This window comes from Falco rusticolus, chromosome 5 (genome assembly GCF_015220075.1).
Source record: "Falco rusticolus isolate bFalRus1 chromosome 5, bFalRus1.pri, whole genome shotgun sequence".
NCBI classification, from domain to species: Eukaryota; Metazoa; Chordata; class Aves; order Falconiformes; family Falconidae; genus Falco; species Falco rusticolus.
The window spans coordinates 34,089,219-34,204,656 of NC_051191.1; the positions used below are offsets into that span (position 1 = coordinate 34,089,219).

Consider the following 115,438-nt stretch of genomic DNA (forward strand, 5'->3'; position numbering starts at 1 on the left):
CGAGTACTTAGGCAAATGTGTGAAAGTAGATGTACTATCTGTCATCTTACCACAAAACACTTTTCAGGAATCTGCAAGAAATAAAGGTCCTTTCTGCAGTAGCAAAGATGAAGCCATCTTCTGAAAGGGAAACATGAATCACCTTTCACCATGCTGTAGAACTCCAGGCAACTGAAAATAAGGTTGCAAGAGGGAATCACAGGGAACAAATGCTGTCTGTAACAACTTCTGGGGCGAGAGTGCCAGGGAGGCTGGAAGTGGAGCAGTCACTCTCTTGAACTCAGTGGTGCTAGAAAGGGAAGGCTTCTGTTTGCAGCACTTGCTTGCCAACACAGGGGAAACTTTTTTTTCCCAGTTTGTGGTTTCTTTCCCTTATGCTGTGCTCAGTAGAAAGCAGAAACTCAGAAATTTAAGGGAATCCAGAGAAATCTGCTGTAGCTCCTTAGTCACACCAATGGCTTTGTGCAAATTCTGCTCAGACTTAACTTTAAGACAGCCCTGGGGCCACCATAATCTATACCTCTTAGCCCAAAGAGTTATCTAACTGCCAAGGACCATCACAGCATGGTAACTCTTCAGGCAGATTACTCCTGCTCCTCCAAAAGTGATTTATTCCAGAGCTAAACAAAATAGCAGGTTTCACTTAAATTCAGACCACCGCCAAGGTCTGCCTGGAACTTGCTAAGGTGAGAAAAATACAAGGTGAGAGTCATCCAGCCAAATGGAGACATCTAGTAGTGCTACATTTGCAGGAACTACCCAAGGCTAACTTCACAGAGAAAAGCCCTCACAGGTTATATTCCACTTCATCCTGAAGTAAACACCTCATAGGACAAATCTGCCCTTGTTGCCCCATATTCAGTCTTGCAATCCAAAGGGAACGCTGCACTTCTCCATTTTATAGAAGCAGATTAATTGTACCATTGCAAATTCCAGCCATAAAGCCAGTACTGCTGGCTTGCCCAGCAAAGCCAGGCCCAGCGTACTGCTTCCAGAAAGGGCAGCAGTAAAGTCACCCAGAGACTCGGCCGGCATTTAACTTGGCACCTCTATCCCAGTGTCATTGAGAAGGTACCCTGGGAACGGAGGATTTACCTCTTCTGCATGGACAGAGGTACTGATAATTTAGGATTTCTAAGAAACTGCACATTTTTAGCATCAATTTTATACTCACTGTTTACAGCAAAAGTAAGGGGTAGAGTCAGATTCTTCCAAGACTCATCACCATCTAGCAGAAGGGGCTGCAACAGGTAATTGCTGCTACCGACTTTGATTTTTTTACATTTTAGCTATGCAATTTGAAATAAAAAAAAAACTAAATCCTCAGCTATGCAGGTTGTTACCCTTATTACTAGCTTCCATAGCCATCTTTATAGCCATCGCCTCCTTCCACCCAGCCCATTGACCCTCACTGGATTTTAAAAGCTCTACTGAATTTATACTTTGGGACAGGAATTGCCCTTTTACAATATATTTGTCCAGATTCTCCTTCCAAATAGCCCTGATAAGCACTAATGTATCACAAGCAGTCAATATGAACAAGTAACTAACTGCAGTCTTCTGGAAGGCTGTTCCGTTCAAACATTCTGATCCCACGAGCAAGAAATGTATGCAGTCAGGTCCGGCACACAAACATTTCCAGATTAAAAACTGAAACTCCTTATAGTCCAAGTGATTTCTGTTCTCAATAAAACTGAGGTTAAAGGCAGAAAAATGTCATCCTGTCTTGTAAAGCAGCTTAGCACATTTACCAAACGCCTCTGGGAGAAGCATCCTTTTTCACCAGAGCTTTGTGGGGTCAATTCAGCTGTAACAGTTCTGGCTACTTTACTATCGACAATTTGACAAGTGGGCTCAAACAGGAAATGTTTTGTGATTTCCTTTCACAAACCTGGATGGGGAAAACATTAAATAGAAATTGAAAACCAAGTTTCATTGGTATTTTTCTTTCAGACCTATTTTCCCAGGGAATTTAACTTCATTTTTAGAGGAGTGTTCCAATAGACCACTGGAAAGATAACACTTGCTTCATTTCCCTTCCCTCCAGCCTTAAACAACCAGGATTTAGACAGTTATTTTTATTCTTTTCAGATACCGCAGCCTTGCCTGTTTATAAAATGTAAGAGGTAGACAGATAATTGTACTATTTCACTAGTAAACAGGGAGTTGAATATGAAACTGAGCTCAGAATTGGAAACCCTGTCAGAGTGTTGGTGAATCATTGTATGAAACAAATTGTTCACTTTCTGTTCAGTCCATTAGCTACAAGGATGGAAAGAATTGCTCTCACAACACATAATGCTGCAATTTCCTATATTCACTTAGCACTTCCCCTTTCCCTTCTGCAAATCAGAGGCATTACATCTGAGGTTTAATTTGCTCCCTCTAACCACGTTTTCATTCCCAACTCTGACAAACCAAGCTATTGCTCAGAGAAAATACAACAGCTTTTACATAGCATTCATGAACACAGTGCTCTTCCTCTCCTTTGGAAATAAGGTAATGGCAGGAAAACACAGAGAATTATAGAGAGGCCCCTGTGCCAATCCAGCTGCAAACAGCCCCCTTTTGATTCTCCTGAGCTTTTTGAGAGATGGCGTATCAAAACTGAATTCATGCAAACCCCACGTCATTTGTGTGCCAGATTTTGTGCTGACATTGTGATGAGAAAATCAATACTTGCCTACAGGTACCACACAGTTCCCCATGCCCTTTCCTTGTGTTTCTATGTCCAGGGAAGCTGCTGACACTTTTAAGTCCCCAAATGTCAGGCTTCCTAAGCAAGCTATTTAAAGCAATTCTGCCTCTGGAATGGGGTAAGGAAGATTGCACTGGTGCAGCTGAGAGCCCTGACTGTCCTGGAGGGCTTCGCTCCAGCAGTCAGGCTGGGCTTCCTGCCCTAGGCAGAACTGTGTGCCACCACGCTGTATCCATCCTCAGACCTGTGCTAGGCTGCCCAGCTCTGTGCTGCAGCGTTCTGCGGGGAAACAGCCCTGGCGGGGCAGAGGAGTGAGAGCTCATGCAGCCCTTCAGATCCACTGCCCGTTATTACTGGCCTCAGAGAAGAGGGCAGCTACCCCGGCAGCTGAGAGCAACCACCTCCACAGTTGCTGCAGGATGGCTGCAATGGGACGGAGGCCTGAAAAGGATGACTGTCATCATCTATGCCTGATACTTAAAGGGATGGTGCTGGTGGGCCTCTACTGTGCTTTTTTTTCAAGCAGGAGCCAGGTATGAGAAGAAAAGATTTGAAAGGAGAGCTATGAAATTAAATTCTTGGCACCTTTCAACCTCTCTTTCCTGCACATATGATAGTATATGTTAATTGATCCTGCTACACAGATGCCCATAGACAAAGCCTGAGGAGCTGCTCTGTGAAAACAAGTCACAGAAGACAAAAGTGGTCATTTGAGGCCCCAGGAGCAGCTAGGAGTGGGAGCTCTTCTCTGGGATTCAGGTGGCTTCGTAAGTTCTGCCCCTGTCAGTTAGCATGGGCAAAGAGTCTTCCCTTGGATGCATGAACTGTGCTGACCAACACTGGGAAGAAGCAATGAGATCTCAGAAAAGATCAGACCTTGTTGCCTCTGCAACTTCTACACACTGCATTTTTATTCTGGAGATAACACTGCAAAGGAGGCTTTTAAAAAATGCCTGCAAATGAAATAAGGAACAGGCCTTGTGCACATGACTTATGGCTCTAGCTTCTGCTCCAGCAGACACAGATCTATCTCACAAAACAGTGGCTGGATTGAGACCCGAAGGTAAAATGTAGACTTTCAGTCCAGTAACTATGAAATCTATTTTGAGCTACTTCTAATTGAACTGATGGCACTGGCACTAAAATGCCTCTTGGAACATGTGCTGGTTTTGCAGCAGCTGAGATCTTGACTCGCCAGTTCCTATCTGATGGGATACACTTGCTTTTTCGTAACTTTATTTGCAAGTGATCTATCGGGGTAATCATTAAAAGGGATTCAGCTAAATTGATCCTCTAGACAAAACCTGCTACAGTGGCAAATCCATTGTGCGCATAACCTTAAACTTCTTTACCATTAACCGGCCTTATTCACATCTCTGAGGTTAGCAGTTCACTACAAGGAGGGATGGCAAAGGGGGGTAGCATTTTAGGTGTACCCATCGGCTGTCATCCCCTGGGAAATGACAGTATCACATGTTCAGCATTACTCTCATGCATAACAGCAGGACTGGGTAAGGAGTTTGGTGGCAACAAGAAAAGCTCAAGGCAGAAAGTTTTAAGAACATCAACCATTTCATAATTAACACATCTCTTTATAATCCTTATGAAAAAATAAAATAGTAACACATTTCAAAAGGTATTTTGCAAGAGAAATAGAAAACTGAACTGATTTAATAGGAAATAAAAGGGATTTTATTTGTGCCATGCTGGTCTCAAATCACCCACTTTGTCTCCTGTGGGGAAGCAGGGCTGTTTGGCTCTGGAGTGCTTTATTGCTGCTCTGTTATCAGAATTGTATTCACACTGGAGCTCACATAGAAGCCAGTGATGCAGGCGTTATTTGGGTTGTGTTTCAGGTCATGTGCCACTTTAAAACAGACTGAAATCTACCTCCTGCTGCTTTGCAAACTCAACTCTTTTCTTCCAAACGTGGAGTCAGCCAACAGCACCTTCTTTTCCATTATTTTTCCTGCACATTCAAAATTCCTGACTACATTAAAAAAATGTCCACCTGAATATCCATCACCTACTTGCATTTTGAAGTGCGTGACTACATAACCCATTTCACACTTATTCCACCTGAATAGTCCACTCCGGCCCAAATCCCAAGAAGATGCCAGCACTTATTTTCAGTCTTAACATCTCAGCTGTCGGCAAAGAAATATGAATTCTTACTCTAAGGTGCTGGAGGGCTTTTTTAAACTAAATGTACTTGTTGTAAAATGTTTTGAGTAGGTATCACTGATTTCTGATTATTTTGTGTTTACTTACATTTTCTCTAGGACCAGATACAAAATGAAACAACAGAGGTTTCACAGAGTATTTCAACTGAGGAGGAGATTATTTAGCCTCCAAGCTCAGTTAAGTTACAGGAAATTGCCAATAAAGATGTCAAGGACATCTCTACAGCCTTCACCATGTTAACTAGGGGGGCCTCATTACTAATAAATATTTGCTAGAATAACCAGAATCTCTCTCTCAGCTCCAAGTCTCAAATGTACTTTGAAGCTCAGAAGAGGAATCTGTCACTGTTGTCCTATTCTTAGCTGAGAAGGCAAGGATTTGTCTGTGAAACATCTCCAGAGTTGGGAGTGATCGATATCACAGAGTGTAGCCATTGTATAACAATAACAGAATTATCCTTTGCAAATTATTCGGAAACGTGGTAATGGTTCCTACCAAGAAGGGAAGCTGCCATATGTCTAAAAAGGCATAGACTGTCTTGCTGAAACAAGAAAAGAAGTTTCCAAGTTGGGGTGGAAAGATGATTTTCTGAATGGAAAAGCACTGCATTTTCTTTCCCTGGCCCTCAACGCGACACCGGGCTGAGCAGCAGGTGCTGTCCCCAGGTTCCCTGGCCAGCTACATCAGGGGCCCAAACCAAGGCTCCCTTCCTGGACTACACCAGTGGGTTTCTTTCCCTCGGAAACCAGGGGTGTTAGGGAGAACAGGCTGCTCTCTGCCCAGATTTCACCCAGACACAGGGCTGACGTGGCTGAAGCACTCGGGCTCAGGAGCTTGGAAGAGCTCCAAGTTCTCCAGATTGTTCAAAGGAGCACAGTCTTCCTGAAAGCCCTAATGCAGGCACAGATAGGATGAAATACACATTTCTGTTTTGTTTATAAAGCTGAGCAGCTTTTGTAAACCTTGTTTACAAAAAGGACGAATGCTGGTTGCTCACCATCGGACTTCTGCCTCTGGGTAGCTGTAACTAGCAGGTAACTCGCACACAGAGCTCTCTCAAATGGCTTATGAACTTAAAATAGAGCAGCAGCAGCAGGATTTAAGGCTACATTCCAACATTCCAATCATGGATCCTATTCATTCCCTAAGGGAAGATGGAAAGATAAAGAACCACTCTTTAGGGTTGGTCAAAGACTGAAGGAGGAGGCAGAGGTGCAAATGACGGACAAACGCTTCACAGTGGTGGCTGCTGACCATTACCGGTTTTGTGAGCCAGCTGGAGCCCTTTCATGAGCATGTTGAAGCCTTTTCCAGGCAATTGCTCTAAGGGACTTCAAGACATCATATAGCCTCTTCCCTGGCCTCCAGATGGGACCGACTGTGCTAGTATCACTCCTAAGAGATAGCAGCCTAACCTGTTCTCTTAAAAAATGATGGAGGCTCTGCTGCCTCCCCAGGCAATCTGTGCCCCATGTTTCACTGTTACATAACTTAACGCTCCTTTCCTGCAATTTAAGTCCATTAGTTCTTGAGGCTGGAGAACAGTTTGTCCCTTCCTCTTTGCTGCTGTATCTATGTGTTTGAAAAAAGTTATCATATCTCCCTTCAGTCTCCTCCAGACTAAGCAATCTCAGCTTCCCAGTTCATCACGCAGAAGCCAGGCTGCTGCTGGCTGGTGATAGCTTTCAGTAACTGCTGACTGAGCTGGATTTGCACCAGCAGCCTGTAGGTGAAAGCCTTCAGCAGCCTTAGCTCTCTAAGCCAGGCTGTCCTTTCAAAGATGTGAAACTTTCTTCTGTAATCCATTACAGTGTATCAGCAAATATACATTACAGTACAGTAAATTTCTGGAATTTTCTCCATCACATTAGGATGTCACAACAAGAAGAAAGGAAAAGGCACCTTATTTTGTGAAAGCATACTGAAGGGCTGAACTTAAAACAGGCTTCTAAAGAGGTCTTGAAGACTAGAGAGGGAAAACGCAATATATTGTGTTAACACCTTCCCCACTTCATCCCCTCTGCCAAACAAATGAAACGAAATGCATGAACCATGTCTTCGTTTGCAAATGAAACTTGGTATTTGTATTTGCTACAATGTCTCAGAGTGTTTTTCATTTCAGACTTTGCATGGTAGTAAACACTGCAATGCTTTACATTCATTAAGCTCGGGCCCATTTACTCTGTGCAGGCAAAGCAAGTGCATATATCTCAGACCCATAAAACATCAGTTCAGAATTACACAGGAAATAAATGAGCCTAAGCCAGAAGTCCAATTTCCAGAGTCCAGCTTGCTAAAGCTAAACAAGCACCTTAGATAAATACGGCTTATTTTAAATGAAACGTTAGTGTAATTTGATAACTGTCAATAATTCCCTCATTACGCCTAAATGAGCTTGTCATCCAAGGAGATTGCTGCATGGCTGATCTTAATTTGCTAATAAAAACTGCAAAGAAAAATTTCAGCTAAGCTGGAACTATTTGATTCATAAAAGTGCAATAGTGCACTTTTTAAAGCATTCTTTCCCAGTCCTGGCTCCTGACTGGCTGAAGCCCAAAGCCAGTTTGCTCTGCAGCCTGTAAAAAGGCAGCTTTGCTATGTAAGAACAATGAGCAATTGCCTCTCTAAATCACTATTATTCCTTAGCCCATTATATTTAATTTATTTTTAATCATGTTGTATAATAGAAATAAAATCATTGGATTAAGCATATATCTAGCAGCAGGAGCCCATTATCCTTTGACAATGTTCTGTTTCATTGACATTATATCTTCATTGTAGACAGTTTCCTTGCCATCATTAGTCCTAAAATGACTATTGGATTTCAAGGGTTTCTCCCTAATCCATAATAAGATTTACTTGCTAACAGCATAAAACAAAACAAAGATATGCTTCTATTGTTTTACTGCTGTGGTATTCTTATTTTAAGCTATTCAGAAAATTCAAGAATAAATCCATATATTATAAGGATTTAAAGTTTTCCTGCATATTTCTGATTCAAGGGAAAGCCTCAGTAACTTTGTAAGCTTTGGATCTTTGTTACTTGTGGCTTTATTTTATTTAAGCAAGCAACAATAATTTGTCATTTCTTAAACTAAGATATACTACTCCTTGCACGACATTTTTTTTCAGACCAGTTAAAGCAAATCGCAGTACAGTCTATTTTCTCCAGAAGGGCTATGAAAGGTTCACCAGATTCCATAGGAAGAAACAGGGAGAAACTTCCACGCCAAGGTTGCCAGCAATTCCTCTGTGAAAAGTGCTAGCTAATGGAGTCAGCACTAATGCCGGGAAGTTAAAAACTCCTCTGGCATACTGATCCCCATGGGATAATTTAACAGCTCTTCATTTGTACCAACAGCAGTCACAGTTAAATCTAAAACCAGATTTTTCCACACCCTATTAACAGCAGCATTAGAATGCAGCAGGGACTACAGGGAGGAAAGAGCGTTTTCTGTTATGTCATACTTATCTTTGAGGAGGTGGCAGATTTCCCTGTGAAAATTATCCTTATAGATTGCCTCTTATTTAAAGATATGCTGGTACTATCAAGTAATGATCTTTTAAGGCTGAAATTGCTAGCAACTCTTCAGAGTAGCTGCATGACTCTTTCAGCTGGGAGAGCAGCTTTAATAGATACCTATTTTCCATATAGGTAGACAAGTTATGACACTTTCACCCACACTGACATGATCTGCATAAGCCATATGGCTTCCATTAAGGGTCCATACAATATAGTCAACTCTTCATTATCTTGGCTAATAGGAGAATCGAATAACCCAGAAAAAGGAAAGACATGCATAATTACTGCTTCCCAATAAAGGCCAGCTCAAACATTTCTGCACTGTGCTCCCCAGACAGGGCTTGTACTTCTGTAAGACCTTGCTAACTTAGAGTTTATTAACTCAGGCATTGCCTACATCCATCTGGAACAAGCTAGGCAGCTTGGGTGTCTCTATGATTTAATCACTCCACAAGTAATTTACTAACTGATAACCACTTGTCTATAATTAAATACCAACTTCCCTATTCACCCTTTTATATGTGCTGATACTGATACAGTGCAGACCCAGTCATGCATGGCCACGTCAAGGTTGAATGTGGCATAATGAGGAAAGGCAAATTATGCATGAAATGCAAGAGGAGTGAGTATGTTCAAAAGACAAGGGAATGCGGAAGGCACACATTGCTGTAGAAGGGCTTTATATTCGTATCTAACAATCCGGAATTAACACAAGTACTTCCTTTCTTATTTCCAGATAGCCCTCGCAGAGGAAGTATGCTCAGGACTGTTGCAGGTAACACACACAGGAACTAGAAACCACCTTTCCTCATGAATTGTCAGAGGTGGGGTTTTTTTTATTGTGTTACAATTACTCAGCCACATTGAACATTTGTCAGTTGGGAGTTCTCATGATCTGTAGTCTCCACAGACCTTTTAGTACTGATACATAGCCTTCCTGACCTCAGCATTGGTATATAAATTGTATTGTTGTCACAAGAGACACTCAGTTCTGTTACAGATATACGGGCAAAACATTGTCTTCACCACTATAGAAAGAAATACAGATTCTCTTACAAAGAAAATGAAAATGTTGCAACTAATTTTTTTCCGGATTCTTATGGGAGGAAAGGGATTATAAAGAAATAAACTCAGACTTAATGAAATCAGCAACACCATTTCTTATACATCAAAGTGAATCATCTTATGGAAACAAAACCATTGCCAGGCAAATTTTTAATGGTGTACTTGTACATGACATTGTGTTGAGGAATTGATGATTATATTCTGCCACATTCCATGTTGCATTTACAATTAGCATTGCCTTGGTTTGTCTGCACATTACAATTAGACAGAGCTACACAATGATGCAAGCCACAGCCCAAGCTGTAAAGGGAAAATTGATGGGTTTGAGAAGTTAGCCGTATCATGTGATGTTACCAGACTGGCTACAGGAAAAGCAACTGACAGCAAATCACAGTGCCACACACATCAAATCCCTAAATATCTGTTCATTTTGCTTAAAGCATCACAAACAGTGTTTAGATCACTGCGGAGGTCCTGGACAACATTTTCTATACTCCTGGTATCCTTCAGAATCTCAATGCTTTGTGTATATGGATTGAAATACACAGAGAAGGGACGATTGATGGATTTGGCAAAGTCCCTGAAAGAAAAAAGAAAATTAACACTTTTTTTTTTCCAGCCACTAAAGAAGAGAAAATTAGATTTTTGAGTCAAGGGAAATAATTTACCTCATCTTTTCTTTGGCTTCTTCAAAACTTTCTGAAACAAAGTAGGCTTCCTGGAAAGTAGTGATAAGGCATTCTTGCAAACAGGTTGTCTTTGGATCAAATGTTTTAACCTTGGCCTTGTCAGAGAGAGCATGCTGCAAAACACATTAGAGGATCTGTTAAAATGTATTTTGATACTGCTGTGTATCTATACAACTGTTCATATATACAGTTTTTATATCACTGTGCTGTATGTTTCCCATTAGTTGGTAGCCTCTCTTGGTTTATATTCAGTGCTTTTTCAGTTTGAATAGAATAAATAAATAGTTACTTTAAAAAGCTTTTTATGAGAGTAATTTTTTTCCCAAAAATAATTATTAAAATAACAGAGAGGATTAGAAATGTACCTGCCAAGTAGGCACACAAACCTAAATCCTCAGCTGGAAACAGGAAAGTCATCCTGGAAAATTATCTATACAACTACAAATATGTATGTCCCCAAAATGTCACTTAACTGACAGAACTGATCATCTTGGTGGGTGAATTGAGGCTGACCAAACCATTCCAATAATATGTGCTTTACATTTTTAGGCCAAAATCATAAACTATTGTCCTGACAGAGAGTTTAAGAGTGAAACTATGTACCTGAAAACCCATTAAACAACACTAATTTATTGCATACTGATGAAACGCATTACCCTTCTGCCATGTACAACTGAGCAATAATGCTTCATATAGCACTGCAAGATAAAAATAACTAAATAGCAGGCAGAGATAAGTACAGAGCAGAGACTAGGCAGATGAGGCATCAAATGCTTTTACCCAGAGAAGAGATTCTGATTACCCTTTCTCTTTATATGACTGCCACAAGCCACTAGAAAGGACACAGAGGTTTCAAAACTGAAAATCAAGTATCAAGACATTTTCCAACACTATCTTTTTCTAGCTCCCCTTTCCACTTGAATACTTGTGTTAGCTTATGGATCTACCTTAACTTTCAGAGCACACATATTTTCATTCTCAGTGCTCTGTACAGAAGTACAAAGTAGGGAAGGAGAGCATTTTTAGGCAACTTTCAACCTTCTTCAGACCCCTAATATCTATCCATAGTGAAGATAGTGCATGAAAAGCATAGAGAAATGATGGGGAGGAAGCAGATCCCTGAGCTCCAAAGGTGCCTCTTACTTCTTTACTTTCTTTCTGCATGGACATTCTTTACAGCGGAGTAAGGTATTAACCTTAAGGTATCCACCACACCTTTTATCCAAGCTCTTGCTTATGCACATTCCTAAATCCCTGTGAAAGGCTCTGAAAATATCACACTAGCTCTCAACCTGCAGTCTCCAAATAACAGGACACAAAACTGGAACAAGAACCTCTTCCTGCCACCTCCTCTCTCTCCAAAAATAAATACATGAAAAATTAATGCATGGAATCTTAAAATGTCAGGGAATTAACATTCTTTAGTAAATGTATATTTTCCTTCTCACAAGGTTTGCTGTTTCTAGCCAGCCACCAGTTAAACAGCTTTGAAAACAAAAATCAAAAAGGGTCTGTCCTAACCAGCATTATCTTCTAAATGGATTGCAGGAACCGGCTCACCTCGCCTGGCCCCTTTCTGTATCCCTGTTGTCCCTTTCTCCTTGCTGAGCCGTGACATGGTTGACTGCCAGTAAATTTAAGTGTTTACCTCCTTCTATCATAAGGAATTTGTTTTTCTTGACTGGAATTATAATAGGCTTCCTGGGAAGTTAACTATAGATAAAGACATCTCCTCTTAAGATACCTTAGCACTTCCAGGTTAGACTTGATGCCTCAAATGTCCTAAAGCACAACGTTTTAAAAGTCTGGGTGGTCTTAGTGAAGCCCCTGTGCAGGGAATCAAGAGAGTGATATGGGTCATGTTTTCTTAGGAACTGAATCAGTGGGTGACCACTTCTGGTTCATGGATTCTTTCCTGTATTGTGTCAGCTTCAACAGAAAGCATGATGGTGGTGTCCTCTCCTCTTCTCCTCCATTCACTAACGGCCTCTGCTGGGCCAGGCCCACTCCTTGGGATTGAAGTCATCAGAGGCAAGAACAGATTCAGACTGTGGCTCCTACACCACGAACAACTACTCTAATCCCTGAACCCTGTTTTTATAAAAGGGAAGAGTTTAAAGAGAAGCAAAAGCTAATTCTTTATCACAGTTGATATCCTCTGAGAAAGCCTTTCTTGTTAATTCTCCTCAGACTATCTCTGTGCAATGACTCCTGCTTTCTGGATCCCAGTTTAGTTTTTGCAGGAGCAGAGCTGCTGCTTCACACAGCGACTCTGTAGAGACTGGGATCACGCAACCTGGAAACAGAAGGTAAAGAATTCAGGCATGCCCGCAAAGTAAGATGACAACTGACCAGTTATTCTTAGGACTGCAGTTTTGGGAAGGAAGTGCCTAAGTTCTGATGAATTCCCACCCAAGATACCTACCTCCCTTCTACGGTATGATCTTCCGGCTCTTGGATCAAGTAGGCATTGTCATGGCTACCAAAGCCATGGAAAACATCTTTGCAAATCTGGATGGTGTTTTCAAATTCTGCAGCCTGGCATCTGTAACATCTATGATCGAGTTGATATGCTGACACCAGCAATGCCAGAGTTCAGCAAGTGATTTGAGTCCGCAGGCAAACCTTCAGACCATCAACCACCTATTGTAAACTAGCATGGTCAGGACACTGACTCAAAGCCAAACTAGTTTTTTTCAGAAACCTTACAGTGCTCTAAAATGGTCCTTGGCACTCTCAGCATTATGAAGTACAGAATCTCAAAAAAAACTTCACCTGGTGAGTCTAAAAGCTTTCAAGTTCAGGCCTGTATTTTTTTTTTTTTTTTTTTGCATGCTACTCACTTATTTTTTGCTTGGACATTCAGTTCTTCAGTGAACTCAAACAAGTAAGTATCCAGTATGGATTTCTCCATCTGAAACTTCTTGAAGAGCCACCTCCAATGAGATGTCAAGGCTAACAATCACATGGAAAATAGCTTTTGGTCAAATAGAGCATCAGACCATCTTGTGGATTTGTAATAACTGTCTCTAATGCCCCATTCATACAAACTGTACTGCTTATGCTAATGCAGCTATTGGTGATTCTCCTTCAGTTCAAGCAACAAGAGTTTGGAGTGCAACTTCCAAATGAATCATCACCAATTCCCAGGAAAAGCAGCAGTATCAGATAACTGGACAGCTTAAAAATTAGACAACTACCATACTGGAAATAAGCATAACACTAAAGAAATGCCAACACTCCCTGCTCAGTCAAAGGTTAGGAGATTGAGGTACCAAGCCGCAGGTCAGGTCTCTAGGACCCAGGATATCTGACGTGTCTGTACAGCGATGGAAGATATAGCACAGGATCTAAAGAAGAGTTACACATTTCTGGATTGTCAGCTGGAGGGTTGGTCAGATATACTGGAGCATCTCAGATGGCACCAGGCATTTACACTGAGCAACCGTGAATCATTTCCTAAGTGACCACTATCACTGACACATGAAAAAAAGGCTTTGGTCTTGTAATTTCTCCTTTGAGTATAAAAAATGGAGTGTAATAATACAATTTGGAGCTTCTCAGTTTCACAGAAAAAGAAAAAAAAGAAAAGAAAAATCTTCAGCTATCAAGGGGAAAACTTGAGATGAGTTATAAATACTGCACTGTCTGAAGAGTGCAGGAGGGCAGAATAAGAACACAGGTGAGAAGCTGTGTCTGTGCCAGTACTGATTTTATTAACTTGCTATTCTGGTGGGGAATACAGAATCGTGGAAAACCTGCTCTAGATGTTTTTCTAGTTATCTAAAACATAGGTTGCAAACCTGATTGTGCCCTAATTTTACCAGAATTTTTTTTATTTTGTCAATTTTTTTTCATCAACAATTTAATATATTGTTTAGACAAATAAGGAAAAGACTCTCTTTTTAAAAAGAGCACTAAAATTAGCATCTAGGATCCAGGAGCTGTTTTATCCATTGTCTTCATCCTCTTCAGAAAACTGGGCCAAAACTTGTGTTTGAATCTTATTGGTTATAAAGGCTAAGGCTGGCTCTTCTTAACACAAATTATCGTTAAAACAAAATATGACTAGTTATTGTATTTGACTTTAAAAATGTAGACAGAAAGATTTGAAGTCTACCTCTCTGTTAAATATAGAAGCATATAACAGGGATATATGACTTGATCTACAGCCAAGTCAAGCTGATAGGAGACTCCTTTAATGAAAGAGTTCAAGAGAGCATCATACAAAGTAAATGGATTAAAGTTTCTGAAGACATTTGGACTGCCTTTTAGAAATAGTTTTAATAATTGAAATGTACATTATTTCTGCCTTATGTCTAAGCCCCAAATATATACTGTATAATAGCGTTAGCTAGAGTTAACCTGACTATATTAGGCAGAACATTTTCTAACTACTTACTGTATTATTCATTTCCCCCCAGGCTTCATTTTTAATCTTCTCTTCCTCCTTATTTTGTTGTGCTTTAAATTTTTTTTTCACTTGATGGTTCCATAGTATGCACATCAGGAGTTGCATTTTTCAGTACCTGAAATTTGAAGTCTAAATAATGAGTGGGGAAAAAGACTTGAAGGGAATCCTATATTCATAAGTTCGTGCCCACATTTCTCTAGCTTTTATAGTTTTGTTGCTAAAGCTATTGACCAGATTTGCAAAATGGAGCAGCGTGATACAGAAACAGGGATGACTGAACAAGCCATTCGTTAATCTGAAGGGCCCAAATACTGCTGGCCACTTCAACCCTGCAAACAGAACAACTCATTTATTTCTAGAAATTTCTAGAAATTATAAATAAAATCAGCCACTGTTTTATTTCCTGTGAATAGTGTTGCATTGAAAAGAGAGCTGATAGGGAGGGCAGTTAGAGAAAGGCTTCTCTTCTTGCTAACAAAAGCATATTAATATCAAACGCCTGTAAAGTCAAGGTAGCAAAATTCAGAACTGAAACAAGATCTACCTTCCTAGTGACAAGAATAAATAAGTATTTGAACTTCTTCAGAGAAGGGATTATGGGTCCACAATCAGCATTGTCTTAAGAATGGCAGTAGTTATTCCTGAGAAGACTTCTTCACTCTGACTCCTATGAGAAGTATGGGTGTTGCACACATGAGGGTCAGACTTCACAGCCATGCAATCCGAGTCTCCAGCCCCATTCACCACAGAAACAGCCAGTATTTCTGTCATCATTTTCAGAGCAATTGCTGCCATTCATTAGGATTTCAGTTACAATCATGGTATTGATATCATCAGGATCTCAACTACGGTCTATTACATTAGCATTAACTGTCAGGCACCTTCAGGTCAAGGAAGAAATTTTCCCTCACGATAGGTGCTAGGAGATAAGGGTGGAGGAAAGGGAGGTTGCTTTCCCAGGAAACATCAGAGACTGGCAATGGCTTGATGCAAGGCTGTGCACCGATGTCATGAGTGAGTGCCCAGACATTCTCCTTCCTAAGCACCTGCCTGATATATCTTGTTGACAAGAAACACACTCTATGACAGGTTTCTGGTCTAGAAACAGCTTCTCCTGTGGTCAGATTAGCAGAAAACTTCGTAGGTTTTTTTCATGTTTTCTCTTCTTTTCTACCCTGGAGCGCAGTCCTGCAGACTTTCCAGACATTTTTCACCTTATCAGTTCCTTCATGGAGGCTATGGCTATTTGTGGCATGGTGCTGTGCTGTTCTGTGCCTGCAGCACACAAGTGCTTAGTCTCTCAATAACTGAAATGTCTAACTTAAGTCCCTATGCTCTATATATGTAAGATCTGGTGAAATTTAATAGCTTATGATACACAAGAGGTCAAACCAGATGATCTAATAGTCCCCTCTGGCTTCACATCTATGAAATATATATGTAGTGTAATAGAAAAGTATATAATAATATTGACTTATGGCAAAATTATTATGATATATGGCCATACCTTTGAAGCAGATCAATATAGTCCATTAAAGTGCCCATTATTTAATTTTTACTGTCGCTTCTCAAAGGGATTATTCTTTGCATTTATACTTTGAGATCATTGCCGAGTGAAGAACACAGATTTGGGGTCATAAATGTGTGGTAACAAACTATGCACGCTTGACAAGAATAATGTGTTTGTTTATGACATTGATGGTAGAAGATTTATTATGCTCTTGACTATTCATTTCCTTGTTTTTATGCCCTTAGATTTTGTAAATGATGTGATAGGTATTTTCAGGGTCATCACCTAATGACTGTACTGTTCATTTAAATAAAACGCCTGATTCTCTGCAGAATCCTGCACAGAGTTTGGGGCCCAGCACTGAATGGTGTTGGGCCACAGGAGAATAAGTGGGACGTGTTCATCTCTCTGCATTTAACCATCTTTGCACTGCGGGTATAAAACATTGCCAGGCTGATACAGAATGCTTCTGTGGCTGAAGTATGCACTGAACTTAGAACAACTGCAATGCAAAGAAAAAATACTGGAGAAGGTAATTTTCTTCAACCTTTTTTTCTACTAATGAAAGAATAGCAATTTGACTAATGAGTTTCACCATGAATATTCTTGGTTACAAGTGAAACAAACAGAAAAACCAGACTGAGATACTTCTATTAAACTGCCAGATAGTTCACTGAAAGCCAGCCCAGGAGGGTGGGAAGATGTCTAAAGACAAACAAACAGCATATATATTGCAAAACAGCTTGTAAATACTATTCTGTATATGCTTTCTAAAACCAAACATTTACCTGAAAAGCCACCAAGAGTTCATTTGGGTCCCAGAAGACAGTACTCTGCCCTCCTCTTCCCCTTCCCTCCCATCTTGCCAACAGAGAGATGTATTATGTCCCAAAACACTACACTTGTAACAAAATAGCTAGGCATAAAAGAGAGGCAATAAATGATCCACTACAACTACTTGAGCTGGGCGAGATTAAACACTTTCACCTTTATAAGGACAGGGCTCTATGAATTATCATATAGGCATGTACTTCAAGTCTAGCATGAGCTTATATGCATTCTTTAATTTTAAATACCAATAACCTACTGAATAAGGACCTTAATAAATGTTGTTCTTCTAGTATCAATAACGAATCCATTGAAATACATTGGATTACTTACAACAGAATCATGTCTGATTTCAAAACATTTTTTAAAGTGTGTTAAAAGTATATGCTTCTGTTCTAGAGAAAGCTTTCAGAGCCCAAGGCACCCTTACCTGTTAGAACCTACGAGCCTCCTTTTACAGGAAATGCAAATTCAAACAGAAATAAATTTTATATTTTATAGTTGCTTTGGTACTTCAGGCCTTACAAATCCATTTCATGCTTCAAGTGCCAGGTGATATTTCAAACAAAGCTTTTAGATCAATATCACATTATGAAAGTAAGCTTTTTATCTTAAGAACTTTACCTGTTATTTGAAAATCAAAAGATTTACATCCAACTATTATTTTGTTAAGATTAAACAAAAGTAGATTCTGCTTTAAGGGCACATACCTTTAATTCACCAATAGAAGACAGAAGTCCTGCCCCATAAGCACGTAGTTGTCCTTCTTGCTTGCAAAGGCCAAATTCAATCGTGAAAAAATAGCACTGTAAAATATACAGATACATATAGTGTAGTTGCAAACAGGCACTTCAGCAATGACGATGGGTACCATATTCACTCGATTGCCTCTCTTCTTCAGAATTTCATGTCTTTAATATAAATTCAGATAAAGTATGTTATTACTGATAAGTACTTTAAATGTCATGTTCTGCAGTAAAGGAGCTTTGCACAAAAATGTGAGATCCGGCTTTTTTCTCTGGGCACCTAGGCAGTTCACAGGAACAGCCAGCTAGGAACAGACAAGCAAGATCACTTAGGTATCAAAGGTGCTGATAGTAATCTGCAGAGATTTTGAAACCTTCTGAAATAAATGAGGTGCCTTAAAATAAAATCCTTCACGGTAGTTGGTCTGCCTGTCTAGGAACCTCTGAAGATCTCTGAGATCAAGTTCAGAGCACTCAGCTTTAAGCTCAAGCTGACGACACTTTGAAGTCTGGCACATTATTTAAGTGCTGTCTTGAGTTAGAATGAATTTACGTACATGTATGTGCTTAAGAGCCTTCTTGAGCCAATGCCTTAGTCTTCACTAGATCTTACTCTGTCATAAATGAAGAACTAACATGCCACTTGGCTTCTTAAATTACAGAAAGAAAAACACAGCCAGTTGAATGAGTTCACTTGACCAATCCATTACAATTGTTCTTTAGTCTCGATTCAATCAGATAACATATCTGAGCTGCAAAACTGATGAGAAGCTGTGAAAGCAAGGTGTTAAATCAGCATAAAAGTACTGTATGTAACTTTGCTGTATCAACCCAAGAAAGTTAAATGTTAGGAAGACCGTAAGAAGCACATATAGCCCTGTCTCCAGCAAAAGACAACAATCACTTCTGCTATGGTACCGAGTTTTGGTTTGGTTTTGCTATGATAAATCAAGATTACTTTTTAACCTTAGATCAAACAGTTGAGATTAAGCTAGTAACTATTTCTACATAGGAGGGTTTTAGGAAGTTTTCTAACTTACAAAACAATACCCCTACCTATATACGTGTGTGTGTGTGTGTGCGCACGTTTATTACGTTATCTGACAATTTCAGGTTTTGTTCAAAGGAACATAATTCCACGGAACTTAACAGATTTACATGTATTTGCAGGAAATGTGAATTTAGAATAAGAACTGACCAAGTATTTGGTACTAAATCTTAAGTTATTCTGAATAACTTCAGAATGGATCCTAACACAATGATTTTATTCTTGTCCATTTCCTCCTTAAACCCCCACTCTTCCAGGCTGAGTATCCTACTAAATGCAAAAAAGCAGAAATTAGCAGCACTTTTAAGTTCAACAAATGTTTAGAAATCGAGAAATTATTAATTTCTCTGGCTCTTATAAAATTTCCTATAGAGCTACTGACTCATGCAGCATGGCACTATGTAGAAGGGTGTAATAAAAACCATGAGCCCTGTGTCTGATCCAATCCTGCTAAGTCAGCTGGGAAGAAGGAAAGGTTGCAGTAACTTCAAATGTTTTGAGTCAGATTCCATCACAGCAGTCAAAGGCACAGATATCCACAAGAGGAGGTGAAAGCACAACATTGTCAAACAAAAAAACTGAAGTTCCACCTCTGGCTTTGTTATTGACTCTGATAAGACAAGCTAGCATAAAATTTTTCATTAAATGCAATGAGCTGATGTCATCACTTAGAGGAAGGCCAAGACAGCTGGTTTCCAAAAAGACATCTCAGGACAAACAGCCAGGTACACAAAATGACAAAGGCATCACTGCAGGAGTGCTGAATGAAGCTGAGAGACCTATCACCAAGAAGAGGAGACACTTAGTTTCCCTACCTAAATATTTTGCCAGGAAAACCTTCAGGAGGCTACAGCCCTGGTTCTGTACATGCTGCCACTGTCAGCATGAACCACTCAGCTTTACATTTAAATCCCACCAACATCTTTGAATTTGCCCCCTTCCCCTCAACTCTCTTAAAAGAACCCATCGGGCAGTAATTCTTATGCTCTGAACATGAACACCCTGACATACACAGCAGGACTGGGCTCCTGATAAAGCACAGTGATTGCAGTAATTTGCAATCTTAAAACCAACAGCAGCTAAAAATGGAGGGTCTGGTGTTTGTCTGTTGTAGATCTGTAAGAGCAACCATGACTTTGACCCCATATGTGGGACACCTTTACTGTAGACCTTCCTCAGGCTGAGGAGGACCAAACCAATGTCACGCTTCTCCCAGAGGAATGCCCACTCAGACATCTATAGGGCCAGTGGAGAGAGAAAAGAGAAATGCTCTCCGCTCCCCTGAGGGTGCACAGTCATGGGGAAGGAAGGGGCAGGAGGCAGAGAGCTAATACTGGCACAGGAGAGAGCAATCCCTGCTGCCCAGGGGGAGGGTGTTCACAAGACAGAGAGAACTCATTTCACTTCCTCCTTGATGGATAGACAGCACACAAAGACAAAGCTTTTTTTTTACTCAGGCTCAAAAATTATTATAATTGTTACTATTATAAAAGAGAGTCATATCTATGAGCCAACGCTTGCTGATGACAGCCCGTCTTCAATATTGATAAGACTTGCACTCTCAGTATAACTAACTCAAATAAAATACATACAAAATGACCAGATGATAAAATACATCTGCCTACTACTAACTTGTGGTATTAAGCTGCAGCATTAAGAAAAGCCCTTCAAATGAAAAGCCGATTTTTTGATAAATTCGCCATACGCAACAACTACAATTTAAGAGGGATTCTTAAGAGAGCTCCGCTTAGCCAAGAAAATGAGATAGCTCACCCAATGCTGCCACCTTCAGATCGCCAGGCAGCTACACACGGCTCCCCCCTCCCCCCCACGCACAGACAGACACGCAGGGGCAGCTCGGTGCATCAGGAGGCTCCACAGGCCTTGGCAAGCTCTGCTCTTCAAGTCTGCAAGCATCAAGGTATACTGATAAGGAGGTTAAATACTAACTGCATAGAGACACTTTTCATGGACCAGACGCAGACGCATCAATACCCGCTGTAGGCTTCTCTTTGTATGGCAAACTGCACAGACTGGGATACTGTAGTATATACAGGATAACTGCACTGGAGTGGGAATGACTGAACAAAAAAATCGTTGTTCAGATGAATAATTTTTTTTTAAAGCCTCACCTGAAGGCAAATAGCTGATTATTACATTGTCATTACCTGTAGGCTGGTGAATGCAAGCACAAATAGGGGCAGGCAGGCTCTCACGTTCTGATTTCAGATCTTGGACCGCTCTGGGGCATACTCCCCAGCCTGCAGCCCCAGGCGTGTGGCTCCTCTACAAGCTACAGCAATATCCTGTCATCTCTCTTTACTTCCGGTTCCACCGCATCTTTGGCTTTGCTACAACATATAGGTAGGCTCTTGAAGTCGGAAAGGTGTTTTCTGTGTTGTATAAATTCTGTAGTTCTTGAAGAGCCTTCCACTAAAATGCTGGTCTGTTAGCCAAATCAGCAAAATAAGATGAAGAACTGAAGTGACAAATGAAGGGTTAAAAATAATTTTAAAGCCAAGAGACATCAGTGTAATGGTCAAGACTGTGACAAGAGCACAGGACCGTGTACGATACAATTTTAGTTTATTTCTCTTATTTACCAAAAGTACACAAAATGTACTTTACAGTCATGCTTATGAACTGTCTACGTGGATTCAAAAATTGTTAAACATACCTATGGAAGAAAATGCTATTAAGGGCTATTAGGTACTAATACAGCAGATCTCTTCCTTCAGAGTCCCTAAATCAAAAAGTCATCAGCAACTAAAGCAGTACACCAGGAAAATATCACCACTGTATGGCTTTAGACCTATACTGTCCTCCAGAAATCTGCCATTTGCCAGTGTCAGAGGCAAGATACCGGGGTAGCTGGTGCGTCCAGTATACGTACAATTGTAAGAGTCAGATCACTTGCCATACTATTGACAGGAAAGATACAGAACAGATCAAGCCCTGGCACCTGGTCTCCAGGGTAAACACAATTGTCTATTCTTCATGTTCAGGTACTGTCCTGCATCATAAACTGGACTACCAAAAAGAAAAAGAAAAAATCAGCAACAGCTGTGACAGCTATCAAAAAAAACCCAATTGTTATTCAAGGTTGTTTACAAATTTTCAAAGGCAGGAAAAAAGGTGTGATAAGCTCAACACTCCCCATCTGACTGGTTTCTAAGGCTTTGAAAATCACTCCTCACATCACATCATCTTGCATTTGGATGTCTCCCTCCTGGGATCTGCGCAAAGAGCTAGTGCAGGGTGTTGGGTGCTAATGTCACAAAGTCAGTACTTCAGAATCTGACTTGGCCATAAAGAGGCCTTTCAAGCCATTATACTTCACTTAGCTTTCTTATGGTATAGCTTAGACACTGATATTTGTGTTCACTTGGCAATTTTCAGCATGATGTATAACATGAGATTTTATCTGTTCTCTAGAAGTACCTTGTAAAGATGTTGTCAGGACAAGTCCTGAGAACACCAGCCATGTCAAGAGCCGATTCACTTGCACTCCCTGTTGCAAGGGGGAAGAAGGAGAGACTGAGTAACTGCATGACTGCAGCCCTAGCACATGGACAGGAATATTCACCACTACAGGAATTGCTAATGGGATACGGCTGCAGCCCATTTGTAGTAGCACAAACAATTACTTTATATATATATATACACAATATATATTATATATATATAAAATTGTGTGTATGTGCGTGTGTGTGTATATATATATAGATATATATATATATACAATTGCCATGAAGACCATACAACTACTAATGTGTGTAAATACTTGCCAGACCAGTGCCAAATAAATATCCTTAAGAAGACATCTTTACGTTCTTTCTACTGGATTTAAATTGTTTGAATAGCCCGCTCTTAATTCAGATGCACGTGATATGTTCAGAATATGCAAAGATTAATTGCTTTATTTTAGAAGAAACCTTTGATATTTTAGCTCTAAAATGATTCACCTAGAGATTAAATCTCTCATATAGTTCTAATTTTCTCCTAAGAGAATAGTTATATACAACTGAAAGACTTTGAAAAATCCCATTGTTAGAAATTAGTCCTAAGAATCAATGAAGTAAAGGTGTTTTCTTTCCCCCATGAAAGTTGCTCAAATTGCAAGCAAATGTTGATTCAGAGATATTAGAGACTCCCATTTGTGCTTTCTTTCTTCATTCAGAGCTAATGCAAATAAATTTGTGAACAGTTGCTTATTTTTCGGTCTCAAAGACATCAATAGGCACCAAAAAACAACTGGCATTTCACATTTGACTGAATTATTCAAAATTCAAAGTCTGTTCAGTAGTATCAGGAATGCTCCACTACAAGAAACAGATAGATATAACGCAGGTAACCCAGGCAACTAGCCAGTAGAGCCCAATGTTAGAGTCCAGACATCAAGCAATACTGGCTATTTGACAGCTATTCATGTGGGAACATTATTGAGTAGAAATGCCGGGAGATTTTTGAACAACAAATAAATCTCCTGATGAGCTTGTGAATAGATCAAAAGCAGAAAAGAAGTAAAATTCAATGGCTAAATCTTTCATTATAGATGATTCGTCTACATCCAGCAAATGCAGTGACCCTGGTCACAGTCAACAGCATTTCTAAATAAGAAGAAAAAGTTTAATTTTTCAGTTATCTTCTTGAAGTATTTTGTTTAGTCTGCCACTTCGGAATGTATTTAGGCTCACTGAAATGAGGTTCCCTTCAGGGATCTCAAAGTGTATATCTTTAACAATATTCTCCTTTTCTGCTCATGTGACTGATTTGCATTCAGACCTTTCACTAAGGGTGAATGCTTGGAACAACCTCTTTATAAACAGAAGTCTGAGCAGATTTGGTGCCACTCATTAGCACTTGGGGATAGACACAGACCAGCCTTAGCATTTCTGTTGTCAGCCATAGTACACAGTATCACTACATGCAAATTTCTCTAAAAAAATCAAAAAATACCTCATGCAGAGGCTTGACATACTCAAAGCACACACTATAGTGAGCACTGGGGGCATTAACCCCTTGTGAATACTTCAAAATTACATTTCTTTTTTCAGGAGTTTCTGAAGAGAGAAACTCATAACAGTAACCCAAATAAAATTATCATCATGAGTTTGTAAGGAAGCAGAAAACGTACCTCAAGCAACATAATGCTTCAGTGGTATCAGTAAGGAGGTAACTCCATACCTCCAACAGCAGGGACCTCAGCCAAGACGAGACAATGTGTATGCCAGTTGCCTACCTTGCAGGTGCTCTGCATCTTCTGGAACAAGAGCTGAAGGACATCCATCCCTACTAAAACCCTTGTGTCTCTTGAGAGAATGTGTCTTTCTGTTGTTGATTCTCACATGAAGGAGGCCCTCTTGCTACTATGAAGAGCAGGCAGAGAGAATGGAGGATGAAGCACTTCTGGGATCTTTCTGCTGCTGCCACTCCAAAAGAAGTTAGTCCCCACAGATTTGGAGCCACTGGATATCCTGCTTCATATTTTAATTACTCCTAAATAATCTGAATTTAGGCCTGCTCTGCACAAAGATGATGTCTGTCAGTGCCTCTCATTTTATCTCAGTTGAAAACCTTGGAGACCTTTGGAGATGCAGAATCAGGAACCTCAATACTTAAGCAAAAACTCTTTGTAGAACGCTGGTGTTTCCTGGCAAGGCAGCAATTCACCTCCACCAAAGCTAGTGGTCACAGAGATGATGCAAAAAATCAGTCCCACAAAAGCACACCTGCCTCAACTTCCCCAACACTGTCAGAGGAAGAACTCCTAGTTTTTTCAACATAATTAATAATGCTGAAGCTTAATATACAGCTAAGGAGATGAAACCACTGAAATTACAAACTGCTGCTTAGATCATTTGTTAAACATAAGGCATTAAAGCCCTAATGCTTTACCCTTCCTATTTCCCCTTCCCTATCATATGATTCTTATCTCGAACAACTTCTAAAACCTGGGGTTTTAAGGTTTATTAATTTCATATGGAGTTATTAAGAACAAATGATGTGCAATAATGAGCCATTCCCTTTCCACTTTATTTTACAACATGTAATGTGAGTTCACGTTCAGCGCTCCCTATGGTAGCTGAAGTGAATATTTGCTCATTTCTTTTTCAAGCTGTTGCCGCAAATTTCAGCTATCTAGAGATTTCACACAGTTAACGTAAGAGGCACAGTCAGGTCTTTTGATACGTTAGCTAGGACTCCAAGAGATGGGGTCCTCTGAAAGCCAAACTAAAAGGGGGAGGGGGGGGGGGGGGGGGGGGGAAGGTAAACAGGTAAACATATGTCGCTGCTGTCCAGCCAGAGTCTTCAGTCTGTGCTGACCAATGTCACACACTTGATCCACCGTGATCATTCACAATTCACATGCTGCAAGCAGGGACTGTCTTTAGGGCTCTACCATTCCTGTTTTCCAGATCCTTGTTCTGCTACTCTTTCAAACGAGGACTTTGTGTTAACAAAACCTATCAAAGCAAGAACAGTCCTGAGTTTATATACTACATGGGCAAGGTCTGGCACCCCAGAAGTGCTCCCTCAGCCTCGTGGCTTATGCTACAGCTTGGAGAGTATGACTCCTCCAGCAGAGGGCCAGGGAATTGAACACTGACAGGCTGGCACGAGCCACACAAGAGCAGAACATGGAACAAATAGACATACAGGAGATCATTTAGTTGTTCTTTGCCTGACAGCACTCCCATTTCATGGGGAGTCATTGACCCTCGACTGTTTCTCTAACTGTGAACTGCATTGCTTAGAAGAATACCCAGAGAACAGACAAGAAGAACTTCAGGCACTTTTCTTCCTCTGGCATCCAGAGCCAAGCATCTCTACAAAAGCCTAGCCCAGCCTTCAGGACCTGTTTCCCACAGTAACCTGTAGACATCAGCGCTGGTCCACCATAGTTTCCCCTTCTCTAAAAAGGCCAACCTCCACTCCCCAGCAAGGATGCTAAGAAGGAGACTCCGAAGAGAAGGCATAAAGTTCCAACACGTCCTGAAATACCAAGAAAACCTTTTGAGGCTGGGGAGGCAGAGTCTGTCCTTTTGAATGCGCTGCAGTGCTCTGAGAAAACTTCATAAGGGAAAAACTGGCACCAGAGTCTCTGCCATTTATCCTGGGAGAAGCTTTTGATAGACTGGTAAGGCAAATCCACAGATTAATAAGAAGCAAGGTGCAGCAATAAATCACAGTACAGGTAATCCTCATGTTATAAGCAGGTTTCCTGAATCACTGCCCTTTGCCAGTCCGCTGTCAGAATTCATTACTGCAGGCTGCAAGGTCTCGTTAATAACTATCCTTGGCCAGCCCAGAGACAGACCCCCAGTGTCCTCCCTAACAGGCATTCCCCTGGCACCAGGCACATGTGGTGCTTCTCAAGATGCCATTCCCTGGAGCAGGCCATCCACCCCCTAACTGCCAGGCCACTTACTGCATATGGCAACTGCACTGCAGGGAGTGAAGCAGAAGAGCCAGGGAGCCTCCCATGGCATTTTAGCCGAGGAGGGGTATGAGGTTCTTGTGTACATGATCAGCAGCAAAAGTCCTAATGATCTGCTAATGAGGGGAAGTCATATCTCCAGAAAGGGGAGCAGCCTCCTGGGGCTGGAAGGATCTCAGAACTTCTGCAAGCCTTGAAATTGTGGGGGCAGAAACACATTGAAGAGACAGGGACAACTGGCCAGTCAAGCTTTAAAATTCTTATTTCAAGGAAAAAATGCACTATTTCTTTAGAGTCATATCCATTTCAAATTTATTTTTGAGGAGCAAAAAAAGGCTAGGACTTCATTTGAAAAATTACAGCATCCACACTAATTTTCAAAACATTTAAAAAATAAAATTAACTTCTTGCATTTATTTACTGAAAACTGATTTAATAGCTATGACTTGTTTTCAAACATCACCGTTTCCAACAGCAACACTACACTTGAACTCAATGTTCTTTTAATCACATAAATGCAAAGGGACTCCCAAAAGCTTTTGTGGCTCTTAATGCATTTGCTTAACCTGCCTTTCAAAAAGCCCCAAAAAAAAAGATAGCAGGCATCAGCACAAAAGTTTAAGTTCTATTCATGTCAAGCTGACAGGCAGATCAAAAGAAAAAAAGGAGCTCAGGGAATTTTAAATATCTATTAATTTTGCTACTAAAAATATATCCAAATTGAAGATGTTTTTCACAGCCCCAAACAACATCTTTTTCAAGCATAGTAGAGCACCTCCTTGTAGCTCCCTGATTTTCAGCAGTAAGGGCATGTAAAATGAATCTATCATAACCAGAGTAGTCAACTGAGTCACCATTGAGTTACCTGCCAGAAGCCTGTAAACAGCAAATCATGTATTCAGCAAGGTGCAAAAAGGTTACGCTTGAGCAAGTACCTGTGAACAGGGAGATCGCAGCTTTTCACTATACTGAAGTCCAAGGGATTTACAGTGGCTGTGGTCTAGGAGTGACTTACCAAACATGCAGATCACTCTGAAATGGTCACTAGTGATCAGGCTCCCACTGATATGCAAGACTTCTGCGCTCTTATAGGTCCTAAATTCACTGCAGGTGTATCATATGGATCTGCTCATAAGTCAATATGTTTATTCAAAGTTGAAAAATTAATCCTGTAAAGGTGTTTACATTTCAGAAATGTAAAACATCTTGTAAACTATAATTTTAGACACTTTTATATAGTCAAACTATATAATGGTAACAAATACAGCCTACTGATTCAAGGGAGGGAAGAAAGACCCTTAGAAAAAGAGTAATATGTTTTATAGGGAAAGAAGTATAATCTGGGAGTACCCACTCTTTCCAGCGTGTCTTGAAAAAGCTCCGAGTTCAAAATGCTTTATCTAGCGCTATTAGAAGATACCTTCTTTATCAATGCCATAATGATGATCTATAGAAAGTTCTCTATCATCTACAGAAAATATAAAACTGACAGATGCTAACAGAAACAAGGTTATCCTGTCCACGCTAATGCTTTTTCTTATGCAAAAGCAAAATCCCAAACCAAGCTTGAATCTAACAAACAGCCTGGAGGCAGGGTGGGGGTGTTCAAAGTGTGCCTGAAACAGTGCCATCACACTCACCTTCTGTTGACCTTGCGCTGCGACAACTTCAGCCATAACTGGAATCAAACCAAAACCAACCCAAATTAACAGACACAAGGCCCTTCTCTGTAAACTTATTTTTTTTACTTCAACAACGCTCTCAGATTTAGAGCATTTGCTTTAACCTTCCAAGATTGCCAACAAATAAAAACCCCTATATACAATAACATCAGAAGGCCTGTCAGCTCTAAGAAGTAGCTAACGGAGTTGCTTGCATGCTGTACCATGTAAGCTTGGTTTGGACAGAGACACACCGGCAAAATCATGTGTCCTCTGGAGTCGATTCTTCCCCTGCAAAACCCTGTATTCCTAAATAACAGGTTTTGGCAAGTAAATTACTAACATTAATTTTACAGCAACAAATCCTACTGTCATTTGGACGTATACAACCCTATTGACTTTTAGGAGACTATACATGGAAATGAAGGTAGTATTTAGCTCACAGACCTAAACTCATTGAAAGCAATGGCAAACCTCTCCTTAGCCTTCTGTTGGACCTATAAATATATAATTAAGCTATATTTACAAAATCATTATGGTAGATCACCCAAAAATATCTCAGTTAAAAATTTATGGGACCATATTCCATCCAGCACTTTGATGCCATCTGATAGAAAGATGATGACAGGCACAAGAACCACTTCCAAAGATGCAGCATTTAAGCAATTAAGCCCTAGGCATAGTCAGCTCTTTATGGATACCAGCCATATTTTGTCTTACTTCCATAGTTTAATCTGTGTATACAAAGAAAATACCCAGGAACATGCTGGGTGAGAGAATTAGACTGAACACATGTGGTATGCTCAGTCCTTGAGCCAGTATTTAAAACAATTCAGATTAGTGCACAGAATCTTTTCAGTTCTGTACAGATATTAATTTTAAGACTCTGTCCATAAGATGGTATTTGGCTTATGCATAGCAGCTACATGTATGAATGTCCCTTCTGGAAGCAAAATTATTCACTGAAATATTCCAGACAATACCAAGGTAAGTGCGTGGTTTGAGGACTTTATTACACATAATTGGTTTGGTTTCTGCCTGAAAGCAGAATCTCTTGGCTTTCTTCTCCTGATGCATCCACCAACCCTCAAAAGGAAAACAGATGTGCAGGGTTGCAGCCATGGTCGCACTGTGCAGCGCAGCAGGGAGCACAGATCCCTGAGCAAGGGGAACCTGGAGCTGGTCCACCCCAACAGCACTGCAGGTCCCAGCCAGATAAGCAAGCAGCTGCATTCAGGGAGCTGCTCCCAAGGGAACCCCACCTGCAGGTTTTTTGTACATCACTCCTCAGCTGCTCTGGCTCCATGGAAAGCATGGATAAAGCCAGCTCCTCCACCTGTGCACCCACAGCACAGACATTCCCTCGGTCCTAAGTGAGAACTAGACATGGCTGAAATGAGTTTCCATGTGCTGAACTCCCTCACTTCAAAAATGTGTGCTGCTGGCAGAGGATCTCCGCGTCTTGTACAAATGACTCAGTTACTACTCTATGTTACAGAATCTTACAGATTTCAGTATGTAAACAAACACAACAGAAAAAGCAAGTGGCATTATAAAATGTACTTCGTTAGTTTGCTTTGACACCTATATATCCCCCTGAGAATACTTCCTAACATAGTATGGGACATACTGCAGTACACAAATAAAACTTTAGCAGCTTAAGACCCCCACAGCTCTGGACTATACATGAATGCATTTTACAAGTGAGTTTCACTTGTATGTGCTACAACCAAAGAAAAATAAATGTAGTAGTGTCAGTATGAATGATACCTACACAGAGCCTAGGATTATCTCTTTCCTTCAAAATATCAGTGAAAACACAGAGGCAGTCAGCAACAGCAGTAGCAATACATTCCAAACCTTTCTTCTACTGCTTTTTTCCCCCACTGTCTTTATTTAAACCTTTAGTCCTGTAACTTATGTGCTTTGTTTGTATTTATTACCCAAAATGCTTGTGCTATTGTTGTTCACTGGAAGCTTACGCTGGGTCCTTTATTTTGACCCAGTTACGTATGTTCTGTAAGATACTTTATACCTTTTTGCTAATAGATTTCCTACTCTAAGTCAAAAGAGAAAACAAATATGCAAAAAACTCTTATCAATATTCATAGACTCCTTCCACCTATTCCTCTACCTATCTCAACTGGATCCAACAACAAAATGGTAGATCCTTGCTACTTGCATGCACTCCTAAATTGCACAAATTCTTCCTGAGCTCTTTTTTTGAGGCTCACTTTCATTACTGTTGTAGCAGAGCAAATGTTCAGAGTGTGAGCTATTGAACTACCAGCAAAGATTACTATTGCAGAATCTGCAATTTCTTAATGAAAATGAAGTTGCTTCTGAAAATAAACAAACGTAATTAGCAAGCCAGTGCTGTGTGAAATTTGTACCATTCTCTTGTTAACCTATATGTCAAGATGTATTACTCGTGTGCATGTAAATTTGCATTTGCAGTTCAGTAACCTCACAGATTATGATCTAATCCACATAGCATTATGGAAACATAATGCTATAAGAAATAAAAATAAATCCAGTGTCTGGCTGTAATTTGTTGTTTTATTAGAGGCTTTTTCTTTAGCGTTTCTAACTGCTTAGGGCTTGATCTTCATAAATCGCATCCTGTCTAAAAGGAGCTATATTATTTCTACAGCAAAATTTCTAATTCTTTCCCTGCTCCTAATTAAGTCAAATTAGTTCTCTCTTGCATCTAGCTTCCTCATTACAGGGTTGGGCCCAAGCACACAAATGTACAAGCATGTTATAAACCAACACTATTTCTAATTACTCATGAGTCCAAAATTTTGTCCATTAGAGCAATCTGAGATCCTCTCAAGAAGCGGGTCACTGACCTGACCAGCTGGGCACCCTCATAGCCAGAGGTGAACCCTCCTTCACATTTTAACTTTGAGTGATACAGTACAAAGCACAAAATGTTTCCGTTTTAGACGTAACATGTCATATGTTGAGGTACCTACTTAGCCCAGAACTAGTTAAAGTAGGAGGTCTGTATTTAAAAATGTTTTGCAAACCAGTATTTTATACCACCCTTCACAAATGAAAAAACAACCCACCACAATTCCAACACCAGTAGCCCAGCTCCCCAACTTCACTGCAGTGGCTGACACTTGATTTCTCCACCATCTAAATTACTTTTCCCATCCCACTGAAGAATTTGCAGATCTGAATCACGCCTTTTTACCTTCTGCTGATCAGAAACTGCAGAGACGTATCCTTGAATAGTGATGCTGGTTGATAAAGATGAATCCGCTGAATCCTACTTCCCTCCTGCATGCAGCTCATTCCTCCCATCCCTAAGCAGCAAACCATTTCAGCTCTGCAACATCAGGTCCATTCTTCCTGCCACACAAAAGTCTTCCACTTCTACAGAAGCACATCCAAAACTGACTTAACTTCACAGGGCTGCTCTTAACCAAAACTCAGATTAGGGTCTGAACTGCTCACTTCCCCGACTCCCCAACCCTCTCTCTTTTCCAGTTCTAGCTGGAAAAGTGGAAAGGATTCAGGGAAGTAATAACATGCTTAAAGTTACAGAGCATCTTCTACATGACAACTAAACAAATGACTGCTTTTCAATCCAGAAGAGACAACTAAGGGAGAAAATGAAACAGTTCTGTAAAATCATGATGGCATAGAGAAAGCATGCAGGGATGACTTGATCATTCTCTTCTCAAATACAAAAAGGCTAGTAGGAATCAAGTTAAAAACAACAGAAGGGGATAGTTCACCAGACAGTGAATAGTTGAGTCATAAAGTTCTTTGCCAAAGTTACTGCAGATACTGAAAATTTACATGTCTTCAAAGACAAACAGCTGTTCCTGGACAGAAATCCATTCAGGATAATTAAATATGTAGAAACCACATTCGGCTCAAGAGTTCCCTGAGTTTCTGAGTGGCCAGAAACTTTGAAAACATTTGAAAAGAATCAGGTATGCTTATCCTGTTCTTACATCCCCCTAAGCAGCTGTTTATGACTGCACTTGGGTACAAGGCATCAGCCATGGGGCCTGACCAGCACCACAATTCCTACAAACCCAAACCTGGAAACACAACTCTCTCCAAACCCAGAACAAAGGCCTCAACAAAGTGTCACAATTCCTGCAGAAAACATCAAGCATTTGCTCCCATTTCAGAAACAGAACTCTTCAAATTCTCCTTGTAGTAACTTCTTCAGAGTGCTAGCTTATTTTTTGTATTTCAGAGCTATTTGGTTTGAGCTACAAAGCTAGCTAGGTGTCACTGCTGACGTCTTGTTCTTGTGCCGTGAACCTCTGATGTGATGATCGTGAAAATGCACTGCAGGGGAAACACTGCAGTATTCCAAAATATTAAATATTGATCCCTGAAATCTACAAGGTTTTTTCCCCTTTAGTCCTGTTCTGTGATACATGTACTGTCTTTCCTGCTCATCTATTTGATTACGTATACTGTAGGAAGGACTTGACATCGGTGCTTCTGCTACTTCATGAAAAACTATTGCTGAAAGAATCCCTTAAAAAATGGAGAACATTACTTATTATTAATTCCTTTAGAACATCACGCAGAGCAAACCCACAAATTAGGGGATGCTTTTAGAGAAACAGTCTGCATGCCCAGCAGCACCACACCAATCAAAGTAATCCGTCAGTAAGTGATCCTTCTCACCTGATTCAGACAGACCTGTATGACTTCGTAATGATTAAGAAAGCTACAAGGTTTTAGCAGCTTTCTCTTCTGCTTCTTGTATCAGTTTCAGCTTTTGCACTGGGGCAATTTCCAAATACATCTGCATGTGGGTGGTTTTGCCTGGTCAAAGTCAGGAACAGAAACACAGCCCAGGCTATCTACTGATAAACAATATGGATCACAGTATTTCCAGTCTCACGCTGTGTGGCAGAACAATGTCTGGCTATAGTGATCTATCCTACCTGATTTCAGTTTTATAGTCCCAGCTTTTTACCCTGGGAATGGGTTCATCTTCCCTAAGTGACACAAATCCCAAACCAGAATCATTTCATATGTTTCCCAGAAGTCCATCAAAATTCACTCAAGCAGTTTTTAAATCATATTCCCTCCCAGCTCTTCACACTGCAGCTCCTTTATTCATTCTACAGGTGGAACTGGAAGTGATGCCTTGGCAAGAAACTCCATTATGTCACCACTGGACTTAAGGTACTCACTGTGCTCCCTCTTTGCATTCGTCACACTATCATAGCATGCGATCGGGATACAGGAAAAAGACTGAGCAAAGATTTGAATGTTAAACTCCAATATGTTCAGCACCTGCCATAGCTCTTGGGCTATAACACCAGGTTTCAGTTGGCCAATACATAATTATTTTTATATGGCAGAATAGCTTCAGCAGCAGAGCTGATCACAGACAACAGTGGTTAGTTCACTGTCTATCATTTTGCAACTATAAATAAGAGACATGCAAGTAGTTTTGATTTTTCAGATGCACAGTGGCAATGTTTAAAATCTCAAATATTTTCATAGTTTTCTTCTCTATTCCATTTGTTCATTCATGGAGGAAGACAGTAATCCAGTTCACAAATTGTACTTATGGCTTAGCACTATCAAATAGCCCCTCTGGGAAATTTGTTTGTGAAGATGAGAGACTGCAATAGTCTGCTCCGTCTAGTGAGACCATGAACGCTGTATCTACTCTGAGTTACCAAATGCAACTCCATCTTTATCTACAATGCTCCTGTTCTTCCATTCTGGTTATCTCCTCAGCAAACATAATGTGTAATTGTCCTGAATTATGTGTCAGTTGCTCAGCATGGGAGAAGATCCAGAATGAAGCTAACAAGACCAGATAACATAGATCATGAGGGAAGACAAGCAAGTAAACTTACAGGAATTACCACTGACTTCTCCCAGAGAAGTGGTTCTGAACGTTGTTTTTTGTCCCAGCATATATCTTTACAATATTTTGTTTGTGGAACATACGCAGATAAATTAAAGTGATCTTTAGAAATAAACCATTGGCCTCAGTCATCATCCGTGCAAGGTAAAACATTTATATTCATAACAAGCCTGAAATACACTTACAAGGCCTCATCACACACAATTCCTTCAAATTCAGAAGCAATTCACTACTGTGGTTTTCCACATAAAGGATAGCAAAAGCAAGAGAAATTTCTCAATTTCTGCTGTCCCATTCTGTTAAAATACCAGAGCAAATTTTATCAAGAAGGATGAAAAGGTGATAATTTTACAGTTGTAGACAACAGGAGGTTTAAACGTAACTTCCAGTAAGAAACAACTGGGGAAAAAACTTGTGCAGCTAATTAGGCCCTAATGACCAAATTCTTGGGTGGAAAGATTTGGTGGGAAACTGCATACAAAGACACTCTGCTAACCTCTTTTCTGAACCACCACCAGTTAATGTGCCCTACCAAATTTTATATTCACAAACACATCCTATACCTACTGCATCACGAAGGGGCAACCTGAGCTGTGCTGAAACAACTTGGCAGGAGCTAGGAGACATTTTTGCCATTAGCAAGAGAGACAGGATCCTGCTTATTAACTTGAAGCTTTACAAAGACAGCTGCTCTCTGGCTCCCAAGTCCACAAATTACAAGGTAATACTGAAATGTAAACCGAGGTATATTTTTTGTACAATTTTCCTGACAAAACCTTACATTATGTGCTGTTAAACATGTTGTAAATGATATATACATTAGTTGAAACACCTCATGTCAAGAGCTCCCTACATCTTACGGTTTGATAAGTAAGCAGAAGACTGCCTTTGTTTATTTTCATACTATGTGAAAGTAGAAAGACCAGGCATGCTTGAAAAATCAACTCAGTTTAGAAAGTCACACAGAGTAGCACAAGACATTAGTGATGACGATGATAATAATTAGCACCCAGATATGCACAGCCAATATTGTATTTCCTCATACAGTCACCACATTATACCTTACTACAAGCAAAAAAAGTGGATTGTGCAAATATTTTGTTTCAGTAATATATCTCTCAGTCACTTGGGTTTTTTATCTTTCCTCTTTCTTACTGACCTAAAACATGGTACAACTCTCAAAAAAACACTGCAAAGACAGTCTTTTGGCTCTTTCAATATTCCTCTCTCATGGTAAGAATGATTAAGGTTAAAAAGAAGCAAAAGTGATTCCTTTCTTCTTGCCCCCATCTGACTACCAGACTCAAACAAGAAGATGAGGAGAGCTCTCATCCTTTCTTTTCAGCCCTCTTCCGCTGCAGCTGCCCTGCTCCCTCCAGCTGGCCAGCACCAGGGCCTCTGCAATGCTCTCCTACTTAATCCCTGCTCTCAGTGGGGCTGCACAGATGTGACTAATTGCAATTTAACAAACACTTGTAGTCTGCCCAGGGACCAGGCTCCAGCTTGCTCAACATCTACTGTGTCAGCTCTGCAGGGACATAAACATCAGCACATTTCCCTTGCAGTTCAGGACTGGTGGGGCACAAAGAGTAGATCTATCAAGGCAAATAAATGGTGGTTTTTGAGAGCAGAATGGAACAAAAGATTACAAAATCACCTGTAATAATCCTTCCCTTTCTGGTCTGAATCCCTAAGAGGCGTTTTCCTCTCTTCCTAAAGCCATTGTCCTCCCTGTAACGGCTCAGCTGTTAATGTCACTATCTTTTGAAACAGGTCGTGTTAATGGCAAGCTTGCTTTGGGCATATTGCTTCGAGCTCATTAATATGCATGTTCTCTCTCCATTCATTTGTTTATTTACTTTGAAGTTGCCTCAATGGAACCTGCACTGCTTTTCTGTGTTAAGACTCTTGGCTGGCATTTCTCAGCTCACTGCGTCTCTGTTTTTTTCTAGGATGGAAATGGGACCGAATGTTGCAGAAGTCAGTTAATAGCACCTCAGGTGACATTTGGTGCCCAGCTGAATGAATTTCTTGGCCTCCTCACCCTCACTGCTGAGAGATGTTCTTTCTACTTGCTCTCAAGTTGACTGTTTACATTGCAAATTTTAGGGCAAGTAACATCTCTGTATTTGTCAAGCACCTGCCCCAGGGGAGTACAGCCACTCATTGTGCTTCTACAAAAAATAACACCACCTGGGCTACCTGAAGTTTCTCTCTAAATGTCTCTTCCACCTGAAAGAGCTATTTCAAGCATGGGAGGAGAAATCAAGTTTGACTCAGATATCAAATTCTCAGTGTGATAAGGGAAAGTGATTCAGCTGTCTTATTTTTGGCTTTGTGATTCAGGAGCAACTCACTGTTCAGATGACACAGTCAGTCATAACTGGGAACTTCTGTGAGGGGGATGAGTAAAAGCGTTTTATATAATATTCAGAGGTCACTTTAATATCTCTCCTCAAACAGATCAGTGCCAACACTGTCCTCTGCAACAGGCCCATGTCATCCAAGGTTATGTTGGGTGAAAGACTTGGCCATACTGCTTTTCTCGAAGTACCTACAGGGACAGCCAGTTAGGTAGTTTCTCTTGAGGCTGCAGGTCATGACAAGGTAGGTCTGCTTCCTGCTAAGTGCCTTCCCAGCAAATGTGCAAACAGACACACAATGTTCATGATTCCTCTGTACAAACAACAGTTTCTTCTCAGTAGACATCTACTAGAAAATCAAGGAACGCACATACCCTGAAGCATGTGAGAGGAACTGGCCGTAAGTAAGACATTGAGCCAGTCTAAGGAGCGAGGCTGGTTTGACTAAATAAATTCAGTAGCCTCCTCTGCAGGGCTACAGAATTAAAATCAAACGGATGTGTACAAACACCTTTTTCAGCAGATGGGACTCTAAGCCGCTGCTAAGCCAGGGCATAAAAACTATTACAGTTTAATTGAACCTGGTTTGAACCTACCTTCAACATGTTATTTCCATGTTATTTCCAACCCTTTAAACCTCCACTGCACTTCTTTTGCAGAAAAGCAGTAGTATGCTGGATAAGTTTTAAAATAACCAATTCTTCTGCTGGATCTCACGGAATTTTTCATGAGACAAAATATTTAAATATGGGGTTGTTTTTTAATACAATATAGTTCCTTAAATTATTTGCAGCATTAGTTTTAAGAGGATCCACAAAAGGAAGCATACAGTAAGTTAAAACAACTGAACAAAGCAAGTGGTATAGATCAGGGATCACTAACCTATGTCATGATGCAAAAGGATGCGTATCAGTTATTTGGAAATGGCAATGCAGCAGGGCTGACAGGTGGGCAGGAGCTGAGAGTCCTGGCAACTTGACAGGGCCCTTCACTGCAACGCAACAGTCCTTCACAAAGGGCCAAGAAGGCTCCAGTCAGGTGGTCAGTAGCATCTTACATCTTTAACACCCAACCTCTTCCAGTTCACACTATCTACTGGCATGTGCATCTTTTGATGCAACATAGAATCCATCTCACAGCCACTGGCTGAGGCACTTGACCTCTCTAAATCTACTGCTGCACAGGCTTGGCTTAGTAACTAGGTATTCTCAACAGAAACAGTAGCAAGGATGCAACATCTTCTCAAAATCCACCACACGCGACAATTCAGTAAACAACTGCAAAACAGCAGTGCTAAGAGCCAAAGTGGCCACCTGTGGAGGAACTAACAAAGTAGAGGTGAGAGCACACACCAAAATGTTCTGGCTTTTTTTCAAGATTACCTTGCTTACTTGTTTTCAGCACCTTAAAGTAGACAACATCCATCTCAGCTAGCCCTGAAAATTGGTGGTTATTGCATATAAAAAGTAAAACTGACTACCTGAAGACTCGTGTGTTCAGCTTTAGTCTTATTAAAAACAATGGAAAAATACCTAAAGCTCTGTGATCTAAGGGTCTGTGTCACATCATAGTCATCTGCAACCTGAAAATGCAGTCAGTTCTAACAAGACAATGCATGTCACTTCATCAACCAAAGAGGAGGACAGATGAGAGAGCATGCTACAAAAAGATTTTGACTCACAGTGGCTAATTTCTGAACATCTTCATCTGATGCTCCCAGTGAAGCAAGTCCTATCTCTTGTGAAAACTGTGCAAACTTGGGATCAGCAAGTAGAGGCACGTGTCCCAAGAGTTCATGGCATGTATCCCTAAGGGAATGGAAATTAAAAGAGAGTCATTACAGAAATAAATGCCATAATCATTCCATAATTAATTTAACATAAGCCATTTTACATGGGTCTGACTGCTACTTTAAAACACCTACCGTGAAACATGTTTTTTATGGTGCAGTAGTTCTTCCCTGTATATTGTTCTGTAGAAGCATACACATTTGCTTCTATTAAAGGGGTTATATGTCATTTAACCCCACCTGTTCCACGATTTCCCCAGCATTTCCAGACTGAGTGGGAGGGCCTGATCACTGCTGTATTCCAGGCTTAGTACCATGAAGACTGTTTTCAGCATTTCTTTGAACATGTAGGAAGTTCAAAATCCAACACATTCCCCCTTCCTCTTCTCCATTCCCCTTTCCGCACCTGGGTACAACTCCACAACCAAACATTTTGCCACTTGCCACTAGAAATTCAGGACAATATTTACAGAGGTTTCTGCATGTTTAATTTCTAATTTAGTCTCGAGTTTCTACTGTTATTACTGGGTACTTTTGTTACACAGTCCACTTTTCACCAAGTAGATTTCAAAAAAAGCAAAGAACCCAAATCATTTCAAAAAGAACTGCTGTCCACACCTGTAAGTGCATTGTTAGTCATGACAAAGTGCAGACCTAAGTGTACAAAAAACTGCTAACCAACATAACGAAAGTGCACATGCATCATCTACAAAAGCTCTCAAACAATTCTGAAAGTTTTGGTGCATTTGCTAACAGAAAATAATGGACTTGGTAGTGAAGTTCACTTTAAAAATCAGATCTGACATTTCCCTTACTTTTGTCTCTTCAAAGACACTTTCTTTTTTTTTTCTTTTTTTTTTTTTCAAGCTGTAAACAAATGTTTTAAAGGCAGGGAAAAAACATCAAGTTTTCTGCCTTCTATCCAAAATCATCCAATTTGTCTTTTATAAACTATTTTTGTTTTAAAAGACACAGAACCTGACACTTCATATAAATCATGAAGAGAAAAACAACCTTCTACGTAATTTAAAGTCTCCTTACTCAGTACTCTTCACCAAGAAATCTTCAACAATTGTGCCCAGGTAGATAGCAGTAGGTAGTAGTTTCTGAATGCATGCAAATTAAGATTAGCATTTTTGAAATTACTAGATTGCCTCACCAAAATTGTATCAAATATAGTTCCAGTATTCAAGGGTTACATACAAGTCTCTCTTCTCAGCCCAGATGGCCCCACTGACAGATGCCTGACAACATTTCCTCATGTTATATTGGCACTTTTTGGTGAGACAAGCACTGCTCTGAAGTTGTGCATGACAAGTTTGAGCCAATCTCATATATGAGTAATTCATTCAACAGTACAGAGGAATTACCAAATCTCATTTCTCTTGCTTTCTAAGACGTACAGATTTCCCAAAGAGGCTGGGGAGGTAAACAGATACTCTTGCACCCGACATGATAAAACAAACATGGTCCATGGACACTGACTGGTGATGCAGTTGTAGCAATATAGGCTGAGCGCTCAAGTTTACTGTGTGCCGATATTTTCAGTCAGCACCCATGAAACATGTTTGATATGTACAGCTGGCCAGGAACAGTATTAGACATCATACCTACATAAGGAAAATTGTTTGTGTTTGTTTTCCACTGCCTAGTAAAGCTTGTCCTTCCTCCTGAAAGACCTTTCCTCCCTTTTTTCTACATCATTGCATGTCCTTTCAGAGCCTGAGAAATTCCCAATTTCTTCAAAAGCAGCTGGTAAGAAGGCTTCTCTTTTATGACCTCCACACCCCTTTGGTGATGCTCTGAATCTGGCAAAATGACCAAAGTTCCCTATCATAAGACCCATAACTTAGTATTCGTTCCTCACTGGAGCTCAGACTTGAAAAATTGGCTGGCTCTGCATGATTCCCATCTCTTTGTTCAGGAGATGGTTTGCATCACTTGAGTGGATAATCATCAAAGGTTAATGACCCTTCTTTAATTAATTCAGTTCCAGTCACAATTTATTCTGTCATCTCCTGCAAAATTTAGCTTGCTAACAATACAAAAGACAGTGGGAAAATGGCATTTGCAGTCTGACAGATACACCCAGAGGATTCCCAGTGACAAGCAATCCACTGGAGGAATCTGCGTCTTCCAACCATCACCTTCCAACACAGAAATGGGCCACAAAGCCCATTCTCTGGAAGTTCAGAGCTCTAACTGCAGTTCTCATCTTCAGTGGAGAAATCAACACTGATTGCTGAGCACTTCACCTATGCTGCACTGCATTGGTCCAGATACATTACACTTCCTATCAGTAGTTTAAATACGAGCAAAGATAAGAGTGGGATTGGCTTCAAGTTCCTGGCTTCAGGTAAGCACACTTGTCTCCAGGTGGGCTTCTACAGCAGTATCACTACTATTGGTACCTGTGGTATCTCTATTTTCCTGTGCTGAAGTCACAACTCCCAGAAACAAATAAGCAAGGACACGTTATCCTTAGTTCTACAGTGGGACACAGGCTCTTTGTGTCACTTCCACCCTTGCAGACACAATGGGAACAGACAAAGTCTAGCCCCACCAACTTGTTTCTCCTGGCAAGGGGAGGAGGATGATGAGGCAGAAGATATTTCATTCATGTCTTTAGCTTGTAGATTCTTCCATTAAAACTATGCAAAGTAGTATTTTGAACATATAAAGAGGGGAGCTTGAAACAGAAAGCATATGAAGAAAAAAAAAACCAAAACAAACAAAAAAAGAAAAAAACCACCAAACAACTAAAACTTCCAGGCAGAACCATGAACCAGCATTTGGGATTGTCACTGGAGTCTCTAAGATTTCCCTGCCAGTCTGGCCCTTTACAGATAGTCTAAACAATATAATTCTTCACTTAACTACCAAGGCTTGATTCGCTTGATTCTTTGGGTTTGTTTTATTCAGAAAATAATTAAGTTCCTTTAATTTATTCACACATTGCTTAGAGAAAATAAGATTTTTGTAATGCACTTTTCACAGCAAAAGATTTTTCTTGGAGTAAATTAGTTAGCAGAGCAGAGGAAATCTATATAGCTCTGTGAATGTAGTAGAAACATAATGAAACTCAGGAAGAAATGTTTTAAAATGCATATAGTGCATATAGTAGTGATACAGATCAAACCAAATGAACTCTCTAATTTGTATCTAGCTCTATAGCCTGGGTGTTAAATCTGATGGAAAGCCCACTGAAGTCAAAGGGAGTCTTTTTACCGGGTTTATATCATTGAAATGCAACATTCACCAAGCCAGGGACCTGCAGCAAACCTCATTATGGCCCCATATATCAACCAGCACAACTCAGAGCATTGCAGCTACTGCGGAAGATGAAGAGCTGTCCCCACTCAAGTCAATTTAGTTCTGCCGTTGATTGCAAAAGAAAGCCAGGATTTCACTCTACATTTCTGATAACACTTACTATACGCTCTATCTTATGAAAAAAAACCCCTCATTTAAAAACGGGTTTTCAAGATTTTCCTAGGGAGTTCCTGATAGTCAGCACATTAATTAATTTATGTGAACAGGTAGGTTTGCAAGAAGAGAGTAACATCATTAGAAAATGACAATCTAGTTCCCGTTAGTCATATTTAGAGGTGTTAAGACTGTAACTTGGATTTTTAAGTTCAGTCCAAATAAGGAATAAAAATCTTCATTCTAACTGAACTATTATTACTACACAGTGACTTTCCAGACACCATGACCAGAAAGGTAAGAAAAAAAGTAGTTGCCATTACTACTAAGGATCAGCTATGATACACTGCATAATTCTGAATGTAAGCAGCATCCTGAAAACTACAGGGGTCTCAAATATACAAATCAAGGAACCAGACAGCATCAGCAAAGCACAGATGTACTTAATTGTTTCCTGGAAAATGTTTCTTCCTTTGTTCCTGTTAGAGTTCTGTATGTAAACCCCTTATCAATAGATGAAATTGTTCTTCTAGTTTGTATTAAGTTAATAAATGTCACCATTCTTTTGCCGAACATTGGCAGCTGCTGCAATCTGAGACACCGGCTTCCCATAAAATTGGAAATTATTGGTGCAAAACCTGGTACTTCCCAAGTATAATTTCTATTTTTGAAATATCTAGGTATTTTCAGACAGACCAGAAGAGGTCCAGCATCCTATATCCAAGCCTTTCTTTCAGGGTTTTAGACTGTAGCAATTAGCCTACAGATTTAAGAGATTAAAGTTCCAATTACAGGGGTTACAGAAATGAGTGAATTCCTTCAAGGATTTACCACCTCTTTCCCAAAAGAAACACACAGACAAAACCAGCCTCAGCATTTCAGCAAACGCTTTGCCCAGTTCACGTGCGGGGAAAGTCGCTCAGGGTGTAACAGCACCACCTGGTGACTCCTGCCGGAATAACGTCAGAGCATTTTGAGATACAGCTTAACGCACAGTTCCAGTAATTCTTTTATATCCAAAAATATTACTCCATAGTTTTGGCAGTCTGTTCATGAAATCAAAGTTAGGCATGGGTCCAAATGTTTACAGGACCGGAGCTGAGTATATATGTACGAATCCTTTGTGTAAATTTTGGCAAAGATAAAATACACTCAAATAGTCCAAGCTGACTAAACAACAGCTACAATTTCATGCTAACCGCCTGATGACTGATTCACTGCAAAAATGTCATTCCTGTGGTTACACGATCAATGGATGCCTTTGGTAAAAATACCTCCGTATTACTGAACTGACACGTATTGTTCTGTTATTATTACACAGAGCACACCATATATATTACACGACAAAAACTACAATCACTTCGATCTTTTTTTTTTTTCCCCCTGCTTTTCATCAAGAGACCAAATGCCAAAATATTTCATCTAAACTTGCAATATTCTGTTTTGGAAAAGATATAATACTGTCCCATGAAAGTCATAATCAAAGTGTCTCTTATTTCTATCATGTTCCCTGTAACAGGCTTCATATCTCATACCGCTCTGAGTGAGAGGATGGTGCTTCATTACTTGCTTGCGTTGCGGTATAAGAGAGAAATGAAGTTCAGCTGTGGAGTCTGGCCCAAAAAAGATAAATGGGGACACAAGAAAACCAGACCATAATTCGAAAAGCAATTTTTTTTCAGAGGATTCAGGGCTTTTTTTCCAACTTCTTTCCTTAGTTGTCCAACAGAAAATAAAATTTCAGACACTTTTTCAAAATGTTTAGTTGAAAACTCCATTTTCTACTGAAATATAATCCAGACAGAATTTTTTGACCCACCATATAAATTATCCAGTTATTTAAGACCCCTGGAAAAAGTCCAAAAGAAACCTTTGAATTAAATTCTGGCTCACCAACGTAAAGCATTTTGTCATCAATGATGTAAGCAGATTCTTACATTTGCAGAAAGGTTACTCTTTTCAATCTTGGCAAATCCAACTGGGTCTTTTAAGAATCTAGTGAGTGTATTTTTTCTGCATTAAAGCAAATGTAGGAACTTACGGTTCTGGTGTGTAGAGAGGATCTGAGCCATGTCGTATGTACTGAGTACAGTGAAAAACCCTGTACGCTAAGCCAGCTAAAAAATCTCGGGGAGACAGATATCCAGCAACTGGTCTCACTGTGAAGCCAGACCTTTCTGAAGTGAAGGAGATAATAAAAGACCATTATTATATATATCACTACATCAGTTTCTGAGCACAGGTAATGATCTGCTGTTCTTAATCGACCAGACGCATGGAGACATGGAGAATCTTGGCTGAAGATCACCACACATCATTTTCACCTGTCATGTACAAGAACTATTTTGCATTGATAGCATATGTTTAATGAAAACAGCTTGAGGTATTTCAAAGTTGGTTCAAATACCTTTGTCTAGAAAAGACAGTAAGGTAACATAAGTGACGTTCTCACATCACAGAATATCTGGGGTTTATGTCTGGTACCAAACGGGAGAGAAGTTTCCAAAACAGAAGATGACTTCAGTAAAATATATTAAAAACTAACAGAACAGAATAGGATTAAATCGAATCTGTCCTTATTTTTACAGATAAAATAACTGTTTGTGACAGTAAAATACTGACTTTCACTGTTAAGGTCCTCATTTAAATATTTAACAAAGTGGGGTTTTGTCAGATGAGTCCCAGTGGGGAATGATTTCAGACTCGGTGACTTTGAAAAGCACATTTCTCTCAAACTCATTCTTTATTCTTTCCAAGTGTTTACAGGAGAACGTTCCAATTTTTTCTTCAATGCACACTACTATTGCTGTATTTAGTCTGAAAACATACTTCTGAAAGCAGTGTGAAGCTTTGAGCTTCTAGTTAGGGAGAAAGAACCTATACACTTTGGCATCGTTCCTTGGAGACCATAATACAACATATGAGAGACCCAGAAGGACATAATTGAATTAAAAGACTGATAAGCCAGTTATTAGTAAATGCAAGTGTTCACAACAAGAGTTACAGATTAAGCAGGGACTGAAGTAAGCAAGCCTTTCATTAGAAATTTTGTATTTGTCTTAGCTAAAGACTTTCTGTACATATTTGGGGCAAAACACTTTGCTAATTTTTCTCATAACACTTAACACCACATAACATTCTTTTCCAAACAGCCACCTTTACAGTATCATAGTTCCTCAGCCTCTGAGCAAGAGGATCAAGGAACAAATACACGTATCTGATGTGACCCTTGAGGAGAAATGCAAATCTTAAATGAACTCTTTGGTGGCTTTTCCTCTAGGATGTTCATGTCTGCCACTTCTTCCATGTGGGATACACTTCCATTACAGATTAAAAATCAGGGTATTTTCAAACTTAAATATGTAATATACTGATCCCTTAAAAAATAACATGAAAGAGAAGTACCAGATCATCTATGGAGTCCCACTTATTTTTTTCAACATACAAATATAATGACTAGCTTCATGAGGTCTTGAGCACTCAGGAAAGCCTCATATTCATCACACTGTAAAACAATGTGCCAGACCTGCTCTCCTCTTTTAATTCAGTTATCTTGGCATTTTATTCCCTCTTTTACCTGCAGAGTTAACACTGCTCTTCCTTTTCGTGGTACTGAAGGACTTTCCTCCCTATGCACAGTAATATCATGTGATACATCTTCAGCTGTTTAATTCCTTACAACTTCATCCTTGCAAATACATACATTAAACTGTCTTGACTCAACAAACTCTCTGCCATGGACAGTGTCAAAAACAGAATGATACTTCAGGCTAAACCAAAGTCCACTAACAGTGCTGGGACTCTTCCTTCAACGTGCATTTTCATGAAACCGTATCTACTGACAAGCCAAATGTGAATCTTACCTTTAAGAAAAATAGAAACATCTTCCAACTGAGGCACATTATCCTCCCTGTATCCACAGTACTTGGTCAGCAGAGGAAAGTTTTTTAAATATTCACGACAAGCATGGGTGGGATAGAGTTTACTGAGTTCCCTAAAAACCACCCCCCATGTTTTAATTTCTTCAGCGGTGTACTCCACTCTAGGAATGGGTTGACCACTGTAAAAAATAAAATAATAAAAAATACATGTGAATACAACAAGATTCCAGACAGACTGTGGATGGCAAAATTTCTGTGAAAAGGATTATTTAAATAAGCAAAGGCAGAGGGAGCATATTAAAGCTATTAAAAACTCCTTAAAAATGACAGCTAGATGCTTTTTGCTTAGAATTACTTCTTGATGTGATATTGCACATATTCCATTCATTTCTTAAGAACTGTATTTCTTATTAAGCAATGAGATTATTTCTTAATCTTTGCATATATGCTAGCAAAAAGATTGATTTCTTATATGCCAAGTTCCTATACCAGAGTAATATTTCTCCATTTATTGCCACTGATGCCTTTGCAAGTGGTGAGCTGAAGATCCTGATTCAGTCTAACTTGTAGATTCAGTAACATCATCAGCAGACTGCATGCTCAATGCATTCTTTAAAACACATAATACTCACATAGCATCATTACCCAGCATTTTACAAAAGGAAGATTAGGCAATTACACAGATGTTTAGAAATGTGTGGATCCAATTAAAAAAAAAAATATAGATATAGATATATTTATTGTTTAGACTGTCGCTTACATGTCCGGGTATGTTTGGAACCCCAAATGCATACAGGACTACATCATGAGGAAGCTCACATCAGAGCCAACAGCCAGCCTACCCTAGATGAAACTAAGCCTCTAAACACATCTTTTCTTCTGCACCATCCCTCTGCCTCTTCCCCCTTATACAGATGTATAGAAATTGCAAAGCAGGAGCTTTCCAAGGTACCTGCTGATGCATCTCTGACATCCAAGATTTGCCTTGAGTGGTTACAGCTAATTTGAAACTGACACAGTGTGAAGGGTGTGAAGCGCTCCTTCCAGTTTGCACTGCCTTGTATTTAGCTGTCAGGCATTTCCCATGCCATGGTCAAGGGCCATCATCTCATTTTATAATCTTTATAATATTCAGTGTTCACAATCTATAGTATGTAAGCTGTGCAATCTGCCTTCTCAGGTGTCCTCTTTTCCTGCACTGTAAAGAAGTACAGATTGGCAAAGGGATTCACAGGATCCTCCTCCACACCACCAGTCCCTAGCTCCCACTCCCCTGCCACAAGGCTGGCAACACAGGTGCTCCCAGCCCAGTGCTGCAGCTTCCCCAGTATCGCAGACAGCAGCTGAATGGGCACAGTGGGCATGGGGAATCCCACTGCAGCAGAACTGCAGTGCTGGGCTCTTGCTGGGGGTTGGCTCGCCACCTTGGTTGTTGCTCAGTTCATAATCCTGTCTCCATCATACAAGGTAACAAGGAATGAGCCCTCTTGTCACATGCGATTGCTGCTGTGCAATCCCTACATGCACAAGAGAGGATCATCAGCACCACGTTCATTGTGGTTGTCCCCTCATCTTTATTGAAAACGTAACACTTAATTCCCTTGCCTTTCACTATATCAATGGATTTTGATCCATGGCAGTTATCTGCCAGTCAAAGGCTACTTTGTATGAGGTACTCATACTTGCTGAGGACTCACTGAACATCCAATACATCCGCCAGTTCCCCTTCAGCCACTCTTTTGTAGACATGACAAGAATTGCAACACGTGTAGTGAAGCATTTCTCGTCAAGAGAAGCTGCGCTGGCTCTGTGCCCATTCTGTGGTGGAAGTCAGTCCTTCAGGTCCAGTATCTGTCTTCGCCTTTACACTTTATCAGCCTTAAAGTGCCCGCCAGCTCATGGAAAGCATAACACAGCTATTCTGAATTGTACCGTACATGACAGATACAAGCAGGTTGCTACTCCATCCTCCTGGAGCTGCCAGAATATTGTGCAGTAGCCTCATCCCTTTTCCTTAGACCTGACCTCTACTATGGATGCTGCCAGTACGGGTCAGCACTGGACCAGCAAAGAGGAAAAAAATGTGTGCACCGGTGGAAAAATTCAGGTTTCTATTTAGCCTGTCACTAGAGAGGTATAAACACAATCAACGATCTGAAGCTTGGCTGCTGCTCACTAAAAGGGTTATAACTTAGTTATTGTTTCAATTAATTCATTAGTACTGAAGTAAGGTTCACTGAACATTAATTCCTTAGTAGGATTTATGCCTAAGAGAGCTGATCATGATAGTGCTTTCTTTATCAAGAACATCAAGGCAACCAGACTTGAGGGAGGACTTATGTCTTTCCCAGCTCTGCAAATCTCATTTTTCTCACCCTCTTGTTTCAACAACCAAGACCCGCCTTGCGCTCAAACATTACAATAAATCACAGAAATGGCCAGCCTGCATAGCCAGCTTTCTTGTGGCTGAGTAAGATAACTCTACAAGCTAACCTATCCTGAATTTTTATTTCACCTTATTAAAACAGGGTCTTTCCATTTTGCTATGGTCATGAGCTATCAACTCATATTATGAATTCCCTCTTAAATATTGTATTTTTCCTCCAGATTTAATTTTCTCAACACTTTTTCAATACCTTATCAGTCTCAAAGGACTAATTAGAAAGATTAACACATTTTCACTATCTTTTGGATAGAAGCTAAGTGAAGGAGGGAAGAATATTTTTTTTTTGGTCCATTTATTTCATAAAGCTGATCTTCACTGCTGTGCTCTATTAACACGTCTTTCCCTTTAACACCCAGCACCAGCAAGTATCTGCTCCTTCAAGTTAATTCTTAGTGGTTTTCTTTCTCTCCACTACAGAGGCCTCTTTATGTTCAAGCAAAGCAGAGCATCTATCGCTATAGAACAGCAGCAATTCATAAAGGAAATACCGATCTGGGATTTTCAACTCAACATTTTTTATACAGAGCCAATTCCTTGCAGCCAGTTCTTTGCAGCCAAATCTCTTCGTTACTTTTGTTAAGGAAATAAGTGTGTTGGTTGGGTTTTTTTCTTACACTGGAAAATGAAAAGTAGAAATTTTCATCATTACCATCAAGCCTCAGTAAATTATTAGGAAGGTCACTTACCTGGAAAACACTGAGAGGTTCAAGACAATGCTCTCAATTTATCCCTGAGGGAAGCAGTCCTTACAACAGAGCTGTTCTTTTTGTATAAATAAGTAAATAGTCATTAGACCACAGGAGAGAATGTAATGACACTGCAATGTAGTGTCGAGACATCTATATTAATTCTGAGTTCCCCAGCATGTGTAACAGAAATGGCTTAGCTGTAGCAGCACAGAGTCCCCCCTGAGCTGATCTGCCCTTCCTCAGCATGGCTTAGGCTGAGTTCAGGATGCTGAGGGTAGATGTCTCCCTGGGCTGTCTACAGGCACACCTGGAGACAGACTGACTATACAGCCCAGTAGATATGGCACATCCCTGGGGTTAAGATCACCACTGCAGGAGACCTGAGGAGTACGAACAAGACTGCTACATCTTAGGTAACTGTCCTAAGAACTGACCTCCCAGTCATTTTGTGGTCCCTGGCTGAAAACATTCAAAGCATCTTTTTTTCCCTCTTCCCATGATAATAGGAAGAGTTTGAAATACTTTTCAGGCTTGAAAAGATCAGGATGAAGGTGCACTTCTGAGCAGTTTCGCTGAAGCACAAGACCTGGCCCCCAGATAACCTCTGGCTTGGGTAGTTTGATTTTTGTAATGTGCCTGCAGAAATGGTTAAAGAACCTTCAATATCTCAAGAAGGAAAACATTTTTCCTTTCCTTTATCTGTTTTTCTGGGAATATGCAGGATTATGTGATTTTTGTGAAAAGACATTTGTCACTGGTTTCAGAGCAAAAAAAACCCTTTTTAGCAAAAGGCCAACCATTGCTTAGTGCACTTAGGCAGCTGAGAGGGAGAAGGGAGCTGTTTCCAGCCGCTTAGCAGCTGTGAAATACATGGCACTGCTGCTACCACCATAGGTAAATGGAGAACTATCCAACTTACTGAAAGAGTTCTACGAGCACACAGTCTGCCCTCATCCACAGGTACCTGCTTGACATTTCACACTGCAATAAATGCTAGGCAAGAAGCACTAACTCTACCACAAGCATTAGACTGAAAAAAAAAAGATAATAAATCAATCAGCTGTAAACAAACAAACAAAAAAAACCTGTCTCGATTTACATTTGAAAGCTGGCTAAGCTTAGGACTTACCTGGTCAGCCCAACAAGCTTCTCTACCAGCTAGCACCCTGCCCCCAGCAGGCAGCAGCTCGGTGTGTTGGGTGAATGTCACATACAGCCAGCTAAACAAATGCCACTGTGGGCAGTAGAATGAGGAACCAACACCAGGACTTACATATTTATTAGATTGGTAATAGCTTAACGACAGGAATGGGACAAAAGTAAAGGAGAAATATATTCAGGATTATATGGTCACAAAGCAGAGTTAATCCTCCCATCCCCCCAGCCTTCTGCAGCCCATATATTAGCCTTATATTAAGAATAGAAGACCAGAACTGAAAAGCCTTCAAAAATCCATTTTTTAATTGCTTCCTTACAGGACATGCCTCCTACGAAGGGAGAAAAAATTGTTGTGTTTTATATTCTTTAAACAATGGAGGTAGAAATCTCAAAGGAGAAAAATGATAAAGAAGTGTGGTAAAATGGAAAAGACCGGGAAATTAGTATGTCCTTTCCCTTCAGAATGAGGGCTTAGGCCTGTTGCAAATAAAACATGGAGTATGATAAGAATTAGTTGAATGCTTCTGTGACAAGAAAATTGGAACACAGCAGGTGTTTGTAGGTAGCACAGAAAGTTTCCTAACTCTCAGGGATGGTAGAAAATTGAAAATACTGACTTGACATGGAACAAAAAAAATCAAAATGAGAAAACTCATGCAGTACATTTGTCCACAGGCACCAGCTCCACTAACTAGAGAGAAATCCACTGACTGAATTCTGAGAAATTTAGAGCTGTGTTGGCAAAATTGTTAAATGGCATTTTGCAGCATCCAGTATAGTAAGCACATGAAAAGAAAACAACAATTTATTTTTTTAGTGAGCTCGTCCAACTAAATAGGGATGCTAGGTATGTGCAATTCAGCAGTGCATCAGTTGGTCATTAAGACATGCAAGCATTTGTAAAAGAGATTCTTAAGTTTACGTAGCTATGAATAAAATGCTGAAAAGACGGTGCTTACCTTTCAAGTGCTTTACCCACCTGTATCTGTACCGAAAATGTAACGGGATTTCAAGCATCAGGTTTGTCATTTATAGCCTACACTAAACTAGTCAAAATTTAAAGGATGACTTTGTCTACTGTTAAACTTCAACCTACAGAATTAAGTAGAGCATGAATTCTAACTAGTCAGCAGCACAGGAAAGAATTATGCCAGTACTCACTATTTATAGCTCATGGCAACATCCACAAAGTACTTTCTTCTCTGTCGATAGACATTGTCTTTAAATCCCTTAAGCAAGGAAAAGGAGAGTAATTTACAATAAGAACAGAAAATTAGCTGTAAGAATGATAAAATAAATCATTAAAGTGTTTATTTAGTACCTAATCATATTGTATTTTGATTAACACTACCTACTGGAATGCAAGAGAAGATAAGGATTTCTTCACTTTTCCCCCCCACCAAAGTCCCACAGGAGTTTTTACATGACAGTTTTGTGCATGGGTACAGTCATTCATCCAAGACGTTGAAAAAGGGAAACCTTTCGCTTGTCATTTCATCTCACTGAGGTTCTCCTTAATCTGAATGGCAATCTATACGCAGGCACAAAGCAGAGTAATTTACCTATCCTTAATACATTTTTGTTCACTAGAAGAATCAAGCTCCTGGAGTTCATACACAATTCATTTTGAAGATGCTACCTTCAGCAGCTGCCACCTTAACCAATACATCAGGGACTGAACTGTCAGCCTCCAGCCACAAATACGCATATTGCTCCAATCTGAGTTATAGAGGCAGGGCTCTGCTCTGTGGGGTACCGTAGGCTCATGCCTTTTCCACATTAGGCACAAAAGAGCTGCATAACACACACCAGCCAGTTACAGCCCTTTGAGCTACTCAAAACTAAACCAAGATCTCTTCTACACCTATAAAAGATGTAGACACATCAGGTTTTGGACTACAAAAAGAGCTATCCATTTACAAGGCAGAACTGCCAACCTCTTGAAGATGAAAAAGGTTAAACAGTTATCTAAGTTCCTCAGTTAGCAGCCCAGGAAGTACATTTAATTTTCCCCTAGTCAGGGCTGAAATGTAAACCACTCTTTTTCCTTACTGCTCACATACACAGTTGCAAATCACTGAGGGGAATGAAAAGATAATGTCATTTGATTTGAAATATTTGTATGAGCTTCCAGAAAACTCAGAAGGCATTTTACTGCCCCATAACCAAAGCTGCGCTGCTGAGCAGGGTAAGGGAGGATGCCAGAGGACTGCAGAAAACTTTCAAGCCTCCGCTCCTACACAGAAAAGCTTTTTGTCTGGCAAAAAGTTGCAGTAATCTGGGGGAGTCTCCCTGTCTGCTCAATACCTTTTGACATAAGCATTGAGTTACTCAGCTGCAGACCATTCAAGGGCTGAAAGTGACAGAGGACAGCACAGGGGATTTAAAAGCCTGTCACGTGTAGTGAAACTGAGACTGAAAGCATTAGCCAATATGGAGTGGGTTAGGGCTATGCTGCTGAAGTGGTGCTATGCTGGTTCTGTAATACGGTAATTCTCTTTGGTCCTCTGGCACCTACACACCACTGCTAAGGAACAGGGCAGGCACCAGAAGTGGCCTTTGAAAGGCCAGTCACAGATTTTGCAGTTTTTTCCCCACAATTCTAATACCTAGTATGCTGCATAGGCTAACAAATGGTGTGTAAATTACGTTTATAAGAGTTCCCCCAAGTGTAAAATATATATTCATATAATGCAAATGTCTTTTTTCATTGTCTGTAAAACCGAGGGCAGATTTTCAGCAGAGCACTCAAGTATTTAATGAAGGCAGCAGCTCAGAACATGAAACAGTATCAAATGGCCCGTCACAGTCATCAACTCAGGCTAGAATGAGCTGCCACTACAGCCTCGTTTGAACCAAATTACTGCTAATGGGTGAAGGTAATCAACAGACTTTTCCATTCTGAGAAAATGTGAGGTAAATCCTAGTGTGTCATCAAGAAGTACATGGCAGAAACCAGGATCCAGGAAGGTGCTCCCCAACTGTGGGCCCACAGCGTGGGAAGGGCTCACACATGGTAGAGATGGCTGGGAACCAAGTGAGCTGATGAAGAGTACTGCAGCTGATACGTGGGCAGGTGACACGAGAGACAAGGCAGTGGGGCTGCTAGGGACGTTGTGGTGATGTCCGTTTGCTTGTGTGCACAGGCGTGAGGGTCTGTGCCCGAGCTCCCCCACAGCACGGCCGCTGCAGGCACAGTGGAGCACAGGACGGAAGGCAGCAGTCCGAGTGCCATTTCTGCGCTGCCGTAGAGCCCCAAACCCAGAGTCACCAGGAGTACCTGCCTCTCCTCAGCCAAAACAGTCACCGGGGAGGAGTCCACACAGGCACTGTAGTATCATGGTACACAGATGCATCACTAGAAAGTCCCCTACACCGAACTGATCTTCCTGCAGTCACGAACTCTACAGGGCTGTTTTTCACCATCTTGGACAATACCGACAAAAATGTGTGTGACAAAAAAACAGAAACGATTGCCTCCAGCTAGAGTTTAATCTCATGCTATTACAAGACAATCTTATGGTCAGATATCTTAGTTCATTACCTATTTCCTTTCAGCTGGAAGTTTCCTACAATACCGCTTTAATCCAGCCTATTTTAAGAATGGACACAACTAGCTACCACAAGTATCTATCAAGTGGTCCAAAGGCAGAAACCTGGATTTATAACCAGCAAAAATATTGTAACACAAATGCTTGCAGTCATCTGGCATCTAAAGACTCAGAGGTTAAGCATTTGTGGGCATCAGCCAAAAGAAATGAAACAGTAACAAATAACAAAAAAGGCAATTCCTGCCTTTTGCCTTGAGCATTTGGCACTACTGCAGATACAGCTTGTGTGAGACACTGGCTTGTCTCCTGTCACCAAAGTCAGGAAACAATGTGAGATACCTTCCCATCTGCTGCATTCATGCAGAAACAGGAACACGTTGCTCTGTTTTATTTTGTAATTACCTCCTCAGCACCCAATGAATTCTTCCTTCATGATTCTTTCTTCTCTGACACCTAGGTTACTCTCAGTTCTTACCTAAGAGCTACTTGTGGCAGAACCAACAGTCACATTGATCTAAACTGTTTAAGTTTTGAAACCTTTCTATTAACTAGATAATTTAAAAAATAAACAAATGAAAGCAGTACAAAAGGGGACAAAGCTGTTAAACAGTGAATAAGTTTTCTGGAGGACCTCCTTTTTGGGTATCCTACTACAGAAAAGGAAAATTAATTCACTGAAATTACTGAAGAGAACTAAATCCTCACCTTCTGAAAAGCATACACTCAAAAAGGTACTCAGAATCTGCAGTCAACAGGCTTTTTATTTGATTGGCAAATAACCCAAACAAATTATCTACTCTAAAAGACAATTTCATGTCACACTTACAGGGTGATCTGCGTCCAGCTCAGATCCATACATCAAAACTCTCTGTGAGCATTTGTCTAATTCGGATATCTTCCTGGGGAACCAAGGGACACAGTCAAGATCTGTAGAAGACAGAATGTGAGCTGAATGTACCGGAGTGTAAGACTATGGAGATACCTGTGCAAAACATTTGTCAGTATCTAAACCAAGTGATACAAAAGCAGCCTTGCCTTCTTCATCAGTCCAGATGTTTTCTGGTGGATTGAGAGACACGATATTAGTTTGAAACTTGAGCAACTGGATTAGTTCATTAAATTCTTTCTTACTGCAGTCACAGTCCACAAAAATTTCCACCTCCGAGTTCCTTCTCTTTGATTTTCGTGATTCAATATGAACCATACTCACATGCTTTTCCTGTGGAAAGATGAAATAACGGATGAAATACAGACATACCAGCTAGAAGGGCAATAGTGACGGCATATTCATCAGTGAAGTTTTTCCCAGTTATTAAAAGGTGTTTTCATTGAAAGTACTCACTTTGTATTTACACAATTAGTTAGTGATGCTTAATAAACACTGACAACAGAAACATCTGTATACTGAAAGTAAAACTGTTATATTTAATGAAGAAAGTCAACTAATGATTTAATTTTATCTACCAAGACAACTTCTCACACAGTATAACATAATTTTCAAAAAGAAAAAAAAATCTAATGCAATTTTATATTTACCTTTGCTATAAATACTAAATTCTAATGCAATTTAATTAGGCAATATGCATAATAATAACATTAATTTAACTAGATTTGAGTGTGCTTCTTTAAACTGATGCTATTAAGCATGTAATACTTCAGTACCTCTTATGAACACGTGAGGAAGATAATGTTTTAGTGAGGATAACTGTGTATCAATCCTCATCCATCTTTGTTGCAGTAATTACCATTAATCAAAAGTGTTAATAGTTAAAAACTGTAATAAAATTAAAACTTAATTCAATTTATTCTCTATTACAATGTTCCCATAAAAATTAAACGACGATGCAACAAACATGGGTGTGTACGTACTTCTAGCATGAAAACTTTCCTGTGGGGTCTCTCTCACACCACAACTACTGGTCTGCCAAGGGTGTCATACAACGACAGATAACCGTAATGTGTTACGGCTGACCTGATCTAGTGTTGCGAGAGCCTTGCTTCAAAACAGGAGGTAGGACTAAGTGACTGTTCTCAACTAATACTTCTACTGACTCCAATTTTTCTTTTTTTTGCTAGACAGAAACTATCTGTTACTTTTCACAACTATTCTTTCACTTACTCAGTGAAGCCAATAAAACATTTTTTTTACTTCCGTGGCATATGAAGGCACAGACCCCAAGTGAGATCCTTTATTGTATACATAAGCGCTGGTTACATACAATTGCTAATCCGCCCAGGTTCTGCCATGGAATATGCCTACATGCAGCAAAGCACTTTTGCAGCTAGTTCACACTGCGCTGAGCTGTTTACTCCCTCCATGCTCATCTGAGGAGGTCTCCCCCCATACTTAAGCTGTGGGAGGCTTTGGACAGCCCCTCATTGCAGACAGGTGTGCACAGAATTGATCTGCAGGTGAGCTCAGAGAGCCAGATTTAGTGTTAGTTGTTTCCTCACTACATTTTAAGGCATAATCACTCTGCAGCCTGGCACCCGGACAATGAACAAAGCCTTTTCTCAGAAAGGGCCCTTACAGACTTCCAAACGGGGACAGCTCCATGCCTGTACTTCCACTTCTCTGCTGTATTTTACATAAATGTCCATTTCAGATTAAAGTCCCCTCTGGTACAGCCAACCAGCAGTCTCTGCTTCTACACCTCTGGATATATGTAGGTAACTATTTCACTGGCATGTTCCATAAGGTGTATATATATACATATATATATATATATACAGCGTATCTCCTTAGCTAGCCCACTTAAGTAACAAATTCACTCTGACCTCCCCTAGGTCGAGTAGAGAACAAAACCCTGCACTCCCCCTCACAGTACTCAAATTGTTAAGTGACTATGTGAGTGGGGATGGTATCTCTGCAACATCTTCCAGCCATGTTTTAAGAGACCACAGTGAGTTATATACCCACTCCCAAGAAGGGGAAGTTGATGTGTAAATCCAAGATTTCAGATACAAACCCATTCAAGCATTTAAGCCAGAGTTGCAGTTAGACACTTTAACCCTTGGAGAGAAGCTGGATTGAAAACACGACTCCTTCTGCAACTCCTATTAGCTCACTTAGGCTTCCCCACTTTCTGTGAAACACCCGCTTCCTGGCAGCCTCCCTCCCCTGGGTCCAACTTACCTCTTTTCCTTGGCTGGGGAATCTAAGTATCTACATCAGCCTTGGGAATCTGTTCCCAGAGCCAGCTCCCATGAGGTAGGATTGGTATCGCCCAGTGCTCCCACACTTACCCCTCTGATGGTTTGGCCTTCGAGGCAGGCTACAAGCCACCTCCAAATTTTCTCTTCACTGCACAGACTGAACAACTTAAGACTCCTATAGTACCACTTTGCTTTAACTATCCTCAGGCATGCCTCCAAGCTCTCTTCAATTTCTTAATAAGGCAAGGAGACTATGTGCAGTACCAGCGGTCTGACCGAAAACCACCAATTGCATGGGGATCTATACAGGAACCTCACAATTTACGTTCCGGTTAAGACACAAAAAGCCCTGACCCCTCAAGCACTTAAAGGTGCATCTAACCTCATGACCAAACATTGTGCGGCAGCAATGCTGCCACCGTCACCTGATTGTATGTAATTTAGATTCTGAATTGCTCTCTGAAAGCACCTCCTTTCATTGTGGCCTGCACAGACAACTTCAAATGTTATTTACAGTGTTGAGAATCACACATGAGAAATCTAAAGCAAATGGTGCGAACATCAGCATTACTGTTAAATCTTATTCCAGAAAACCCTTCACAAGCCCAAAATGCTTTGTTGAATGGTCCATAAAATTTTGTTACTTTTATTCAATTCTGCAGAGTGTAACTGCACTCTATTCCTCCTGCCATGGTCCATTAGAGTTATACCAACAAATAACCTGACCTCGGTAGCCTTCCTCAGTCCAGTCAGCATAATGATTTGTAAGCTTTACCTGGAAGAGTCGGAGAGCTTTCACCAATCCACCAACTTCATTCTTCAAGGAAAACACCACAGCTGTCTTTCCACCTTCAGAAACAGATTCACCTTTCCCACCTCCCTTATTCCCTTTCTTTTCTTCATTTTTCCCAGAACTCGATCTGTTTAGCTGCAAATGGAAAAAGAACAGCATAATCTCAGATGCAAACAGGCATTTCCCAATACAAATCCTTTATGCAAAGATAAATTTTTGTTAGAAAATAGCAGAATGGAATTCATCCAGATGTAATTTAAAAGGTAATGCATTTACTCAAAACCAGAATCACAGGTCAAAGGCCGCAGTTGGAGATGATTGTGTAAGAGGCCAGTCCATAAAAAAAAGCTTAAGGAAAAGCATATGAATGTTTGCAATACAAATATGATGACAATGTTATCATTAGTAATAAATACCAAGCAAATGGAGACATTCTAAATTACTGCAAAGCCTGCAGTGATGCTATTCTATCATGTACCAGTCAATTTATGGTGATTTACAGTGCCCTGTATATTTTTGTATTAACCACTAAGTTTAAAACATAAATTTTATGTTCCCTGTTGTAATACAATTAGTGTTGTCATGTAATGTCATTTTTCCTGAGAAAACAAAACCCCTATTTGTTGGAAGAAGGGTTTGCCGGAGTCAAGAAGACGCTCAATATGAGTTATGCATCTTGCTCCACTTTATTAGTTTCTAACACTACTTATATAGAACCGATACACATGCATATTCGTAAAGCAGAAACATAATTGGTTAGTAGTCTCTAAACGCACGCGGTTCTCACACCCCTAATTATCATGACTAAAGTAAGCGTTCTATCCATGTAGCTAATTGTGTTGCTGTGCTTCAGCCTCGTAGTTTGTTAGTCCCTATTTTCCCATACCAGTCCCCATCTTTCTTGGCCCTGCACCTGCTTTCCCAGCAGCTGTAGCTTGTTTCAGCCACGGCCTGTTGGCACAACATAATTACTCGGTCTCAGGATTCAAGAACAGCTCAAGGCTACCTTTCTTGTTAACTTCAGCACGGCAACTTCAGTACAATTCTGATTACAGGCCTATTCTAATACCAGGCCCAGATTGTGCAGATCTTCAGAGATTCTAAGGCCATGCTTCTGCAGCTATTCTTCTACACCTGTTGATTATACAAACAGCGACAGAAATGCAAGCATAGACTGCATCACAGAATCACAGAATACCAGGTTGGAAGGTACCTCAAGGATCATCTGGTTCAACCTTTCCTGGCAAAAGCGCAGTGTAGACAAGCTGACCTAACAGCCTGTCCAGCTGAATCTTAGAAGTGTCCAGTATTGGGGAACCCACCACTTCCCCAGAGAGATTATTCCAATATTTGTGAAAAAACGTACCTCTCGTAGAAGATGAGTTGGCTGAGGCACTCAAAAAAATGCAGAAAATTACATCATCCTTGGCCACTCCTATATATTCTTCTCACAATTTTGGGGGGGGTGTGTGTGTCAAAGATTGCTTAAAGCCAAACTTCAGACAGCATTTTCCAAGAAATGTAATTTTATCAGCTCAAATCTCATTGAGATGCCAACAGTACAGCCTTTACAGACAATTTTTATAAGCTCAACCATGATTTTCAAAAAACAGCCTGCGTTTTCTAATACCCAGGTTGTGACGCCTGGAAAAATTAAATTTCCAGTGAGATGCCAACTGCTTTTTTATCATCAGTATTATAGTCACTAAAAATAAAAAAATTAAGACAGAAATTAGAAATCATATACAACTAATCCACACTGATTAGACTGTTCTTTAGTAAACTGTAAAGCAGTGCACAGAAAATAACCTGAAAATGTTTTTAAACAGGTCCCACCACACTTGATGAAAGCCAAGTTAAATCTCTGTTCTTTTTTCCTCCTTACAGGTAGGCTATCCCACTTGCATAATATCTGTGGACCCACACCGATGGACTTTTTAGCAAAGGGTCTCCCTGTGCTTCTAGAAGGTTTTACAAGATTTTATCAAGTGCTTCATGACCCAGCAAAACATTAGTAAGCTTCAGCCTGATTCCTTTCCCAACCAGATTATATAATATTTATTTTTTTTTAAAATGGATATTGCTGACAGTGACAAGGTATTTGCATCACGTCCACCTTAATGCATTCACATGGTTCATATCAAATCGGTGTACTTTTTTACACAATCCCGGTCCACTCTGAAATATCTCCCTCCACTGAATAGAGAGCCCACAGCTCTCAAGGCAGTTCCCATGGGAGCTTCTGATTATTGTTTTTAATGTACAAGAATGCACTGAATTAGAAAGAAGGCTAGTTAAAAGGCATAATCTTACTGAAAGCCACTCTTTTAATAGCACAGGTTAAACCAGCCACACTTAAACTAGTTACTGGACACACTAAAAAGTCTCTGTGGTCTTTCCTCGTTATGTATTAGACTACACAGAAACAATCTGGAAAAGCAATTATGTTTATAGAATGACATGTGAAGGGTTTCAAATGTTTATTTCTTAGCAATTGAGCATATACGATTCTGCTCCATAGGAGGCTTGCTCATGGATTGTTTAGGGAAATGTCACTTTCGGTTTAACTTCAATAATATTTGGGATTTGGTCAAGTCCTTTTCACATACGTCAAGCACACAGTCTCCACATGAAGTGACAAAGGTGCTGTTTTTATAGCATCTGTGATTTTTCACCGTGCTTTCTGGAAGCTATGTACCAAGGAGCACGTAGTCAACTGAGCATCTGAGAATCTCAGTACCATCAGTTCCTCTGGGAAACAAGAGCACTTGGCACCTTCCAAGACTATCAGAGGTTCCACAATACTCTTAAGTGAGCATGACCCAAAGTGATGACTGAAAGACTCTCTCAAGCATGTGAATACTAGAACATCTATTTGTTATGAGCCTAGAAGAAGATGTGATGTTGCAATAACTCAAATCTTTATCAGCCATGCTCATTAGTACACTTCATAATTAAATAATCAACTTCCCTAAGGTTTTCCTAAGAATTATCTGGAGCAAGTGCAAGTACTTGGGAAAAAAAGTCATCTAAGGCAGAACTCAGTGAAGAAAGCAACTCAAATACAAAGGCAGTAAAACAAATTTATCCCATTTTATTCAGTATTTCCAACAGAAGCAAAGCAGGTACAAATAGCGATATTTTGCATTTTACTATAAAGACAACGGGCCAGTTCACAACTGGTACAAACAGGTGCATCCTTTTGGCTCTGCTCAAGTGACATGAATCTTCACGTGTTGCAAAGATTTTATAGGAGGTAAGTCTTCACAATCCTAAATATTTCCCCTATTCGGAGCCGATCACATCATTAGCACCTACTAACACTCTTTCCTCCTCCTGCAGCGCACCTATTCAAACACCTGTAAGCATACATAAGTTCGTCCCTTGCTTGGTGCCACCCAAGCACCTGATGCACCCGTGCCACCGCACAGAGCAGGCTCCCACCTCCGGGGTTTTCAGCAGGGAACTTGCACACCCCCTGCACGTCGCCCCCGCACCCTGCCAGGCACCGCAAGCCCCGCGCCAGGCGCCCGGCCATGGGGTACCACAGGCGCCAGCGCAGCCCCGCTGCCGGCGATGGGCACGTTCCCAAGGATGCCTTTCACGTACCGTGCCCCCGGGCTTACGGGCGCCCCGAAAAGGCAGATTCTGCGGGGGCAGAAGGGCCGCAGGACTAATCAAAGCCTTTCAAAATTCAAGCACTTAAAATCACCTGAACTGGACCCCGATGCTTTTATATCCCTCCAGCAGCAGTTCGTTCATTTCCGTGGCACGGCTTCTATTACCAAAGGAACTTCTACTACTATTTAAAGACACTTTTAAGGCGGCGTTCTGAACAGGCGCCGACCAGACCGCAAAGTTAGTTTCATCGGCCCCTGCAGCTGCAGAAAAACCGGTCACTTGCCCTAGTCGAGAGGAGGGCGCTCGGCCCCCGGCACCGGCCCGCCCCGCAGCTCCCCGGCCCAGCGGCTGCCCCGCCTGCCCCGCCGGGGGTCCCCGCCGCCGCCGGGGGTGCTCCCGCCGGAGAAGCCCCGCTCCCAGCCCCGCCACTTACGGTGAGGCTGCCGACGGCGGGGCGCTCCTCCGGCAGGGCTGAGTCCAGCGAGAAGCCCCTCCGCGCCCAGTACTTACTGGAGAACATCATCATGGCGGGCTGCATGGGGCCGGCCGGGCGGGGGGCAGCGCCGCGCTCTGCCCGCCTCGCCCCGCCGCGGCTCCTTTTATACGCCCCCGCGGAGGCTGATGGAAGCCCGATTAGGGGCGACCCGTCTCCGGGTGACGAAGGCCGCCGGCAGGCAGACGCCCACGGTCCCCGCTTACCTCAAGCCACCGCCGCGCACCGCCGGGGCGGGACGGGAGGGGACGGCCAGCTGCGTCGCCCCCAGGCGCTGCCCAGCCCCGCCGCCCCCCCCAGGAGCCCCCAGGCCCAGGAGGGCGGCGCTGCCGACCGCCACGCCGGGGGCCCCGCTGCCAGGCGGCTCCCCCCGCCCGCCTGGGGCTGCCTTCGGGCGGCGCCTCCGCCTTCCCCTCGCACGGCTGCGGGGCACGGCGCGGCACGGCCGCACCGCTTCGCACCCGAGCCCGGCAGCCAAGCCGGCCTGCCCTCTGCCTCCGCCGCGGGCACGGGCTTGTAGCCCGGGGGGGTAAAACGCTTACAGCCCGGGGAGGTAAAACGCTTACAGCCCGGGGAGGGGGGGGCACGCTGCCCGCGGCGGCGGGTAGCCCTGAGCAGCACCGGGCTCAGCGGTGCGGGGACAGAGCGGAGAGAACAGGGCGCCACAGGCGAGCAGGGGCCGAGATTCCACATGGAAAAGTTGCGCGGAGAAGCGCCTCGGTGTAGGAATGCACCCCTCTCCCTTTTTGAGAAACACGGGTTCAGAGAAGATGTATTGAGGGACAGAAATTGTATCTTGTAATGAAAGGTTAACGTACCTTATATATTGAAGGGTGATTGGTGACATGCAAGGAGCCCTTCCACTGGAAGGGAATGCTGTTTAATCCAGGCAGGGAGGGCCGCGGTCCTGCCTGAGCCCTGCAAGGGCCAGACCCTGACCGCAAGGCTCTTCTCTAACCGCATCGTAAAGCAATTAATAATCGCCTGTGAAGGTAAGAGTCACACACAGGTCATTTGTATTTATATGTCTATGACAGCTTCACTTGTCTCTGAAATACCCATGTCTCAGGATAAGGATTTATTTAGTTGGTTGGTCAGTTTTTTAAGAATTTGTTTACTACTTAATTCGAGACTACTATTAGCTCAGAAATTTTATGTGAGCAGAAGGCAGCTGCTAAAGCAGTAACTTGATCGCATTGTCAAGGTACTGTCTCAGCCTCTCAAATCTGCTTGGGAAATTGTTTTAGCATTTTTAATTTCTCTAACATTCTAAGGTCAAACACTCATTTTGTCACCTACCATTGTCACTTGCTCTCCCTGATAATTTCCCTCCCTGCTTCTCCCATTTTCCAAAACTTCTTCGTGACCTACTTGGAATAAACAGGTTGCCTTACAGTGTGCAGGGCTGAACAGCACATCTGGACTGGGAGCGCTATCTCAGTAGGTTTCCTTCAAACATGTATTTTTCTCTGTCCCAGTGCACCAGGCAGGGAAAACGGGCACCACTTACTTCCCTTTGAAAAGCACCACTGGTGAATTGCCCTGCAGCCTCCCGGAACCGGGGCAGCCTAGCTGGATGTGATGGCTGGCATCACGGGGCCCTAACTTGGTACATATACAGATCACAGACTGAGAGGAAAAAATTGCAAATCTGATCAACTGAAGGCGAGACACTGAGCAGGGAGCTGCACAAGGCAAGTATCACTGATAGTACTAAGCTTCATGTCACATCTAACTCAGCTGCAGCCGGCCTCCCTTCAAAACCTCAGCACCTCATAGCTAGCATTTACAGATCTCCATCATCAGGGAATTCATTTTGCTCTTAAAGAGACCAACAGAGAAGCACAACAGAAGATTTGAGACAGTTTTCATAGCTGCCATGGAGTCTCATGGAACCTTACCCTTAATCACAACAATAAACAGCAAAAGTTTCCAGCCTAAACTGCCTGTTGTCACTCAGACAACCCCCTTCTTAAAGTGGATTGTCATGCTCGATGTTCAGGACTAGGGCAGGTTCACAGCTGCCTCAGAACTCATGGGAGGTCTGAAGCAAACTCCTTTGGCCTCACTTTTCCAGAGTTTCCCAGGTGTAAAATGTAGTAAGGATCCTTTCTTCTGCTTGACAATAAATTTGTAATAATTTGGTTACTCTACCTGCTCCTGTAATGCAAATTATTTTGTTACACTAACCCACAAAAGTTTATTTCGTTTTGCCCATCAGAGGAAAGCACGTCTTCATGTATTAGCTCAGTCTTGTAAGTTATCAAGAATGTTCTTTCACATTTAATGATAGGAAAACAAGTTGGAATCTTTGGACTTTGATACCCCTACCTGCTAGGCCTGAGGTACACAGACAGTTCTGCAGCTGAACAATTTATGAGTGGAAGATTGCTTAGCGCACTCTGAATCTCCAGTGACAAAACCAAGCTCTACTGAGCTGGCTTGTTTCCTACTGGCGTAACAGAGCACTATTTTATCTATTGTTAGATGCTAGTTCTGCAGCTGGGACACCACAGATCAATGACCCTACTACCCAGTAGCCTTCCTATCTATCACAGCTCTGTGCAGTAACTACAGCATGGCAAAGCTTTCCTGTCTCTCATAACCTCTTCAGAATGACTCACAAATGCAAAAAAAAAAAAAATAAATCAGAGGTACACTATGTCAGCAGGTCCTATATAACAGGCAGGGAAGATTCAGGTGATGCAAGTATTTTAACCATGCTGCCTGCCTATGCATCCCACAGAGAGACTGCTTCTCCCTGGAGAGGATGCTTTTGCAACTTTTATTTTGCAGGTGGACTTTCCCATATCAATGCCAGATCAAAGGACATACATTCATGAACTGAAAATGTTTATTTCTTCTTTGTTCTAGCTACTGTACAACAGAGCTGGTATATGGCTATGGGAATACTGCTAAACTACAGATTTTGTTTAGAGCTCAACTCATTTTTCTGAAGTTCACAGCATTTGTACGTAACACAAGTGAACACTTAAAATCGCTGGCCAAAAAATTGGAAGTTCCTTGAAGCAGCTATCAAAAAATATCTGTTCTAGAAGTTATGTCAGGGTGCCACACAGCAATCTTATTTCTCTTGTGAAATGGAATTCATGTTGATATTAAGAAATAAATAAGCATACTTTTATTTCTAAAAGGCACCTTATTGCCTATACTCAGAATTCAGAAACTGTGATCTTCTTTAGTTTACGCACACGTTTTCCTCTCCTCTCATGAGAGAACAGTCACCGTTGTCTGAAACCCTAAGCTATACACCTTTTAAGCTTAAAAAATTGCAGAATTTTGAAGGGGAAATTTAAATCCAAATGAAGTCTGTGAGATGTTTTTGTCATTTTTTTCCCCCTTAGAGGTACTGATTGTCCATTTCAGCACAGTTTTCCTTAAAACTATTTGTAACATTGACTGTAGTTTGATGATATATTAGCAACCTTAAGACCATCCATTTGATTTTAACAGGAGGACAAAAATCACAGCGCAGGGTAGCTAGTATATACCAAGAAATAAACTGCATCTACATCTGACTTGCCCAGTTCACCACCAAGTCTTTGTCTATACAGGTGTGCTACAGCAGGGAGGAGAACTTTCAAGTCATCATGTGGCAGAACAGGGAAAGAAATGAAGCTATGGAAAAGTATCAAAAAAGCATAAAGAAAGACGGACTTCACAAGGATCTAAAAAATAAAACAATATTATTCAATGTAAGGTCAAAAAGGAAAGGAGGAGGAGAACAGGTACGGTTATTATTAATGCAAGAGATGCTGACAGAAAATATAAGTCTCAATACCTAATCAAATCACAATTTAGTTGATAAAAAAAGGACTTCATTAAATCATTGACAAGTGGACTAGCCAAAGGAGCTTCTTCAACAAAGAAAGATGTACAATCTGTACCCGGATTATCAAAGATACACACGCCAACTCTAAAGTCTATTTCTGTGAATGATATAGGTCTGCTGGAAAATCTGTGATAAGAATGTAGACTTGATTTTTAAGTCATGAAGATACGGGAAACACAGGTTTTCAAGCAGCCAGCAAAACCATCCCACATTCTAGTAGCACTAAAGGGATTTTAATCAACCAACAGCTGTTGGTAATAGGCATCTACCAAATGATAGACTGGCTTGGAACAACTAGGAATACAAATGATGATTTTTGATCCAGGATTTAGAAGAAAACAATGAAAATCTACCGTAGGCTCTCCTTTATTTGAGCCAACAAACTGGTTGAAAATATTACACAAGAGGTGGGCTGTATGAGAATGAACATAAAATGAATTCACGATCTTCAGCAAAAAATGATTTCAAGAAGAAAGCAGAAACTGACAACTTCAGAAAAAAGGACTTCAATACATTCAGTTGTTAGCTTAGTTAATTAGTTGTTAGCTCCCAAGGGGAAGAAACCTAGAGAAGACAGACAATCCTTTCCTTGCTTCAGGGGGAAAGAAAAAAAAAGTTTTGTCGGGAAACAGTTTCAGTGTAGAGGGAGTGTAGTCTTCTACTACACTTTTACTAGTAGGATCATAAGTCATTAGTTTGTCATTACCTTCACTTCGAAAAAGGAGCTTACAGGAGACAAAGGCTGTGGTACAAAATTCAGCCTAATTAGTACAGGACATCAAAAGCAATTTTTTCCTCTAAACACAGCAGCAGCCACAAGACTTGAAGTATTAGACAGCTACTGAACACAAGGAGAGTACAAAACAGAAAAATCCCCACTTTATCTAAGCATTTAATGTTCTTTGCTAGAAGAATCAGTTGTGACCAAGTTTGTCATAGTAGAAAGGGCAGAGAGGTAAGCTCTTGGATTTTAACAAGATGAAACGATGTTGGAGAATACTTGGGATAAATCTGATCATAGCAAATGACTTTGCACAGAAACCACGCTTACAGAGTAGGCTTATTAAATCTCTGCCATCATTATTTCAAGAGCTCAGGGGATGGACAAGTGACAAAAGACTGGGAAAAGGCCAAAATTACGTCCATTTGCAAGAAGATATTGGGGAGGAAGGGCTGAAGAATTATGGACCAGTCTAATTTCATTTGTTTGAGAAAACAGAAGTACGCAAATTATTCTTAAAGACCTAGAAGATAACAGATGATTAAGCAGCCAAGATGGATTTGCTGAGAACAAATTGAGTCAAGCAAATCTCATTTCCTCTTATGACAGTCCTGTGGACCAAAGCAAAACAACGTGTCATTCATCTTGATGGTAGTGAAGCATTTGGCATGGTCTCTCATAACATTCTCACGAGAGATAAGGAAACCAGGTCCAGACGAAACTATTAATAGATTGGTGCAGAGAACAGGAGAGCGCCAAGTACCTACCCTCACTCTCATACTACTTAATAACAGCTAAATGACCACGTAGAGACCACCCATAAATTCCCAGACTGTACCTACCTCAGAGGTTACATAATTTGAACCGATTTTGGCAGCGTAAGGGTTACCTATAGATGATCAGCCACACAACTACAAGATAAGACAGAGCTCATGGGAAGGGAGTCAGAAGTCACAGAAAATCACCAACCACACACAGTCATTCAGTCTGCCCTGGAAGTCCACAAACACCTCAGAAGTGCTTGCATAATAGACTGCAGGATCTACAAAGGTGCCCTCTGATGAGACAAGCATCTAGCAGAAGACAGACGTGCCTTCCAACAGGAGATAGTCTAGCTAGTCTATTATAGACAAACTTTTAAAAGTGCCTTCCAACATCGCAAGTCCATGACTTTAACAAACTTGCTGTATGCATATACTCAGGTCTATACCTCACTGGAAAAAAAACCAAACTTGTGGTATGACTGATCTGGCTAGAAGAACTGGTTAAGCCTGAGTTTTTTCAGCTTATGTGGTTCACCATACACTACACAAATTAACCATAACAGCATAAATATATACGTATATATATATCAGCACTTTTGGTAGCAGTAGTTGTATTGTTTTGCTGCTTGAGGAATTATCAAGTCCCTGAACCCAAATATCTGTCCTTTAAAGACTTTGCCTCCTCCATCAGTTACTTCATCAGTAAAACCAGGTCTCCAAGACCAGTGCCCAAAGGTGGTACGCAACCACCCAACCTAAAGGACATCTGGACCAATTCATATAGCAAGAGTATTTTGGAAAAGTTTCTGGTGTTGCATCTCATTGAAATATGACAAGCAACAGAACAACTGAATACCAATTGCTTGTACGTAATATAAACGGCGTTTGCATCAGGTTTAGATGGGCACTAAAAAAGTGACCTCTTCAATAGGAAGGATTAGGTTTTTTGCTGACATGGTCTCAGACACCATCAAGAACAGCTGTCATCACATCAAACTGGGTCGGGCTGGGATGGAGTTAACTTTTGTCATAGCAGCCTCCGTGATGCTGTGCTTTGGGTTTGTGCCTAAAACAGCGTCACTAACACGCCAGCGTTCTGGCTGTAGCTGAACGGTGCCTGCACAACACTGAGGCTCTCTCGCTTCTTCCCCTGGGGTGGGCAAGAGGTTGAGAGCAGACACAGCCAGGAGAGCTGACCCAGACTGACCAAAGGGATATTCCATACCACGTGCCGTTGTGCTCAGCCATAAGAGCTCAGTGAAAGGAGGAAGCAGGGATATTCATGGTCATGGTGTTTAACTTACCAAGGAACCCGTGCTGAAGCCTTGCTTTCTAGGAAGCGCCTGGACTTCTGCCTGCTGCTGGGCAGTAGTGAATGAAATCCTCTTTTGTGCTTTGCCTGCGGGAGCAGCATTTGCTTTCCCTGTTAAACTGTCATTGTCTCAATCCATGACCCTTCTTGCCTTCCTTCTATTTTCTCCCCATCCCATGGGAGAGGCGAGTAGCCGAGGGGCTGGGTGGGTGCTTTGGCTGCTGGCCAGGGGCAAGCACAACACACAGAGAGAAAACAAGTGACTGCCATTTGCTGAACTGCTAGCCTGGCAAAAATTTAAGCTCTTATGTAACAGGGCTCTGCAGTTAGTTGGTTAGTAACAACATACGTGTGTAGAAACAGTCTAAGAACTAATGTTAAGGTAGGTACATGTAGCCTGTATAATCAAAATACGTACAACTGAATTCCTTCAAAAAATAACCCATCTAAAAGACTTCATTTATTTGAATTACATGGACAGTTTGAAATATGTATTTGATTCAATTGTGAAATTAATTCTTGATGAGGCCAAAAGTGACATCCTACGATATATTTTGTTTGCAATTCATCAGAAAATTCAGTTTGTCCCAAAGTTACAGCAATTTAACATGAAAAAATAGCACACATTCTCTAAAAAAAATCTTTAAAATCCCCACTTGAATGAAAAATTAGTTCAAGCTTAATTTATACAGGGCCTGTACTGCTGTAACATCACTTAATTGAATAGCAGACATTTTCAAGTCCCACTAAACATGAAGCACAGCCCATCTTTTAAGACCATAAAAAAAAAGCATTTGAAAGCATCTTTAAATCAAATATAACAGCACACATGAAATCTGTTAAGTCCTCAGTTATGTATCTATGTCTCATCACCTTATCAATTCTTATGTACAGTCATGTCAACTGTAGAGCTAGTTACAGGTACAAAATTGCACATACAGAACCAAGGGTGAAGATTTCCTGCTTTAATCGCAACCAACACAGAATGCTTGTGGAACTCCCCTCCTAAGAACAAGCACCGACCTCTCTGCCATGTATCTGTCACACGGAGATGGCACCAGCCACTGACTAGAAACATTCAGAAAACAGTCAACAGATTTGAATAATGTATTTTAAGATATTTAGCCCACCACAGACAAAATCATGTTACCAGCCACTTTTCTGCAGCCCACAGACCAAGCTTCAGTTTTAAGTTGCATCTATACAAGAATACTGACTAACACAGTCTGAGGAACACTTAACATTTTCTCTAAGCAAATTATTACTCCTGCACACAGGCCATCTAATTACCTCTTTCCAGTCCATTTATAATGTGAACCAACTCACAGATGCACTTCTAACATGTCACTAACCTCTTCAGCATTGTCATTTCTGTTGTTTAACAAGGAACAGTTTGAGGGGAACATAGATTTTACCTACAGAAAGTCAACCCCAAACTTGGTAAGGTTTCATATGCATCACACTAGGATGCACAAATCATTCTAGTGGTACCAAATCTTGTTCATGGTCCAAATTCTGAATGCCAAGTAATTTATAATAAAATAGTTTTTCAGGTTAGGCAAGAGTCTTGTAACAAAATTATTTAGAGAAGTGAAGAAAAAGTGCCTCAGTTGTTTTGAACTTAAACATTCTCTCAAAAAGTGGAAGCTGGAAGAATACTTTTTATAGCTTTCTAAAAAGTTTCAGCAATGGAGTATGATTTGGTGCATAAGAATATATTTGAAAGTAGCGAGGAATCAGATTCCTCACTGCTTTGGCTGGCTGACAGGCCAAAGAATTTTGTAGAGTAGTATGTGAAGAAATACTAGAGAGAAGAATTGAAGAGGCACCATCTGCATCTTAAATTCGTCCGCTAGAAAAATGAAAAGGTCTTAAGAAAAAAAATTGTTAGCAACAAAACTGGGCTTGTTGAATGTTAATGCCGTAATTTCAATTAAACTACAGATCAAAAGATGTTACTACTCAACATCATAGTATTTCCACTTTCGGTTCCTAAAGCAATAAGGACCTGTTTTTTATATATATATATATATATCCTTCATATTCTTTAGGAAGATCAACCACTACAACAAAAACAAAAACTCCACACCCGACAGGGGTTTGAAGGCCACTGGCTACACTGTTCACTGGGTGCAAACCACTCATTAGGGACATACAGGACAGGCTCACATTTACTAAATGTATTCAAGACACCTGAAGCACCGATTACTATGGGCAACTTAGTATCATACCTCTGTAGGTTTTTTTTAACCTCACAGTATCAAAACCATTCACATTGGTCCAAACTTCCAAGAAGCTTCAGCCAATTCTCCTTTCTGTAAGCTATCATCTGGCCCTCAAACAGAAGACGACCACAAGAATGTACTTGCAAAACAAATAAAATCGCCAGAACAGGCAAAATAAGAAAAATCTCTCAAGGAGGTACCTACATAAATCTAATTTTTACCTTAGAACAAAACACACTGGAATACTGCCACAACTGAAAAGTACCAAGTTTTAAATACTCACCCCCAAAAGACAATTAAGTCAAGCATTAAAAAGCCAAACAGGTTTGCAGGAATTAAACAAGTATTGCCTCTTTTATAGCCTGACAAGTGTAACCAAAAATGTATTCAGTGTTAGTTTATTTGTTAAATCTAAACAATCGTCCACATACAAAAGAAATTTACACATAGAACTTCCAACCCACAGCCTCTCAGGCAGCACGATCCTCATTAAGGCCTCTGTGTTTGTAGTCTCAGCTTAAACTAAATCCACCCCTAACAATGAGGGATAGTTTGGTGGAGGATGAGGTCCCTCTTGGTGGCAGCTCTTTGCAAGGCTGCCGGCAGCGGGAAGTTACAGGTAATGAACACTGGAAGGGGCACTTGATCTCGCCGCTGGGAACCAGAGCAAGCCCACCTACTCCAAGCTTTCCACAACAGCTGCTCACTGTTAATTCAGGAGCAACCTTCTCATCCTTGACATCCGAGCGTGCTTAATACAAAAGAAAAAGATCAACAATTATAACCAAAAAGGGAAGGCAAACTTTAAGGGCTGATAGTATTTCTTAGCAACCATAGCTGTAATTCTAAGCAATGACAAAATTCCACTTATATATCCTTCTCCTAAACATCTGAATATTAATGTTCAGTCAATTATGATTTTCTCCAAGATCTCAGTATGTTGCATATCATTTTTTATGGCTGCATACCCTGAATAACTAAAGAACGATGCATAGTTAATTGACAGATTTGCCCACTGATGTCTGTTTTAGACATTTCTCTCCACCCTTCTATAGTTCATTTTAACATAATTTTTGATAGAAACATTTTGCAAGTAGATTTCAAAGTGAACTAGGTGCACCAAAACCCTCTAACTTGCTTAGTGTATCTGAACCAAAATTGTGATTATCTAAGTTCTAGTGCCTTTATGTATTCTATGCCATATTAAATGAACTGCCAAGAAGCACAATGCTCAACAGGGAACTGTGACACACGACGTTTCCCAGTAATTTCCTGGACAGGAAATGAAAGGCTACAGATACACTGAGCTATCAATCCTTGACTTTCACTGCTTAAGACTCTCCTTATTAACTGATGAAAGATAGCACATGCATGGTATTAAATACAAAATCTATACTGATTCAGCTCTCCAGTGTTTGTTCACAACTGGTGAGAGAAGTTTAATCAGGTCTCAAATTATTGAAACAACTTGATTTATCTATTAAAGCCTTTTTGTATTACTTGTATTTGCTTTAGATGGCACAAATAACATTTGTATTATTGTAAAAGTAAACTGCTCCAGAAGAAAGCTCCACTATATCCCATGCATCAACTGTCTGGAGTCAAAAGGCATGTTCCACTCTGTAACAGATAATCCCACTGCTCTTCATTATTCACAAAATACGTATCAAGGGACTAACCATTGTTAGTTATCCCCTCTAGCTCATATTCTTATATCAACAACCAGACAACTACATATTTTCTCTAAATATGATTTAATTAAAAACACTAAATAAGCTTTGATTTTTATTTTATATATGTACAATAGTTACCAAATAATGAATACACTGAATCAGTTATGTTAAATTTCACATAACGTCAAAGGACATCAGCATGGCATGGAACAAACTCACACTGCCTTCTGCATATACAAAAAAATCCATTAATGCTAATTGTGATTACTAATTTGGTTTGTGGTTGGTTGGGTTTTTTTTTTTTATAACCTGCTTATTAATTCTCCAAATAATGTTGCCATAAAAACAGTGTAAGTAGTTAATTGATCAGTTAATATATTAGCAAAGATAAACATTAGTAAAGTTTGCAAGAAATCAATTGCAAAATTACCTCAAGTGTAGGACTGAATGTATTCACATGAAAGTTACCTTCAGTTAGAAAAATTCTGAAAAAGAGCCCAAGTTGGAGCTGTGCATTAATTTGGTCAAACTGATTCATACGAATGAACAGTCAAGTTTATTCGGATATTGAAAATATGACTATCCTTTTTAGTATTCACAAACATTTGTGTATATAGTGCATGTATGTGTGTAAATATATATATGCATATATAAAGTGAGGATATGTTAATGTAAAAATATACTGTTCATCCACTCCCAATTACACAAAATTCAGTATTTGGACATCAAACTGTTTAAGTATAAATGTCCATTTCAAATCTACATTCAACCAGCAACAAATACTTAGAAGTATTTTTGTAAACAATTGAGATAGGGAAAACCCATTCATTTACAAAACGATCCTTCTTTAACACATCGGCATCCCTTCAGCTTGAAAATTTTTCTACAGCAGTTTCATCTGGCCTATTGTGAATCTGCTCAAATCAAAGAGCTCACACTGTCTTAGATCAATACATGTGAAAGCTCAGCAAATGCAGAATTTTTGAATTCATTCTTTATCACCATCCATTTGCAGTTCACCAGCAAAAAGAAAATGCACTTGGCTACAAAAATATTAAGGAATGTTATTGAAAACAAAAGGCTATTTTGGTAGAAGAAACTACAAAAATAGTTAAGTTGAGTCATGTTGTAAAGCTTTAATGCAAGAGCATTACAGTACAGGTTTTCTTTCCAACCTTAAAGCTTAATCAACACCAAGTTTAAATATCCATCTCTCAAGTGCTTGAAAAAAAACATGCTCAGTAAAAGTCTTTCTTCAATTTAACAATATGTAATTACGCAGGTGTCAGGCTCTGCGTCTCAGACATCTGTTGAGTGCTGTCTCTTGTTCCATTGGCAGCAGTTACAGGTGTTGAGACACTCTGATATGACGACGTCAGACAACTCAACACAGCTCCACTTTCGTCCTCTCCAGTATCTGAATCTGGTGTTACAGAACTGGTTTCTAACCCCAGGATCTCACTAACTGCTTGCGGCAATTCCTAAAAAAGGGGGGGGGGGGGGGGGGGGGGGGGGGGAGAAAACCAACCCACTATTAAAAAATCACCATAATTAAATGAAAAAAGTTAACAAGAAGGTCCCGCCCAGTCTGCCCCCCACCCCCAGTAAGTAATAATTAATCTGAATTTAGCTGTACTGACAGCATCTCTCAGCATTAGTTCCATTAAAGTTACCATTTTCTGTATCTGCTTTTCAAGAAGACAGCAAAGGGGACAGGCTCAGGAATCAATTCCCAATTAACAGTATAATCTTAGTTACAAAAATAACAGTCTAAACTATTATAATTACACAATTAATTATAATTACCAAAATTAGTTCTAGTCAGTGAATCATTAGGTTCTACCTAGTAAGTCTGGCATGCTTTCAGTGCAATGCACCTTTCACCTCATTTTTCTTGAGCACACTAAACATCGAGTTACTTGTACTAAGTTATCTAGTAAGTTAAGAAATCATGACCAAAAAGCACAATCCAGTCTTCCCCAACAACGCTGCTCTAGAAAAATCAATAACTCTTGCTCGCAGACTTTTAGAAGACACGTGCCCTATACAGCACATCCTTTATCATACCCAGGCATTTAGTTATTTGCCAAATCATACATGTGCACTAACAGCCAACTACATACTTTTACTGTCTATAAATGCTCACAGTAGATATATTCAAAATATCTTTACCTTGCAATTCATCATCTGTATAGAAATTGCTTCTGCTTTGCAGAGTATATTTTCCACATCAATTTTCATAGACAGTTCATTGATATGCTAAAAATATATTCACAAAACCAGTAAGTATTATAAATGGTAAATATGCTTTATTTGAAATACAATACACTTAAACACACTAATACTGTACTGCACTGCTAGTAAGGATCACCTTACAAGCTTGTTCCTTAAGCTATGAAATGCTAAACATACTCTATTTGCTTTGACAAATGGGTACTGAAACCTGTAGTAGGCAGTGCTGGCTTTCACCAGTACCCAATATTCTTAACAGGAATCCACGGCACTTCTAAATGTGACAAACTATCCAGCCCTCCTAGGTATCCCCCAGATCACGTTTTCAAAGAGATGATAAGTAAGATTATAGAAGAAAAAAGCAAAAATTAAGATTAAACATACTAAGCAGTACTCTAAGGGGCAGAATCGTTTTCCGTCTGTTAATAATCTTAGCACTAAACATAGACGTAAACCAAATCATTTTGAAAGCATGGAAGATAAATATCTGGCTCACATTTAAGCCTTCAGAAGATAGTATGAACTTTTCCTGCTGCCCAACATGAAATACAAACACATCGCATTAACTTCAAAAAGTTAATTAGTATTTCAATAACGCATAAGAATTCAATACCTTTAATATTTCATTAAAGCCATAGTGCTTGTCCATTATTTGCTGTTTTTCAGATTCTAAGATAGCACAACAAAGGAGAAGATGAAAATTCTGGCAAGGCAATCCTGTCCACATGACCTGTTAAAATAAGAAAACCACTTTTTAAGTGCTCATGCTCTTCCTCAAAAAAAGAAAAGCAGTTCTTAGAAAATGAGTTGGAAATGCCCTCAAGCCAGGCAGCTTAACTAACAATAAGCTATTTTTGAAGGCAACTAAGTATTTATGCAACTATGTGAAGTTTGTCTTTTGGCCAATTAGTGACAACTGCAAGTCTTGAGTCACCAAATGCTTATCCCATTCTTTAAGACTTCTATGTCTACCAGGTTGCCCACTATATACAGTTATTAAGCTGCCTGAGCTTGCAGTTCTGTGAGTGTGTGCGTTCTGCCTTGGCTCTTGTGAAATTCTCCCATTCAAAACTACTAACTACACAAAAGTAATTAAAACTAACTAATTATTTGTGTGGCTTAGTGTGTCTGCATTAAGTATGAATTGGTATAAGTGCGTTGTGCTCAGCAACCTCCCAAAAAGGTTCTATCAGTTATAAATAAGGTGCTAAAATTTTTCCCAATTTCCCCACTACAAAAGCCCAAATACATGTACACGCAGGTGTTGGGGGTAGGGGGGTGTTACTTTCTGACTGCAGACACATTGGCTTCTGGTCCCACAGAGGCCACTGATAATCATTCTGCGAGTTCACTGGGACTGAAATGTGCAACTTCAGTATTAATACCCTATTTCAGCATGTTTTTAAGAGTCACATTTAAAAAAAAGGAAAAAAAAACAGTCAAAGAGAATAAGCATGGTGGGCAGAAAGCTGGAGAACACTTCTGACAACAAAAAAAATGAAGAAAAACCTGCATAAATTGCTCTGACAGACATATAAAGGGATTTAAGTCAATGGATTTACTCTCAAAAAGAGGCAGGTAAGAAAGCAGACTCATGAAGATTCAGTCTTAATTCATTAGCAAAAATTTCTTTTCTTCATTATTGATAGAACACAGCCTTAAAGCTCCGCAAGAGCTTACTTGAACTTTTATCACTAGTACATGTAAACAGAATTGCATAAATCTGAGAGATATCCAAACCAAGTTCACTTAAAATAAAGCACAATTAATCGTGAATGTTTCAATTAAGATTCAATTCACTCAGTCCAGAATTAAATTTCACATCTTTAACAGAATATTGGATATCTGATAAAGTATTCTCTCACTCCTGGAAAAAGGCTGGAATACAAACAGACTGATACAACGGTAACTATCATACAAAATGCCTACAGTCTACCAAATACGGCCTTTCTACACACTACTGGTTCTTTTTGGTTTGGTTGTGGTTTTGGGTGGGTTTTTTTTCCACTCCTACTTCTTAAGAAGGAAATACTGACAGCTATACATGGATTTGATTCAACACCAAGTCTGCATATGAAGAGAGCAGACTACTACCCACACATTTCTGGTACACTCAAATTCTCATGGCATTCATACCATGAATCATCTACAGCAATCATGATGAAGTATGTCAGACAATAAGCTGCGTTAACCTAACCACGATATTGATGATAGGAACATGACAGTGCAGGCTATAGGGGAAATTGACCCAAAATATAGTCCTGTTTAACAGTTACCTTTTTATGGACATTAACAGAATATTTAACTTTCATGTCTCCAACTTAATGCTATCCTACTGGAATACCTACTTAAAGTAGTACTGGCTTCAGGCTTAACTGCAGTGGAAGCTAGATCTGGCCTCAAGAGGGGAAAAAACACAGTAATACTAGCAAGGATGCTTACAGACATTCTCTCCTCTCTGAGGAAAATTAGCAGCTGTCACCAGCTGCAAGAAATTCCATACTTTTTGCTACTGTTTTCAATACAGCTCTCAAAGTCTGGAGCAGAGTATGCAGTTAAGCTTATGTACGTAAATGCGTAACAACAGCATCACAAAGAGCTGAACAGATCAAAGAAAACCAGCATTTAAATTAGGAATATAAAAGTATACCACTCAAGTGTATTAACTCTTTTCCTCCTGTATCTTTCTGATAAAACTATGCAAGTAAGGACTCCTTTGTTCTGGTGCTACCTCAGCATCCATGAATATTCGTAACCAGTACTAACATATATGTAAAGTAATTTATCACTAGATCACTCCAGTTTTATACTATGTGAGCTGTACTAGCATAACACTGGAAGTTAATTCTGAGCTAGCTACGTAATTTTGTTAAGAGAATTTTTCTTCTGGGATTCTTCTTTTTCTACCCAGTCTTCCTGCACTATCTGGAGAATGAAGCAGCCCACTGTGCAAGAGAAGAATAAGACCAGGCTGGAATTACTAGGTAATATTGTCCATCCCTCCACTGTGAAAGAGGAACTGAGCTGCTCTCAATTCTGGGACATCTAAGCAGTGGCTCAGTATCCCGTCTGAGTTTGAGAGAGACTGCTGAAACATACCATAAATAATCCTACCCACAGGGCAGTTTAACCTGGATTCATATTTCTGTAAAAAGGTGTTGCATATAGCACTGCAAATACCATGTGTCTCAACTTACCCACACAAGGTAGAATGACACCTCTCTAGCACGTGCGCTGCCTAGCACACCCTGCTGCACCATGTAATGATGATATAACCACCCACATTTTCTACCACAACCTGACTGTTATTGCTTTGCTCGGTAATTAGGAGAGCTTAGGTTTAGCTTCCACTCCAGCTGGTGGGGAGTAGTATCTCCCATCTTCAAGGCAAAAGTCTAATAACTGGTCTAGTGAAGAATCTTCATTCCTTTTTTTGAGATAAAACACTGGAAGTCGTGAAGCCGGTGGGAACAGGGGAAAAGTATCCGATACTACCTTAGAGTTAGGTAACTCAGAGGACAGAAACGGAGGTCCAAAAGAACACCCTGAAATTCATGTATTAGACAGAAAATGCCCTAGAAGTCCTAGAGCTGGGGACTGGAATCTCAGATGGTCCCTCCCCTTCTTCCCATTCTACCCTTTGCAAGCAAGTATGTCACAGGGTGACATCACTTTCAAGTAAGTTCCCTCCATTCATGTGCTATTACAAAACAGCACATCAATTTTGCTCAGACTGAAATACCGTAAAAGCAGTTCATTTTTCTCTGCTGATTACAAAGGGGAAAATGGTCTCCTGTGTCTAAAGCTTGCCCTTGTAAATCCCACATATACACACCGTTAATACCAATGAAGCTGCATAGCTATGAACAGGAAAAAAACCCAAACTGTTGTAAGCTGGACTTCAACTGTGACAAAGGTGATACTAGCTTTCACATAAAAACATCAATATAATGCCTTAATCAGTTTGTTTTAAAATGGAAAACAAGATTTTCATCTTTAAAACCCCTTCCCGTTCCATATCTCCTAGCAAAGAAATTGAATACTTGTAGTAAACATGTATTATAATGTGCCAGAAGAAGCCTACAAGACTATCATACATCAATAGTTTCCATCACCTTCCTAAAACAGAAAGAAAAAAAAAAAGTTAGAAATATGGTATGTTTCTTTTCTGTATGCAAATGTATACCTACATTAAAGCCAAGGTGATGCTAGCCTGAGACTATAAACTATAAACAAAAATACTATTGTCATCAATTTAAAAAGAAAAATTAATCTTAAAAAAAAATACTGAGAAGACAACATAACACTGAGGGGGGGGAAATGAGATGGGTGATTTTTTTTTTTTTCCAAAAAAAAATCATTATCATTTATACCTCAGAATAAGAGAATTCCTTCTGTTTTGTACACTTTGGTGCCCTTATTTATGAATGTTATTCATAAAATTTTTAGTCTTCTTCAGTTAAAATACCACTTCAATACTCTATGATAGTAAATTCCACCAACAGATAATAAAAAGCTAAAAAAGATTTACTTTAGACAGCTTTAAATACTGGTCCTCCTCTGTATGTGCCTCCTTTTTCATTAGTGGAAAAAGTGAATAAAAGCATCAACATTATTTTTCATTATAGTACAAACAACATTATTTTTCATTATAGTACAAACTTTATGCATCTCAGTCCTGTTCTTTTCATTACCCTTCCGTTCCCCAATGCAACTCTACGTGATGTTATATCCTAGAATATACGCCTTCCATTCATCTGAACATTAATTCTGATGTTTGGGAGTTTTTAGTGGATACTGTGCTCTTGTTAAACGCATCTTACACAATAAACCTGTCCTGTTGACACACTCCTTGATTTTCTTGAAACAAAGAATTAAAGTGTTCAACAAAGTGCTAGTTTGTCTGAATTACTCTACCTGATCCCAAGATTGCCTAAATGAAGATCTCATTAACCTGGAATTATCAGAACTTCGACGTTTTATGTTTTACAGAAGTTATTTGGCATCATGAGGCCTTATTATCAAGATCAACTGCATCTTCTGACATCATTCTCTTGATGGTTTGGGCTAACAAAACCTACCCAACCAGTGCTTCATTCCACCTAATCTTAAAAGTACTACCAATATCAATGAATTAATCAGACACACAGAAATGCTATTTCTTCTAGCATAAGCTGTTTTCCATTAAAAGTTAACTAATACTCTCCACTTACTAATTTCACTTAAGAGCCTTATCTGAAGGATCCCGTCCAAACTGTTTCCAGAAAGTCAGTTTATTCCCCCCAGCTCTTAAAAGTATTTTTTCATTAACTTCCCAAGTTGTTGTTTTGGCTAAAAAGACATGACTTATTTTAATATATCCCCAGCATATTGCAATGAATCAGTTCTAAAAAGTAAATCTTTTAGACTATTAATCACTTCACAGCGCTTTTTGTTCTAAACTCTATAGACTGCTGAAGTTTCTGTGACAAAATACCTTCTTACCTCCCAGAGTCGAAGAATATCTTGAAAGCTAAATTCCCTTTTAAATCTGATAAGAAGCCATCGGAAGCAAAAATAAAGGTAGCCTGAGTCTTGAGATTCTAGAAATAAGAGTGTTACATTGCATAAACACCAAATTTGGCTAAGAAAAGGGAAGGGGTGAGGGCAAGGGCAGCATGGAGAAGGACAACCAACACACTTTACAGGTAGGCAATCATACCACTGATTTTTAGGACGATAGCCCCTTTTCAGCATCAAAAGATACGTGCCAGAGGATGGCATATTTTTAAAATCAGTAACAAGATGACCCTGTTCTTCAATGGGCATGGAGCAATTATTGAAATCTTTCAGGCGTTATTAATTTACAAGTCCTGTACTCATGTAATATAACTATCAGAATTATGTTTAAAGACTGGTAAGGACATCAATGCATACAGAATGCAGTAAGTTGTTTTAGTTATTGTGCATAAATAACACACCTACCTAAATAACTGCAAAATCCACTGTCTAGTAAACGAAGCAAAGTACTCAGTTGAATTAGTTGCGTCTTCATACCCTGCATCTGTTCTTCAAAATTCTGATGCTGGATAGAATAAAATATCAGCACTGTCAGTTTTATTAACTCAATGATCATTTTGATATTTACAGCCATTTTTCATTTTTTTAAAAAAAAGTTTTGTTATTGCAAGAGTGATTCTCACCCTCTAGCTATTTCACATACGGATATTTAACTGTACTTCTACCTAATGAAATGTCTGCCTTTTACTGAAACTTAATTAAAGCAATGAACTGTGTTTCTTCAATAACACTTTTGTACATAATAAATAACATTTTATAATCAGCCTATGGTCTGTACCTCCAAGCAGCACCACTGCATTTAAAAACCAAAAAGACAACTTTTTTTTTTATTCTTATACCAGTCACATTGTTTTGCCACATGCACCATTCATAAAAGCTTATTTTGTGGGAAGTCTAAATTGCTTTTAACAAATGCCAAAAGGTAGGTATGACAGTGAACCCGTCATGAACAGCACCCTGCTAGAGGACTCCCATTTAATACAAATTTGTCTGTGACGGCTCTGAGTTTGGAATTCCAAGGAGTCAAATTTGTCTTCATGGCACAGTAACAGTATCACAAACCCACAATAACCCGTGTCAACCGGAAGAAACATTGACTTCAAACGTAAGATGACTGCTTTAAGAGAATTTTAAAAACCCAATGAAATTTATAAAATAAGTTAACCCCAAATGCTATCCACAGCTTACATTGTTTATGTGGGCTAAAAAAGCCTTATTTTACCATTTGATCCATGTATGATACAAAGCACCAAAAGGCATCTACTTCATTCTCCATAACATACAAGACAGGTGACAGCAAGTCGCTCATCCCCTGGACATAACCTTGATGGAGAAAAAAAGAAAAAAGCCAGAAAGAATTCAGTCAAACTCAGCAGTTAAACAGCAATTTTTCAAGTGTGTAAATGACAGAGTTAAATAAATGTTAGCATTCCAAGTTTGTACAGATACTGTAATTTCCCAACTCAATCACCAGCAAAGACATTTTTATATTAATAATAACCAACATCCAGCAGATCAAACAAGATTTAGCAATGGTTTCTGCCAATCTAAAGAGATATAACACAAATGCATTGTTTCTGTAGTTGTTAACATATTTACAAACTGAGCCAAGACAAGAATTTTTAGTAAAAAGAGTTCCCATTTAGAGCTCAGGAGTACATACTGACATTTTTAGAAAGATTAAATATATACCTTGCACCATCACAAACACAGACTTGTAGTTGTTATTCTCATCTCCATCTAACACCTTGCTTTCTTCCAGACGTTTAAAAATCTTTTAACGCCTTCCCAATCCCCCCCAACTAAAGATTTTCTTCTCAAATAGATTTGAAGAAGAGATGTTGAGTTTCATCCCCAGGTCAAAAATATGGTGCAATAGTTTTTATGAAGACAATTTCACAATTAACATTCATTTTTTCTGGCACTGAATGTGCTTTAAGGATTTCTGTAATTAGGGAAGAAGGAACTGTTATGCTTGGATGGCATTTTTAAACACCAAAACCTAAGACCATCTATGTAACCAAGCAGCCAACAACAAAAAAGACTACGACCTATCAAAACTGAGGAAAGGGATTAAGCAAAGTATTGCTTGTGAGAAGCATGAAACAACACATACCCAGACCTGAATCAAGGAAGTGCCTTTAGGTTTCTGTACCCAGAAACAGTAAATCAAGTTCCTATGCCCTAAAAAGCACTTACAGGCCTTATAAGAAAAGCTTACATATAACTGGAGAACAAACTGGCCATTTTTACAGCATATAATTTTTACAAATACCTAGAAAACTGTAGTTGTACACAAAGCATTTTCAAAATTCTGTAGCTTTTTAATGCTTATACCAGCTTCCTCGTAATTCACAGCCCAATTAAGAAGAACAGAGGACCATGAGTTTTAGAACTCATTTTTCCCCTTCTTCCTGACTCTTCCAACTACCCTACCACTGATGCTCAAGTCAGCTTATCTACTGCCCTGTTGCTGCTGACCTCACTAAGTAAGGGAGAACACTATTTACGTGCATGTCTATCATGAGTAGTTGGTTCAACCTGACATTTCTCAGTTGGCTGATAACATTTATTAACATAATTATAACTGAATAACTGAAAAGAGGATTAGAGTCAATGACTGTGAAAATGCAGAGCAGGTGTGAGAAGAACAGAACAGGGAATAGAAAACAGGTAAATAATTAAAAGGTCAAAAGAAAAAATGTTTTATTCCCCACACATTTAATACTATAGCCAATTAAAAACAGGTGCAGAGAAAATTCTGTTCAAGACAGTTCACAGGTCTCTTAAAGAATAAAACCAGTTTCATTAGTGCAGACTTAAGGAATTCATTCAGAAAAATGTTGTATTATCAGCTGTTCTGTTCCCTCCCCTGTCTGGCAGTTTGTGGTATTATTCAGACCTCTACAGCTGCTGTCAAAGGATTAAGAGCAGCATCGTACCGATTGCTTGGGTAGCTTAGAAGCCTTGGAAAGAGAGTCAACTGCACTACATTTCCATCTATTCTTGCTTGTTTGTAAGACAGAAGACTTATCCACTGCATACATTTAAGCCATCTAAACAATGTTTTTAGTAGCGGGTGGTGAATGTGCTTTAAGTTCACTTATATGTTACTCTGCATTAATGAAGGTTGAAACATGGAAAGACGTGAAACACAGCTACGTTTAAACAGCCTCAATGAGTTTTAGTTTTCCCCTTCTTTTTCAAGCCAAAGATGAAGTCTCACTACAGACTTGACAGAAAGCACAACAGCTGACAAGTACTATGGCTCTGCAGCCAGTTTACTAGTGGTTAAAGAGTTGTTCCTGCTTTTCATTCAAATTCTGACACAACGTGGTATTCTGAGACAGAATACCAAGAAAATACCCCTAGTGCACAACAGGCAAATGTCATGCTGGGGTGGAGGAGGGAAGCAGCTAGAAGTATCTTTTCCCTCCTTCCCTTCCAAAAGAGTTAACAGAATCCAAGACTTAGACATCCAGCACACTGTGATTAAAGCAAGACATTATATGTTCTTGCTTCTGCAGTAGATGCATACACTAAAGCATAATTTTTGACAGACTGTTAAGTGTACTCCTCAAGAACCAGCTTTTAAAGTATTCCTAAGAGCACCCATGTTTACAAACAGCTGGTTCAGCACACTGAGCTTTAATTACAGCAGTGGCAGCTGGTTTATCATTTTTATTGATACAGCAGTCTTAAAAATTGATATAACACTCAAGCTCCAAAGACACAAATCCCTTTAAAACTCTGAAAAGCAAAACTGCTTCAATTCCTAAAAATACCCCACAATACAAAAAATCGGAAACAAAGAAAACTGAGCTACAGTGAAGACAAACTGCCACCTAATTCCCAATCCCACTTCAGCTGATGGATTCAGATGCCTGTGATAAGAATCAGACAGAAGAATAAACAGGATAAGAAACTGACCAAAGCTATCTGCAGTATTAAAATATACATACTGGTATTTACAAAAAGCACTGTAATCAATACAAGTTCAATTGTATTAACAGGCCTTATCATAAGCGAAGCTGCGTATCAGAAACTAAAAAGGCTTTTTACATTCACAGGAACACAACTTACCTAAGTCAAAGTCGTACATGCAATACGTCATCAAAATATCATGAAGTAAAATCAATCCTGGATTATCTTCACCTTCGTAGAATTTATTTGTTCGATCTGTCCTGTTTACATCTTTTTCTAAGAAAACAGTCCAGATAAAAAAAACATTCTGAATTCATTTGATGCTGGCTTTGTAGAACTTGTTTGAAAATATCTTTAAGCCACTGCTTTTTTCCCCAAACACTTTTGCAAAGCTTTGAAGCGTTTAAGACAACTGCGTAACTGAATGTCATTTCAACAAAAAAGAATATTTTAAAAGAAAGAAAATCCTTCTTGTCTGCAATAAAAGGATTTGCTTATAAATATATTTTAAAGCATTTTGCTTTTTTTTGTTAATACTTTTTATGGAAAATTTCCTGATTATAATTCAGTGAAAATGTTTTACACTTACAGGGATTAAGAACAATTTTATGTGAATTAGCTACGCAATGCCATTTATGAATACTTATGCAATGCAGCATAAGCCATAGTAGGAAAGTTACCAGATGATCAGCTCAAAGACACTGTGATAGTTGATGACAGCATGTTTATAAATTCTATTTAACAAGGACTTGTAACTCATAGCGACCTGAACTGCCTGTTTCATCAGGCAGTTTTCATGCCTCAAACGTAACAAGCACACAGCATACTCTCTAATAATGTGAAATTCAAGACTGATGTATTTAAATAAGCAAAATTTTAAGAGTGTTTTATCAAAAGGAATATTTAGTAGTTTTGGACCTATTCTACAACCTAAGCCTAATATTGTCATTTACACTTCAAACACTTAAAAAGGAACAGAACTGCTTTAACAGCAACAAAACCTCAGCACTTTTAGAACTCCAATTATTTTTTTTCCTGTTAAACATAGACACTCTCTAAAAAGGAAGTTTACTAATCTGCTAAGATTAGACTTTCTCAACCCTTTCAGCTTGCCTGCTGAGTAACTGGCTGAAATAAGCTTAGTCCATGTCTCAGAGTAGCACAAAAATCTGTCTCCTGAACTAACTATTCAGTAATCCCACACATTGGTGCCCAAATTGCACTACCAAAGAGAACCAAGGATACGAAATTCTAGTAGTCAGCAGAACTTGATGAAATTTTTAAAAGTAGGTATAAACTCCCACAAGTCAGAATGTACACATACAAATCTCTGTAAGAAATTTTAGAATATAAAAAGACACATTTTCACATTCTTATTGTATGTCATTATTTTAATGACATTTCCAGTAAAATTACATCATGAAATAACATGCAATGAAGAGCCTTTTGTTATTAAGGAAGTTAAAAAAAATCCAGCCATTCTGTAACCCGGTGTACAGCCCCGAAGTACTAAGGAAGTTTTAGTATTAAGTATACGATAAAGTTTATACACTTCTGACAACAGCAACATGTTGGTTGCCAATGCCTCTTCATACAGGTTACTCAAAAGGTTGCATTTTTTCACCTTCATATTTAATTGTAAAAGTGTGTGCATTTTGTACAGTTAGGTATGTTTCTAAGGTAAGAATAATATACCTATAAGACTCCGGTAATCTCTTAGTCTTGAATTTCGTTTTTCCTGCTCCTCACTGACAGATTTCCACTGCAGTTTCATCCTGAAATATTCATCCCTGAAAAAAGATAATTTTGAAACCAGAACATGCTCCATTATTACATGTCTTCCTTTTTTATTGAAGCATTCATTCATCCTATTGGTTCTTTGGCGTAAGTGGGATAACACCTCGTTTATGTAGTATTTTTTAGTATAACATTCATTTTTTTAGTCTCACACACCTCTTTGCATTCAACAATCTTTAGCAGCTGTCCTTATAGTTTCCAAAAAGCTTTCTACACCACTACATGAGTTAAGAAAAAAGCAGCTTTTTAATTTATTTTGTTACAAAATCCCCACTGTACTCACGTTTTCCTTTTTTGCAGACTTGCTCTCTCTTCTTTAGTGCTATTCCAAGGAAAATACCCCAAAAGAAATTTCCATGCCTCTTTTCTTAAAGTATGGCAGAGACCCTAGGGAAAAATGGATATGAAACATTAACAAAAATACTGATGTCTATTTTGTGAGGAAACATTCCTGTAGTGATTGATACAACACTTCTTGAAGTAACAACCTAAAAGAGAATTTTTGTAATTAAGCTTCTTTTTACATTGTAGCCAAATCTTATCTGCTAACTAGGCATCACACTCGGAGGAAACAGGAGGAAGAGAATGTGATTAAGTAGAAAACTGTAGAAGCAACTGGATTCATCCTTAGACCATAAAAATGAAACTTCATAGAAGACTTTTCTTCCCATATTTTCACTTCACTGCTGGAAATGAAAACCTTACTGGCATCACAGACTTTAAGAAGCGAAAGAGAAGTACCTTTAGAATTTATATATTTAAAGATCATGCTGCTTAACTGCCAAACTTCTGGTCTCACCACAAACTGTTCTTGAGGACTAGACTTCCATTTATTTATTTTTTTTAACTAATATTTTCATATAACAAGACATGGGCAACACACAGATGAATCTTCCAAGCAACTAGAAAACCTAGTGTCCACTCAAGGACACTATTTATGAGAAATCTTTCCAAGTAATGTTCATCATTGTAGATGGCAAAGATGTACTAGCTGAATTAGATCCCAACTCTCATGAAGAGTTGAAAAATTCCCGCAGTATACTCATGGGAATGAGGCACTTTTGCTATCAAGACTCCCCAGTTTACCAGTCCAAGGCCAGCTTGAATACTCACTATATTTCTTCATTTACCATTAGATTAAGGCAAGGAAGATGGTGCAGCAAACAGCATCAACCACTGCAAAAACAAGTAGCAACTGGAACTTTTTCAGTAACAGGAAAACAGTTTAAAAGAGGCATCCTAACATTTTTTTTTTATTGAGGATCTGCACTTATGTACTGGAAGTCACTGGAATCCTGAGTCATAAATAAGACCAAGTACTCACTCATCCGGCAATGGACAAAGATGACAGGGAAATGTAGTAATTCTCATGACTGCAGAAGGGTCCTTAATTGGGCACCTCAGGCACAGGTATCTTAAAGAACAGTCACAGAAACTGAATACGACCTCGATTTCACACTACCATCTTCACAGTACATTACTTAGTATGTATGTCTTTAAAAGAAATGTGATACCAATGTTATCATTCTCCACTTCTGCTCAAACTCCAAAAATGCAAGACTGCATGCTTACAAACATGCATCAACAGGTGCACAAAGAATGCATTAAAGGCAGCAGAATTCCCACCAAAAAAGATATATACTAAAGTAACATTACGTAGAATAGCTATGGGACAAAGTTCACAAAATATCCATCACAGAGACTAAGTTCACATTCATATTGCAAAAACCCTCAGTTCAATAAAAAAAATACCAGCAAAAGCATTTAAGACTGCTCTGATGAGGGCCAAATCCAGGCAAACTGCTAGACAAAGAAGAGAAGCTTTTGTTGGAGAAGGACAAGAAAACACCCTCAAAAAGAAAAGAATAAACCCGATATCCTAACACTGACACAGTGGTGTTTTCCTAAAAGGCACTTTGATTTCTCTTATCACTTAAGCCTTTGTGTTTTCAACTCATTCACTTTTGCCAGTCACCACAAGATCTCTCTCCTTGTAGAACATTTCATATGGTTCCAAGACTGCTGAGCTATTTGATTAGCGTGAAATCATGCTTTATGAAGTCTCTGCAAGAATACTGACTGGCTCATACTCAAAGTCCTACACAAAGCATTAAAAGTATAATGAAAGCAGCATACACGTGGTTTGGGAAGGAAAGAAAAAGGGGACAGAATCAGGCCATACGTCTTGTTGACTTCAGAAAAACAAATTACCCCTTTGAATATTGATTGCTTTATGTAGTCAACATTTAAAATTCTTCCTTCAGAATCCATATTCTTAGCCCATTCTTCAGCCAATACAGGCTCTCTTCTACTGACATCAGGCTGTTTTCCTAGATCGATCTGAAACACACAAATACATTATATGGACCCCACCGAAGTGCTTCAGTCATTTTAAAAAACTGCACAAATAGTACTAAGCTTGCCAGTTTCTTATAGTCGGTGCAACTACATTTTCACATCTGCATACCTCAGTTAGCAACTCTTAAGGATCTAAGGCTGTGTCCCCATTAGCAAGTACTGATGAGCAACACAAGCAAATCTTTAGAACAAGACCCCGTGCTGAGGGCCTGGGTGTATATATGTTAATATTTCAGATTTTGGAGGAGGGTATATATATGTGCATTTTAAATAACCTTCTACCCCCAAACACCTCTGAGCTAGCTTCCCATGGACTAAAAGCCTCCGTGCAACAGGAACACATTAGGTATGTGCCACACAGCAAACAAGGCCAATGGGGAGCTTCACTTCAAAAGCACATTCCTGATACACACTACCATATCTTAAGATAGAACTGAAAAACGACTTGGGTTTAGAGATGCTAACCCACACAGACTGCACAGTGTGACAGAAAGATCAGTTTAAGTACACTGCCCCTTAAAAAAAAACCCCAAGGCTCTATGTGCCTTCACACCAAAGTTGCAGAGCTTGTGGTTAGTCTCTGTTTCCAAACTGCACGTTTAAGCACAGCAGAATTCAGCAGCCAGTAATTCCTTGCTCTCTAAAAACATTTTGATGATGGTAACCACCAAGTCAATTTGTGTTTGAACTCTTTAGAAGTTTAAGACATTTGCCTGATTAAGACATATAGGTCAGTGTTATCTTCAGTATGTAGCATTTGTTACACTTTTTCTCATTGATAAATTAACTGATTAAGTGCTAGGCAGCTAGTTTTTACAATTACGCAGTTCACACAGCTACTGCTATTAACACTACTTCAAACTCAATTAAAAAAATAGCATTCAAAACAGTTTAACATGTAACTTGCTTAGATAGTAATCACAAGCACCTAAAAGTAAACATTTTCCACCTATCTGTAAAAGACACCAACAGGAGCCCAAAATGACTCATGATCCAATTACAAGTTCATTCTAGCTTTGGTTCAAGTTATACACAAATCTTTACATTTGTACATCCTAGACATTAATCATCCAATTAAATACTTTGTTTTAATCTTCTTAGCCCTCTTAAAACAAACTGCAACGTCAAAGTGATGAGCCAAGAAAGTTGGTTACTAATCTGCATAGCCCAATTTTACTTAACATCTCTCTATCTGACCACAGAGGAAACACTAAACATTAAATGGGTCACTTTTCAGGGTAGTGATTTGAAGACCATGATAAACCCCATTTCAATAATGTCAAGCTTTCTTTCGAAGCTAAACTCATTTGCAGGCACAAAAATTATATATCCTAGGAGCAGCTGATGATGATCTCATTCTTGTGAATAAATGGTAGGGCAGCATTTGTCACAATCGCATAAACACTTAACTGACCAAGCTTCAAGTGCTACCACTCCTTTAAAAGTGCGCATAAAAAGAAGAAATGCATCTGTATCACATTCATTTACACACTCACTCGTGTAATGACTTCAAATCCTGGTTCTTCCTGCTGATTTATCTTCAGCTCCGGAATAGCATCATTGAGAAAGTCTGCCATTTCTGATGGTGGTCGCCTTTGACTTGAAGGGTCACTTAAACGGAAACTGTCAAAAATATAGTTTGTGACTTTGGAAAATCTTCCCATTGTTACTGTGTATGGATCTTTCTTCAATTTCTGTGTTATAACAAGGAAAACAAGTAAAACACAAAAGCCTCAGATTATTTGGAATTTCTGTACTCAAAGCAAAACAACAGCAAGAGTATTGTAGGTCTCAGTTACTGAAGTTGCAGTATCAGTATTTTCACACAGTGCATTCATTACATGATTAAAACAAGATATCTTAAGTATTAAGATAATACTACCAACTGATTTGAAAGACAGGATAGTAGTGTGCTCAGTAAGCCTGACCTAAGTATAAAAGTGGATCAGATCCACTGTTACCTTTCCAGTGATTAATGACACGAAACATCTTTCTTATGCCTAGCTTCCCTGTCTTCAGAGAGAAAACGCATTCTGAATCATCATGTACTCTGCTAGGAAGCCCACACAAAACTTAATTTTACAACTAAGTTCAGAAACTAACTTAATTCACTCATGAAGATTTTCTTTAACAGATCAGTGCATCAAAACGCCAGCCTCATTCAAGTCAAAATTTCAATTTGAAAATTTGCTGCTGACTTTCATGAGTCCACAAACCCCACCAAATGGTAAGCAGTTTTAGCATTAAGAAAAAAAACCTCCTTTAGGCAATATTGTGCTATTTGCCACTGTATTTCCAGCATCCCCTCAAAACTGTCAGAAAATACCAAAGAATACTTAAGTCAAGGAAAAATTAGAAAATTCTAATTAATGTTTTGGTAACTCCTAAAACTTTTCCTTCTTCCTTTTTCTAAAGGTATCTGTACCCAAATGTACAGAATCACAGACAACATTAACTTGAATGGGTCTGAAAAAGTACCACAGGGGAGTTAAGTTATTCAAACACAGAAGACAGTTTACAATTGTACTTTACTATAGTAAGCATTTGTTTTAGGACACAATAAATGCTTCTACAACGGCAATGATTCAGGGAGTATTTGTGTGACATGGTAGGGTGGGTTTTTTTAATACATGTCTGCAGAATAAAAAACTCAAAGACTGCATACTTGCAATAAGCCATATGATGGTTCATCAAAGAGATTTTCAAAAGACTGAGACAGAGACTTGTTCTGAGAGTTCACAAGAAGAATCCGTTTATCCTGTGGAGATCTGCAATAACATTAAAAAAGGGTTTCTGTAAGTACCACCAGTTTTTCCTGAAAGTATTTTTAGAACCTTTACTGTTTTATGAAGTCACATTTCAGGTTTTGTGCAAACAAAGCAGGTTTGATGCATCACTCTTCATTCTTGGCACAAGTTCACAACACACCACGAAACAGGACTTTCATTTTTCAAAAGATTAGCCACCATCATACTGATTCTGAATTGTACTTGCACTGTTTGAAAAATCATGATGCTTTTGAGAAATTTTTGAGAAATTGCTCTGGAAGATAACTTCTGTCAACCATACATAAATAAAGTTTTCTTTAGTTTTCTATAATTGACAATAGACAACAGAAGTGACACAGGAAAAGAAATTTAGTGAGACAAGGTCAGTCTCAACACAACATGTGCTGAAATGCTTTTAACTTAAGAGTTAGTGAAAAGAGCCCATTGTTACCATACACAGTTAAGGAATTCTTTCTATGAACTAGTAAATCTTAGCTTAAGACATCCTGTAAAATCTTGAAGGAATACAAACTGCTTTTCAATGTATGAAAGCACATCAACAAATTTCTAACCAACAGTATTACAACAGTTACTGTCATAGTAATTCTAAGATTCATACTGATGGGAGCTTAAAAAACACCACAGCCATTGTACTGCAAAACAGAACCATCTCAGTACAGCCCTGCAAATGTATTTCTGTGTAGACTCCAAAAGCTAAATGAATACAAACCTGATTTGGCCTAACTCACTATATTTATACACACTTGTTCTTCAGTATAACATTTGCTTCTCTGACAGGCTTGCATAGGCAGATGAAAACAGTAACAAAGACAGTGGAACTGTGCTGCTCCCAGTATTTAATCTGTTCTTTTGGCATCCCCACCCCCCCCACCCCAATATGCCATCTTCTACCCTCCCTCAGCAGAGATACCCTATCAAATCATTAACCAGCTCCTGAATTACCAGTTTACAGCTCAGTATGTGACAGAAGAGAGAACAACTCAGAAGCCAAGCCTCAGAGTTTGTAGCTAGGCAGAGGAAAGCCAAACACTTTGCCATCTGTGTCTAATCCATTGCAGACTTCCATATATAAAATACCTTTCTATTGCTCTATCCCAAAGTTTAAGTCCACTATTTCTAGTCTTCAAAAGCAAAATTACTTTTACTTTTGTTAGTACCTGCATCATCTACCATGTTATTAAAGTCAAAGATAAGAACTTTAATAAGCGTTATCTCTTTCCCATTCCAACACAACAGGACACTGTTAACACTGACGGATATGAAATGCAACAAGAGATCTCGTTTTGAGACAGCCAGACACCACAGTCATAGTTTTGAGGCAGCAACAGTCACTGGCTTTTGCTAAAAAGCAGCACAGGGGCAAAGGCTGAGTCACACCTTATGTTTTCCTTAACTAAAAGGAGGAAAACTTTGTACCATATCTCCATTTTAATTAAACATTCTCTCTGGACAGCCAGTTGGGTATCAACAGCTACTTGGGTAATGCTCAAAACAAATTTGTGAGCTAGATACTTTACTGAACATTTAACTCAATCCTGTGAGTTAGAAAGTGTCATCTGTACACATGGTGTTTTCTCAATATTAGACTGGTGCCTCCAAAATAGGAAGCACATACTCTTTAAAGCAACGAATTACAAATATTTTGTTCTAGTTCAGCCACTTCACACACACTTTCAGCAATCATGTGATATTTTATAAGGAACAGTGCTGGAGAAGGGCAAAAACTTTTGAGTTAATAGGAACACTGGAAGGAAGTACCCATGACAAAGGCATTTTAGAGAAAAACTGAACTTTCCACCTTAACATCAATATCCCATATATTATCCAGAGGCTGGGATAACAAGTAATTATGTTACCAAATATTTGCTTCTGCCATCCAGAAAGCTGAGTAAACATCTTTTCCTAAAAAGAGGTTGTAAGCTTAGATAGATCATGTATTAAAGCATAAATAATCATTAGGAAGCAACAGAAACTTAGCGAGACTAAAGTCTGTAATTTCCACAACTTACATGGCATATTTGTTCTTTTCCCTTTCCTTAAAAGATAAAATCATCATAACTCACGATTAGACCACAGAAAAGAATTTGGTGCCAGAAGCAGATCTGAACTGGAAGAGAAGAATCTATAAGAAAATTCAAACTGGAAGTTCCTGCTGAGCTCAGTGCTTAACTTTATTCAAATTTAATTTCCATGGCTACCTCAGATTTTTGCTTTAAAGTTCCCACAGTATCTGTTATTGCATTCATCAACACTTAGAACTGTTTGAGGTGGCAATACTAAGCAGCTCAGCACATCCTGAATGCTAGAACATCACCTCAAGGTTCCCTGTTTTACCTTAGCAGAGAACTCATCTGGTAAGCGTTCCTGGACACCACAGTGCACAGCTGCTCGGCCAAATTGCACAAGCCCTGTGCCACTGCCGCCTTCTAAAAGAGACACACGAGGACATAACTGCCTCTCTCTCTCTACAGTTTCTTCCCCATCTGACCCCACCTGACAGCTGCTGTTTTACACTGTCCCAAGACAAATGTCCACAGCACCCGGCAAGAGGCTACAAAGGACAAGAATTAAGAATCCTCTGGGTCAAATAAAGGAAGAATAAGTGCCCGCTCACTCACCAAAGACTATGTGAAAGAGACCGTGTTTGAAACAGGAACCAAAATCACCACCTATTTCATTTTCATTCAGTGACTCACCAATAAGCATTAACCTTATATAGGAATGTAAAGTGTAATTATTTGCAATACGTGACTCAATACAACTGGAAATAATGCATTTAGTAACACAAACTGTCTAACATTATGTGTAGTAACAAACCAACAAGCAAATTCTGGACAGAACCTAGATGTCTGACTTCCACAAGCCTAGGTGTCCAACTAAATAAAATGGTTTTAGGTATTCTGGTATGTTAGTTTAGATTCCTGCTTTTTTTTAAAAAAAAAAAACCTTCAACCACGAAGTCAAAAGATACAAAGTAATTCCCAAATACGAAAAGATAAAATAACTTGTTACATAGCACAGCACTATCTTGTTGGAAGTATTTTAATAACTTTGAGCAAAAAATATGAAATATAAAATAAACTCAGTCCAAGTGTCTCAACATTAAATACATGGAACTCCACCAAAATTAATGCATGTGTAATTACACATCGGTAGCTGCAAAACCACTTTCATTTACCAACTTCCCTGTTGCTTATTGCTTTTTATGTGTATATATATGTGTGTGTGTGTATGCACACACATATATATATACAAATATTAAGCTCCTTAAATACTGGCAATTAAAAAGAACAGTATCAATTTTAAATTGCTTTTGTTAAAGCCTCAAATGGACTAACTGGAATGAAGATGTAAGGATAATTTTTCATCTAAAACTTTAAAGTTTCTAGTGAATAGTTAATCACAGAAAGTTTTGATTAAGCTAATGCAAACCAGTTTGCTACACTGGCAAATGTACTCACTAGGCCTACTTAAGACTGATCATTAAATACACATTACAGGAATTTGAAGCGGAAGGTTTGAAATATATTACTGCAGTACACAGGCAACAGATCACACAGATAGGGTATAAACCTTTCAGCGACTCACCATACAACAGAGGTGCGCTTCAGTGTTAGCTACATAGGTTGCCCCAAAAACCTGTCCTAGCCTACCAGCAATTGGTCAGAAGATATCCACCAACAAGTAAACACAGAGCAGTATGATCAAAAAGGAACAATTTCCCTGGGCAGGGGGAGGGAGGCAGGGGGATGGCAGGACAACAATACTCCCCTGCACCTGCAGAAGTAATGAAATTAGGAAACTAAATGAAAGGTTTAAGGAAGCAGTCAAAGAGAACCTAGAGAAAGAAACACCACCTCAGGATCGAAGCTGAAGTTGTCATCCAGGATTTCACAATCTACAGTTGTACAGACAATATTCTTAACCTACATGTTTATATTGTCCCCCTAATAGCCTCTCCTTTGGTCTTCCTGAATTTTCCTGTTAAAAAGCTCACATGCGATGCTACAGCCAGTACCATTTCACAGACTGCTCACACTGACTATGCTACCTTTTCCAAGCAGTTGACAGCTGATTATCACAGACTCCAACACCACAGCTTAGCACTGTCAAAGCCTTTCACAAATCAGTTCAGTGAATATAGAACCCTCATGTCCTTTCTAGAAACTTGCCCTCCAGCCTAACAGCATTACTGGGTGACAGCCTTCCTTACCTGTCAAAGGCAACTCTGACCTTGTTGATGATACCAATGTGAGAAGAGCCCTCTATGATGATTCCCACAGTCATTTCACTATCCACCTTCAAAATCTCTCATCAGAATATGATGTTGCAAGTGATGATAAAAAAACACTTTGGAAAACAGAATACCTGTTACACTGATGTTAAACCTGTTATAGGGTAACTGTTGCACCTCACTGCTTATTGTTTCTTCATACTCTATCTACTCTTATTTACCCTCTCGACTTCCTAAATTATACCTATGCCTACATGGTGAGAGCAGAACATTTTATTTTATTCTTCATTTATGCTGTGCCAATCAAAAAGGCTTTTATCCAAGTGAAAAACTTGGACGTAACACAATATAAATACACAACAAAGCCCAAGTATTTAACACCGTGATAGGGTCTAGCTATGTTCACATTCAGAAAATTGATTTGAAGAGTAAAGATCAAGTGTGAAACATTCCCCACAGCAAGAAAATATAGGCATACAGAATTCTGGGGGAAAACATTTATATATAAATTTATTTAGCTGACAGTACTGTAAGTTCTCTTACACACTGATGTCAATACTCAGATACTTCACACAAAGTAGATGATCTCAAATTTTAAGACTAATTATCCTATTTAACAAAAGTAGTTCAAGAAGAAGGTTTTAAGTCTACAGTGAGTGTTCACGAGAAGCTTTTGTATCCACTTAAAGGGAGCTACTGAGGTATTATGGAGCTAGCAACACTTCAACAGAGTCTAAAAAATTTCATAAATTGATCCAACTATTTTAAAACTGAAGCCTACATTCCAAACGCATATGCAAAAATCACAATTTCAGTCACCTTGCAAATTTATTCTACTAATAAAAAAACAGAGAAAATACACTAGGAAGCATTAATTTTGTAATGAGTTTCAGATTAAAGTAAACCATTAATTTGTATTTTAAATCAGAACCAATAGTTGTCTGATACTTACTCACTCAGCACAACATGCTTTTCAAGGCATTTAATCAATAGTTTGCTATCTCCATGATGAAAATGAAGAGCTGGAAGCTTCACATCATCCTTCAGACAGAACACCAAATAAGACCACGCCATGCCTCCTTTGTTTTGTTTTATTGATTTCAGATCTGTCAAACTGAACAGGAACGACCACTTGCTTTCTCCATTTGCATGAGCTGTAGCATCTTAAAAACAAAATTATCACATGATTTTAGTTTCACTTCCAGTGTTAGCAATTACAAATGCTTTGTATCTGTCACTGTTCTTAAAAAACAAACCCAAAACCCAAACCCCAGCACTGGTTCTGATAATAATAAAGTACCTACTGCAGCTGCTATTCCTGGATTTCTCTTTGTGCCTCCTCATCTTCTATACACTTCTAAAATAATAAGCAAGTCCACGAGACTGCTCCCCTAAAGCTGCGCCTGCAGTTCATAAATGTGAACAAGCAGTTAGATGGACAACAGCTCTATCAAATTGCAGCAGCGAGCTGAATCCCACCAGCATCTCCATTAGGTAGTACTACTTAAACTAAATGTGATACACATTATAATACTGTATGCTATATATTGCACACAGTATTAGCCAAGTATTGTAAGACTGTTACTGAAGGGAGAAGGAATTGAGAATCTCCTCACCCAGTCCTCTCCCATACTGTGCAAACGTATACACTCTGTGCAAGACTATACAAATTCAAAGAGAAGAGATCAATTTTTACTTTATCAAAGGACACAGAATCGCTAACATATCTGCGGGGAGTCTGGCACAGTCCCTGGCCTGCCCCCATCAAATTACAGCAACTAAAAATAAGCGAGAAGGCGCAAAGAGCATAATCCAAGCTAGTAGTGCTCATTGACACTCACTTTAGATGTACTCTGATGCCTGAAGATGAAAAATCAATTCAAGGTAGTGATGTAATAAACCATCCTATGCCTGACAGAGATGCTGGTTTTAGCTTTATATCATGCTAGCGCTAAAAGCTCCTCTCAAACACAGTATCCTAGAAGCAAGGACTGTGCTTCACCCAAAAACATTCATAATCTTAAATCCAAACCCTGTACTCATACATGACATAGATGACATTTAAAACCATCACAGATATCGTGAACCAAGCACAATGGTCCCCAGTTATAGCCTGAGAAGTAATACAGGGAAAACAAGTACTATAAAGAAAAATCCTCTGATTCTCCTATAGCAGAAAGATTTCTCAAGAATCACTGTCCTTTCTCTCCCACTTTTTTTTTCTTTACAACATTTCTACTGAGACACTATAACAAAAGCGATGTAGGTATAAAATTATTTTGTCAAAGTAAAAAAGACGATATAAAAAAAAGACCCATGTACCACATAACTGTACATTCCATCTCCCTCTGCTGTTGCAATATGGAAAGGCACTGGAGTAAGTAAACCACTTGTTTCTTCATTTTCCTTTCTAAAAAACAGCTAGTTTAAGTTCCATTTGTTTGAAAAAATGGAAGAGCCCAACGCAGATAAAACTGCTGCATCATCCAATGTTCATCACAGCAAGAAGTTAGTTTTATTTTCAATACAAATCTGTAGTAATTTAAAGAAAAAAATAGATTGGAGGCACACAGCAGCTATTCCACTGTTAATTTTTTTCCACATCCAGAGATTCACCTCTTACCACAAAGGACTCCCAGCTCTCCAACTCCTAAAAAAATCCATTTTACTGTACCTAAAAGGCAATTCTTCAGTTACGAGTTACCATAAAGAAAAAACAAAACAAAACCCCCCACGCTTAGTTTTTAAGTACCTCCATTTGAATGAGGCTTCTTTTTAAAAGAGACTGTGGTGACCATGTCCCATTCTGCTTCATAACTACTTGGACGGTCTGTTGCTTGGGAACATTTTTCCTTAGGAGTTTGAGTCCACTCCACAACAGAACTGGAATCCTGAGCACACAAAAAAGTAGTGACTATCAAAAAACCACAAGGCATTAAATTTGAGCTAGTTTCTCAGATTCAACAAGAATAAGCATCTTCTTTTTCACAGATTAAGAGAATCTGTAGTACTAAAACCCTAAGAAACATGATACAGTTCAACATAGCAAACTTGGACTTATGACTAAGAGGTCTGTCTTAACAAATTCAAAATGGTCCTAAATATCCTAGCCTCTTTTGCAGACTCTACCAACATAAAGTTTTTAAGTGTAAAACTTCAATCTTCTTTAGTCACATCCTCTTAATACTACTTAAATACCACATATCACTGCATCTTGGTACCCCCATAGACTTTTATTTGTATTCTGCATTACAACAATACCTCTCTGTTTTGAGTCTAATTACAGAGAGTGAATCACCAGACTACAACATAGTAGATGCAGGGTGACTGGTGATCATGATACACTTACATTCATGTGGTCTTTACTATTTATACAATAGTCCCCTTCTATTTTATATATGTACCAAGTAAAAACTAAACAGAGTCACCTACACGTGTACCCCAATAACATGAACTGGGCTGCAGTTCACAAATATGATTCCTACATGTAGCTATTAATATCAATGATCATCACATAAATAGATTTTGCTTCCAGTTATGAGAACACCCACATATAAGAACACAAAATAAAATCTCTGGAGGAACAGCATGATGAACGTTGATAACTAACAAACATACCTTTCCAGCACAAAGGATATTAGAAGTATCCAAAGTATCATCCAGTGGTCTCCAGTCTACTATTACTTCATTTTCCTACAGTACAAATAATCATAAAATTATTAAATACTACACAGCAAAGTACATATCTCCCTATTTACTCACTGTATGATTACAATACAACTGACATATATATAAATGATGAAGACTATGTCAAACATTATATGGTGTTTGGTCATTTACAAAATTCTGAAGACATGTAAAAGGTTTGCCAAACAAGTTATGTGCTCTGCCAACAAATATATGAAGTTTCCGTAACCGCATTATGCAAATACCTTTTCTATGACACGCAGCACTCCTGATATTAAGCTGTCCTGGTCATCATTTTTTCTGCAAGATGAATGAATGAAAACTCCTTCTTGCTCATAGACAACCTATAACACAAAATGGGTAATGAAATAAAAAACCCAAAGACTCTAAGATTTTCTCTCTCCTGTGGTGCTCTATCATTTTGACTCACCTTTATAAGTTAAGTGAACACCTCTACCATGTCATGGGTTTTGTTACCTGTCTTTCCTTCTCACCCCCAAGAGCTGTTTTTCACTTAATTAAAACACTAAACAATAGAAAATGGAACTTGTTGAACTTAATTGGTAAGCAACATACTACTATTACTTTGCCAGTAAATCACAAAAAATGCATTCAATACCTAGTATTTTTTAAAATCAGCAGGCAAAGGTTCATATGGAAATGCTACACAGCTTTTAAAACATTAAAAGGCTTTTTCACATTGTCTGCCTTTCCCCACTTTTCATTTACGCGTGTCACAATGATAATCTTAATTTAAATTAAAAATGGACAGTCTAGTGTACAAAAGATGAACTCCACAGAAATAAAAAATTGCAGCCTTAAATTAAATAATGGTCCAATCCTACATTTGGGGTGAATGGCAAAGGTTCCATTTCAAAGGTAGAATATTTGACAGAGAGGCTTGTTGGAATACACACTGCCCACGTAACTTGTGCATTTAAGCATTTACAAAACTTTTTACAGTATTCTGATCATGCTCATAAATAAAAAAGAAAAGGAAACCAGAGAATTCTTGTCTGTCATAATTCAGCAGGCTCTCCAAAACTACATGCTAGACATACTCTTAAAAGCTCTACAAATAATGTAAACAGGTTCTGTTTTAAGCTCTCTTAAGAGTGGAAAGTCCCTAATATACCAAACTTTGATTTTGTGGAAGTGAAATACATCGAACAGTAACAGTAATTTCTTTACATTCATGTTAATTTCACACAAAGCTGCGAACACTGCCTTAACAAATAAATACTTTTAAAGGCAAGCCCTAATAATTCTTGTCTAATCAAAGCCAGGTATTTTATTTCTTTGGTACTAAAATATCAGTATCTCTTTCTCAACTTACTCGTTTATCAAGTTTTTAATATCATCACATTTGCAGTCAGGTCAGTAAACTAAAAGTGTGCAAGCTTAACAAGGCAGACAAGAACACAGAGCTTAAAAATAGGAATAAAATTCAGTTAACTCTTAATTCTCTTCACTTTATACAAGCAAGAAATTTCTGAAGTGTCCTGTTTAATCACAGAAATATCACTCGGAAGAAATCTCCCTCTTGAAGGTTTATTAACATCAAGTTACTTTCAAAATATTGGAAGCCTTCTTTCCTCTTCTCTCAAGAGCTTTACTCTCTTTTCTAACAAAAAAGATTCTCCCACTATTTCTACCAAATAACCAGTTTTTAAATTCAGTCCCTGTTTAAACAAGGCAACTTTGGAATTTAGTTAAATTGTACCTTCTATCTCTTTGGACCTGATCTATCACCATAACCAGTCAGAAGTCTGAACCAAAGTGATGAATCACTGCTACAGCTGTCCCAAGGAAAAAACCCACCTATTTGTACCAGAGTTACAGTGGTAGAAGTATGTTCCTGCTAATAACATTCCTAAGTATCAAAGTATACTTTCTCAGTCTAGAAGGCACGCAATCTAATATTTTTTATTATTTTCCATCCATTAATCTCTCAGGACAAACACTTCCTTCCACAGGAAAGGCAAACATGTTCCCAATGCCACAGTTATCATGTAACTGAAAAATTCTACATTGCTCTTCATAACAGATCCAGCTCCCTGCCCCCTGCTTCACCAAAACAGGCAATAAAACTGAGGAAGTGAGGACATGCTCAGAAGTTTGGAGGGTATCTGTGAAACACTGGGCTTCTCACAGTGCAGCTTATTTCCCTCCTACTGTTACTCAAGAGAAAAAAAATCTCCAATTTTGAAAGGCCAGAAGTCCAAGCTGCTGGGATTCAGTATTATCAAGTAAGGGGTGCAATCTTGTATTTATTTTTTCCAAATGTTATCAAATATTTCACATGAGTGAGTTTAACAAGTGCTATCTTTTTATATCACTGAAAAAAAACGTTGAGTCACAGAGATGGCAGTCTAGCAGATGCAATAATCTAACTAATTTGAAGAAAGGCATGTCATTAGTCTTATAAAAGGTCATCTAGGAAATGCTTTAACAGCTCATCCCACTGCAAAATATTTTGGAAGTTACCATCTTTGAATCATCTGAAATACTGAGCTGCAGTTCTATGTAAGGTAAGTTCAGCAGTACTATGTAAGGTAACTCCATACCTCAATTTGAATAAGCTGATTTCAGGAACATGTTTTTATAGTGGTAGCACCTGAAGATTAGCTACACTGGACAGTCATATTTCACACAATGTTTTTTGCAACCTGAAAATGCAAAAACGGTACTAAGTACTCTTATAGCATCTTACAGTAAAATGTAGTTTGTGATAGATTTTTGTTTTCTGGTATTACAGCACTGGCAAGCTATTAGCCAATTCGAAGATGGTAAGTAACATAAAATTACACACACGAGTACTAAGGAAAGTATCAAATTGAAAGACAGTATACCAACAGTTACATGTGGGTAAAGAAACATCCATTAGTTGGTAATTCCTGTAACACTGCAGCCCAACCCCACAAACCAAGTGGCCCACAAACGTATGTATGAGCTCAGTGCCTCCGCTGCCCAACAATCAGGCAAATGCCTCCTCAATCAGCACACATGAACATTTCAAGCAGCCAGGAAAACAGACATTTCAAAATCAGGCAACAGCAGCATACACTGCCGCTTGCCTGAACAGCAGGTTACTGCAGAACATTTAAGATAAGTACCTTGAAATAAGATGTGGGAGAACAGACAGCAAATGTTGGAGGATGATCAGAAGCATCATTAAACACTAAGGACCTGTGTAAATTGTATACACAAAATCTACGTAGTGAGATTCCGTTATGCATGGAGGGAGCAGAAGGACCTAGATATGAACAGGGCAGGACAGTAAAACCTTTGCCCCCTTATTAGCAGTTAAAGTCACTATAACCCCAAAAATCTGACCAAAACCTGCAACAGTATTACCTGTCAACACCACCTGCATAGAAAAACCACCTCATCTCCGCTACATCTTGATAACTTTTTGCCTTCAGTGACAGAGGACTGTGATCTGGAAAGGCCTTATTACACAGTGTGTGAACATCTCAAGAGTTTTAAAAAATGTCACCTGTTCAGTTAGTCAATTACGCTTCTTTGAGACACGAAAACACACTACTGGCTCACCTTGGTTTTGTACTATTCTTTGTTTTACATATTTCATCATGGTCTCTTTTTCAAAGGTGAGAAATAGGTAGAGTCAAGCTCAATCTTTCATTTTCTTTTCATATGATTAGAGCCATCACTCCTCCTTTAAGTCAACATCAACAAGCCCATCATGAAAAAAGACAAGTTCATGTTAAGAAATGCACACCATAGGTAATTAGGCAAGTCATCATGTCCCTAGGATTTTAATCAAAACCTAAAAGTATTCCTCACATTATATACATATGTATATTACAGCCCATCCACCCAGTAAGACACCTGTGCTCTGCATAGTCAACCCACTGGTCATGGAAACAGAACCCCAGGGAAGAAGAGCAGCTTATGTTGCTCAGATGCTCGAGGCCAAAAAAGTTGTCTCACCATTAAAGGCCTAACTACAGATTTAAGCAATGATTCTTTTGTTTTCTTCTACACCTATTTGCAAACATCTGTTGAACTGTCCATGGAGATGCATCCTCCTCAGGTTTAGATGTTATTACATACATGCAAGCCAGGCCCAATGAAAAAAGAACATTAGAGTGTTTGTCAAAAGCACACACTAACACAACCAACAAGGTGTAATGTGACAGGAGCTAAATAACTTTGAAAATTACTTCATTTCAAACAAATTGTAATTCTGTCTGGTAGATGTACATTTATCAGAATTACTCAAAGATTTTCAGACATCTTACTAGCTTAAAGCTAGCTCTATGCAAAACTGTTTCCAGATTTATTCACCTATAGCATGACTACTTAAAGGAAACCTACCACTGTAAAAGCACTCAGTTGGCAACTTTTTTCTATGAAGAAATGATGGAGAAAGGGCGGGGGGGGGGGGGGGGGGGGGGGGGAAGAGAAGAGAGAGAGAAGTTTGCACGATTTAAGTATTACTTTTTAATAATCTTAAAATTTCAAGTTTGCAATAATATGTACCCGAGCAGCTTATGTTCATAGGTCTTTCCTGTCAAGCAAGTCCACACTTGCAACATGCAAGCATGACTTACACCACATTTATTTTTCCAGTTCTACAGAATGAAAACTAGACCTACTACCTATTTGATTCATAATCCTACCAAAAACTAGAAATTGATGTAAGAGTTTCCAAATGCTGCTGCTAAGCCACTTTGACCTGTTTTTTAGTTTTTTTTCCAGGGGCACTACAGAAGTCAAAGGCAAAATCACAATTCATTCTAATCAGCCATTAAAAGCGCTGCGTTGCACAGAGACCACAGCTATTCCACTTCATAGATGACAGAGGGTCTGTAGGAACAGGGAACCACAGCACAAAATTCAGGAAAGCTGCACTGAGCAATAGCTCCCTACCCACCTACTATAAAAAAACAGAGGGAAGCAGCAGGATGTAGGCTCAGTTTACATGTCATGTCATATGCTAGTTAAGGTTCTGGAAAACTGTTCAAATATTTATATTCCCTGTCCAGCAGAAAATAGCTTCCTGAAGTCCCACTGTTGTCCCAGTAACATCTGCTGAGAAAAACTGTATCATTCTTAATACTGTAAGGACACAGCACAGACAATTTGTACCTCCAGCTCATTGTACTGCTTACAATGAGCAGTCACCAGACAATGTAACTTTTTTTGCCAAGGACATAGGCGAGCAGGTGGCCTTCAGCATACCACATCAGCAATTACAGTATATGCCAGAACACAAGCAAAGCTTTGGAAATAAACGCCTGCCATTTGACAGCAATTTACAGCCCTGTGCTATCAGCTAGTGAAAGACAACAACGCTGCATCCAAAGACGAGGTGTAGAAGCCAACAAAAATGGAGCTAGGATGTGGGGCTACCACAGAACAGGGTGGTCCTGCCCTCCTCACCCATGTATTTCCCACCCTGCATGTGCTCGGCACCTAAGTACTAGCTGATGCCACATGCACTGACTGTTCATACCTTATACTCTTTGCTCTTACCTCTGTCACACACCAACAAACTGCCAAACACAGGACACTTGAAAGAATGGAGCAGCACAGCAACTCTCCCAGGTAGTCAGCTAGTCCCATCTTTCAGACACTTCATACTGTCTCTCCCTCTGCTCTTATCCAGCTCGCTCTCCTTTTCTGCCAGAGCGTACAGCTCGGGGCCCGCACTGCTCTGCCAAGATGCCATCCAGCTTCTCATGCCAGATGCAGCTTGCAGCACTTACACAGTGAAGCAGCCACTGCCCTCCAGTCATTAAGTAGCTACAGCACTGTACAAATCCCGATTCTAACAACTTTTCAATAGCATTTACTTCATTTTTGGCTCATATTAGAGAATTGGGTAGAGGACCTCGTTGTGGATTCAACAGCTGAAGCAGCAAGTAGGCGTGCTTGTAAGAAAGCGACCGAGTAAGAAAGTCTGAATGCTCCACAGACTACAAATTAAGGAAAAATGGGTCTGCCTGCAAACATTAACAACAGATATAGCAGCTGTACAGCATCTTATTTTCAGATTCTGACTGAAGGTAAACAGAAAGATGCAACACAGTAAGGAAACAACTACAGGCCAATAAAATAAATCCAGTTTAGACAACGGTTATCCTGAGAGACCTTACATCCACAAAAGGAAGCACCTTAGTTTAGAGCTGTGCTTTAAGTTACAAGAAACATAATGCAACTTAAAAAACTGCATTATGCTGCTTTAATTTCCATCTCCCTCTTTGGAATAGCTGAGGTTTCCCCGGAGCTTATTCACACATCCACTGCTAAACTGTCACCGGGCACATCAAAGTACCTACTACATTAATAATCTGATCACTGAAAGCAGACATGCCGAAACATTTGAGTGCTCTGCAAAGAATCAAGGTAACACTACTTGACCAACATGACCTTCTGCTCCACAGAAGATGTTACAATTTCTGGCATTTCAATTTTAAGAAAAATGTAAAGCTGTAACCTTACACATCTGTTTGCTGAGCCTATGGCTCAACCTTCTGCCTATGACAGCAAAATCTCATGCCCTGCTACTTTACTTAAAAGAGTTAAAGTCTTACAAACACCAAAGTTTCTAAGGGGTGGGAAATCCCACAAATACTGTTCATGTTGTGACAAACAGGAGAAAGCTCACAACACTAGGAACCACATAGTGTAAGAAAGATTTCCCGCTTGACAACAGTTAGGTTTTTCAAGTTCTGCCTTTAGTGCACTCAAGATTTCTTGAACCACAAAGTACTTCTGCTACTTGTGCAACATGAGATACCAGTGAAGATACAAGTCTATTCAGGGTACTGAGAGTAAGAGCTTGAGGTGGTAACACACTACTTCTACCATAAACACTTCTGCAAGAGAAACCTTTCATAAATAGAAAACAGAAAGAATATCAAGAAATTTCAGAATTATCAGTGAACTGCTCTACATTCAAGCATAATGAAACCATAACTAAATTCAAAAGAGGCAAAAGCTTCCATTCACAAAGAAAACCTATGAAGTACAATATATTCAGAAAGGATTATGATTCCGTACATCATAAATTATAAAGGCTGAAAAAGTCACAATGAAGGTTTTAAATCAAGTGCTTAATAAAATGGCACAACAATGCATAGTATAGGAGTCTCTGTGCCCCAAAATTTAACTAGTAGAAGGTGCAGCAAGACACTGCCTACTCCACAGAATATATATACATCTAAAATAATCTGCTATATCTGTGCCTACAAACTACCTGAAGGATGAAAAGCTAATTTTAACAGACTATATTTTAAATCTCTTTGCTGGTCCTGGCTACAAAAACAGCCCTCAACAGCAAACCCACACACTACCCCCCGACAACACTACAGCATTTACCACAGCATTATTGTTTAGCAGTAGCTGCAGTGCTACTTGAACACTTCTAGTAGCTGAACTGGCCAAACACCTGAGCTTAGACCTGAAGCTCAGATGTTTGGCCAGTTAAAGCTCTGTAACTTTAAGAGCAAGGACACAGGCAAGTGAAAAAAAACCATCCCTGACAGACGATGTGTCAATTGGTAATCTGAGAAAGATCTAACAGCCCATGTGCTGAAAATACTCTGAACACCAAGAGCATAAAACAGAAATCATTACTGTCTTTAGATCAGCTTTCATAACAGCCTATACACTAACAGACTAAAGTTGATGTTTGTACTCCTCCCCATACACAACTTTTTACCTCATTTTCTACCCTGGTTTTCCGTTATAAGGGTGAACCCAAGGTTAGTCCTCTGAAATAAGGAAAACAAACTGCCATTTGCTAAGCAAGAAAGAGAAAATATACTTGCTTCCATGCATATAGTCAAAAGTACCAAAAATGAAAGACCTTACTGCCAAGTCACTTGCAGAAAAAAACAGCAACTCTAAGAAAGGGAGAAAAACTAAAGCTCACACTGTTCTAGTGCAGTTGGTCATTAATAAAGAATGAGTCACGACTCCAGAACTCAACAGCATTCACTTAAGTCTTCCAGAACAGAGTTAACCATATAGAGAAAATGAAAAGAACCTCCCAAGATACAAAGCAGCAAGAAGAAACAAATAGGACAAAAATCCCAAGTAAACTAGTACATACAGTTAGATGAGGTAATCAAATTTATAATTCATATCCTATTAACATATGGAGCAGAAGCCAGAGACAACATCAAATAGCCACACTGTGAATCCACTGATATTAAATGATGTCTGGGGGGAAAAAAATGTGATAGAGAAGGGGGAAGGCAAACAGGGTAAAAATGTAATGGAAACCACAACCTTCCATGGTTTGCTGAAACAAGATTTCATGAAAGCTGAGACAATGCAGGCTATCCCAGCTGCTTAATATATTACCATGTGCATTCCATGGGAATTACTTTGTGTGATATTTTTGCAGAAAAGCACATACACATTACTTTCATGTGATAAAATCTGCCAAATGAGACTGAAGCACCCCACATACTAATGCCTACTACTCTATCAGAAACTCACCACCTGAAACACCTCATTACAACACGGCCAAAAGGAAAAATGTAATTAATGTAGGACATCCATAGCTTGGAAACACACTGGAAAGCAAAATGCTTTAAGTGAGAATTCTGGGTCTGTACCACCTTACACTGTGTTTATTCCATCTGGAGTGAAGTTTCACTAGTTTGTGAGCCATTCTAAAATCCTGCTGCCACCCAAAGGAACAATTTGTGATCCAATGTGCTCCTTAGACCAATAGAAAACTAACCCAGCCAAAAATAAGCACACACAGTTCAATGTACTCTTTCAGCCTGCTAAATGAAATCACCCAGAGATCAAAGGAGCACAGTTACCAAGCAAGCAGAAGTGCAACACACAGGCAGGTAGGTCTAGAGGATGGAACCGCTCCTACTGAGAGCAGTGAAACTTCACATCAGCCCAGCCACTTCACGAAGTCAGAGAAAACACAAGTGTCATTTTTTCTCTGTATCAAGAGAGACATGGCAAAGAACGTTACTGAACTAGCAGTTGCATTAACCATGTGCATTAGTATTGTGGATGTGGAATAACTGAAACAGAGTTTTGTAACATCTTAAGAGATTTAGTCTCAGACAGACTTTTTTTTTTAAAAAAGGAACAATGAATATGTAGCAAATTTACAAACTACTAATTCACAATAGTTTTAGCCTCTCATATAAACTATGATAATATAGCTGCTTTCAGGAGAAACTTCCTGAAGAAGATCCCAATAAAAAACTATGTGGGGGGAAAAAATAAAAAGCTGCAGAAAGAAAATATTTACCACCATCCAGTAAACTGCTAGACTGACCTTAAAATGGACAAAACCAGAAGAGTAACTTTTCTCTGTATACATAAAAAATGGATGTACATAGCTAGAAACAGCTTGGAGGACAGTATGACTATCCTTACATTTACGGCACCTAAGAGCAGTAAAGAACTCAAAGTTTTAACAACTCGAACTGAACAAATTGCCTGCCCCATCAGTTCTGGTTGAAACAGGTATGGTAAACTGGCACAAGCAAAATCTCTACTGAATTTTCCAGCTAGCTAAATGCACTTCTCGGCACCCTCAGAGATGCACAGACACAACTAATTACATATGCTCTCTTATGCCGAGATCAGCGTGAGCTGAAATAGTCATTTGCTGCCATATGCTGGAAAAGTGAACTTGAAGATTATCACATTCTAAACGTGGCTACATACAGTCAGGCACTACACTACGATATTAAATCTCAGAAAAATGATCCACGTGCTTGGGAGCCCAGCATTGCAAAGAAACACTTTTAGAAAACAGTCACAGAATGAAAATACTTCTACAATAAAACCATATGGACACAACTCGGATCTGTTGGTGGGGAGGAGGGAGGCAGCTGCCGATACCTTTCCTCCTGTGTCCTCAAACTAGGCCAGACACTTGAACCCGCGTCAAGCCCCACCGTTTCATTCAGGAACGCTCGGCAGCGATAGGGCACGCAAAAATCTTGACGTTACCAAGTTACCCACTGACGAGGCTCTGTATCCACCGGCTACCGGCGCACGGGCCAGGAGAGAGGCCAGCGACGTCCAGCAGCACCCCTGGGACAGGCGGCCGGTAGACAGAACATGTCTCCTTCCTCCACCTCAGCCTCAGAGCCTGCTCCGCGGAGGCCAAGCCCCGGCTCCGGGGCTGCCCACCTCCGGCGGAGAACGGCCTCTTCCCGCACCGGGGCCGGCTCTCCGCGCAGCCCGGAGCCGAGTCGGGGCGGCGTGGGACGCTGCCGGGGCGGCTGGCGCTGCGACGTGCCGCCGCACCCGCGCCGGACAGGGCCCAAGCCCGGCCCGCCGGCCGCGACCCCCTCCCGCGCAGCCGCGCCGGGCGGCGCAATGGGCCCGCGTCCGCCGCCGCCGCCAGACCCAGGCCCGCCCGAAGGCGGGACGGCCCGGGTCCCGAGGGGTGGGCCCGGGTCCCGAGGGGAGGATAGGCACCCACGCAGGGGCCCGGCCGCCCCTTCCCGCGGCCCGACAGCTGGGACGACCCCAGCCCGGACACGGCGAGGCACCCGAGGGGCGAGGACGGCAGCCACGGCCGCCCGCGCGGGACCCGGGCCCAGCCCGCCCCCGTTACCTTGCCGCTCGGAGGCGCCGCCATGTTGCCTACGAGTGTTTATGATGACGTTGCGCTCTTCACGTGCTTCCCCGCCGCTCCACAACAACCCCCGTCAGCCCCTCCGCGGCCGGGCGGGCGGCGCAGGCGCACTCGGGCGGAGCAAGCGCCACCGCCGCCGCCGCCAGCGCCGGGGCAGGGAGAAGCGCGCCGGCCACGGACGGGAGCGGCCGGGCCCGGCGGGGGGCGGGGCTCCGGCCACGGGGGCGGGCGGGAGAGCCGAGCCCCGCCCCCCGCCGGGGCCTCCGCGGGCGGCGGCAGCCTGCGCTCCTCGCAGCGCGCCGGCAGGGAAGCGGGGAAAATGGCGGGTTTATTTCTTTTTCTGTCGGCCGTGTCCCGTCCCCCGCAAAGGCTGCGCTCTTTTCCCTTGGTCTTTCCGCTCCGTTTGAATCCCTCACGCGCGGCGCCCTGCCAGGCTGGCCGGTGCCCCGCCGCGGGGAAGCGGATTGCGGGTGGGCCGGGCAGGCAGCCCCCGCGGCCCGCCGCGCTGCTCCTTGTCCCGCCGCGCAGGCTCCAGGGGGAGGCGCGGGGCTGAGGGGCGGTGGAGCCCGGGCTGCAGCCGGGCCGTTACCCGGCGGGGCGCTGCCGGCCCGGGGCGTGCTGCCCCTCCGCGGCGCTGCGAGCGGCAGTGGCCCGGCTGGGTCGTACAAGTATGGCCGTAAGGGGAAGGGAGCCCGGCGGCTCCTCACCCTGACAGCCTTTCCTGAGCCACAATGACAATTTGAGGGCTGTTGAAAATCTGATACAAAGCACACATTGTACTCTCTCTAGTTTTCTTTCTCTTCCCACTCTTGCACGATGTAACCGTCAAGGAAATAACTGGCCCACAGGCGCTGCTAAGCTGCCCTAATACTCATGGACCAGATTTCTGCTGTTACTGAAAAATACACCACTTGCAGGATGATGGCTTTCGACACGGAACACGTTCGGTTTTATCACGGGATAAAGTAAAATCCCATCAATGTTAGAAAATATTCAGCATTCATACGTATACAGATTTATAAAGTCTGAAACAATCCTGCAGATGTCAACAGGTTTTGATTGGGCGTCTTTACCTCGAAAAGCTTGAAAAAAATTAGCTTTCAGTCAGCGTCTACACCATTTGATCCTGCTGAAAGCCATAAATAAAGATGGTTTTTAAGGTGTCTGTTATATTCAAGCACCTTATAAAATCTTTTGAGCAAATAGTATATCCCCAAATATTGTTTATTTGAAACAGATTAATGAGCTGCTCACAGGGAAGTGATTTGCTAATCTGAAGGAGTAAAGGTAATTTTTTTCTTTGTCCTGTGCTGGTTTTGGCTGGGATAGAGTTAATTTCCTTCATAGGATGGGCTGTGTTTTGGATTTGTGCTGGAAACAGTGCTGATAATACCGAGATGTTTTTATTATCACTGAGCAGCACTTACACAGAGCCCAGGCCTTTTCTGCCTCTCACCCCACCCCAGCAGCGAGCAGGCTGGGGGGGCACAAGCAGTTGGGATGGGACACAGCTGGGACAGCTGACCCCAACTCCGACAAAAGGAATATTCTCTACCATATGACATCATGCTCGGCATATAAAGTTAGGGGAAGAAGCAGTGGAGGACATTCAGAGCAATGGCATTTGTCTTCCCAAGTTACCGTCACCCGTGATGGAGCCCGGCTTTCCTGGGGATGGCCGAACACCTGCCTGCCCATGGGAAGCAGTGAATGAATTCCTTAGTTTGCTTTGTTTGCGCACTTGGGTTTTGCTCTACCTGTTAAACTGTCTTTATCTTAACCCACGAGTTCTCCGTTTTACTCTTCTGATTCCCCCATCGCACCGCGGGGGGGAGCATGTGAGCGGCTGCGTGGGACGGCTGCCGGCGGGGGTTAAGCCACCAGTGTCTGTCATAAAATGGCATTACAATTTACTCCGGACTTCTCAAATTAAAACCTCATTTGGCTAGGTTAACACCCATGCTTTACTTTTTACCGTGGAAAACCAGATTTGCGGTTCTCGAGAAAAATACTGATTTGCTTCAAAGTTGTGGGAGCCTGTCGTTACTCTACATAAACATGCATAAGGATGAGAAAATAAAATAAAACCACAGTCAGAACACAAGTCCTTGTAGTATTACCTAGGTCTGGAAAGCTGTATGGGCATAGAAAAAATGGGCATCATAGCTTTGATGGTCCCTTGCTTTGAATTTAGTAAGAGCACAACGGAGTGTTACGGTGAATACAAGGAAGAAGGCTACCCATTAAAAATGCATCACCATAAATGAATTGCTTTGAGAAGTGAAATTGTCATTGCCATCTTCCACACTCACAGCAGTTTCATCTTGTTTGGTCTTCCATGTCTTCATTTCCATCCTCTCCCTTTCTTATAATTTTCTTTATTTCTTTCTCCTTGCCACGTAATTATACATTACACACCCATGTGTAATCCCATTCCTCTCTCCACTTCCTTTTCATCTCTCAGCTCCCTGAATTCTGCAGGAACACCGGAGACTTCCTTTGCTTAGCTCCATGGCATACTGTCATTCTGGCCCACCACTGAAACTGCTTTGTCAAGATTTCTTTCAAAGTTCCTTTCCTAGGAGAAGCTCAGAATTAAGATTCCCATCTCAGTTTCATTAGCCTATATCACAATTTACAACAGACTCCTTGAGGTCTGCCCTCATCACTAGCATGACTGCCATCTTCTAGTTCTCCTATCTCTTGGACTTGATCACTAGCATATTCAAAGCCTCCCTCTCTTTGTAAGTAATTGTGTCAATAAAGATATATTTATCTCATGACTCACCACTTTATTTCTACTACAGCCATTAATCCTGATCCAAATTCAAATCTTTTTTGATCATCTGCAGGCAGCTAACAACAGACAAGATGGTTTTATCTTCCTTCAGACTCTCTTAGCATCCCTCCTGCTCTCTCTTCCCCCAATATCAACATCCACCTGTCTCCAAGGCCTACAGCTTGGCTGATGCTTCAGTCTTAGGTATGTCTCTGGATTCTCTCTTTTATGTTATAGCTAGCACTCTTGCAGACTTTACAACAGCACAATAGCATAGCTTTCCCTGTCTGTCCACACAGCTAAACATTTTTTTCTTGTAACACTCTGTTTGCTGAGAGTGACTGACACCATTTTGACCTGTTCAGACTCCTGCAGGATGCTTTTGCAAAGGCCATTTCTCTAGTCCCTATCCCTTTAACCCTCTCACCAAGCCCCTCCTGTACATCTACCAACTCGCATCCATCTCTAGGGCCCAACACAAAATGCCCTTTCTCCCTCTAAGGAGGATTACCTCCCATGATTACTCACTGCCAAAGATCCAGCTTCCACATCAAGCCAGCTCAGTGCTAGACTGCCTATTTGTAAAGTTTTTATGCAAGAAATTGCGTGGAAGGCTTTTTCCTCAACCTGACTTTCATGGAAAGCAAAAACTCCCTCAGAAGTGCACCAAGCTATCTCATTCGTCTTTATTTAAATGTTGTCCTCCTTTTTCATAGAAAAGGTACCCCCAAAACTGGTGCCAAGTTTATGGAACTAAAACGACCACTGATGGTGCTGACCGCTACATTGTCTCACTGTTTCCTTGTCTATTTTGTTTGCATCCATGAGTTGTTTCTTGCCTATTCTTTGATTGTCAGTGGGACTGGATAGAGTCCTTGATTTTCATACAATCATAAAATAATTTAGGTTGGAAGGGACTACGTCATCTGGTCCACCTTGCTACTGAAAGCAGGACATATTTAGTAGCTGGGTCAGATTGCTCAGGGTCACTTTTGCTTTGTGACAGAGCATATGAACTCTTGGCAGACTCAGAAACGCAACTGCAGAGGCACCCTGCAATCAGTTGAGAATCATGCTTCTCAACTGAAGGACTGAAAGAGGGACCAAAAAACAGCACGTGAGGGTTAGATACATGCTCTGAGTGGAATGCTTACAGAAGATCCAGCTCTGAGAAAGACAAGTGTTTTCTCTATTTTCTCCACTGAGGGTGGCTAAAAAAAATCTTGTTTATTCCTGACCCAAATGAGAATTAATGGCTGCTTTTCAAAAAATCTGGTCATTTAAGGGAAAACCAGTTCAAGAGATTGCCATTCAAATTCACCTATTTCCTTGCATTAGAGACCAAGATAAAGAATCTAGCACAGCAGGACCTTGTTCATTTATGAGATTTCTTTAAGATACTATGGTACTACTACTACAAGTTTCTTCTTTCAGTGTTTTCATCGCTAAAAACATGCTAATTAACAGTTAATTACGGTGTCTCTGTAGGCTCACTGAATGCTAACCTGTGCTCTTCTATGCATTTTCCCTTTAGCTTCCAGCATTCCCATATTGATTTCTACGGTCACTCAATGAGTCTAGAAACATTGAGTGGGGATTGGAGAATACTAAGATGCAGACTCCACATAAGAGCAAGTAAGATGTGCGCAGTGAGGAAGAGCTGCTGTGAGGGGAGAAGGGGTTTAACACAATGGGTTTATGTATCTACCCACAAAATCAGAGTTCCTTTGCCGAACATGGAACTATAACTCAAAATAATGGCAAAAGTGCTCTTCAGAAGAAGGATGGGAGAAAAGGATCACTTAGCAGGGGACAGGCTAACACAGAGAAGCTCGGAATAAGTTTTTGAAAGAGATAAAGCTGTGAAAATACCCAGGAAACAGTGAATTGTTTCTAGACTGATTTTCTCAAACATTTTAATCTAAATGAAGATTATTTAATTTGTTATGACTAGTGTTATGACTAGGTATTGTTGCCAGACCTGTGCTAAAGTAATCAGTGTAAAGTAATCAGGGAGTTGCAGTTCAAAATCTGACCAAAAAGACACAACTATCTTTCATTATTCCCTAAGAAAAAAAGCAGCTGGGGGTTTGGAGATTACACTTGGAGAAAACAAGAGGTAGATGAAAGGTACAATTAAAAAAAAAAAAAATCATTGACCAGCAAATACTTCAATATTCCTGAAGCTCAATGGAGCCCAAATGATTATAGAAGCATCACGGAGTTCTGATTAAGCCTTGAGCAAAAACCATGGAGAAACAATGACTTGACTAAAACCCTGTTTAAAACATTCCTGATCTTTGGCTCTAGAGTGGTACCCAGCCCTACTCAACATGCAGTTTAAAAGGAAGAGATTAAAATAAGGAAAAGAAGCTCCTGCAGTCTTCAAACATAGACTAAAATGTATACACAGATGGACCCATCATTTTGCAAATATACAGGTACACTGCAAAAGCAACATACAAGTTACTCTGAAAAACAGCTTTACAGAGGAACATTGTATGCCAATGGAAGAATGGTTAGAAATGTAACATTTCTCTTTATTTGAAGATACTTTAAAGCTTTGATTCCCAAGAATTTCCCAGGAAGCACCATAACAGAGGAAACAATAGCCTCCAAGGCTGTGAAACAAGCCCAAGATGAAAAGCTTGCACTCCCCTTGTGTAACCAGAACAGAGAGCAGCACAGCATCACCTGACAGAGCTGTCAACTAAGTAAAGAATTAAAAGATAAATCCCATTTGTATTACTGCTGGACATCAGTCAATACTTACATGCCCAACATTAATAACATTTATTGGAACATGCAGTCTTCAACTTGTCATCTATTGAAAGCATTAAAATTCAATACACTTGTTTCTTACCCGGCCTTAGGAGAACCCCAGTCCTTGGGAATTATCCATTATACCTGAACACAGGTACAGTGCCACTGAATTACACCCTTGAGTTTGAAATTCATCTTCACTAAGTGATAGTTCTCACACAACAACCACGCTTGCTCTTTTTGTTGCCCAGACAAGCCTTCTCTCAGAGGTGCCTTCAAGTCAAGCTTGAGATTTCTCAGACTTAGCATTGAGGCTTTACTTTCCTCTGAGGGAGATGTGCTCAGCGCAGCTCCTTTCTCCTTCCACCAGACATAGAAAAGGAGTTTCTGCTCTAAGTTTCTTTGGTGAACATTCAATAGATCCCAACAGGACTCTTCCTGGGTCTCCCATCCTACCATGCTGCTCTCAGTGTGCCGGTCAGTCACTGCTTGCCTCACTATCAAGAAGGCAGAAGTGTTTCAGAGTATTCTCAGTCCCATGGACTAATTTACTCCATGAGATACATGACCATCTTCTACCTAGTTGCCCAATCTACTACGCATTCCTCTTGGGCCCTTCCCCCTTGTTCTTTTGCAAACTGTCATTGCATAACCACGAGTATATTGTTATTCAAGATGGAAAGCAGAATAGCTTTGCTCTCAGGTTGCAGTATCACAGGACTACAGAAAGGTTGAGTTTGGCTGGAACCCTTAGAGATCATCTAGTCCAACCCTCCTGCCCAGAGCAGACTACTCAGGGCCTTGTCCAGTTTGAGTATCTCCATAGATACAGATACCACAACCTCCTCAGTCAAGCTGTTCCAGTGTTTGGCCACCTTTGGAGTAAAAAAGATTTTTCTTATGCTGAGATGGAATTTCTTGTATTCCAGTTTGTGTCCATTTTGTCCTTTCACTGGACATCACACTGAAGTGAGCAGCTCCACTTTCTTTCCTCCCTCTTGTAATGTACTTTTAAACATTGACAAGATCCTCTAAGCCTTCTTGAGGCTGAACACTCCCAGCTCTATCAGCCTCTCTTTGTATGTCATATGGTCTGGTCTCCTAATCATCTTTGTTAGCCCTT

General features: G+C 40.1%; 2 protein-coding genes across 3 annotated transcripts; both read right to left on the minus strand.

Annotated features, from left to right (window-relative positions):
* Nucleotides 1-8,739: 8,739 nt before the first annotated feature.
* On the minus strand, nucleotides 8,740-57,058 carry TPH2 (tryptophan hydroxylase 2). Its single transcript, XM_037390586.1, has 9 exons — nucleotides 56,911-57,058; nucleotides 53,806-54,198; nucleotides 50,590-50,657; nucleotides 45,118-45,314; nucleotides 43,296-43,431; nucleotides 37,721-37,847; nucleotides 17,622-17,717; nucleotides 10,139-10,272; nucleotides 8,740-10,050 (listed from the first exon to the last, which is right to left on the minus strand). The coding sequence occupies exons 2-9, from the start codon at nucleotides 53,836-53,838 to the stop codon at nucleotides 9,876-9,878; spliced, it is 966 nt and encodes a 321-aa protein (XP_037246483.1). The 5' UTR covers nucleotides 53,839-54,198; nucleotides 56,911-57,058; the 3' UTR covers nucleotides 8,740-9,875.
* Nucleotides 57,059-71,689: 14,631 nt separating this feature from the next.
* TBC1D15 (TBC1 domain family member 15) lies at nucleotides 71,690-108,892 on the minus strand. 2 transcript variants are annotated; one of them, XM_037387851.1, is made up of 17 exons: nucleotides 108,753-108,892; nucleotides 98,416-98,514; nucleotides 98,102-98,176; nucleotides 97,236-97,374; nucleotides 95,436-95,646; nucleotides 90,126-90,228; nucleotides 88,957-89,154; nucleotides 87,314-87,442; nucleotides 85,386-85,489; nucleotides 85,001-85,095; nucleotides 83,465-83,581; nucleotides 80,604-80,704; nucleotides 79,787-79,886; nucleotides 79,307-79,404; nucleotides 74,436-74,552; nucleotides 73,763-73,849; nucleotides 71,690-73,071 (listed from the first exon to the last, which is right to left on the minus strand). In XM_037387851.1, exons 1-17 carry the CDS (start codon nucleotides 108,774-108,776, stop codon nucleotides 72,865-72,867), a joined length of 2,004 nt encoding a protein of 667 aa, XP_037243748.1. In that variant the 5' UTR covers nucleotides 108,777-108,892; the 3' UTR covers nucleotides 71,690-72,864. The 2 variants fall into 2 exon arrangements, with proteins under 2 accessions (XP_037243748.1, XP_037243750.1); XM_037387853.1 differs by lacking the exon at nucleotides 108,753-108,892 and adding an exon at nucleotides 108,140-108,241 and having other exon boundaries at nucleotides 72,702-73,071.
* Between the last annotated feature and the right edge of the window lie 6,546 nt (nucleotides 108,893-115,438).

Bases quoted from the DNA above. Each gene is read 5' to 3' on its own strand.
- TBC1D15 (XM_037387851.1), bottom strand. From the start codon at position 108,776: ATGGCGGCGCCTCCGAGCGGCAAG. The intron at 98,177-98,415 runs GTATTTGCATAA...TTTGTACTGTAG, and splicing joins TGCTGCGTGTCATAGAAAAG to GAAAATGAAGTAATAGTAGA. The intron at 89,155-90,125 runs GTATGCAGTCTT...GTTATAACACAG, and splicing joins CATCATATGGCTTATTGCAA to AAATTGAAGAAAGATCCATA.
- TPH2 (XM_037390586.1), bottom strand. From the start codon at position 53,838: ATGTATGGATCTGAGCTGGACGCAGATCACCCT. The intron at 50,658-53,805 runs GTAAGTGTGACA...TCCTTGCTTAAG, and splicing joins AGCTGGACGCAGATCACCCT to GGATTTAAAGACAATGTCTA. The intron at 10,273-17,621 runs GTATGTGCCCTT...TGTGTTTTGCAG, and splicing joins CTTCTATTGGTGAATTAAAG to CATGCTCTCTCTGACAAGGC.